The 131,534-nt window shown below is 40.3% G+C and overlaps 2 protein-coding genes across 2 annotated transcripts; one reads left to right on the top strand and one right to left on the bottom strand.

Annotated features, from left to right (window-relative positions):
• Positions 1–50,035: 50,035 nt before the first annotated feature.
• adcyap1r1a (adenylate cyclase activating polypeptide 1a (pituitary) receptor type I) lies at positions 50,036–82,361 on the top strand (the record flags this gene model as incomplete). Its single annotated transcript, XM_083889920.1, has 14 exons — positions 50,036–50,077; positions 58,787–58,883; positions 68,545–68,655; positions 69,815–69,915; positions 69,995–70,092; positions 71,163–71,295; positions 73,003–73,156; positions 73,561–73,621; positions 74,768–74,837; positions 74,927–75,018; positions 77,389–77,472; positions 79,039–79,168; positions 79,782–79,823; positions 82,158–82,361. The coding sequence occupies 14 exons, from the start codon at positions 50,036–50,038 to the stop codon at positions 82,359–82,361; spliced, it is 1,419 nt and encodes a 472-aa protein (XP_083746046.1).
• A 13,322-nt stretch (positions 82,362–95,683) lies between these two features.
• On the bottom strand, positions 95,684–128,727 carry LOC310927317 (vasoactive intestinal polypeptide receptor 1-like; the record flags this gene model as incomplete). Its single annotated transcript, XM_083889611.1, has 13 exons — positions 95,684–95,830; positions 96,668–96,709; positions 98,215–98,344; positions 103,436–103,530; positions 103,713–103,782; positions 103,936–103,996; positions 107,580–107,733; positions 108,025–108,157; positions 108,860–108,957; positions 109,312–109,412; positions 114,716–114,823; positions 128,456–128,564; positions 128,671–128,727. 13 exons carry the CDS (start codon positions 128,725–128,727, stop codon positions 95,684–95,686), a joined length of 1,305 nt encoding a protein of 434 aa, XP_083745737.1.
• Positions 128,728–131,534: the final 2,807 nt, after the last annotated feature.

The raw sequence follows: 131,534 nt of genomic DNA, 5'->3' as shown, positions 1-131,534 counted from the left end.
GAGTGCTCTCAGGGTTCTCTGGTTTCCTCCCACAGTTCAAAAACATGCAATATGAGGATAAGGTAAATTGGTCACACTAAATACACAGCACATGTTTAGACTCTAAATGGCCAATTTCTCGCCTCAAATTATGTTAAACCTGCATTCCGTGACACAGAAAAGTGAGAAACGGCCACTGTTTCAACAACAGTCTTTCTCTCTCGGACGCCATTGCTCACTGTAGCCAAGCACAACAACCTTGCACAGCGACCCCTACTGATCGGGCGGGAAATTGTAGTGCGTGTCCGTCCACGACACAGAAGTATGAAGGCTCGAGGGGTCTCCGTGGTTACGCAGTTGGATAGAGAGATGAAGTGGTAGAAGACAGATAGATGGATAACCTACTGGTGAAGGGTTGTAACTGCAAGGCAAAAAACATGTATTAATCAAAATGTGAAATCAGTGAAATTAAGCAACACGCTTAACATGCACCCATTATTTATTGTTCAAGGCGTCACATTTTGCATTTTATTAAGCCAAATAAAAATATGTGGAATGAGACATACAGTATTTTGATAAAGTCTACATTCAGATTACCAGGCTGAAGTGTTGATGTGACTCAGATTTCTTCTCACAACTGTGTTGACACATTTCATTTTTGATCTTCAAATCAAATGTGTGTCTCTTCAGTATATATCAATCAATCAATCAATCAATCTTTATTTATATAGCCCACAGTTTACAAAACATAGTTTGTCTCACGGGACTTCACAGGGTTGGTAACATCCTCTGTCCTTAGACCTTCGACCAGGGTAAGGAAAAACTACCAGGGAAAAAAAAACCCTTGTAAAAGGGAAAAAGGGTAGAAACCTTAGGGAGAACCACAGGTGAGGGATCCACTCCCTGGACGGACAGACGTGCAGTAGATGTTACCCAAAACATACAATACACAATGACAAGAATAAAAAGTGAAAAAAAAAAAAGAAAAAAAAAGTCTTTAAATGCCAGGATCATCTGGATCACTGGGTTTATCACAGCCTGTAGTGAAGACTGTTGTGGTCAGAGACTTGAGGATGACGGAGTCTTCTTTCCTGTCCTGACCTCATGTCGTTCACTGGTGTCAGCAGAACTGTAAGAGATTAAAATCAGTTAGAGATGTGCTATATGTAGATTTATGTGCTACATCTCATGGGGGTACATCAGGTAAGTGGTGAGGGATGAAAAATCAAGGACGGGGTAGAGAAAGTGCGGCTCGTGCAAAGTCTGTGTGCTCATTCTAAGTGCATGATGGGAAATTCCCCCAGCAGTCTAAGCCTATGGCAGCATAAGATAGACTATTCTAATCAGGACTACCTGATCTAGCTTCGACTATAGGCTATGTTAAAAAGGTAGGTTTTCAGTCTCACCTTAAAGGCAGAGACCGAGTCAGACTGTCTGACTGAAAGCGGAAGTTGGTTCCACAGGAGAGGAGCCTGGTAGCTAAATGTTCTACCACCGATTCTACTTCTAGTTATTTTAGGAATAACCAGTAGACCTGAGTTCAAGGAGCGCAGCGGTCTATTCGGCTGATATAAAGTGATTAAGTCACAAATGTAAGAAGGTGCCTGATTGTTCAGGGCCTTGTATGTAAGTAAAAGTATTTTAAAATCGATTCTACTTTTCACTGGGAGCCAGTGAAGAGAAGCCAGGACAGGAGTTATATGGTCACGTCGTCTGGTTCGAGTCAGTATCCGTGCTGCTGCGTTCTGGACCAGTTGAAGGCTTCTCAGGGACTTACTAGGACATCCAGACAGTAAGGAGTTACAGTAATCCAGCCTAGAGGTTATAAAGGCGTGGATAAGCTTCTCAGAGTCTTGTCTTGATATAATATTTCTAATTGTCTTGATGTTGCGAAGGTGGAAGAAGGCTGTTCTACATATATGCTTAATATGTTCATCCAGCGATAAATCCTGGTCAAACAGGACTCCTAGGTTCCTTACTGTAGTGCAAGGGACTGGAGTGTTACTGCCTAGGTTTAGAGCTCCAAGTGCTGCTCTTATATCTTTTGGCCCAAGGACCATGACCTCAGTTTTTTCTGTGTTAAGCATCAGAAAATTACGAGTCATCCACGTCTGTATGTCTATGAGACAATCCTGGAGTTTAATAGATGGGTTTGGGTCGTCCGGTCGTGCAGATACATATAGCTGAGTGTCATCTGCATAACAATGAAAATCTATGTTGTGTTTCCTGATAATGTTGCCTAATGGCAGCATGTACAGGGTAAAAAGAATAGGTCCAAGCACAGAACCCTGAGGAACTCCGTAGTTAACCTTAGTGAGTATGGAGGATTCCTCGTTTACACTAACAAACTGAAATCTGTCCGATAAATAGGACTTGAACCAGACAAGTGCCGATCCTCTAATCCCAACGTCTTGTTCTAGTCTATGTAACAGGATCTCATGATCTATAGTATCAAATGCTGCACTGAGATCCAACAGAACCAGTATAGAAGCCAGTCCTTTTTCAGAGGCCATAAGAATATCATCTTTTACTCTAAGTAGTGCAGTCTCTGTACTGTGGTGGGTTCTAAACCCAGACTGGAACTTTTCAAATACATTATTGCTACACAGGTGATTACACAACTGTGTGGCTGCAGCTTTTTCTAAAATCTTTGAAATAAAAGGAAGGTTTGAGATCGGTCTATAGTTACTCAGAATGCTACTGTCGAGAGAAGGCTTTTTAAGTAATGGCTTAATTACTGCCATCTTAAAGGCCTTTGGGACACAGCCGCTCAGTAAAGACATATTTATTTGATCTAGTAAAATATTTCCAACTTGTGGTAGAGCCTCTCTAAGGAGTCTAGCTGGTATAGGGTCCAACTGACATGTAGTTAGTTTAGAGGAGGAGACCAGTGAGGTCAGCTCCCGGAGGCTTATAGGAATAAAATGATTCAATACATGTAAAGCTGGAGCCGCAGTTAAGTCTAGGCTCGCTGTACTAAACTGGTTGGTAATTCTATCTCTGATCGTTTCTATCTTATCGTTAAAAAATGTTATAAAGTCATTACTACTCAGCGATCGAGGGATCGATGGATTCGTTGTATCATGGCTCTCTGTCAGCCTGGCTACAGTGCTGAAAAGGAACCTGGGGTTGCTCTTATTTTTCTCTATTAACTCTGAGTAATAAGAAGTTCTTGCATGTCTAAGAGCTTTTTTATATATATCAAAACTGTTCTTCCACAAGACATAGTGACTGTCATTATGTGTGGAACGCCACGTTCTTTCTAACTTCCGTGTACTGAGCTTTAACGCTGTACTGAGCTTTAACGCTATATATATATATATATACGCATATATATACATATATGCGTATATATATCAGTATATATGTGTGTATATATATATAGGATGGCCATGTGACATGAGTGACAATCAATGCAGCTTTTTGCCTCAATGCATGTCCTGGGTGTCGACGTCATCAACCTGCACAGCAGCAGTGTGGCAAAATCAGACCGTGGAGGAGAGTGTCATCCTCTTGCACATATTCTGTCTCTGAATTCCCTCCATGAGGGATCAATAAAGGCACGTGAGTATCTTACATAACTCCTCCTTCAGCACTGAGTGGTCTCACAAACATGCGATTTGCTCATATTATTGTTTATGACGCATGTAAATAAGGTATTCGCTTGCACATGGATGCCATTTGGGAGCGCAAGCACATTGAGATGCAAGACATTGTAGTTATGAATGATAACCATCAAATCTGTTCTGAATCAGAGGTGGACAATGTGGCAGCATTTTGTTATTCAGTTATTATGTTCTATAATCTAACCTCTACAGGTAAGTGAGCTTTGAACAGTGCGTGTGCCTGCAAAAGGTATTGTGCTTGTAAGGTGTCCGTCACACAGATAGTGTTTATGTCGCAGACGTCATTCTGCTTCTCAAGGTTAATGATCTCATTGTAAATCATGTCACATCCACCCCTCACTCTGCCTGCTGCCCTCACTGAATCTGCACAGTGGCTCTTGCACATCTATGAACGTGTGCATGTGAACAGTGTGTGATACTTTTACTGTATATGTGTTACCTCTGTGGGACATTTTCTGACAGAAACACTGATCATGTCGGGTCACGTGGTCCTCATGGAGACGGAGGCTTGGTCCAAATGAGGCAGAATGTAATTTCTTGAGGAACTGGTAAATTTGAGGGCTAAGATTTAAATTGTGGTTAGTTTAGGGCTAGGGTTAGTCATGATGCTTTGTTTAGGCTGTCCAAATGCAGTACAGTGTGTGTACTTGTATTTATATCTTTATGAGGTCCAAAAAAATGTATTAAACCTATCTTTGTGGGAACATTTTGTCAAGGACCCACAACTTTACAGGGGTTTTTCAAGTTTAAGACCTGGTTTTAGGGTTAGGCATTTAGTTGTGGTGGTTAAGGTTGATAGAAGGGGCTAGGGTAGTAACAAATGATGCAAAACCAGCGTGTGTGTGCGTGCTCGCGTGTGTTGAATGTTAATGCAGCACTAAATGCACACACATGCACAGATGAGGTAATTCATATACAGCAAAATGCAGGACCGATTGCATTCTTCCATATAGAGCATAAAATGGACATAAATTTCCCGCTGACATAATAAATGGAATCATATGAACACACACACTGTGATGAAGAGCATGTCTTCATACAGTAGTTTTCTCCTCTGTCCACAATATTGTTTACTTGACAGTTACACAGACATTGAAACACTTATTTATTATCTCCTTCTCGCAGCTCGTCGACGTCTCTCACTCTTTAAACAACGGATGTTAAACATTTTGCAATGTGTTTCCTCAGAGATTTCATCAAACACACTGTCACATTTTGTGTGTTACCTGCTCGGAAATGTGTCATAAATCATTTATCTGAACTGTTCGCGTGTGAAGTGATTTGCTCCTCGCATCTCTTCACAGTTTAGGCTCCATGAACTGATAAGAGTAATTTAGAAATTGCAGGAGACCTGAGGTGTTACATCCTCGTCCAATAAAAGACCAAGTTATTAGGGGAATGGGAGAAGTGGATTCACTGATTTAGACTCTAATCTAAAACAAATGTAATATTGACACCATGTGGCCTATATATATATATATATATATATATATATATATATATATATATATATATATATATATCCTCTCTCTCTCTCTTTCTCTCCTGTCCCCAACGTCTTATCTGTCTTTTCTTGTGTCATCTTTTGCTTTTGTGGTTTTTATGGAGGCTTAGTCTGTTACCTGTTATTGCTCTATTGTTTTGTTGTTCTTTGGTTTGTGTTTTATTGTTGGTTTGTGTTCCAGTTATTTTGTTGTTGGTCCATGTTCCCCTCTCTCTTGTTGGCTTTAGTTTAACATACTTGTTGTATTGTTTCGTTGTTGATTTGTTGTTCTCTGTCTCTCACCTCTCCTCTGTCCCTGATTTTCCTTTCACCCCCAACCGGTCGAGGCAGATGCTGCACATCTTTGAGTCTGGTTCTGTCAGAGATTTCTTCCTGTTAAAGGGAGTTTTTTTTTCTCTCCACTGATGCCTAGTGTTTGCTCATCTTTGTTTCCTTAACAGGCAAGCTGCCCTGTAATGTTTGATTAGGCTTTATTAGTCTGTTAAGCGCTATGCTTTACAATAAAATGTATTATTATAGTAGATCTACATTTGATGTAAGTTTCCATATCTCCAAGATACACATGTTAAAAACCTATGTGTCAATAAACCCACTGCTGTTCTTCAAGGTAAAAAAAAAAAAAAAATGAAATAAAAACAATGAAAGGAAATGCTTTTAGGCGGTGCAGTGAGAGTCCTCTCTATACTCTATTGCAGTATAGTGTGACAGACGGTGCTTACAATAATTCTCTAAGTTTGAGAGCTCTTGTCCTTATTCTTGTTTAAGCTTTCCCCTCAGACACTTGAACATAAGGTGTGCCTGCGTGACCCTGCATTATCATAACTGAATAAAGATGGGTGAGAGTGAGCTGACAGAGGCTGCAGCACTGATATGAACTCACCTCTGTGTCCCCGCCTGCAGTCCATGCATGTCTTTGCATCAGTTTTGTGAGTTTAGGGCACACAGGCACACTGTTGTTATAACTTGTATAACCATAGGGAGTGAGGGCATTATGGGAAAGTGAGGAAGTTTTGGCTGGTCCTCATGTTCTGTGATCCCTTAAAATGTTATTTTGAGGGTTAAGACTTGGTGTTAGAGTTAGGAAAATATTTCACAACAGCCTGAGCAGGTCTGCATGTCTTGTATTGGTAGTTAGTTGTGATGGTTAACCCTTAGAACACAGAGCATTTCGGCTGCTTTTTTTTTTCTGTTATGTTAAAACGTTGAGTATATACAGAGGCTATAAGTATGTGCAAAAATTTCACCAACTATATAAACACACCTGAGCAAAAAGTATTCAAAATGCTTTAAATTGGATTAAATTTGTGAAATTTGGAAATACGTCACAGTTCAAAGTTCACTTGGCTCGTTTCTTTGAACAAAAATGGGAAAAAAAATAATAATAAAAAGTGGTCTACTTTGTGACTTCTGCACAATTATTGGTACTTTATATCACGACTAAAAATGTGAAATAAAAGGTATCATAACTTTAACTCAACAATACATAAGAAGACTTTTTTAAAGCATGAATATGTGACCTATAAACACACACACCCAGGATGTCCATATAAGGAGTCGTGTATTATTCCCATGGCAAATTGCCATGTGTGCGCTGTGGGAGCACTAAGGGACAGTCACATTATGATGACTTATCTTAATCCCAATCATGTAAATGATTGCATTTTAAATAGAAGACATGTTGTTGGATGAGGTTTGGATTAAGGTTAGGGTTATAGGCCAGTAATATTTTTGTTTAAGGTTAGTTTACAGAGTACAGTAAGTCTCCAGGAAATTAAAGCAAGTCGGTGTAATGTCCTCTGAAGTCCAGTATGTCTGTGTGTGTGTGCCTCCATCTGTCCTTTCACCAGTGTGTGTGTGTTTCTCTCCTGAGGCTGCTGTGCGTCCCCCGCGGTGGTAATAGCACATGGTGTTGGCCCCTCTCAGGCAGTTTGCTCCTGTCAAACATTGTCTCAGCCTGATGGTTACAGCTCATGGGACTGGGACACTTCATCACAAGTTGCAGGACTGTCACAGACTCTCTCCACACAGCAGCAGCAGCAGAACCTGTTTCCTCTGTAGGCCTCAACTTTCCTTTTTATTTTTTGTCATTTATGCATTATTTTTATCTTCATGCTCTCCCTCTATTTTCACATGCTTTCCTGCTCCTTGTGCTTTGATGTACAATATGTGAACCTTAAACACATCTGTCCAAACAACTGTCCAAAGCTGCAGGAAGTATCATTGCAACAAATCAAAGCTCTTAAATCAATATAAGCATGCTGAAATATTATGAGCAGGATGCACTGAAAAGAAAAGTTCAGCATTTTGGGAAACACACCCAATCCTTTCCATAGATAAAGAGACTGATGTGACTCGTGCACTTAAATATGAAGCTACAGTTTGTTTGGCTTGGTTTTAAGGCTGAAAAACAGCTACATCTATCCAGAGATTTAAATGCATTCAAATACAAATAAAAATCAATACATGCAACTCTCCTCTAAGGATCATTAAAAAACTACTATTATTTTATATATTTTAAACAAATATAGCCATTTATACGGCATCATTTACTGAACTACATTAGTTTGGACCAACGCTGAAGAGAGAGCAGGAGGGTCTCAAACTCAAATGACCTGGAGGCCACGTCTGCTTCATGTCAAGTGGAAAAAAAACTTATTTGGGGAAAAAAAAAAACAGTTGTCACCTCAGTACATCTTTAACAATCTTCGCTTGAAAGAAAAGTCTCTTAACAACATGCATTGAAATTGGCATAGACCTCTGGTCTGAAAAGTGAATAGTTTGAAGGGAAGTCTGTGGCAAACTTAGTCTAGTTTTTCAGTAAAATATGCCAATTTGTAAATGATATTCCCATTTAGAGGACAATTGGAGATAAAGCACATGAGTGGACACCAGTGTGACAGCTAGAATTGTCCAATCGGTGCCTGTGTATTAGCTGGTGATGTCTGAGATTTAAGAGTTGATCACTGTGGATCACTAAATGGGACTGAATCCTTTTTTTATAATTAAAAAAAACAAATGTAAGCTACATTGATGCTCTTCTGCTGTAGTAGAGAAGATAAAGTAATTAAAAATCACATGAGAAAATGTGCATATTTTCCACCATTAGTGATGTGAGTCATGACGACGGTGACCTCATCACTATGCACTTTTCTCAAAGACCATCTTTTTATATCTTCATTTTAATTTCTCTGCCACAGGTATCAGAGGAGAAGCAGTGATTTTTTTTTTTTTTTTTTTTCTAATCTCCCGCTGGCTTTTTATGATTCATTGTGCTGCTGTTTTCCCCCGGCACCTCAGCCAACATCGTTAGAATCATTCTAATGTCTGGAGAGTTACTGATATGGATCCAGTCGATGACTCAATAACTGTATGTGAATCAGACTCGTGAGGAGAAACAGCAGCGAGGACAATATGTCCTGTATATTATGTCTTCCTGTATAAAAGGATATATAAGTCAATCCATGAGCTTTTGAGCCATATCTATTTTTTTATGTATTCATTTATTTTTACAATCACATATTGATCCGCCCACAAAACTTCAATCGTGCACAGACGAGAAAGAGCAGACAGAAGAAGAGGAGGCAGAAGGGAGGGGGGCATATTTGTTTCATTAGAGCCTTTCTTCTGTCTGAGATAGTGATGGCCACTGTTTCCATGGCAACGATGTTGGAGCAACCTCTGCCCACAACATTTCCAAAGATCAGAGATGTTATTTCTAAAGGTATCCTGCTCCTAAGATGAGATGTTGTTGGAGAAGTGTTTTCACTTTGGACTTTGTTAATCGTGTGTCCTGTACCTAATAAAACTCTCCAGGGTTTTTGGTCAATCCTTATCTACTGTGTACTTGAAGTTATTTTACTTGTGTGATCTAAAGTACAGTAGATTCCACTTCCTCAAGTGGAACAAAGTGATTACTGAACATATTGCAGTTACATTTGTTCTTCGGTGGCTGTCGAGGTCAAAATGGTTGATCTTTTTTTTTTCCTCTGAGGAGAGGTTGTGTGTTGTATCTGCTGTATCTTTCTCTCTTGAGGAATGGGAATGTGAGTTTTTCTCACTGAACATCAGAAGGTATATGCTCGTAAATACTGCTGAACCAACCCACTGCTGGACTGGGTAAAGTAAAGTCACAAATATAGTCATTTATTCCTTTATTTTTTCCACATTTCATGGTTTTTATGGTGAAAATGGAGGATAATCAGCTCATTCAATGCAGTTAAAGACCATTCACTAATGATTATGCAAACAAACCTAGAGCAGTAGTTTAATCACTTATTACTGTATTATTTGCTCTGACAAGAAGCAGTGAATCAAACAAATTAAGGATTAAGTGTCTCTACCTTTTTCTTGGCTAACCAAATATTTTTTTTGATAAACTTGTGTCTGTATCTAAATGGCTAAAAGTTTAAATCTTTAATGCAGACGTTGCCATGAAACATTTGATCATCACGTCACTGATCGGCTGCTGCTACATTAGTTTATTGGTGGCTGTTGATGTTTTTAGACACTGATTGTTCCATCAAGACGTCAGAGAGAGGTTTCCCTGTGTGTCTGCGCTTCATCTCGGTTGAATTGTTTTTCTTTCTTCCTCTACAGTTTTATGCTCTGTTAACCAGGCATGACTCATTTGTTTTGTCTTCGATCCAAGTTCCTGGAAGAATGTCTTCTACCACATACTGTACTCTAGTACTGCGGTTCTCATAGAGTGGGTCGGGGCCCACAGCTGGGACATTTTGTTTTGGGTCCCAAACAAAATGCGATTTTCACTCAAGATTAATGTGTATGTACAACATACACACAATGTGTTCTTTTTGGCTTCTCCCTTTCGGAGTTGTAAGAAATGATCATCTGCCTCCATTTTGCCCCATGTACATGTTTTACATAACATGCTTACAATTAAGTTTTTAATTAACTTAACTATCATCTTTTGGAAAAGATTTGTTTACCACTTCAAAATAATATTAGATTATGGCTGTAAATGAGTTGCTACATTATGCACAATTTAGCAATTTGTCATTTATTGTTGTATTTGTATATTGTGATTTGGCTCATGATAGTTTGCTATCTTTAAAAAGCGGCTGCCCTAGAGAAGGTTTGCAATTCACTGCTCCAATATATAATCTCTTTCTTTCTTTTCTTTTGGAGTATATAGCAAATTCCAATGTAGCGCCGTAGGTTCCTCTGGACACACTCTCCAGTATGTGTTTCCATGGAGATTTGCAATTTGTTCACGCGCCCCTGCAGCTTGTGTCATTGACTTCAATTAGTGCAGGAGGCCGTCTTGTGCCTAAGCACATACTTACACAGAGAGCCAGCCTCAAAGAGTCGGAGAAAATTGGCATAGAAGATTTGAGAGCCTGGGTCACGTCGACGAGGTATTTCAGGGGCAACAGTGGAACACTGGAATGACGTTCATTATAATGCTGTGAGAGTGTCAGTTCAGAATGTGTCATATTTCCATTTGAGCTGAGACCTGAGTGTGACATCACATTGACTGCAGACATCTAACAGAAATGATCATTATAAATGATTAATGATTTAAAAAAGAATCACACCATAGATCCATGTTGATTCAGCTGATAATTGTATCGCACTTTTATTACAGGACATTGCAGCTCAGCTTGTAATACGGAAAAGAGAAGGATGAATGAAGCGATTATGGTAAAGAAAGAAAGTGATTCAGATTGTTTTTAAAAACATACAGGGGAAAAAAGTGCAAATAAAAATATCAAATCCAAAAACAGATCTTAAAAACGTCCTATATATATATGTGTGTGTGCGTGTGTGGGTGGGTGTGAGTGCGTATACACATATGTACATGTTGCGGGTTTTGACATGGTTGGCCAAATATATATGTATATATGTAAATATATATACAGTGTATATACATATATATATACACTGTATATATATTTACATATATATACATATATGTATATATATGTGTGTATATATATGTATATACATACGTGTATATACATATATAAGTGTATATATGTATATATATACACACATATATATGTGTATATATATGTGTACTCCACCAGAGGGTCGCGGGGGGTGCTATGCCTATCTCATATATATATTAAAAAAACATGAAAAGAGCTGCAAATTCCACATCACTGAAATGGTTGTCTGAATAAAAAGGTACTTGAAGCAAATATCCTAAATCACAGGTTTTTTTTTTTTTTTTTTTTTTTTTTAAATCATTTGTGTTTACCTAGAAACAGTGATCTTTAAAATACAACATTCATGTCACACCTGTGCAAACTGAAATTGAAAAAAAATACTTCTGTCGTGTCAACATAGACCAAGAGACCTGAGCTGACTTCTGTTGTCACTGTTTTGTGTCTGTGCTTTGATTTTCTTATTGTACTTACAGGTGAAATGATGGAGTTTTTGCTTTATACTTTATAGGTAACATTTGTGTCCCAAACCGCGGCAGCAGCATCTGTGACTCTTTACTTTAGCCAAATGCTATGTTCAACATTATAGCTCGAAATATCAGTTTGGTAAAATAATGAATCTCCCTCAATCCACCGAGTGATAAAAATCAGATTTCACTCAAAAACAAAAATGTCATCCTCATGATGGAAAAAACTACTGGAATTCACCAAAGTAATCAGGACACATTACCTGAGGGACCACATGTCATTCAGTAAAAATTCACCTAAAGGAATCAATATGAACTTCTTAGTGGTGCTCGAGGCTATGTGGGAATCCTCCATTTAATCGGTTTGAGAACTGCATTTGGGATTTTATTCCTCTGGTTTTGTATAATGTTTTGAATTTTTCTATGCCTTACTCGGCCTTGTATGCTTGGTGTTGTATGCTAATGACGGCAGTCTCACAGTGGAGGCGTCAAATGACAAACTTTGATTCACTTTTTGGCGCTTTTCCATTACACAGATTACAAATGACAAATACCTCCTCATGCCTCATGACAACTGCCACGATGGGATTGTGATTTGGCTCAGGATCGCCGGTTTTCAGCAGTGCTGTCGGTAAATACACCAGACTCCTCTGTAATATTGAGATTATTGAGATAGAAATGTAATGTTGTATATTAATGCATGTTTCAGGAGTTTTCAAGTCTTTTTAACTGATCTACAGTTAGGCATTGTTCAGTTTGGTTCCTGTGTCAGACGTCGCGCTCACGACTCTTCCAGTGATGACACTGACCAATCAGTGGCCGGCAGTCTGATGACGTCACATTTTAATATCGGCTCAGCTCACTTGGAACCTTCGCCAGAACAGGTATTAAGGGTGCATTCACACCAGCCCTTCTAAATCGGATCCCAGTTTGTTTGCTCAGAAAGTCCGGTTAGTTTGAGTTGGTGTGAATGTGCAACCGAACTCTGATCCACACCAAAGAAGCGAACTCTGCTCCGCCTAAAAAACACTTGGTGAACCAAATGCAGGAAGCGGACTACAACGCATTGCGTTGTGAGTTAACACAACCAAAACATGCGTGCGTGTAGAGCGGTAACCGGGAGAAAATATGTCTGAGTCCATTGTTGCAGCGTATATACGTCGTATGTTCACATAAAACCACAGGATTTGATGCAGCAACTTCCAACTTTCCAAGTGGCAGTATCAGGCATCACAGGCACCCATTAAGGATGGGGGCTTTTTGTCGGACAAAGTGCATCCAACGGTCGCAGACACAGTGGACACAGTGTTGTTTTCGTCAACGATGACGATGACGAAATCTTTTCGTTGACGCCACTTTTTTTCATGACGATAACGAGACGGTGACGAGATAAACATGACTCTTTGATGACGAAAACATGACGAGACGTGTGTGAGTTTTCGTTGACGAGACGAGAATGGACGAATATGTCAGTGGGTGGTCTGTCAGACGTTTAAAACGCATGACATTTCGTTTTTTCGGCCAATCACCTGACGGTCATGGAGAAAGCACATGGCTACTTAATATGCACGTCCCCCGCTACTGCTTCTGCAGTGTGTGTGTGTGTGTGTGTGTGTTCACCGTTGAATAAGGATGGATAAGGAATCCCACAGAGGGACTGAACTGTGGCTGTTCTTCTTCTAACCCGACACTTATGTAAGTGGAGTCGTTAGCATTTTAAGCTAGCGATCTTTATGCTAACGTGTTAGCAAACAACAGACAGACGGATTATTTAGGGACATGACAATAACTGGACACAGTTGTTAGTAGTAGTGGCTAAAGTTAGCTTTTGTTACGCTAACTTCAATTCATTATGTGTGTGTTTCTCTAGCAGCATGTTTAGCCATGTTTACATTCAGTGACAGTGTGGTCATCTCTTTGTGTGTAATAATAGCCAATCTGCAAGCTCACAGTGTGTTGAACTTATAGATCTGCTGCTATTTTCACAACTTATGTGCGACACTGCCCAACAACAATCTCCAATACTTATTGACCTAAATACATTTGTTAAAAGACTATACTTCTTTTTTCGACTAAAACTAGACTAAATCCTTTTTGAGTTTTCGTCGACTAAAACTGGACTAAAACTATCACATATAGAAGTGACTGAAATGTGACTAAAACTAATAAGCATTTTCGTCCAAAAGACTAAGACTAAGACTAAATCTAAGATGGTTGTCAAAAACAACACTGAGTGGACATCACGTTACCATCACTGCAGTAACATTCAGCAACTCTTGCTACATTGTCAGCCATTACAGACTCTGCTATAACCTCAGATCTCTGCCTCAAGCAGCAGGCGTCAGGCTCGCCCACCATCAAGTGCTCATGCAAATGGGTACGTGTGAGTCTGCTCCAAGCTTTTTTTTCATCCTGCCTTTATTTCCATATAGACAGATTAAAAAAAACATTACTGGCAAAGTGGTGGGATGTACCTTTAAAGTGATTCAACCTTGACTATCCCAACTCATTATGAGTTCACTCCCAGGCCGCATCTGTAATTACTACGAACAGGTGCATCACTCAGCCACATCACTGCGGAGTTGGAGATTTAATTTGGTGATGCTGCCCGGGATATTAACCCCGCTAATTACAACAGCGAGCTCGACGTTCAACCGCAGGGATGAAGCGTTGTGGACCTCGGGGCGAGGAAAAGCATACAATTACTCTATTCTGAGGAGAGTACAGGTGGGGAGGACGCGTGTGTTTACACAGAGGACACGTCTAAATGGAGCTTTCGTGTGCAAATTGTATGATCAGTGGGAATGGTGGGGAAAACATGAGGTTTTAGGCTTTAAATAGAAAATGTGTACTGTATATCGGATGCGGTAGCTCTTTGACAGCAAGGGCTGCTTCCGCTAAAATGTCATAAAATAAATGTTCAAATAACACTGTTACATTTCATTACTGAAGGTTTGCTAGAACTCGCTGTCTACTTTGTTCAGAATCATCTATTTATCACAGATCCTCTAAGGACACATTTGTATAGTGTATCATAGTATATCACCGATGTGTGCAAGTGCGAGCTAACATGGTGACAGCAATAAAAATATGCTGCTTTCTTTTTCTCTGATGATCTAGAATAGGTCAACTAAATGCTATGCACTAATAAAACATCTTTCCCTTTTGAAATGTGACATATTTCCAAAATTTCACAATTTTTTTCACAATTTATTTTATTTCTTTTCAAATGTGAGTGCTTTTTTGCTCAGGTGTGTTTATATAGTGGGTGAAAACAAAAAGATTCCCAATAGGTTTTGCTGAAAAAAAAAGGAAGACCCTCTATATTCTTATAGGCTCTGTATGTACTGTACCTTTTAACATAGTAATGGGTTCTAAGGGTTAATTTGTAATTTTAACACAGTTTTATAATCAACACAATAGACAATTTAAGGACCTGAGAAGCAGTGCACTATACATACATATTTATCATATTGGTCTGACTGTATTTAACAGCTTGACACTAAACTTTTAAGGACTAAAAAATAATGGTAGTGCACTGAAATGACAGTTTACTGGAATTTTTTTTTGCAGTGTTCCATGAAACCAAACAGCCAATACATCTGCCAATATCAAACAACAGCATGTTATTGATTATAGAAATTAAATCCACAGATAATTCACAGTAAAAGTGCAGCTACTCTGACTGGAACGGTGATGACAGCCTTTGTTATTATAATGCAGAGGGAGCTTTTTTTCCCCCTATTTTCTAAAACTGAATCTTTTATTCAACTCTGCACTCTTGCTTTTCCCTTTTCTCTCTCTCTCACACACACACAGACTCAAAGCAAGGTGGCATTTTCCATTTCATGTTCAACTGCGTCAGATTTTTTCATTTACACTGGAGGGTAGGAATAGGGTGAGAGCTAGAGCCTGTGATCTTTTATTCATCCATTTGTCCTCTTCTCCTCACTCCTCGCCTCCGCACCAGGGAGCTCAGCATCTGATAGACTTCTACGAAAACCACCAGTTGGAGTGACGACAACAAAAGGAGGAAAGGGATGGAAAGGAAAGCAGAGGAAGTGACTGTGTGTGTGTGTGCGTTATTGTATCTTTGTGAGCACCAAAACAACTGAGGGATGGACACCATAGGGAGTAAGGACATTTTGGCTGTGTCCCCCCCAAAATGACTTTTTGAGAGTCAAGACTTGGTTTTGGGGTTAGGATTGGGTCTGGGGTTAGGGTAAAGGCTATATAGGGTTAGGCATCTCAGAATTGTTCATGTTCATGGGAACCTAAATCCATTAACACACTAATATTATGGGGATTTGTCTTCCTTATGGGGACAAAAAGTGAGTCTTTATATTTAAAAATCATTATATTTTAAGGTGAAGACATGTATGGTTAGGATGGGGTTCTGTTTATGTTAAGATCAGGGTGAGGCCAATGGTAGTTATGGTTAAGGTTGGAGTAACTCCCCAGGAAATTAATGTAAGTCAATTCAATGTCCTCTGAAGTCATGGAAACCAGACTGTGTGTGTGTGTGCATGTGTCAGACACAGACTTAAGGGCAGACAGGGACACAGTGCACTGACAGCAGCTCGACCCTCAGAGCACAGCAGATGGTTAGGACAGGACTGGCTGTGACTCTAGATCAGAACCCCTAAGTCACACTTCTTCTGCCAGCTTCTGCCTTTAGGGGTAGCCACAGTGAATCACCTGCCTCCATCTTGTCCTCTCCCTTGTGTCCTCCTCTGTCCAACTGTCCTCATGTCCTGCTTCACAGCATCCATGCACCTTCTCTGTAGTCTTCCTCACTCGTATGTCACACACAATGACTGAAATGAACATTTAGGTTTGTGTGAACGTCGCCCTACGTTGCCCACATTTAAAGTGACCTCAAACAAGTCCCTATTTTCTGAATCACCTTCACAATACATGCAGTGGTTTAATAAAGGACAGCGTCAGCAGCCATGCTGGCAGCTATACGCGATAGAAAAAGCTATCTTGTTTTCGTTATTGTTAATGTTATTTTTCTTCCTGTATGGTCTTTGCTACGTTCATTATCTGAAAATATGCTATGTCAAGTAACACTATCAGACCTGACTGAGGGAGCTTTTGTGTCTATAGCAGAAGCACAATGATGGACGAGGACAGGAAGCATTTATCTGTCTTTTTTTTTTGCGCAGTAGAATTCACTTCTGAAACTTTTTGTGTGCCCTTCTTTGTGTTTTCAGTCGTATTACAACCTGATTGCAATCGTGTCACTTTATCAGCACAATGCTAATAAAGTGCTGTTGCCTCGGTCTGCTGTGACAAAACAAAAAAATATCTTCCCATGTGCAGTGCAGGAAGATCGAAACACCACTACATTGAGAAACAGAGTTGTGTGGAGCTGATCAGGATTGTGTGAACTCATTTGACGATAGTTTGAATGTTACTGACATTTATTTATCAGTTTTTCACAATTTGACCAACGTCGACAGGCTAACCGGGATTTAAAAAATATGATAAACAAGTCAGCAGATTTGTCCTGTGAGTGTAATTCATGAAATGTCATCAATCCTATCGATACTTAAAATGTTCAGTTCAGTCCGTAGTAGTCGTACAATAGAAACTTAACTTACATTTAACTGTCCTCTGTCACTTCTGTTTTTGTCTTCTTTACTTTGTTGGTCACACTTTACAATAAAGTACAGAAAAAGAGGTTAAGTAATCATTAACTAATAACCTAATGTCAGACAGATGAATATTAGTTAATGTTAACTAATTTTGAACTAATAATAAGTTAACCATTATATTGTGATGCTAATCTATTCATTATTTAATGATAAGTTAAAACATTTTGTGTATTTTATTGTCACTTCCCACTCTAGCACAGTGGAAATTTACAATGTTTTTTTTGCCTTATTATCCTACAGTTTAGATGTAAATATTCACCACCGTAAACATCCATCCATTGTCTACTGCTTTATCCTCACGGTTGTAAAACATTACCCCTGTCCCTCCCCGTCTCCTGACCATGTGCTTTTCTTTTCAACTGAGCCAGTGAACACAAGCCGTGGAGCCCCCATATTGCACACCTGCTTTTTTGTTTGTATTTTTTTTATTTTCACCATTCAAAAATAACTCTGAGTGGCTCATCGCTCGGTCAGACCTCTGGTTTTTTCGGTTTTCTCTGCTTCTCTTTGGCTGGCTCTGCCATGATGAATCCTTGATGTTTCTTGCAAGACCTCCTTATTCTGAGGACTTCCAGGCCAGTGTCCCTGATGGCAAGGCTGGTTTTCTGTTATCAGACAGTAGGGGGAGTGATTACAGACACCATTCTTCCCGCAACTAGACATCCATCACATCACAATGACTCCAAAGCTGTTAAATTAGTGTACAAATCCTACATAGTTTTGCTTTAAGCCCTGAAGACTCTTTTCATCCAGTGCTGTTTTTATATGACCTTATACTGTTGTTAATTAACCATCTTGTCAACCGACAGTCAGCCATGATTTGTAACATAATGTTCAGGTTTACTCCTGATCCCGGGTTTGCGACCCGGCAGAAACAAGGGCCGTTCTGCATACAGTTTGCATGTTCTCCCCGTGTGTGTGGAGGTTTTCTCCAGGTTCTCTGGCTTCCTCCCACAGTCCAAAAACATTCAATATGGAATGTGAGAGTGAATGGTTGTCCCTGTGTTGGATGGACTGCCGATCTGTTCAGGGTCTGACCCCGCCCATCACCAATGTTTTTCCACATATCTTAAAAGTTACCCTCATGTAGTGGAAGATACAATATTTAAAGACAGATAGACAGAAGATATTTTTCCTCTTTCTTTCTTTCTTTCTTTCTTTCTTTCTTTCTTTCTTTCTTTCTTTCTTTCTTTCTTTCTTTCTTTCTTTCTTTCTTTCTTTCTTTCTTTCTTTCTTTCTTTCTTTCTTTCTCATCATCTCCAGTTTGTCAGATGACAGTTTCTTTTCTTCATGTGTCAGGTGATCTGACACCCATGTTACTGAAATGATGAAAAAAATCGAGTCACCTCAGATATTTCTGTTTTTTACCATGTACACTCACACACACACATGCTTTGACGTCCACGTTGCTATGGCAATCAGATGATGACGAGTCATGATTGAATGGCTTAGGTTTGATTGCCACAGCATGCTGCATACTGACCATGATTATTTTGACTGTATTATTATTTCTGGTGAGCACTGAGCCAGTTCACCATGAGGTTTCTCTGCTTCTATAACGATTTATTGCAAGTACAGTAAGCCCAGTGTCTCCTTTTTCACTAACTTGTTTCACATTGATCAATAAATACAGTCGTCTCTTTTTGACTAGATCAAGGTTTGTCCTCCATAGATTACTGACACTGCCAATCTGTCAAACTAAGGTGACATGAATTACCCCCATGTTTTTTCTGGGTTACAACAATGGCCTCAGTTCCATTTGAAATGATTTATTTTTCTAGTTTGCTGTCTATCACAAAAAATATCATCTTGACAAACAAAGGCAAACATCTTACTACTGCAAACTAAGATGTTTGTTGTATTATAATGGATTTCGCAGGAACTGGAATGAGTGTGAATGTATTAATTATTTTAATTGACTGATGAGAAGTTACACAAAAATCAACTATCAATCCTACTGTTTCTTTAATTTTATTATACAATAGAGCAATACATACAGTAGATTCTGCGTGGTGTCATATTGATATTCTCTTGAACTCAACTGCATAAACATCTGCAAAGTCATGTTTTGTTGAATACACATGTACTCACCTCACTGTACAGGGTCATAACCCTCTTGAATTGTACACTACACCAGCTGTAATACATGTAATATTCCTGTAACTTTAGCTCCTGTCAACCATGCAAAGTGCTGATCAAAGTATGTTTCCTCAAAGCTGAAATGCAAAACCCTCATACACAGTGTTTACTCCTAAATATTGGCAGATTTCGCTAATGGTACGACCAAAATACCAAATATTTAGGAGTGGCACTGTGTAGTGTTACAGGACAGTATTGGGATTTTGCTCTTGTGTCAAAGAAGTGGCCAGTTACGTGAAATATGTAGGCTTTATATTACAATGTTTTTTAATTATTCCTCACCGTTCCATTTTCTGCTTGACATTTATTGGAAGACCTCAACCAAACAGTTACTGTAGGTGACACCATAAACCTGCTCCTCCATGAAGAAACTTTTACATCTCAAATCTCGAAAACTGATTATTTCTCTCTTTGGCTTTTAAAGGCACAGTGTGTAGGATTTGGCAACGTTGGTGACATTGCATGTTGCAAGTCACTCTACTGTATCTCTCCTCACCCTTCTCTTCCAAGCTGTAGGAGAACCAAGCCTCCAGTTATCATGACAAAAAACAAGAGGTGTTTCTGTTGTCCAATACAAACAATGGTGGTCCAACATGGCGGCCTCTGCAGAGAAGATCTACGTATTTATATCTTTGTACAGTAAATATATAGGGCTCATTCCCTGGTAATGAAAACAACAAGTCTTACAGTCTAAAAAGAGAAAAAAAAACTCACCTGTGTATGTGACGAGTGGTATGCAACATACATAACTAGTCAATTCTTGTTTGGAGATACCTGTGATTCAATTGTTTGTCTGATGTCATTGTTCTGTTGTGATTGGTAGTTTCATCAAAGAATTTGTAGTTTCATATTTGTTTGTTGACATATTATGTGCGTGTCAGAGCACAGGAATACAGACAGGAGATGCAGTTGATCTGCCAGTAATGCCTTGGTGATCCACTAAGGCAGGGGTTCTCAAAGTTTTGATACCTGAGGGCCAATTTAGGAACCCAACATTGGACTGAGGGCCACCAAAGAAAAAAAAACAGAAATAAATCCCATTTGTAATCATTTTAATGACCAGATTGCAGCTCATCAGTTTAGCGTTAAGTAATATTAGCATTAATATAATGTAATTTAAGCATCATAACAATTTGGCCATTGTTCTTACCTTCTAATTACAGGTTAATACCAAGTAAACCATTTCTGTTACCATATATTTACTGGGTAAATAGCTAGTAATTGGGGGCTGTAGCTACCTGCTAATTACCAGCTTATAACACAATAATACACTAAAATTCACCATATAGAAACCAGGTAAATACCCAGTATTTTTGTTTACACTTATTGGTCTGTATCCAGTAATGTCCAATAAACATTTAATAAGCTTGGTAGCTCCTGGATTAAAACTATCAGCTGTAATTCATTGCGGGCCGCCAGAAATGATTCTGCGGGCCGCCATTGGCCCCGGGCCGCACTTTGAGAAATAATGCACTAAGGGGTCGGTGCACCTCTACCTCACTCAATACAAATGGGTGAAGGCAAGAGCTGCTTCTGTGGTTTATTCATCTTTCGTTCATATTCCCCTTGTTTAAGGGCACAGCATATAATTATTTTATATCACATTTCTGCCAAATGTTAATACCTAATTTAGTAACCCCTGAATCTCACCTAAATCTTAAACATGGGACCTTTTATACAGCATGAGAGTCGTGTGTGCTATTTTGGATCAGATAAACATTTGACATGGGTGCTACAATTCTAATAATTCTGCAAATTAATTAAAAAAATGATGTCACATCAATTGTTTTCTCCACTCACAACCACAGGCACTTGGCTGTATTTACTGTGAAGACATCCTGTGTGACCTACGTGGTTTAAATCCCATTTCCCCCTAGTGCTGAGTCTGATACTGAAATAGACGCATCACAGTGGGAGCACCACATGGGTTAATTAGCCCCAAGTTTAAGATTTAATGAAGAACATTTATCTGTTCGCATCAAGATTGCATGGCACAAGATGTGGAATTAAATGATTTACAGTGTCTGTGTGGTTCTGACACACACAGATGTCTGCTAATGAGCAAAGGTAACGGACTCACTGCAGGGCACAGGTCAATGTGCTGCATGTAAACAGACGAGAGATGTTCTCCGGCCATAACCTGGGAGCTGCTGAAATATGTTTTTACAGGTAAAAGTACACTCACTGATATAATTAGCTGGTGTCTGGAGATCTGACTTGAAGTCACCTGCAGGTTACATACTGTAGTGTAGACTAAATAATGAATGTCTGCTTGGATTATGATGTTGTGTATACAGGAATGAAGGGGGAAAAAAACACTCTCTACGTCTGTGTTTTACTGCAGGTGGAAAGAACAAATGGAAAATTATATTCTGTGAATATACTGTATCTTTGTGAGGACCCAAAACCTTTTTGGGAGAACATTAGTCTGGCTTTCACTCTCTCTAAAGGGGTTTTTGATGGTTAAGACTTGGTTTAGGTTAGGGTTAGGTTAAGCTTTTGGGTTAGGCATTGTGATGGTTAATGTTATGGTAAGGGGCTAAGGAATGCATGATGTCAGTGACTGTCCTCACTACAAAGGACAGTCACTGACATAATCAACATGGGGACGTGTCTTCCTTATGGGGGACTGTCACACCGCGATGAGGTTTTTGTCCTGTCCTGGGTTTTTTGTTTTTGAAAATGTAGTATTTCCTGTTTTATTTTGAAAATTAACTCTCCTCTCATTTCAGACCACTTCCTCTTCCTGTCACCAGCCTGATCACCTCCCTTGATTGCTCCAATTGTTTTCACCTGTTGCCCCACCCTCATGTATTTAGTTTCTCCTTCTCTCTTTACTCAGGGCCTCAGTGTCTCGTACATGTCGTGCACCCCAGCCAGTCCTCATAGTTTTATCCTTGCCTGTTTGTTAAGTAAGTCAATATTCCATGCCTCTTAAAAGTTCTGCTTTGAAATTCTTTTTTTTTTTCCATAGTCCTTCTTATCCTCCATTTGAAGTGTTTTTTGTTTATGTTTTATTTGAGTCTTTCTCAACCTGAGTAAGGTTTTCCTCCCTTTTTGAGTGCTTTAAGTTTATAGTTTACATCCTTTGTAGGGCTGTCAAAAGATTTAAATTTTAATCAGATTAATCATAGGGTAGCTGGGGATTAATCACGATTAATTACCATTCGTAAATATGCCCAAAAAAAATCTAATTTTCTCTTTATATTGTTGTAGGAACGGAGAGATAAATAAAGTATGTGAAAATATAAATGTAAAGAACAATAAAATACTGTAAATAACTTGTAAAAACCTATACAAACTTAGTAAAAAATAAACATTACGTTGTAAAAAAATAACACATTATAAGACAATAGAAATAAATAGAAAAAATAAAACGCTGTAAATAACTTTAAAAAAAACTATACATTGCACTTTAAAACTCACATTATAAACAAAAAATAAAGTATAGAAGTTAAATAGTGTTCTTGGGGGAACTAAAGCCACAGCAGGAAATTCCTCATCAGCAACTTTGAAGCACTGCTTCTACCAGTTAGCGTTAGCATCAGATAGCATTCTGACGCTAATGTTAGCTGCTGTCTGTGTCCCCGTTAGTTAGAGAGTGACTCTTAATTATGATTATATCATTATCTGCACCAGTAGCGCCACTTACAACTGCTGGTTAACGTGAGGAGACGTGGGGCCCCTTTAGGGAGGTTTCTGACCGAGATGTCATTGCAAATCAACCATTGTTGTTTAAGAGGGACGGGGATGCACCTGGTCACTGATGCATTTAGGCTCTGAGTGTCAGGAGCCCCCCTATCGGCTCGGGGCCCCAAGCAGTTGCCTGCCTTGCCTGTTCATAAACTGCACGTCTACTCGTAGCGCGATGAAAGTGAGAACGTGCGTTAATGCGTTAAAAAAATGAACGCGTTAATTCCACAAATTAATCATCCTGCGTTAACGTGTTAATTTTGACAGCCCTAATCCTTTGTTTTCCTCCTAGCAGAGAGGTTTTCTGTTTTATTTTTCATTTTCTAGAATATCACATAGCCTGTTTATGTGTTAATATGTCTGAGAGGTGGGAGAGTTTTAAATAAATACTTCTGCATCTGAGTCCTCTCTAAAGTCCCCATAATGTAAATGACTACATTTAAAGGTGAAGATATGTTTTAAGGTTAGGTTGAGGTTAGGGTTAGGATTAGGATTAGGACAGTAGTAATTATGTTAAGGTTAGAGTAAGTCTCCAGGAAATTAATGTAAACGGTGTAATGCAATGTCCCCTGAAGTCAAGTAAACCTCACGTGTGTGTGTGTATGTGTGTCTCCACTGGTTAACTGAAATAGTCATAGTTTATTGTTCTAACTTGTTTATAACTTTGTGTACAAGTGTTATGAGCAGCTTTAATTCTGTTCTGCTATTTCAGTCAAATCTGCTTTTCAGTCAAATTACATATCAACAAGTTAAATAAAACAAAAATAATATGAGGTATGGAATCTGTGAACAGCTTTACGAAGCTTGCATCTCTTTTTTTTTAATGGACTGGCCTCCTCCTGACCTGCTCAGTGGCCCCCAGGTCATTTGAGTTTGAGACCTGTGCTTTAACTCCTGTACACTGGATGAGTGCCCAGCTCATTGAGTGAAGACACAAAATATATAGTGGTACTAACAAATTAATCGTTTTAATATTAATCATGAAATTAATCATCAGTGAGAATGGCTTAAATGTTACCTTCATAAATAAAAAAGTAAAATGCATTGAGATCTGTAGTTTGTCAAAATCCAAAACACAACCCAAAGCCTTCAAATTGTTCCAGTTCTGTTTCAATATTTGCTTTTCCTCTTAGTGTTGGTTGCCCCAAGAGCTTTAGCAATCAACTGCCTGAGGTTTTACAATGTTTTTAGTGTGTTTGTTTTTCCTCACTCATCATGTTTGAATCTCCTTCTACTGATAACTGTATCTTTGTAATTGAGCTGTGAAGTTCATGGTTAACAAATAAAAACAGCACATAAGATTTGAACAGATCACCTTCCATGTGTTTCCATGCTTCCTTTCAGCCCAGTTAAAGTCAATTAAATTAGACCATGATTGAAATGTCCCTTTCCCTGTGTTCAGGGGTTACTAAATTGGAGTCCTGTTGTTCAGTGTAATTTCACTATTTAACAAATTCTTTAGCTATTCTGAATTGTTTTTATTTATTTGTATTAATATGAATAATGTTATTATTATTATTATTCAAACATTCTGACATATGAAGTACACGCTGCATTTATATTCATGATTAATTCAGGTCTGTATTGAACTGCATCATTCTTGCCCTAATGTTTTTTTTTTTTTTAACTTAATTTAAGTTAGCGAGTTAGAGAAAGCTATTGTCTTCTTCTTCTTTCTTTAACAGTGTATTTAGGTTTATTACGTGTTCAGGATCAATAGTTTTGTGGGCTTGCATTTGTTCAATACCACATGTATGCACCCACATACTATACTACCATTTGTTCCTTTCCTTCATAATCGGATACCCGGATTAAAGGGGGGGGGGGGGGCTTGTTCAGTGATCAGTGATCAGAGAAGACTACAAAGTGTTATGTGAAAAATCCTCCATCTTATGTTTCGTCTTGATTAAATGACGTCTATTCTCTCTTGTCTCTCATCTAAAAGGAGAACAGTGATGTCAGTTCTGCTTCTAACAACAAATGCTGTAAATGTAAAGGACTAGTCTCTATGACAACCAGATCATTTTGTTCCAAGCTTCATCTTGTGGTTTTTCTGTGCTCATATCCATACTGTATGTGACAGAATTTGTGACATTTGCTAACATATATTTTCGCTTTGTTCGAATGTGACCCGTCTTTATTTCTCTCCCTTCATGTTAATTTGATGTATTTTTATATTAACTGCACCTACAATCAATAATATCTTCAGTAAAACAACTGACATTAATAAATTAACAAATTCCCTTTCATTTTGAACATCGATGGGATAAAGATGTCCCTTTTCTGTTTTGAACTAATCTTTCAAATTTCAATGCTTTGTAAAATATTCTCTCGGATGCTGAGGAAGATTTTAACCTCACTCTTGACTTTTGAAGATTTTATTATGAAGGAGATAATGTTGTCTTCTTGACTCTAAATAGAAAGATGTAGTTAAGATGAATAACTTTTGTAGAATTCTTATCAAAAGTGGGTTGCAGAATTGGAATTAGATCCCATATAATCCTGGGATTACATATCAAGTTAATTAAAACAATAATAATATGAGGTATGGAATCTGTGAACAGCTTCATGATGTAGAAACCTCTCAATACCTAGTTGTTACATTTATATTTGAGATTAAATAGTGCATATAATTTATAACAATATCAATAAAGGCTGATATAATTAAAGAGTGAAATCACTATGATTAGGTCAGTGTGATACTAATTATAGAAACTGAGCAGTGATTACTAGACTCAACAGACAAACAGCGACATGAAGGTAAGAGCTGTGCAGCACACTTGCAAATAAAAAGCATTTTTCTCAGAAAAGACATTAAAGACAGGTGCACAGAGCTGCTGAGGCAGATGGGGAAGTTATTTGTTTTGCTGGCATGAAGAAATGAAACACACACACACACGTGAGATCAGAGGGTTAATATTTCCTATCACTGTCACTAACACACTCTTTCATATCTACATGTGTCTCACATCTATCCAGGAGGACGACATGAATGTCCCTGGCTAGATTTTCATAAAAATCCATCCAATGTTTTTTTGATGTTAGAGATTAAAAAATGATAATGAATAACGCTGAGTGCTTGTTATACTGAATATACTTGAGCATGCAGTCAAAGTTGTTGACATTTTCCAGATTGACTGACATGTCTCTGCAGTGGAGTGGTTCTTGCAATACTATGGATTAGAACAGGTTCACGGTATATACCTGTGAACCATCTAAGTACCAGAACCACCTGTGTCACCACTGCTCAGAAAAACTTCCCTCACTCCCACTCAGGTCTCTCTCCTACTGTTCTTCTCAAAAGGCCAATTTCCACTGGACGCGCTACAGCCGCGACACGTCAGCAGCGGACAACGTTGCAAATAGCTTCATTTCTAATCAATAAGAGCATTTCCACTGGGCGCGCAGCGTCCCAGAAGCGGCTCAACAGTTCTTCCACGTTGGAGAATGACTTGGAAGAATGACTGACGTGCCGCGGCTATAATGCGTCCAGTGGAAATCCGCCTTAAGACCATTCAAAGGGCGTTGCTCAATCAGGTCACTCAATTCCTCTCCCGAAATGACCCCCTTGATCCTAACCAATCTGGCTTCAAAAGTGGCCACTCCACTGAAAGGGCGCTGTTGTCTGTGACAGAAGCCTTAAAAGAAGCCAGAGTGTTAACTAAGTCCTCAGTACTCATCCTACTCGACTTATCAGCAGCATTTGACACAGTAAATCGCCATATCTTATTGTCCATTCTCTCAAACATGGGCATCACAGGAAAAGCACACTCCTGATTTGAATCCTATTGGCAATCGTTCAATGTGTCCTGGCCAGGTCACAGATCTGCACCACACAGCCTTGCCACAGGGGTGCCCCAAGGCTCGGTACTGGGGCCTCTCCTCTTTGCCATGTAAACCACCTCGCTGGGCCAGATCATCCGCTCACATGGGTTCTCATATCACTGCTACGCTGATGATGCCCAGCTGCATCTGTCATTCAGACCTGACGACCATGCGGTCTCGGCACGAATCTCAGATTGTCTCTCTGGCATATCTGCATGGATGAAAGCCCATCACCTGCAGATAAACCTCTCTAAAACTGAACTGCTGGTCTTCCCAGCCGAGCCAAAGATACATTATAACATCTGCATTAATATCGACTCCTCCTCTCTGGCTCCTTCCAAGACAGCAAGAAATGTGGGTGTCATGATTGATGACCAGTTGACCTTTACAGATCATGTTGCCTTAATCAGCCTAAAAGGTCACGTCACCCCTCTGTTCATTGAGCTCCACTGGCCCACATCAAATTCACATCACTGATGCTAGCCTACAAAGTGCTTCATGAGTCTGCTCCCACCTACTTAAATGCTCTCCTATAGCAATGTTACCCCTCAACTACTTTGTTGATCAAAGGATTGTCGTCTGCCGGTGCCAACACCCTGCACAAGACAATCCAGACTCTTTTCATCTGTCATTCCATGCTGAGCATCTCCTGTCCTAGCACTTACCTTACCCCCTCCCTCATCTCCTTCTGCACTTAGATCCACCTCTGCACTCTCATCCTCTATCAGTCCACTGGTCATATCTAGTGGGTTTCTTTCCAAGACTACTTCTATGAAGCGTATTCCTCTTCTGCAATTTGCTTAGTATAAAAGCGCCTGCTAAATGCTTTAATGTAAATATACCACCCTCACCTCTGCATCACACAACTGATGATCTGAAACACAGCAAATTCCACAATTGGATTTATCCTGACAAGAAGCCACACAGCGCCGTAGTAGTGGTGGTTAATGTTGTTGCCTTGGTGTTGGTGTGTGTGCGTGCGTGCGTGCGCGCTCTCAGGGTTCTCCGGTTTCCTCCCACAGTCCAAAAACATGTAGAAGTAAATGTGAGTGTGTGTTGGCCCTGTGATGGATTGATGACCCTGTCCAGGGTGTGACCCTGCCTTTTCGCCTTAGGTTGCTTAGGTCAACAGGGATTGGCACCAGCCGGCCCGTGACCCTCATGTGAATGAACTAAAGAACTCTTGACAGTCAACTAGAAACCATTCCAAGTGACTCCCTTCTGAATCTGATTTAGGGAAAGACAGAACTGTGCAAAGCTGTCATCATAGCAGCAAAGGGTGGCTACTGTGAAGAATATGAAATAGTCAAAATAAAACAAAACAAAAATATTGAATGAGGAAGTGTCTCCAGGGACAGAGCATATTGGTTTCCCTTATGGAGTCACTCTGAGGCTTCACAATCTGAAATCAATCTCATTGTCGTATGTCGAATTATCCCATGTCGTTTTTCATTATTCCTTGGATTAATATTCAGATCACCAACAAGTAGCATTCAGTGATAATTCAGTAAAGTTTGCCTGGGGAGATCCATTGGATCTCAGTCATCAGTCCAGGCCAAATGGTCATTGTACCTTATTGGAAACTCCAGCTGCTCAAACAAAGCCTGGGTGTCATGCAGCTGCTTTTCTCGCGCCTCGTAATTAGTTCTCTAAAGCAGGATGACAGTGATTACCATGTTTCACATGGCAACCATTAATCTAGGGCACAAGTATAGTGATCAATGTGGCAGATCTTTGTTCACACGCAGACCTGTTTGCCTGCCTGGAGATGTCATGAGTAAAATGTTAAATGGAGGTACAGTGGTTAACCAAATCTTGACAAAGAGAAGCTGATAAAGACACTTTTTTATTTTTTAAAGACTTTTTTTATGAGAGATTTTTCTTTTGTCTTTGTGGGGGGATCAATTTTTCTGAGTGAATGAGTTAGCGGAGAAGCTTCTCATCTTGATCGCTTAATTGAAAGCAAAGATGTCCCAGTTGTTCAGTTTAATCCAGTTTTACTTTGCTTTGAGTTTGAGACATTGGGAGACTCTCCTGTGTAATATTGATTGAATTGTAATTAGTTTGTCGACTTTGCACAGGCACTTCAGGACTTTGCTGGTGCTCAGACGGAAAGAACACTCGGATCTGCTACATACTTTACCTTCACATACCTTCACGTTACCTTTTTCATGAAACCGTTGAAGGCCGTCTGGGCACAAGGGCTAGTGGGCTTTATACGGAAGCGTAATACAACCAGCGTTGGCTGCGTTGAGGAGCAAAAAAATCTCATAAAAGCAGCCCTGAAAAAAATATCCGAGATTTACTCACAGCCTTCTGTTCCACTCTCAGTTCAGATTCAGGTGCAGTTGGTGCCATTATTCACTGACTGGAGGTGGGAATTATCCTTAATTGTCTGTATTTCAACTTAATGCTTGCAGGAGATGCATAATGTTCAAAACAAACCATTTAGTTTAGGCACAACCTGTGCAACACCATTTGGGTGAGTGTAATGCCATCATTAGGCAGTGACTATAGGAAATAAAAGACATGGTGGTGAAAACAAAGACATAAGTACCACACTGTTTTAGAATAAACAGAGTCATTCTGAACATAAAATTTGAGCATATAACAGTTTGATTTTCCTGTTTCCATGTCTACTGAATATTGCTCTGCTTCTCGGTATCATAACCATTTCCATACTAATGCCCTGCAATTAGTTTGTCTCCCTTTAAGCGCCAAATTAAATTTACCGTTTTCTAACATTAAAGTTCTGTCTTCCAAACAATGATGTAATACAAAAGTATGGGTCATATGTTTCTACATCAGTATATCAGGGATATTCAAGCCTGACTCATATCTTCACATTGTTTTCAGTAACCACAGTGTGCAAAAGCAAATCCCTCAGGCCAAGTAGTCACTCATGTTACAGTTTATGTATTTTGTTTTTTAATTAATTAGAGGAATTACAGACACGGTTAAATGTGCACAGAATCGGTCTGTACAAGGCAGAAAATACATCTTACGTTCATGCTTCAAGTAATGAATTTTAAAAGAGCATCGTCAGTTTTTTTTCCAAAATGTAACTAGTGAAATTTAAATTACAATGTATAGGACTGATCCACTGGTGAATTTGCAGGTCACAGCTGAATCTCGATCACCTCACTCTTCGCTTCCAGTGTCAGTGTACATTTAATTTATATAGCACATTTAAAAGAACAATAGTTGACCAAAGTGCTGCACAGGCACCACAAATACACAGTAGAACCAGGTAAAACAAATTTAAAAAAAAGCTAACTACAAAATAAATATACAATATGATAAAATAAGAAAGAAGTGAGCGCAATAGAAAAAGGCAAGTTGTCTAGCTCATCCTGAATTAGATGCCAAGGAGACGTGTTTTCAGAAGAGACTAAGGGTGAATTCCAATTCCTTGCTTAACTCTCAATCTTAACCCTCAATCTCAAAAACGCACGCTCCCGCTAGTGCAAGTGCTGTCCCGATTTTAAGGGCTGTATCGCCCTCAATATTGAGATTTTCCAAGACTACCCTTGGGAGCAAGGGCTACCCAGAATGCATTGCGTGTTTTGACATAACAAAGATGGTGCCGAAAGCAGCGAAAAGAGTACGCTACAAATTAAGTATTTTCTTTGTTAAACCATTGACGCAGTGAAAGCATTGCCGCACTTCTACCATTGACGTCGGGAGAGCGGCTGTGAGTTTTATTCTCTCATAGACGCCAGTAAAGCGGATATGTCAATTTTTGGGGGTATAGAGGTTCCTCGCGGCACATTGTTTTGAAATTACTTCTCACAAACATGGAGGACTTTGACAGCGGAGAGATTTCTGAACGCAGTGATCTTGAGGATTTTCATCTTCGATGACATCATTGCTGATAACTTCGAACGCGCTGAACAAATCGACCGGGATTTATGGTTAAGACATAATTATGTTTGAAGGCGACGAGGTCGGCGATAATGACGATAAATACCACCATGATCTATGGAGTGTTTACAACCGCGCACCAGGGGTGACAGTGGAGTTACCTGCAGATGCCACAGTGCTGTAAGCATCATCACCGTCACATGTGAAGCAGAGTGTTACAGTCATTACATGCTGTTCTTGTTCTTCACACTCCATCAGGACTAAATCAAGGCACTGACACAAGTTGATATTACATTATTTTCTTACTGTTTTTTAATTGAAAATAGTTATTCACTTTAATTTTACATTTTTGTATCTAAAACTAAATTTCACAGGAAAGCCACAGGTGTGAGCTCTCAAATCCTTTTTGAATTGTGTTCCTATATCTGCTACAGAGGCTGAGAAATCAGTCATTTAGTAGACATTGAAGCTTTTAGAGACATTTTTTCCAGGCGCTTCAGGCCTTAATGGGTTAATAGAGATATAAAAATTATGAAAACCATTGTATTATCTTAGTTTAGGCCCATATTATGGAATACTGACGTCATTGTTGCGTAACATTTATTTTAATTTAACGATCCTTTGTCAATAGCCGGCCGGTGCGGACAATCGATTGTTTGCAATCGTTTACTTTTCAAATTGACAACCTAATAACTTGACAAAAGGATCATAATAAATAATCATGACATAAATGTGTTGTTGTTGTTCTTCTTCTTCTTTTTTGGAGTTGACAGACTTGCAGCTTTCGCGTTATTCTGCCCCCCACAGTCTGAAGACGTATCTGCATTTAAGGGGTGTCCCATTTCTAAGTGACAAAATAACCCTCAACACTTGGTTTTAAGGGCCAGTTAAGATTAAGGGTTGAGCTTGAGGGTTAAGATTGAGGGTTAAGATAGGAATTGGAATTGGCCATTAAACATTTCTAGAGTCCAAGTCAGGATTTCGGACCTGTGACTTTCTTGCTTTGAGGAAAGAATGTTAGCCACTGCACCGCCAAGTGTCTTTAGTTCTGGTTTGTGGCATAAATACCAATACAAGTTAGAAAATAATATTATACAGTATATTTCCCCTGTCTTGTCAAAATGTCTGTCATTCCTCAAAGGTACACATTTTGAAGTAGGCTTATCATTAGTCAGGAGGAAACGTTTGTCAACGTTCACCAACAGCTTCGTCCAATGATGCAAACAGGCCTGAGTTCCTCACCTTTGAATGTTTGTCAAAGCTGCAACAGACGAGCAAACTATTTTGAGAAGTCAATCAACAGTTTTTCACACAACAGCAGGTCTCTGTGAAAACAGTTGGTTTTCTTACTGTGTTCACAGGTTTTCAGCCTGCCTGTTGCTCACAGTACTTTAGACTGCATATCAGAGTTGTGTTGTTTTGTAGAAACAGGTTTAATGTACGTTTGCATTGAGTTTTCATAATGAGTGCAATCAATCAATCAATCAATCAATCTTTATTTATATAGCCCACAGTTTACAAAACATAGTTTGTCTCACGGGACTTCACAGGATTGGTAACATCCTCTGTCCTTAGACCTTCGACCAGGGTAAGGAAAAACTACCAGGGTTACCCAAAATTGAAAATACTATACACAACTACAAATAATAGAAAGTAAAAAGTCTTTAAATGCCAGGATCCATCTGAATCACTGGGTTTGTCACATCCTGTCGCGAAGGCTGTTGTGGTCAGAGACTTGGGGATGAAAGTGCGGCTCGTGCAAAGTCTGTGTGGTCATTCTAAAATGCATGATGGGAAATTCCCCCAGCAGTCTAAGCCTATGGCAGCATAACATATAGACTATTCTAATCAGGACATACCTGATCTAGTTTTGACTATAGGCTATGTTAAAGAGGTAATGTAATGTCAGACTCTCTGACTGAAAGTGGGAATTGGTTTCACAGGAGAGGAGCCTGGTAGCTAAATATTCTACCACCGATTCTACTTTTATTTATTTTCGGAATAACCAGTAGACCTGAGTTCAGGGAGCGCAGCGGTCTATTGGGTTGATATAAAGTGACTAATTCACAAATAATAAGAAGGTGCTTGATTATTCAGGGCCTTGTATGTGAGTAGAAGTATTTTAAAATCTATTCTACTTTTCACTGGGAGCCAGTGAAGAGAAGCCAAGACAGGAGTTATATGATCACGTCGTCTGGTTCCAGTCAGTATCCGTGCTGCTGCGTTCTGGACCAGTTGCAATATAATATTTCTAATTGTCTTAATGTTGCGAAGGTGGTAGAAGGCTGTTCTCCATATTTGATTAATGTGTTCATCCAGTGATAAATCCTGGTCAAACAGGACTCCTAGGTTCCATACTGTAGTGCAAGGGACTGAAGTGTTACTGCCTAGGTGTAAAACTCCAATTGAAAGTGGTGCTCTATTTTGGCCCGAGGACCATGACCTCAGTTTTAAGTGTTAAGCATTAGAAAGTTCCGAGTCATCCATGTCTGTATGTATATAAGACAATCTTGGAGTTTAATTGAGGGGTTTGGGTCGTCCGCTCGTACAGATACATATAGCTGGGTGTCGTCTGCATAACAATGGAAATGTATGTTATGTTTCCTGATAATGTTGCCTAATGGCAGCACAGGAGAGGAGCAGGGTAAAAAGAGTTGGGTCAAGCATGGAACCATGAGGAACTCCGTAGTTAACTTTGGTGAATATGGAGGATTCCTAACATTACACTAACAAATTGAAATCCGTCCGATAAATAGGACTTAAACCAGACAAGTGCCGATCCTTTAATCCTGACGTCTTGTTCTAGTCTATGTAGCAGGATCTCATGACCTATAGTGTCAAATGCTGCACTGAGATCAGCAGGACCAGTATAGAAGCCAGTCCTTTTTCAGAAGCCATAAGAATATTGTCTCTTACTCTAAGTAGTGCAGTCTCTGTGCTATGGTGGGTTCTAAACCCAGATTGGAACTTTTCAAATACATTATTGCTACGCAGGTGATCACACAACTGGGTGGCTACAGCTTTTTCTAAAATCTTTTCAAGTAATGGTTTAATTACTGCTATTTTAAAGACCTTTGGGACGCAGCCACTCAGTAAAGACATATTTATTTGATCTAGTAAGATATTATCAACTTGTGCCTCTCTAAGCAGTCTAGCTGGTATAGGGTCCAGCTGGCATGTAGTAAGATTAGAGGAGGAGACCAGTGAGGTCAGATCCGGGAGGCTTATAGGAGCGAAATTATTTAACAGATGTATAGCTGGAGCTGCGATTAGGTCTAAGCTCGCTGTACTAAACTGTGTTATGAGATGTTGGAGGGTAGGAGGTGGTTAATTCTATCTCTGATTGTTTCTATTTTATCATTAAAAAATGTTATAAAGTCATTACTACTCGGCAATAGAGGGATCGATTGATTCGATGCATCGTGGCTCTCCGTCAGCCTGGCTACAGTGCTGAAGAGGAACCTGGGGTTGCTCTTATTTTTCTCTATTATCTCAGAGCTTTTTTATATATATCAAAGCTGTTCCTTCACACGATATAGTGACCGTTTAGGGTCAGTAGCATTAGTGATTATAACTTCAAATGAGATCAGACAGTGGTCCGATATCAAGGGATTCTCATTAAATACAATCGATACCATAAAAATTATGTTGAAATAAGGTCAAGTGTGTGTTTATGACAGTGTGTTGGTCTGCTAACCTGCTGCTTGAAGCCAATTGAGTCAAGCAGAACTTCAAAAGATGAGCCAAGACTGTCATTGGCTACATCTACATGAATATTAAAATCACCTACTATGATGATTTTGTCTGAACACAGAACTAAATGAGATAAAAAAATCTGCAAATTCACTTAGGAATTCAGAGTATGGGTTGGGTGGGCGGTATACAATAATTAATTGGAGTCTGTTATTTTGTTGTCTGTTTGGGTCTAACAGACTGAGAGTAAGGTGCTCAAATGATTTATAAGTACCTGTGGGTCGGGTGGTGAGAGAAAGTGTACAGTTAAATATTGCTGCGACCCCTCCACCTCTGCCATTTCCTCTGGGGGTATGAACATTAGTGTGGGTAGGGGGTGTTGCTTCGTTTATGGATACGTAATCGTTAACCTGAAGCCATTTTTCCCTTAAACAGAGCAAGTTAAAATCCTGTTAATTCATTTATAAGTAATGTTTTGGAGCATAGAGAATGAATAAACCGCATTTTATAAAATCTGCATGTTTTGGGCTGTTGGAGGAAACTAGAAAACCCGGAGAAAACCCTTGCACACACAGGGAGAACACACAAACTCCATGCAGAAAGGGCCTTGTTCCGATGAGGTCATTCTAATGTTTTTCTTTCCCTAATGAAGGATTATTTTCACCATTCCAGGCCCTTTCAAAATGATTCAAGCAAAACACAGCAAGAATTCAGTCTTTGATTGAATAATTGGTGAGAAATTGGAGACATGATTGTTGCAAATGGGTCTTTCATGCTCATGCACCCTCCCTGGTGCATGAGCCCCTGGTGACCAGACCAGGGGTGATCAATTCCTGACGTGTGCCCATGTAGCTTTACACCATGTCTTATCCCTCCTCATCCACAGCCATTCTGAAACTGTCTATCCAGCCTACACTTTGCCAATGGCCTGTTGCTTTTAACCTCCAACAAGGTTATAGGCCTTGCACCATGACTTCCCTGCAAAGCCCATTGCACCCACTTCACCCATTAGTATACACCTACAGCATTCCTCCACCAGTTTGGCATATAACCCTTCTGTTTGTTAGCCTCCCCCATTCCCCCCTGCCAGGTCACTGTGAACTTCAACATGACAACATGTCACTGAGAACTGCACAAAACCTGGTCTAAAAGCATTTTGTGGGAATATGAGTTGTCTCTCTAGATCCATCCTCAATTTCCAGTCCGATGCTGTTTCCAAGAGGCTAGTCTGGACTTTCGGTTTTGGGTGGGATACTGAGGCTTGCTGGTCAAAGATGTTTGGCCTGGTCGATGGTGCTGCAGATGGACTCAGCAGCTACCTTCAGCACCTGGTTATGGGACTCTCACCCAGTGTTCTGATCAGGATGTGCCACACACATTGTTTTCGACTTCACTTAATTCTTCTGAATTTTTGGAGAATCACAAATGGACATTTGTCCACAGTGGTCACAATCCAAAACCTTCTAAGAGGGATGCTGTAACTCAGTTTGCCAACATCAATCTTTAAATACAAGGAACGTATGTTCATCTATCTGTGTGTTAATCACACAAATATCCAACTGTTCCTTTGACAGTCTTCAAACTTGCCAGTTGACTTACACCAGTGTGTGCAGCGCCAACTTTGATGGTATTTGTATAAGAATTGCAAAAGATATCAGAAGAAATGCCACAGATATAGCACTAAAAAAGCTCCTATAGAGTGGTCCTATCGCACATAATATGGGAGTTATGGAGGTCTACTTGCATACATTAACTTGTTTTTATGGTCAAAAACCTCTTTTGATTGGCCAGGTACCTGGAAGTGACGTAATTAACACTCTCAGAAGCGCAGCTCCCCCCTCTGGAACGGTGGATGCACTGCTACTCCTTATCAAAACATTGTTTTAACGATGTTTAAAAATAGCTTTAGATACAGAGTCAGAAGACACTGTCACAAGTGAAACACCTCCACAACAAACGTTCTTCTTCTGCGGTTCAGTGTATGCAACCGGATGTGCCCGGACTAGTGCCCGGAGCAGGAGGATCTGCTGTTCAGGTGTGATGCTTACGTCCCGATTCCAGGCTTTTTCAGACCACTTGTAGAGCCTGAGAATACAATAAAACCCAGCGTTCTCAACAGTGGCTGAACTGTTTGTTTCGAAAATTTAGGGCTTCATAAACGAGGTAATGGCTACATGGATGGATACACACCAAAAAACAGTGTTAATTGGAACTTCCGGTCTATGTTATGGGCATTCTGAGTAATTATTTCAACATCTATACTTATGTTTGATGTAAAAATAAATAACTAAATAAAATACACAAAAATACAGAAATTCATATATTGAATGGGTAGGCTGCTGCACTAGTTTGTTCATAATTTTGCAAATAATATGTTTTATATCTTAGTAAAATCAGTTACGTTTTGTGATAACATTTGTTCTCCCTTATCTGTATCTTCATGAATCACTGTTGCTAAGACTGGTAGAAGTAGAAATGCCTGAACATGGCAACAAACACCCGGAGACTTCTGATGCTGGTGATTTGTCATCCTCGTCTCCCACACTGGTGAAAGGATATTGTGATGACGTGTCATCCATTACAGAACATTTCACTGAGCTGCCTTTTTCTTCCTCTGACAACCTGCAATTATATCAGCATGCTCTGAGAAGTCAGTCCACAGAGCCAGACGCACATTAAAGGCAGTGAAAGGCTTTTGAACAGACCTGTCAGGAACAAAATGGAGGCCCGACACTTTCATTCCAACAGTAACACAAAATTTAAAAAGACTGGAAGACATTTTGGACATTACATGAAGTCTCAGAATTATTTACTACATATTTACCACAATATGTAATTCTCAAATTACTGCGAATGACTCTGAAAATGATAGCTAATGGCATAGATTTAGAGGCATTTATGTGCCATTTTAAAATGCTTAGTTGAAAATAGTGTTCGAATATGAAGAATATCAAAGAAATTCAATCATATCACTGACACATGCTCAACATTGCTTGTGGAGAAGCAGAACCTCTGTCCAATTGGTCTCTCACCTCTAAGTTTATACCAGTAAATGTATTCCTACCAGTTTTTTGTCACTGACAAAGTCATTTCAAGGAATATAATTGAACAGATTATTACTGGTTAAATAAAGTTACCATTAAGAAACATTCACTGTTGAAGTTGCATTTAGAAAAATTACAGACGCAGTTGACATGTAAGAGGCTGATAATATTGTTTTTTTGTTTTTTTTAATCAAAACCTGATAGAAATTGAACTGTTTATTGTGAGTTGGTTTTTGGTAACACTAACTATAGTCACCAGTAACTCGGTGCTAACTAACAAGTAGCATACTAGCCCTTTATTAGCAATCATGACGCACGTAACACCTTATTCTATTCTATATAACCTTATTCTACCTCTATTACGACAATAATTTATTTTTCCTACGTAATATGTGCTTAATATTTACTAATAAAGTGTTAGTATGCTACTTATATGCATGTTAATAGCATGTTAGCACCAGTGGCGGCTCCTGAAGAAAATTTCAGGGGGACGGCAATTTTTTCTGATAATGATTAAGGTGACCCATTCAATAGGTGCATAAAGAAAGACCGTATCAATTTGTTGTTGGATGATTAACAGTCCTTCTTGTTTCCACTCAATGGCAGTTAGATAAACAAATGTACATAAATCTAATGTTGTATGATGTAAAATAGCTAAACAGGACACGAGATGTTTCTAGCAACCACATAAAGACAGGGGCAGCATATTAAGTCAAGTATTTATTAACGTGAAGTTTAACCTGCAGTTAAACCCTGAGCGATACAAACGTCAACAATGTTAGCAAACAAGCTAACGTCGCCTCAAATGACCGCTGTCCGCTGCGAAGCTCAAGCAAGCACGTTTGTGCATGCACATAAATCCTCATTAAAAATGCGTTGGAGGGTATGTTTTTCGGAAAAAAAACTGTTTTAACATGAGAGTCAACGGGAGAATTTAAAAATATAGTACTAAGGATATTCGGAATTGCCTAGGGCAAAAAATTATCTTTCTCCTCCTAGTTGGTAGGGCATCGCCCAAATTGTCCCTATGCACCATCCACCCTGGTTAGCACCTAGTAATGTTGTAATGGTAAATCTGTGTTCCGTAATCTAAAGTGTTACCATTTTATTTTTTAAAATATAAGTGACATTTATCAAACTAGCATACAGCTGGTCTGAGCTGGGATGAGATTTGTTCGTATACACTACACCAACGTCCACATTGATAAATGCCGATCTCGGCGTTGAAGTGAGCGTACGCACACTTTTCTGGTGCACGTGCGTTTGATAAATGAGGGCCAATAAGATCTGAAGTGCTCAAGTGCTGCAGCATCTCCATCTCTGTCGCACAAGTGTCTTTCCCACGCGTTTGTTTTTGAAGACCAAGAAAGGCGGCGTGAGCTCATAATAGACCAAACATTTTCATCACAATTTTGCTCAACTCACCATCTGCCTCTGTGAGAAAACATGAGCTCCCTCTGAAGATCGGCAGCCTTTCTCCTCCTCGTCTTTCATCCTCCTCTGCCTCCTCCTCATTCATGTATTTTGGCAGTCTCTCTGTTTTTAGTCATTATGGAAATACAGTATTTCTAAATCAATGCTGGTAGATTTTTTTTAGATATATATTTAAATGTTGCATGGGGGATCTTAATTATTCATTCATTTACAACCCTTTGACTTTATTTGAAATTCCATGCAAAAGAGAGGTCCTGCAGGCACTTCTGAATGATGATTGTTATTATTTGACATTATTTCAATCTGCAAACTCAATGTGGAGAACCTTTTTTTAATTATTATTCACAGCTAAGCCACAAAGTCTATACACTGCCCAGGACAAAGCCAATTACTATGATTTATTGCTGCCGTTGTTGTTACTGCCACTTGGGCTTTTCTTTGCGACCCCTGGAAAAATAATTCACTGATGCAAAATATTCCTGCTTTGGCAAAAGGGCTGAAATATTCAGCAACAAAACAACACTTATTTTGCTGAGGAGTTATAAAACAAGATTATGACAAAACAATATTTTCAGTCCCACGTCCCCTCTCCCCCTGACTTATTTCAATTTGAACAAGGTTTTTAAAACGAGAAGCATTTGTGTCTTATGTGTTATACTAGAACAGCAGTGTTTTCACCAAATTAGATATGGTGACATATTTGCAGACCTCCTACCACCATTTTTTTTTTTTCTTTCTGCCCCTCTGTTTTTTACCATGTGTATAGTTGATTGATTAATCCCCTACAAGTTAGATACTCAGTGGGAGACAGATATGTGGGAGGAGAGTGAAGAGGGGATGGAGGGTGAGGATGAGGTTTTGCCGGGTTCCCCACAGAGTCCTCTTCGAGATGGAGCGAGTATATGGACTCATCACTCAAACCACTTGATGCTTCCCTCCCACACTGTGTCAAAGATGAGTCTCCATGGATATCCAGCCGTCTGACTGGTGCGTGATGGAAAGGGAGAGACACACAGAGAGGGGGAGACGTCCTGTGGAGAGTCTCATCGAGTGTCGACACAATGAAGCAAATGTACCTTCAAGAGACTCTGTGTTATATCAATACAGCAGCAGAGAAAAACATCCTTTTCTCTTGAGAGAACTATCTGATTCATTTTATTTATTTATTTATTTTAATCCTATGCACACTTCCACATACATTTAAAACAAAATCACAGCCAATCACATGGCTACTCACTTCATTGAGGCATGTAGGCATTTCAAGAGGACCTGGTGAACTTTTTCGAGCACTTTTATATTTGATAAATATGTGATGCTCCCTGCTCCATTCTCCACGCTCTCTGTCTGTGGAAAGACACTGATTGTCAGTGAAATTACCGTAATAACGACATGGTTGGCTTTGGAGTGCAAGTTCTCAGATTTCAGAAACCAGGTGGAATTTTTCTGATAGCACAAACCATTGTGTGATTACAGTAACGCAAAGAGCGCTTACTCAAACGTGTCGCCCGACGATACGCATGCTGTTTTAGGGTTAAAGGTCCCATATTATGCAAAATCAACTTTTCAATTATTTGAATACACATATGTGGGACTCGGGAGGCGAGAGTGCTGGCGAGGGCAACAGTATCTGAAAACCAGACGTCCATGAAAAGTTATATTCTTGGCTCCACAGTGCAGCACAGAGTTCTACACAAACGTCCAGCCTCAGAGGATTTATCTGTCCAGTGGATACATGTGGAGACAATGTGCCTGCTAGAGCCTGCAAATGATCACTTCAAAATGCTAAGTAGCTCCCAGTAGCCTCTGTGGCTGATGTCATTTCCTGTCCCTCAAGTTTTTTTTTTTTGTTTTTTTTTCTTTTAAAGAGATACTACTTTGACCAAAGCATGTCACAGACATGTTCATTAGGACACCAGGGAACTAGTTTAACTTGGAGAAATAGGGTATAATATGGGACCTTTAAGAAAGGTGATTTAAATGAAAGAAATATGTATATCATGATGTCCTCAAAGACTGTCTTTAAGAATAGGGTCAACAGAAGAATAGGGTCAACAGAAGAATAGGGTCAACATGAGGAAAAAAACTACACTTTATCCTCCAGATGAGGGTCGCAATGGGAGCTGGAGCCAATAAAATAAAAGGCAGGGTACACCTGCAGGATAACAGTCCATCACAGGCCAGCATACAAAGACGAACCATTCACTCTGATGTTCACACTAAAGTCATTAGAGTGGAGAATGCCAGAATACCAAGAGAGATCCCACCACACACATACAGCAAGATTACTCCCCACAGGCCCTTGATCAAAACCAGGATCACAACCGGTGACTGACCACCATGTAGCCCCAAAAACAAAACATCACTTAATTCAAACAGTCCAACACGTTTTCATCTTGAAGGGCTTCATTAGGGTGCAAAAAATAGGACCTTCAAGGTCAAAACCAGCTCCCTTGTGATTTAAGTGACTTTGCATAGTGTACGGTTGCCGGTGCCTCCTCTCTCTGCTGTGCTTGTTTCCCTCTCCCTTGATGTGGGTGTGGTTAATTCACCTACACAGCTGACTTCTATCAAATACTCACCACCTGCAGTATATCTTCTCTTCAGCCACTGCCAGGTTTTTCCAGCATGGCAACAGTGTTGGCAAGCCTTCAGTTTTTTGTTTGTTTTCACCTGTGAATTTTCTAGTGAGGTTGTAATACTTTGTCAGGTTCAAACAACTGTTTCAGTTCCCTGCTTCTGTCTGCTCAAGAACTATCAAGCTCTCTCCACCCTGCCTACCCACTCGACCTCCACCACCGCCCTCCAGCAGAGGACTTCCAGCAGGCAAGTCTGATCTTGCCATAATTGCCTAAAACTGCATAATCTGACCGAGATCATTGCTTTGCACATTGGGCCACTTACTGCAACCATTCAGAAACTGCTGATAAACTGGGATTTTCATACACAGCCAGCTCTAGGGTTTACAGGGAAAATATTCAGTGGGCTGCAGTTAACTGCAGAAAAACTGTTTTGTTTAATGTCAGAGGTCAAAAGTGAATGGTCAGACTGGTTCATAATGATAGAAAGGCAACACAAAGTCAAATAAACACGTATTAGAACCATAAAACCATGACACGTCAAATGTTGTCAAACAGTTCAGTTCGTCAACAGTTCTTCCACGTATTAAGGTTTCTTTTGTACCTAAAAAAAAAAGTGGCACTACATGTGTGTATTATATTTTCTCAAATTCAAATCACCACTGAAAGAACCACAGGAAAGAGAAAGCCAAACTCATCACAGATGATGCTTTAATGTAACACAGAAAACAGGAATGCTGTTTTGCTGAATGCTGAACACTTAATTGCTTTCTTACCATGCATTACATGAGAACTGAATTATTCAACTCTCTTTTTATTAACATCTATCTATTCTTCCAGCATAAGATAAGCTCTTTTACAGCCAGTTATACCACCCATGTGGGCCTTACTTCATGAAGTACTTGCTTGATCTGAACATGCACAAAAGGCAGAAGCTTGTCTCGAGATAGAAAGGTGATTCCATGGCTAGAAGGTTGCTGGTTTGACCCTTGAACCTGACAGACATAAACGTAATTTATAGCATCCAGTAGCAGTGTCTCCATGTTTTCAACCCTGACTCCATTACTTCATTCCCCGACCTTAATTAAGACTGTCTTCTCCAAATCCAAACAGAATCACAGTGACTGCAGTTTGTTTTTTATGATACTGTCTCTGTCTCAGTGTGTGGTCTAACGTTCACAGAGGGCTGGAGTCAAAACACTTGGAGCCACTTAAAGAAATGCAGTGTTTGCCATGGAAACAAGGCTCATTGTTATCTTTTATCTATTAAGGGACAAAAATAGCACACAGCATGATGGAAATCTTATGGTTTTTTTTAAAGATTTTCTTTCAGTCGGACCATTTCCTGGGTGTCAGATTCAGTTACAGTTGTAAAAATGTTCTGCTAAAAAGTGTCTTGCAAGCCTTCATCCAATAATCAGGTGTTGTTATTCTCTCTCTCTCTCTCCCTCTCTCTCTCTCTCCATATTTACCACATTTTGATTTTAAAGCCCAGCGTTAAAGGAGGTTATCGTGTCCTTTCATTGTCCTTGTGTTGTTCCCTCAGATTATCCACAAAATGGTAAGGTTTAATACTTTTTATGCCTCATTGATTTATGACCAGCCCATTAAAAGGCCCCAGCTGGATGATCAATCACCTCGGTGTCATGCTGCACTCAAAACACTCTGCGCATGATTGCCACTGGAAAATGTCCAGAAGGGGAACGAGGCATGGATTTAGAAAATAAATCAGCTCACATTTTAACGGGAAGCTCGGTCTTGACCAAATTAATCAGAACAATATTTTGCATATTCAGATAAATACTTACTTACTTACAAATAGTCTAATGTTGACTAATGTGAATGTGTAGTCTACAATCACAAAATGATGACACATTGGGCTTTATTTTTTTTTTTTAACCTTTATCTAACCAGGTTATGACATGTAATGTAACCTGGTTGGTCCCATTGAGATCAAAAGATCTCTATTACAAGGGAGACCTGGACACAGACACACACAATATCCTCCACCCGTGCAACCCACTCTAGAGCTTCTGTTTGTGGTCCTTTTTAGTTATTTTCTTTCAATAATTTGTCAATTTTCAGCATCACCTAGAAATAAATTTGCTAGTTTAGTGTTCTGTAAACACATACACACACGTCAATACATTCCTACATCTGATTGAACTTGTTGAAATATGTCACAGTACAAAGTTCACTTGGCCCATTTTTAGGAACAAAAATGAAAGAAAAAAACTGTGTATTTTGTGATTCTGCACAATTATTGCTACTTTATATCACTACTGAAAAGTTGATATAAAATGAATCATAACTGACTCAACAACACAGAAGACGGAAAAACGCATTGTTTAAAGTCTGAATATGTGACCTGTATGAACACACCGCCCAGTATGCCCATAATAGGAGTTGTGTTTTATTCCTGCAGCACATTACCATCGTTATCACCCTCATTTCCTGTACTCTGGCAAAGTGTCTGTAAAGACAGCAAAAACTGTCTGTTTAGAAAATAGTGGTTGAGAACATGTGAAAATAATTACAACAGTGAATTAAATCATTATGGAGTACCGTAAATACTTTTTGGGGAGTTATGTATAAAAATATGGTTCAGTGGTATACTGGAGCTATAGTTAACATAACTGCTCTTCAAACCTGTTTATCTGTTCACTCCTGCTCTTATAAAAAAAAGTTTGTAGACACACTTGTCCTAATGTTTGTTAAACAGTTGTGTAGATACCACGAGGCACTTCTTAATGAAGGAGATTAGTGACACATTATCCTGTGAGGTGAAAAAGTAAGAAGACATGTTTTTCATTAGAACACAGTCACAACATGTCTAGCATACTGCATAACAGTGTCAAATGAAAGGTAAACATTTTATTATTTAGTTTACAATTTGCTAATGTTGTCTCAGATCTCAAAATGTTAATGTAATGTTAGCATTAAAATATGAAGGAAAACAGAAAGAAGAATTTGGGAAATGCAATAAGGTTTGTTTTAACTGTGATCCTCCATCTACAACCTCGTACGTATATTTCCCCTATTTTCCTCTACATAATGTGTGTTAATATAAATAGCTAAGGTTAGTTTGGTTCAAAAACGTGAGCTCACACACAAATCTGTGGTTTGTGGAAACTTCCAAGTGCAACATATGATCCGGGTGATCATATGCTGCACTCATAGGTTTGCAACTGTCTGCAAAGGTTGTTCTCCTGCTGGCGCCTGAGGCTAATTTCTTGATTTTGTAAATGCTGTTATAAAATGCAGAAAAACAGCTTTATTAAAATAAACACGTTTTAAGACTAGTTGCTTTTTGTGGTCACTTTGGTTATCTTTTTCATCATTATCCATAATTGCATTTGTAGTTTTATAGCTCTGAGTTGATTTAACAAAATTGACTGTGCCTGTAGATGCTCAGTACAGGAGCCTCTTACACTTTAGTCCCGTTATGTACCACTCTGGTATGTTACTGTTTTTGTTTGTTTGTTTGTTTTTATGTATTTAAATGATTATTTGTGTCCATTCACAGATAAAATGTTGTGTTTAACTTCAGCTGAGTTTGTCTTTCAGCTCACTAATGACCTGAGGCGATGGTTTGGCAGCTGTCCGTGGTTCTGAAAGTAAATTGGGTTGCCATTAGCAACAGTGGACATCACAGACACGTCCATGGGAATATAGTTGCTTTTTTGTACTCGAATGCTATGATACTTCTTGACTAACGTGCAGTGTTTGTTCATTTATTTATTTCACTTTTTATATCTACAGGAAGTCACACTGGGATCTATTATGAGAGATACAGAACAGTTAGCACCATCATTTATAAACCTGCATGACCATGCTAAGGACAAATAAAATCAGACAATAATAGCTACAAACAGTAGATGTGAAGAAGGAAACCCAAGGCTACAGTAATTAGGCATTTATTTTATTATAATATATTTCTTGAATATCTAATCCTGCCCATCTTGGTCAGTTGCAACGAGTATCTCAGTATCTTCAGCTCTGCCACCCTCAGCTTCACCTCCTGTCTTTTAGACAATGCCCCTGTCTCCAAGCCATACACCACAGCAGGTTTCACTACCATCTTGTAGACCTTCCATTTCACTTTTCTTGCTGTCCTTCTGTCACGCATCAGCCCTGACACTCGTCCCCACCCTGCCTGCACTCTCTTCTTCACCTCTCTTGTGCATTTAAGCTCATCCACTTTCTCTACCTCTGCTCCTTGCATCTTCACTGTCGAATCACTTGTCTCACAGGTATTCTGTCTTGCTCTAACTAATCTTCATTCCTCTTCTCTCCAGCATATACCTCCACCTCTCTTCCACATGTCCTGTCCTGTCCTGTCCTGTCTGCAAACAACGTAGTCCACGGAGACTCCTGCTTGTTCTCTGTGACTGGGTCCTGAATTAATACTTTATAATTGAATAAATCACAGATATTGTGCCCATTCTGGAGCTAATTAACAGTGGTGACAGTTTCACTTACAGAGCCAACATGCATAGGTGATCCTAGACTCAGGGGGGCTCCAGGCAATGAAGCTAATTGGGGCCCTTCACCATCCCTCCCCACCTTCTTCACCTGTACCATAACATTTATTTTCTATATAACTTACTATTAACTATAGCACATATACATACACAAATAAAAAAATGTTGTTGGGATTTATTCATGAGCAACACACAACCTTAATGACAGTGATGAATATCACGTGCATGTGCTAAATAACACCTGCAATTTATATGTATTTGTATAGTTTATGTTAGAAAACAGCTCAGAAAATACATGTTATGACCCTTTTAAACTTGCACGAAACACACCTTGTGGTGGATTCTTCTTTATTTGGTGTTTTGTTTGTTCGTTTGTTTTTCCTTTTGCATCTTGTGATTGCTATGTATGCTAATCCTGTCCATCCTGGTCAACCCCACGTGTTGGGTCCTGAGGTCAAATTTGTCCAAAATCAACCTGAGAGAGAGAGAGAGACCAATCCAACACGCTGTCAGATTTCTTTGGAATGCAGATTCAGATGTTCAACTTTTGACTAAATATTGGTGCACTGAGTCACACACACGACTCACTGCACCACACATTACACCCAGCAGGACGCCGGACCTTGCGCCTTCTGGAGCGTCTGAGGGGCGCAGGCGCAGTCAACGTCAGAGAATAGTTGGAGGGGGGTTTTGAACACGCATGAGACTTCACGTGAGATTACAATCATTTGCAGACTAAACTGTTGTCTCACTTTGTTGCTTCTGTGTCTGCCGAGGTGCGAACCCCGAAGGAACTGACACCACCACCACCACCCTCCTCCTCCTCCTCCTCCTACTCCTCCTCCTCCTCCTGCCGCTTCACCTCGTCGTGGTGCCGCAGCAGCAGCAGCTGAACGCGGTGAATGCGTGCGTGCGTCCTGCCGCAGCAGCAGCAGCAGCAGTAATAACGGCACCTGTCATTTTCAGGCGGAGCTGATAACCGTGTCAAGTGTGTGAAACAAGACATTGTCTCGGAGTCAAACGCCGCGGGGGATCCGTGAATACCGATGGCTTCATGTACAGATATCTGCGCCTGTGAAAATTACGCATCGGTAAGTTCCTTTTTGACTTGTTTTCACGCCTGCTGCGCGCTTTTTACTCGCATCTTTACCCGTCGCCGCGGCTGCATCAGATGGCATGAAGGCTTCTGCTCTGATGTTTGAACGACATGTTTCTCCTTTAATTGACAGCGGAAAAGGAAAGATGTGGACGAGCGTGGAGCGATGTTTTAGAATAGACTGCAGACAGACGCTCCTCTTGCTTTTGTTTTCCATGTGCAATGCGAAGGTCACCCACATGGACGGGGATTTAAAGGGGAGAAAAGGGGGGGAAGGCAGCGCAGAATTAGCCTATTGATTCTGCATCACATACAAACATGGTGTAAATGAAACAAATAACAGGAGAAATAGAGAGGCGTTTATGTCATTGGTGGTTTTTCCTGTTTGAATATGGCACATGGATATTAACTGCCAAGAAGTAATAGTGCTTGATGAGAGCGTTGTTGCTCTAACATGCAATCCCCTCCTCTTTTTTTTCCTTTTTTTTTTTTTTTTACAGACTTTGCATTTGGGTTAATTGTGTGCTTCTCCTCACGTCTTCTTTAAAACTGAGACTGAATTATTGATGCACAGCGATATTCAAAGGAATTCAACACACACACGAGGAGGGAGCTGACGTGATGAGACTCCTTTTTACACAGCGGAGATAAATCATTAAATATGGTGCACAGACTTGAAGAGACCCCCCCCCCCCCCCCCCTTGTTGTTGTCTGTCTGCGATCTGAGTCTGCACACACACACACACACACACACACACACACACACACACACACACACACACACACACACACACACATTCTTGTGCAGCATTAAGACACACATGATGCATTCCCTCTCCCTTTACCCTAACCTTAACCATCACAGCCAAATGCCTAACCCTTAACTTAACTTAATTTAACTTCACTTAAACCCAATTCTACGCCTAAAACCAAGAGTCTGATTTTCGATTCTGAACGTTTTCCTGCTAGATTAAAGAACCTCTTGAATATTCTGAGCTGCACAACACAATGCTGAGCAAAGAAAACACTCCCTTGCATTCTTGCCCCCAGGACAGTTTGATGTCAGCGTATCCCTCTGTTGTCTCCTGCATCAGCGCGTCTTCACCAACACAATGTGGATTCTCTTCTCAACGCCGAGGGTTTTTTGTTTTTGTTTCTAACTTCATTTGCAGATTCAAGCAACAAACTGATCCCACGCACGGGCACATTTATCTCTGTCTCTGCTTGTGTCTGACTGTGTGTGTCTTTTGTAACGTTAATCCCAGCAGTTTAATTTCAGTGCGACTTGACACATTATCCTTTTCTATCTCCTCCAAGCACGGTCTGTCCTCTTACTTGATGAAGCATCCGAGAGATGCTTTAGAGGTAATTGGATTCAGTACTAGAGGCAAGGGACACAGAGTGGAATTTGTCAGTGTGTGTTCATGAATTAGAAGGTGTGCATGCATTTGTGTGTATTTGCTATCTCTTTGGAACGTTCTTTGGCATAAACACTGACCCAGTAGTCTGCATGGAGATCAAAACCTGCTAATCCTAATGAGGCAGAGCCTCATTGTGGCCACATATGAGTTTAGGGCTTTTTGAGTTGTGGATAGATTACGGTTAGGGTTAGGCATGAACTGCTGATAGGTAAGGTAAGAGATAATGTTTAGGCTGTCTGAAAAAGTATAGCTGCACAAACCTTTATATGAACCTTTTCGGGTATAAACGTGATCTTTTTCAGGACCAGTAGTCCAAAGCCTGATCCTAATGAGGCAAGATGTAATTTCCAAGGCTCTGGTTAGTTATGTTTAGGGTGTGAATAGTGGGGAGGTTAAGGTTAGGTATAATGAGATGAGGCTGTAAGGTTGTCCAAATTAACAAATGAAGTCAATGCAGTGTCCTAACAAGAATAGCAAAACGTGTGTGTGTGTGCGTGCTCTGTGTTTGCAGTGAATCATCATTGTTTTCAGGAAACTGAGTGTATGAGTAAGACACAAAGGCGGGGGGGCAAATGACTTTTAGATCCAAAAAATATGAATTCATTGTAATGTTTTGCATTTGTGAGCATTGTCTTTTTTTATGATATGAAGTGATGACGTTTTCTGATGACGTGTAAAACCTCAGGAGGAAAAAAGCTCTGCGATTAATTTTTTTGTTGTTTTTGTGTGTGTGTGTGCACAAATATGGACATAATAGACAATTTTATCTCTTTAATTAAATGAAATTATTAAATAGAGCTATGAAAATAACCATTAACTGTGAAATGACATAGAACTTATTATTATTATAATAATTATTGTTATTTATGAGTTTTCCTTGATAAATAAAAATGAAGACAATAGATGATTAATGAAACTACTTTAGCCAGACAAAATGAATTTGGACTTTTGCATAAGATAGGAGAATTGGCAATAGTTTTTTTTTTTTTTACTAAATTTGCCATTTTAAATGTTCTCAAAACATGGTTGTTTGAAATGTGTGGTTCTCCGACTCTTACACATAAGGTCATTTGTAGTGCATATATAAGAAATGATACAATGCGTTGAACAGGTGGGGAATGTGTTACTTTCCATTTCCTTTTCCTTTTAGTTGTGGGTAATAATGTGAATTTTACAAGAAAATGTGAATTTTGACCGTAATTACCATGGTTGTATTTAGTAAAAATAAAAACAAAACAGAGTAAAGCAGCTGAAATAAATCCACAAAAGCTGGAGGCTTCAAAATTCAATATGATGAAAATAAAGAACTGGTGGCCATGACGTCAACACCAGTAATGTTACATATCAATAACAGAAGCATTTGTTAAAACATTTACAGTATTCACTGTTCCAAAACATAACTTAATATGATACGGCATCAAAAAGTAGAGCAACGTAATACAGTAATGAAACTCTTGTGTTGTTTATTCTCTTACAGATTTGTACAGAGTCCTTGATGCTGAAGTGTGCCGACGCCGAGGGGACTCATTTTATTTAGTGCGTCTCTGTGAACACACACAGATAGAGAGAGAGAGAGAGACATATATCGAGGGCCAATTTGATACAAGCACTTCACCGGTGACAAATGAGAGGCTTCCTGCTGACTGCAATCTTTCTGCTGCCCTTGGTGAGTAGTTTGAGTGTGCATGCATTTACTAGGTGTGTGTGTGTGTGTGTATGGGATGGAACTATATGTGACCATACAGCAATGTGAGGGTGAGTGTGTTCACGTGTCTCCATCACTTGGTTTATTTTCATGCGTACAGTGATGTGCTTGTGACAGAATGAAGATCAGCAAATGTCGCATCAGCACATCAGCATATGTTACAGGTCCTGGATCAGCTCTGTGTTTAGGCGACCGGCGGGATGTTAAAACAATAATAGACTGACCAGATAGCTGCCTACCCGTCTGCTCTGACTCACTTTTACGAGCAGTCTCATTGAAATAAAAAGCAGATTGGAAGATTTGTGCAAGACGTGTACAGCAGCAGTTTCCTTATACAGGTTGAGTTGGTGATTGTGTTGGTGCTGCCAGCCTTTATATGTTTGTCTGTATGTCTGTTGACTCAAAAATAGCCAAACTCATGTCCATGTAATTGCATTGGTGGGTGGGGAATGACTCAAAGAACCCACAAAATGTTGGATCAGATGAAGAAGGGTTTATACAGAGTGTATACAACGTGTTGGTTGAGGTGTGTGTTCTCTGAGAATTTTCTAGTTTCCTCGTGTGTTTTTTAGAGACAAACTGTAGGAGCTGACGGTTACTTGCGAGACTGAAATGAGTTCCCCATGTGGCCTCGCAGTCACAAACGTTATTTTCTAACCTTTACGTTAACGCTGCCCTCTAACACATGTGAAGTGTTCCTCCAGCTGACATCATTGCACGTTGCAGTCTCGGGCTGACCTTCAGCGACTGATGTGGCAGATACGTCTGTTGTGATGTACTTATTGTGCATCAAATGGGTCTGTGTGGAGGGCCAGTGGTCTGCGACGTCAAATGGGAGTTTTATTATCTGTGCTGTGCAGGGCTGTGGGAGCCACTGAGTTATCTGGTGCTTGACTATAGCCTGGGGGTGGAAAATTGTGCGGTTTTAAAATGGACAGCCTATCAAGACAGACATCTTTTCAGGAGATTAGAGGAGAGGGGAGGTTGACTGTCCTTAGTCAATCGGCTGGTTGGCTGAATATCACTGGTTATTTTAATGGTATGCAACCGCTCTTTTGCAGGTTCTTAGTTTATACACGTTAGTCATCAACTCCCAGATGGGTGTTAAAGCTCACATAGAGTGGTCCCGTTGCACATGTTAGTTATGGAGGTCTACTTGCATACATTAACTTGTTTTTATGGTCAAAAACCTGCTATTTTCTGCAAACGAGCCGATCAAAAGCTCCCCTCACTGGTGCTCGTCTCAGACGCGGTGTTTCAGACTGAAATCTCAAACCCAGAAGACAGACTGTGTTGTGATTGGCCAGCCAGCGTAGCGCCTTCCCAACTGTCTTGTGATTGGCCATTACCCGGAAGTGACATAATCAGCACACCAGCTCTCAGAAGTGCAGCTCCCCCCTCTGGAACGGTGGATGCACTGCTACTCATTATCAAAACATTGTTTTAACAATGTTTAAAAATAGCTTCGTCACGACTCCCCGCCGCAGTCCCTTTTATGACTTTGACCCGGAGTCAGACCCAGAGTCAGAAGACACTGGGTCTGTCTAAAGACCCAGTGTCTAAAGTTATGTTAAACTTCTCAACATGGCACGAAAAAGGAATAAGGCACCTGGAACAAATACTCGAACATAATACATTCATCCCGTTCCAGAACCTGATGGAGCAATATAACCTCCACAGTAGTAAGTTTCTCGAGTACCTGCAAATTAAATCTGTAATTAGAACAAGGTTTAGAACTAGTAAATGGGAACTAGAACTACCTCCAATAATAAATCAATTTCTAAACCTCACATCTCCCAGAAGATTATCAAAAACGTATGCTCTACTGACAGAAAATGACACAATAATCTCCTTACCAACTAAAAAATGGGAAACAGACCTAGGCATCAGCCCAGACGAAACTTTTTGGAGACAAATATCAGCTAACATGTTCAAAATGATTAAAACCCCAGACTTACAACTCATACAATACAAAGTTCTACACAGAATACACTACACAGGACAAAGAATGTTCAGAATGGGGTATTCACAATCAAACACCTGCTTAAACTGTAATGAAGACAAAGCCGATAATTACATGCATGCTATATGGATGTGCACACCTGTACATACATTCTGGTATAAGATATGTGAGGACCTATCAGCATGCCTAGCCCACACTATACCACCTTCTCCTGCACTGTGTATACTGGGAGATTTAAGTCAAATAAATATAGAAACAGGAAAAGAACGCATGCTAATTACTAGCCTAAGCATCGCCAAGAAAACAATCCTCTTAAACTGGAAAAACAAACAAACAATAAGTATAAGCCAATATAGAAATCTTCTGCTTGACCACATCTCTATGGAGAGAATGTCTGCCTCACTTAAAAAACAGTTGGCCGACTTCAATTCTACCTGGGCACCTTTAATTAACTATATTACTTAGGGCAGTGGGGGGCTGGCGTCTCTGCTGGCCGGCCTCCTGGGGTGGGGGCCGGGGGTCCGGGGTACTGGGGCTGTTTGGTGGCCTTTGGCGTCTGGTGGTCCCGCTTTCCGGCTGTCTCTCGGTGGCTGTGGGCCTGGCCCGTGGGGACTGGGGGGGGGGTGGCTGGGCGGCTGCCGCCCTCGCGCGGGGGGCGCTGGGGGGGGGTTGGGGCCGGCGGGGCTGCGGGTGTGGGCTGGACTGTCCTCCGTCGTGGGTGGGGGGGGGCCCTAGGCCTCCGTATGCTGGGGCTCGCTGGGCCCCTATGGGTGGGCTTGGCCCCTGCAGGTGGCGGGGGGGCCCCGCTGGAATCGCTCCCCAGTGAGGTGGGGGGGGCGCTCGCTGCGGCGCCCCGGCGTTGCCCTGGGGTGGACCGACGCGTCTCTTTTCCCCTGGGCGGGTAAGGTGGTAGAGGCGGGTGGGCTTCCTGGCATGGGGGGTCCCGGGGACGGGGGGGGGGGGGCCTGGCCCGGCCTGGGCTGTCTCCGAGCGTTGGGTGGGGCGGGGGCCTGGACTGTCATGGCGGATGCCGTGCTGACCTGGCTACGGGTCCTGCCGGCGTCCGGGGTGCGGCGCTCACTGTTGGCTTCCCCCCCCGGGGGAGCGGGGGCGGACCTGGCCCTGCCGCACCGGTGGTGCCTGTGGAGAGCTGCGGCGTCGCCCCGGTCTGAGCGTACTGGCCTCTGCTGGGCTGGGGGGCTGGGTGGGCGGGGATACACGGTCTGCTAGTCAGGAAGCTAGCAGCCGGCCCGGGTGGCCAACCTTGCCTGCCCTCCGTGCTCCCCCACCAGATCTGGTATATCACTCTCACACACACAACTAGGGTATTGGGGGAGATACAGGAAGACCATTGGGGGGGTTGGGGGGCGGGCCCACCAAGTAGTGGGCCTATCCCCCATCTTCCCCTCCAGGGGTCTCCGCTCTCCCCCAATATTTTATGGCATATTAGACACTAGGGCCTGGGGGTGGGGTGGGGCATATCGACTACCCCGCTGTCAGCAAGCAGCGGGGTGTTGTCACCTCATCCTCCCCCCCACATTTTTAATGCATACTAGATACCAACATCCGCCATACACACATCCCACAGCACACATACATACACACCACACCACATCCTGGTGGGGGGGGTGGGGGATGGGTGGGGGGGGCCTCCCGGGTACCTGTGTCCCGCCCGCCTCCCGGCTGGGCTGGGGTCGGTGGTTTGGGCTGGGGGGCGGTTGTGGAGCTCCGGGGCGCTGGCGGGTAGTTGGGTCAGCTGTCGGTCTGTCGGGGGGAGCCCCGGGGGACCTGGCCGTGGCTCTCCATGACTCCTGGGAAGGGTGATGGTGGGCGGCGGGCTGGTCGCTCGGCGGGGGCTGACTTTGGGCGCCCTGCCCTGGGTGGACGGTGGGTCCCTGTGCCGGGTGGGCGTGGGGTCCGCTGTGACAGGTCTTACGGCCTCTGACCCATACCTGCGTGAGGGGGCTTGCCCGGGGCGGATCTGGGACCCTGCTGCCTCCTGTTCCTTGGGGGCCCCCGGCTGGGATCCCTACATGAGCCTCTGCCGGCTCCCCTCTGGGGGGGAAGTCATGTGGTTGGCTCCGGGGTAGGCGTCGGGGATAGCTGTGGCGGGCTCCGGCCTGCCTCCTGGGGGGGCGTTCTGGGGGAGGCTCTACTGTCCCTGGTGATGGGCTGGGCTGCCCTGGGGGCCTGGGTGGGTCCCGGGTGTGGGGACCTGGGGCCTCAGGACCTGCCTCGGCGTGTGGTGGGCTGGTCTGTGCTTGTGGTGCCGTCGTCTCCTGCCCCCTCGGGGCGTGCTCTGCGCGTGGGGGGCGCCGGATCTGCGGCGCCCTGCCCTGGTCCTGTGCGGGGTGGACTCGCGGCTGGCCCTGGGTCGGGCGGTGGCGGGTATCTCCGGGCCCGGGGGGCTGGTGGACGCCCCGTGTGCCTGGGTTACCGCCGGTCTCCTTCCGGGGGGCTGGGGGGCGGCGACACGGTTTCACCACCGATTCCCGACCACACCAAGTGACAACCTCCGCACATACATATATATGGATGCGCGAATACACAGACATACAGATACACACACAGACAAACTCTGGTTCATGATAGAACCAATATAAACTGATACAACCGTTATAGACAAGATCACCTTATCTATATGTGGTTGTTAACAAATTCTAATGGTACTGTAATACAAATGCATATCAGTGTTATTAATGTTGTAATGTTGTCATTACTGCCTTAGTGTGTTATGCTACTAATTTCTATCTAGTGTCTCTCTTTCCCTCCCTCTCTCCCTCCCTCCCCCTCTCTTATCTCTCCCTCTTTCTCCCCATCTCTCTCACACCTCCCTTGTCTGTCTACCCACCCTCACCCCCACCCCCCCTGTCTGGCCCGGTCCTCCCACACAACCTAATAAATAAAAACATAAATAGCAGGACGGGCATTACAGCGCTGTAATCACTCGCCCTGCAAACAGCAAAATCTGTTCAACACCAACAGACATGCAGTCAACCATAGTGCATGCCCAAGGTACTGGACAGGATAGGTTAAAAAAAAAAAAAAAAAAAAAAAAAGAAGACACTGTCGCTCGTGAAACACCTCCACAACGAACGTTATTCTTCTTCTGCAGTTCAATGTACGCAACCGGATGTGCACGGACTAGTGCCAGGTGCAGGAGGATCTGCTGTTCAGGAGAAATGCTGTTTATGTAACCAGAAGGGAGATCTCACTGAGCCCGAGATTACAATAAAACACAGCGTTCTCAGCAATGGCTGAACTGTTTGTTTCGAAACTTCAGGGCTTCGTAAACGAGGTATAATTGTGGTGAAAAGCTACATTGAGAGATGCTACTTCCACGTTCAATACATAGACTTTATGCACTTTGTTCTCCATGTTGTGAATAAATAGAGAAATCCTGCACTTTTCAAAGTTAAAAGTGCAGGATTTTGTTTTCTTCAGTTAGATATTGTGATGTATCTCTATATGATTGTCTTGCAATACATTGATTATCACTTATTTGTATGCTTGCATGGATGATGTATGGAGTATCGTATCGTGAGGTTCTCTGTGATTGCCACTCCTACCAGCATTAAGTCCCCATAAAGGGCCAGATAGAAAACTTATCATGTAATGAATGAGATGACAAATCTTGCTCAACAACATGCACTTACATTTCTATCCAGGACTCTGTTTATATAAATGAATAAAAACTAAGCTCACACCGTAATCATACAGGCTTGTCTGCACTCAAACCAAACAGATATTAGTCATCTGCATCCAATTATTTCTCTTTTCTGGGAAGCCTACAATATGCATTGGCTCTTATTGTCGGTTACCAGCTGCTTAGCAACATAGATGCTTGGTATGGGCACAGAGTCTTACTTTGTAACAAGGCCAGTGTTGGTTTCATCAAATTATATCAAACAACATATAAAAGCAGAGGTGTTTACTATGCTGTTTTTGCTGGCAATGTTATTTTGTAAAGCCATTACTGTGAAGCAGGGTTTGTGTGTTGTCTGGAAATGGAATCACAGCAGATAAAAGCAGATAGCTCTGTTGAGGCATCACATAATCGTGGCCAATACAATGCTGTTTGCAAAACGTTAAAATTCTTCCCACGTGCAGCACGAGAGCAAAAGAAAGTGAATCTTAGGACATCTTAGCAGTCGCCTTCATGGCCCATCTTATCAAGGCAGTGAGGCCTGAAGTGAATACATATTAGAGAGCAGAGAGATGGAGTGAAGAGGTTGCCATGGTTCACAGGACTGGGAAATACAAATTATAGCTTTGCATTATAGCACAGTGAGAGTGAAAGGATGAAGTTTCAAGTAAGCAGAGACTGGGGAAAAGGGGATTTACAGAGAAGTTGACACGGTAACTCTGGGTAAATATTTTACCTGACTCCACCACAAAGGGAGAAAGCAGTTGCTCCAAAGTGTTTTCTCTCTTGTCTGACTTTTGAGTCACTCAACAAATCAACCAACAAATAAAAACACAACTAAGCTTATCTCAAAATCCTATTTGATTGGTAAGAACTGTGGCCCTCATTGTGCAGGAGGAGGAGTCATCTAAAGTTTGTTTTCACATTTCATTTGTAATTTTAATGTGAATTCAATTAAACCACTTGAGGGCTTTCTGTCATGTGGAGTCATCATGCATCAGTTGTCTGGCTTGTGCTGGGCTGACAGGTCACTGCTGCGGCTGAAAACTACACCAGTGAAGGAGGCACTTAACCAAAACAACAAATGGTACAAAAAGTAAAGAAGTTATCCACTAAAATGACAGATGCTTTCCTCAATTCCTCAGTGGAAATGAGAGTGACCTAAACTATAGCTAAAAACACTGAATATTGGACTTACATCAGCAGGAAGACAGAACTAGAACTCCAAATTACTCATAATATTGGTGCTTGTGTAAATAATCAGTTGTTGGCTAAAAGGTGAGAAATCTTCAGGAAATCTACAAATCCAGTTTGGTTCTGATTCAATGATATTTGGAGAACTGAATGATTGAGGGTTAAAGGCACCATCTGTAACAATGTGGCCAAAAACAGTTACTACACTCAAAATCAAAACACCACGGTGCCTCCCACCTCCCACTCCAGAGTCGATGTTGCCAGAGCAGCGTGTCCTCCGTCAGCGAGGCGCGACTTTGGCGAGCGTTTTATCATAAATGAGTGGCTCTAAGACACACAATTCTGTTCTCTCAGTAAAGATCCAGATGTATTATAATTTATGGTAACATTAGCTGTTGACTAGGGAATAATGTTATGCAGGATATTTGACAGAACTGTCCTTAATTTTTGCCTCCCCTTTTATAACGTTATATATTTTAATGATATGCATGCAAAGACCTAAAGAGGACTCAAATTTGGCTAAGTCTCCCTCAGTTCTCTCAGATTTCTAAACTGTTCCCTCAGTTTTGGAAATCCGTTGTGCAGTGAAGGCAGCGGCTGCTGGAGGAGAGGCTCAGCCGGTGATCAGAATCAGGTAATCAGTCGGCGACATAAGCACGTTCGTAATCTGGTTCTGGTCGCTTACAGTAGGCTGGGTCCAGACACAGTTCGTTTGGGAAGGACGGAGAGACGGTGTTGTTTGTGTAAATAGATCGTTTATTGTCAGCAATACGGTAAAAAAATGAAAACAGCTGTTCCTGCGCTCCTCTCTGTCCATGAGTCTCTCCCTCCATTTATGTCTCTCTCTCTCTGTGTCTGCGAGCCAGCAGAACCAGGTTATAAACATGCTAATATAGCTGACTGATAACCGGATTCTGTCCAGCCGTCTGATCACGCTACCTTCACCACTCCCCACTGCCACATCCGTGCTCTCGGGTTTGTTAACTGCTCGACCAACACAAACCACACGCAGGTTTGTGTCATCTGAACCGTCACCGAGCTTCCCGGAATGGCGTAGCGGGCGTGTTCGAGCAAACACCACCGCTGTTCTCCACGCTCTGTGAGTGTGCTCTTACCGGCGGTTCAGATGACACAAACAGGCGTGTGGATTGTGTTGGTCCAGAGCGGGGGGGCTTTGCGGCGGCTGCTGCGGTGGTGCTCCGTGCCAGCCAAACGGTCCCAAATCCGAGAGCACGGACCTCCAAAACCGAGGGAACAGTTCAAAACAGAACTCGGCAGTTCAAAATATAAGAAGAAGTAGCCAATTCTGCATCCGTTTTGAAATTCTTCTCAGCTTTCAACTCTCTCCACCGTTCAAAAGCATGTCCTATATAGACCCTCGCTTTGCCGCAAACTTTATCCTCGCGCTTTTGACATTCATACCGAGGTCTTTTAGGTTTCGTTTTCTTTGCCATTGTAGCTCGGACGTACCTGGCAGCCAGTGGTTGCTCAGCAGCTGAGACTCTACTCACTGCAATGATTGGTAGACGGCAGTAGGTGGCGCCTCATGCCAAAACATAATTTCAAAACATAAACATAACTTTTCGGTCCGCAAAATATTATTTTAATGTGAATATTTTGGCTGTACTGTTTTTGTTGGTGAGTTCAGTATGTTTAATGAATATTACTCCTGAGCATCTGTGACATCTTAGGAGGATTTTACAGCCTGTTGCTTTAGATTTATTACATAATGCACCTTCAATCTACAAGTGTCCATGTATCATTTTACTGTGGCTGTGTTTAAGTCATAGATCTTGCTTATTTAGGCTTTTGCACAGTAGTATGATTATGAAGTGTGACACTGTTCTTGGTCTTGTCTTTTCTTCAGGTGGCCTCAGAATCTGAGCACTGCATAATCAAACGTGAGCATGAGAAATGCATGGAGAGGATCGTGCTGCACATCCCCAGCGATGACATGGATTTAGGTAAGAAGAGGATATATTATTACGGGTTACACACGAGTGTGTGTGTTCTTACATTATGTAGTGTCAATTGTTTTTTAAAGTGTAACCAAACCCACTTTCTTCAAGTGAAAACCAGTATTTGAGTATGTAGTAATAAGGGCTGAAAAATGTTCGAAATGTTATCCAAACTGCATTGCGGCCTACTGCAGGTTTCAAATGACAGGAGGGGCAATATTTGTTAAAGCCAAAATGTGTCAAATGTCATCATTTTAGATGAATTATTGTTTTGATCTATACACATGTTATTCAAAGATAACATCTTTGTTTCTCACAGATCTCCAAACATATCACACAATAATCATTTGAAATAAGTTTTTGTCGAATGAAAATGAGAATAATGATGTAAAAATGTCCGTTCCCTCTGACATCATGAATCATGCCATAGTATTGTCATTAACTAGTGTTGGGACCTGATTTAAAGAAAAAAAATTATCTGATTAACTGGGGGCTTTGCAATTAATTAATCGCAATGAACTGAATTTTAAATTATTTTAAATCAATATTATAGCTTTGTATTATAACACAAGAAGATACAACGGCGTATTAGGGCCAAGTATGAGAAAAAAGCAATTACAGGCCAGGGGAGGGGTGAAATATTTCAGGAAAAAAGTTGCAGATTTACGAGATTAAAAGTAGATTTCCATTTTATTAAATACTGTATATTGACTCACACCCTCAATTTCTCCTGCTGAGAAAGTGCTCTGTGCAGGAGAAAGATGACAGCGTCATCCACCCAACGTGTCAATGTGGACTTCCTCATCTTTGCTCTGTGTCGATCTTTAGCGTTAACTCTAGCGTCAGTGCTTGCTGCTAAATGTTTAGCGTTGAAGTGATTTCTTCAGCAATGCAAAGTCCTTGCTGCATAATCTGCACACAGCTGTGCTCTTATCTGCGCGTCCATCAGTCCAGCTTCTAAAACCTGAGGGTCAATGCTGACTAAAATGATTTCTCAGCTTCTGTAGCAGATAGGAACACATTTCAAAAAGTATAGAGTTTATTTAGATACACCATCACAACTGTAAAAGTAAAGTGAATAACTATTTTCAATTAAAACAGTAAGACAATAAAGTAATATCAACTTGTGTCAGTGCCTTGATTTAGTCCTGATGGAGTGTGAAGAACAAGAACAGACTGTAATGACTGTAACACTCTGCTTCACATGTGACGGTGATAGTGCTTACAGCACTGTGGCATCTGCAGGTAAATCCACTTTCACCCCTGGTAGAAAAAAAGTTTAATGGTAGAAAAGCAGCAATGCTTTCCGGGCGTCAATGGGTTAAAGTGAAACTTTCCATCTAAAGGGGCAAGCAGTTGAGTGACGTTGTTTGTCTAACATCACTCAACACATCTGGTGCTTCAGTGTGATCTGTACGCCACATGCACTGACAAACGTTACCTGGTGTCTGGATTGAAAAAAGAAAGAAAGAAAGAAAAAAGTACAATTAAATTGTGTTAAATACTGAATTGTTTTTTTTATTTCTAAATATTCACATATTATTGTAAACTATTAATATTATGCATATTGTTATTAAAAAAATCAGTGTCTCTACTGCCTCTCCGGTCAAATACCAGCTATTTTGCCACTGGCTTCCTGTCACCTTCCTTCAAAAAGCACTAGGCTTGTTGTCCCAGACTCCTCCCCCTTTTATAAACCGCGGAGCTGTGCTTCGTTATCTTTCTCTCTCCACTGCTGGAAGAGCAGTGTAAGAGATTTAGGAGCTTGACTCACTGAGCACCTCACTCCTCTCCTCCACTTCTTCCAGCTCTCATCCCACTTCTTGGCATTTTTTGGGGCACAGTTAGCTTCAGGAAAGCGGGTTTAGTTACCCTTCAATATTCACACATTTTAAAGGTGCCATATGTAAGAATGTGGCCAAAAACGGTTACTACATTCAAATTCGAAATACTACGGAGCCCCTAAAGGGACATGAAAAAAAAAAAAAAAAAAACGTTTCAGGTGCTCACCTGATACGATTAGGTTTGTTTTTTGACGTAACTGGCAACCCGTGGTTGCTCGGCAGCAGAGACTCTACTGAATGCAATGATTGGTAGACGGCGGTAGGTGGCGCCACATGCCAAAACATGATTTCTAAACATAAACATGATTTGCGGTCTGCAAAATATTTTTTTAATGCAAATATTTTGGCTGTACTGTTGTTGTTGGTGAGTTTAGTTTGTTATATGAACATTATTCCTGAGTCTCTGTGACAGTTGCTTTTGATTTATTACATAATGCACCTTTAAGTGTGCTCATGTACTTTTAATCAACTGTGTGTTGGTTTTAAACAGTTTAACTATTTCTTGTTAACCTCACTCCATTTTAACTGTTTAGCACTTTAAAACGTTGTTAAGAATAGTACTATATAGTCTGTTGTTACTGTTATTGTTGTTATTACATTTTCTCAGTTCATGCCACCACCTGTCATGGCTCTCCTGCTGAGACTGAATGTATTCTTCTTTGTTTGCTCAGGAACCGGTCAGATTAATAAAGTGCAATTTTCCTGGAATCAATTAAAACCAGGGTTCTTTCTTCTTAATACTCAGCAGTCTGGTATTGTTCAGCTTATCCAGTCAGTTATGAAAAGGTCACAGAGAGACATGTAAGGATGACATGTTCATATTACAAAAACACCACCTTGCCGGGCTGATATGCAGAACAGACAGCCATCTACTGATAAGCCGCTGACAAACCAAATGTCTGCCTGTAATGTCACGCTGAGCTGCGTTCACATTTCTCCCACACGTCCCTCTATCAAAAAAACAAAGGAATCTTTGCCATGTGATTCCTGGAAGCAATTATTTTCTTGGCTATGGCTTGTGGCTTTCATTAGCAACTGCTGCAGGCCTCCTGCTGCTCAAAAGTTGTGCAGCAGACTGCATCTCCCAGACTGCACTGTGACTCACGGCTTCGCTGAAAGGGATGAAGCTATGTGAAAAAGGGAAAAATAAAAAAAAGACATGAAACACAAGAGGGGCACCGAGCGCCTTTGCCAATTTAAAACCCACACATTTGTCATTTTCCCGTCCATCGCCCACACTCTTTAAAGAGCAGATGTTTAAAATGAGATGTGGTCAACAGAAAGTGACTGTGTGATTGCACAATGGACCAACAGAGAGGAGGATGGTGGTGCAATAACTGTTATTCTGCATTATCAAAACAGCTGCACCTACTCTATAGGCAAGTGAATATCAGAATTCCGCCTCGGAACGGCACGGTTGTTTTTCCATTAGTGGTAGTACCTGGTATTTCAGTCCAGTGACAGACAAAGTCTGTGCTCCAGTCATGGAGGAAGTATTGAACAAATACTTTTAATTTACAGATTGTAATGATTCAGTTAAAATGAAAACAAATGCTTTACAAGTCACTAAGCACGCGTTTGTATGTCGTGTATAAAACAAAGTCACGGCAGTAAGTAAAAAAAGAAAAAGAAAAGTGATTTAACTGGTTTAATTCAAATTCAGTATCACCACTCTTAGTGCTTCACTTTGAATATGAAAGTGCAAATAAATACGAGAGTACTGCCCTCTACGTTTAAAAAGTGACACTGTTTTGGTGTAAAGAACACAACTTTAAATACTGTAACATTATACAGTTAATAATGTTACATTGATATCAATAATAGTCAATAGTGGGCTTGGGCTGATGATGAGTAAAAAAACCTCCTGGTGCAGTGACCTTTTCTCTGCCTATTTCTGAACTACAGTGAAAGTGAATCCGGAAAATGTCCTAAATTTAAACTGTGTGTTTTGTTAAAACAGAGGCATCAGTGTGTGAGATAACCTGTTTTAAAAGCTCTTAGTTCAGCTCATTTTTCATCCTAAAGGTCGGCCTTGACATTTCCCTGCAGACTACCTGCGATCTTTTAATGTGTTTGTATGTTTTTTTACAAAGCCTGATGCTATATAGTGGCTTTGATGGAGTGTATCATTGGGTTTCAGATGAAATTTGCATTGTTATTACAATTTGTTTTGGGACATTATAGCTGCAAGTGTTGTCCCTCCTTATCTGACATCTACTCCCACCCTAAAAATAAATGATCCAGCCAGTGTTTCTGCTGACAGCAAATCCTCAAAAAAGAGATAAGAGGGTTTGCCTGATTTGCAGAAATCCAACACGGAGCTTGAGGAAAAAGCAATGTAAGAGAAAAATGAGGACAGGGAAATGGTAATTAAGAGGTGGTTTGGAAATTTGTCCTTGTTCTGATTCATCAACTTTAATTTCTCGAATCATATTTCATGATTTACTAGTTCTATTCTTAATTACAGATTAATTTGTTGCCCAGTACGAAATTGCAACATCATTATTATGCACCGAGCCCCATTTGCACAACTGCAAAATGATTTGTTGTTTCCAAAATGCAGTTTTGTCGTCTTCCAGAAATAAACCATCTTCATTTGACACTTTCTCCCGCTGTAATTGAAAACAACTTTGATTAAATTGGCACCTGAATTCCCTTTTCACCTATATTAAAAAGGACAACAAAATCTAATTTAAAGCAACTATTTAGTTAATCAATCAGTCCACTGATAGTAAACAATGTTTGGTAAAAAAGGTTTTAGGCAAGAGTTTGTTAGATGAGTTCTCTGTTTCCTGTATTTTACACCCATATATTATCTATACTGCTTACTCTTTAAGAGTCACAAAAGCCAACCCTAGCTGATCATGGGCAGAGGCAGAGACAAGACTAACAAATATTAAGTCACTCTCAAACCAGGGCCACATGGTTGGTATAGTGTTTAGTTCTCTTGCCTTTGCAGCAAGAAGACAACCGGGTTCAAGACCTGGTTTGAACAAGGGCCTTTCTGCATGGAGTTTGCATGTTCTCCCTGTGTGTGAGTGGGCTTCCTCCCACAGTCCAAAAACATGCAATAATGGGGATTAGGTAAATTGACCATAGCTGTGATTGTGAGCGTGAATGGTTGTTGGTCTCTATGTGTGGCCCTGTAATGGACTGGCGAACTGTCCAGGGTGTGAGCTTCTACCCAATCTGCATGTGTTTGGACTGAGGTAGGAAACTAGAAGAACATACAAACTCCACACAGACTCAAACCACCAGCTACCCCCATTTAATATCTTGTCTGAGAGTCATTGTGACATTCACTATTTCACTATTTTCTGACACTTAATGATCAGGCTATTAAAATAGAAAAATATTCAGCACATTAGTTTGTAATGAAGATTATAATCATTACCTCCACATTCACATTTACAAAATAATAAAATGACCTGTCCAGTGTGTACCACGCGTTTCACCCTGTGTCCACTTTCCTCCAGTGACCTGCGACCCTCATGTGGATGATAAAGAAGTAGAGGATCAATTAATCAATTAATGGATTATTTTCTGTTTTTGGCTTGCATTTGTATGGAAGATATCACCTCTCGTACACTGAATGTGCAGCTGTATGAGGATGATTCAGTGTCTTTGCAGCCCAGTGAAGGTGGTCCTGTGTGAGATGAGCAGTGATGCAGACAGAGCGATTTATTAAGTCAGTTACCTCTGTAGCTCAGTGCAGCTCATTTGGCTCCGATTTGCCCTTTAAAAGGTAATTGGCTTTGTGTCCGGCTCAGCAGACAGAACCAAAACAGATTAAAGAGCCAAGCAGAAAAGAGAAAGGCCTGAAAACATGCACACATGCATGTGTAGGTTCAGATACGCAATCACATATACAGAGAAGTGCACACACACACACACACACACACACACAAACATTCAAAATGCATGTGAGTGAATCAGATTTGTACCTGCCACTGCAGCACTATAAAACCACCCATGCATAAAACTAGAGAGATGGTGAGATGAAGCGGGGAGGGACAGGGAGGTGCCGAGGATAAAGGACAAGGAATCAGAAAGACAGAGACAGAAAAAAAGAATCAAAGCTGTGATCATCATGGAAAATAAAGGCGGTGAGAGATGTAGTCACCATGAGTCAGCTAATTTAGCTGATTTAGGCAGATGAACAGAGAGAGATCAAAACAAAGACATCGAGGTGGGTTAAGTGAAATATGGTTTCTGCCTCTTTGTGATGGCAGTGGTTGGATTTTACCCAATTTAACTGATGTAATCAAACCTCCATTACTATCATTTCTGTAGTGATTTGTTATTGTTCAGAATAAGATCAGAAATGCTTCCTCATTGTCTCAAACTACACCTCATTATGAGAGGCCGTTTGAGAAATAATTCAGTTTTGTGCTCATGTTACATCATACTCTCTCACAAACACTATCATACTGTCTCACAAACACTATCATACTGTCTCACAAACACTATCATACTGTCTCACAAACACTATCATACTCTCTCACAAACACTATCATACTGTCTCACAAACACTATCATACTCTCTCACAAACACTATCATACTGTCTCACAAACACTATCATACTCTCTCACAAACACTATCATACTCTCTCACAAACACTATCATACTGTCTCACAAACACTATCATACTCTCTCACAAACACTATCATACTCTTTTACAAACACTATCATACTGTCTCACAAACACTATCATACTCTCACAAACACTATCATACTCTCTTACAAACACTATCATTCTCTCTCACAAACACTATCATACTCTCTTAAAAACACTATTATACTTTCTCACAAACACTATCATACTGTCTCACAAACACTATCATACTCTCTCACAAACACTATCATACTCTTTTACAAACACTATCATACTCTCTGACAAACACTATCATACTCTCGTATCATACTCTCTCACAAACACTATCATACTCTCTTACAAACACTATCATACTCTCGTATCATACTCTCTCACAAACACTATCATACTCTCTTACAAACACTATCATACTCTCTCACAAACGCTATCATACTCTCTCACAAACACTATCATACTCTCTCACAAACACTATCAGTAGATAGTGTTTGTGAGAGAGTATGATGTAACGTGAGCACAAGACTAAATTATTTCTCAAACGGCCTCTCATACCCAATTTGAATCACTATTTGCTTTGTGATACTGAACTCTGTATCAACTGGTGTGATCTTTTTTTTAATTGAGTAAAGTTCATTTGAGTACCTTTTTAAAGTGATATATAGATACATGTATTAGTAGGTGTTTTTTTCTCTTTTCTCTCTTTTCAATTTAAAGATTATTTTTGTTCAGTGTCAGAACAGAATACTTTTTAGGGATGGCACAATACCAGTTATTGTGTCAGATATCGATATCTTAAACTCGATATGGATTATAAATAATTTTACTATTTTCAAAGATGTAAACAACACTTCCTTTTCAAACTATTTCAAAGACATAATTAACCAACTGTGTAACACATTTTCTTTTCAACAAACAACCCACAACATGACTGTTAATTATTTTTTTATTGTCATTGCACATAGTACAACAAAATTAAAGTCTGTCATCCAGACTGTGCAATTTACGACACATAGGTCACATATAAAATATAAGCGAAGGGTAAAAAAAAATGTGGAAAACAATTGTTAAAAAAACAAACAAAAAAACAAAACACAAAATACACAAGTATGTGCTGGTAAATAGATAAATGGAGAAGCAGCAGATGTGCGTTTTTATAGTATTGTAATAGTCAAATCAAATCAAATTATATTTGTATAGCCTACAATTACAAGACACAGTTTGTGTCACGGGGCTTCACATGGTTGGTAACATCCTCTGTCCTTAGACCCTCGACCAGGGTAAGGAAAAAACAACCAGGGAAACAAACCAATAAAACCTTAGGGAGAAGCACAGGTGAGGGATCCACTCCCTGCACAGACAGACGTGAAGTCAGTCCGTACTACTGCACGTAGATGTTACCCAAAAACATACAATACAAAAAAAATTGTGCCAGGATCGATCTGTTTTTATTTTTATTTTTTACATTCTGTGCATAGTGAAGCATGAGATACAGTTTTTGGATTGTATCAGATTGTATATGTCTGATTGCCGATCCAGTAATTTCAACTAGTATTGGACCGATGAGTATCGTATCAGCTCATACCTAATATTTTAATTGATACAAAGATTCACCTTTTCATACACATTTCCCTTAAACTCTACCTGCTGTTTCTTCAATATCTTCTGAAAGAAGGTGGCAAACCCTTAACAGGGTTTATTCTGAACTTCATCGGCATTGGTTTTAATTGAAATGATTTTTGTCTTTATTTTTTTATATATATTTTGTATATGTATGACACATATTTAAACTGAACTGTACAGGGTGTACCCCACCTATCGCCCTATGTCAGCTGGAATAGGCACAGCTACGGTGGTCGACAGGGGCAAACGCACTGCAAACCCCAAAACACCAGCAAATAAGAAAACACCAGCAAGTAACAAAACGCCAGCAAATAACAAAATGCCAGCAAATAACAAAACACCAGCAAGTAACAAAATGGAAGTGCTCCGGGTCTGTGGGGGTCGCTGTCGTGCAGGTCTTCGACCAACCTGTTGAATCGCAGTGTTGGGCCAAAACTTTTTTTTTTTTAAGAAGTTTATTTAAACTTTTCCAGTGCACATATACACATATACAAAAGACCTCAAAGGGAATATAACATCTCGTCATTTAGAAAGGATACCTCCATTGTAACCTTGCCTTTATTGTCTTGTTGTGATTGATTTGATTTCACTGTTGTATTTATTCTCAACAAAGCCTTGTAGATTTTATTTATTTTATTTTAGTTTTGATAAATAGATAGACGTTTTATTTGCTGGTGTTTTGTTATTTGCTGTTGTTTTGGGGGTTTGCAGTGCGTTTGCCCCTGTCGGCCACCGTACACAGCACACCCCGCGACCCTCCGGTGGAGGATAAAGCAGTAGATAATGGATGGGTGGATATTTTAAATGAATTGTAAATATTAAGTAAATAGTGAGCTCTTTTGGTCAAGATATTTATATCTTTAGGGACGAAAGAAACACTGAACAAACAACAACAAGAATTAGTGCACATGCTGTAAACAAGTTCAAGCAATTGTATATAATAAAATAAGACAATATAAAACAGATGACAGTGCAGATTCACACGCATTACTTTATAATGTACTGAGCCTCCCCTCAGAAATATAAAGCTTAACAGCAAGTTTCACTTCACCCACCCACATCCGAACTCCTGTGGTTATCCCATCACTTCTGTTGTTGCAGTGTTTTCTGTTGCTTTTTGCTGCAGTCGAGTATTTAGTCATTAAAAAACTATGAGACTTTCTCTTGTGAGTTTTTGAGAGTCCATTAAGAGATAATAATTCAAATTAATTCAAACCAAACTCTAAATTGAGGTATAAAGGTGCTGATGCTTATATTCTGTTGCTGTTTAGAAAAAAAAGTGTTCCCAAAGAAACCACACCACCTCTTCCTGTTAATCTGATCTCAGTGAGCAGAATGGGAAATAAAGCAGCTTTTATGTTAGAAGTAGTTTGTTTCATGTGGGTGTCATGTAAATATTAGTTATTGTTGGAAATGAAATGCTATTATCTCTGATTCAATTAGAGCAAATTCAATTTATTTCACCTCTTCTTTGGATTGAATTAGTGTCGGTATCGTTTCCTCTCTGTCACAAACGCAAACACAGGTTGCTGTGTGAGAGCTTCACGCTGAATTCATATGTTTGTCTTTCTCTCCTCGTCTGTCCCTCAGCGTGTCCATGGATGTGGGACAACCTGACCTGCTGGCAGGCGGCCAGTATTGGCGAAGTTGTGGTGGTCAACTGTCCAGAGCTCTTCCATGATTTCATGAGTCCTGAAGATGGTGAGTGAAATAAAAAAAAGACTGTGCCACATGTGGCTAACCCTGTTGCCAGTTTTCTCTGGGTTCTCTGGTTTCTTCCCATATGTCCAAAAAAAACATGCAGACTCCATAAATTGTCCTTAGGTGAATGGTTGTTTGTCTGAGTGTGTTGGGTGGCGCCCTGTCCAGCGTGTATCCCCCACCTTTCATCCTGCTTGGATTGGCACCAGCAGCTCTGCAACCTATGGGGTGCCGAATGTAAAAATTCAGTCACACTTCTCTAGCTGATATATTTTGAATTTTTACCTCACTTTTCTCACATTTGGCTAATTTTCTTCACATTTGAGGTACAAATTAAATGGTGAATCCAACTGGCAAATCTAAATTTAAATGCTTAAAATTTCAAATATGAATATATGAATATGAATACTCCATGAATTAAAAATATAGAATTTAAAGATCTATAAAAGCCTGTGACCATGTCTCGAGGTGTCCTGTGGACACTTATACAGGCGTCTCTTTTACTATTGTGGTCAATTCCTTTTTGGGCACCATGGGATTTATTGTTGCAGTACCCAGACTGGCCACCATGTAAAAATTGTGTTCAAGGAGGGGGCGGTGCTCTATCCAGATTTTATTATACATCTATGAGTCTGTACACACTGACAGGCGTGGGCTATTTGCATATTTTCTAAACATTTAGATTTAGATTTAACATTTATATTTAGATTTAACATTTAGATTTAGCATTTAACATTTAGATTTAGTATTTAGATTTAGCATATAGATTTAGATGTAACATTTAGATTCAAATTTAACATTTAGTATTTAGATTTAGCATTTAGATTTAGATGTAATATTTAGATTTAGCATTTAGATAAAGATTTAACATTTATATTTAACATTTAGATTTAGATGTAGCATTTAGATGAAGATTTAGCATTTAGATTTTGCCAGTTAGATTCACCATTTAATATGTACCTCAAATGTGAAGAAAATTAGCTAAATGTGAGGAAAGTGAGGTAAAAATTCAAAATATGTCCGCTAGAAAAGTGTGACTTCATTTTTACATTCAGCAGCCCATAGCAACCCTCATGTGGAGGTTAAAGCGGTAGAAAGTGAATGGACGATTGGATGGTTCTATCCAGTTGAGGATTGTTTTTGTTTTTTTGCTGTGCAGAGATGGGGAGGGTCAGTCGTAACTGCACGGAGGAGGGCTGGTCCGAACCCTTCCCTCACTATGTGGATGTGTGCTTCTCCTATGACAACACCACCAAACCCGTGCGTCATCTTTCGCCTCACATACGTTCATGTCCATAATACAGTCATGCCAGACTCATGCTCTTTCTGCAACCTTTAGGACATGTATTACGCGTCAGTCAAGGCTCTGTACACTGTTGGCTACAGCACATCACTGGTGTCTCTGACCACAGCCATGGTCATTCTCTGCAGATTCAGGTGAGTATCCAGGTTTGAATTCAGCATGTTTATATATAGTTTTTGACCATTTGAATAACTAAAAACTAACTATTGTACGTTAAAATGGGCAGTGGAAAGAGAACTTGGCTTGTGATGATAAGGTTGCTGGTTGGAGTCAAGGTATCTTCTCCTTTGCTCAATGTTAATCAGACACACTAAATTGATCCCATCCGCATCCATTGTACTCCTTGTGCCGATCCCAACCACAGATAAATGGGAGGGTTCGTCAGGAATGGAGATCTGGCATAAAAATCTCAGCTAAACCAAATATGTGGATCAGCCACTGTGGCCTCTAGAGAGGGAGGAGTCGAAAGGCACAATATAAGGCATCAAATGTCTTATCAAAATGGTTTCTATACACATTTTTAGTCAGTTTGATTGTTGATTATGTTAGTCTGACTTTGTCTGTCATATTTGCTTAAATCAAGACTATTCATTACTGGAAAGTTTTACTATATTTAATCACATTATTTCATCTGTGTCTCTGTAAGCATTGTGGTTGTTAGGACCTGACTTAAGTTGTTATATTGACCGATTGCCGTTTTAATTAAATCTTACTCATCAGGGTGTCAGACGAGATGTTTGAAAAGTAGAGGTCGTGATCGAGATTAACAGCGGTAATGACAGAAATAAGCAGGCGTGTGGTGCTGAGTGCAGGAATGACTTCTTGAGTTTAATCAAAGAAATATAATTGGCAGACTATTGATGAGGAGAAAATAAAGTCTCATACCAGGTGAAAACACTCTGCCAAAGTATTTGAACTTGCTCCTCTTTATCTAAAAATATCCTTAATATATTTAGTTTTATTTCTAGTCCCTCTGATTATATTAAGCTCATCTGAAAGTACAGTTTTTAAACCTGTATGTTCGATCTATGCTGCGAGGCAGTAAAATTCTAGTTAAAACATCAGGTGAAATCATAATGACAATCCTGTGACTCACTTTGTCCCACTTCCATTTTTAAACTCTGCCTCAGTTCGTGCTGTGAAAACAAGATAAGATTGGATATCTCTCTCTAATTTAGTTTTTTCTTTTCTTGTCTCATGGCAGGAAACTTCACTGCACACGCAACTTCATTCACATGAATCTGTTTGTGTCCTTCATGCTGAGAGCCATCTCGGTCTTCATCAAGGACGGAGTGCTGTACGCTCAGGAAGACAGCGACCACTGCTTTGAGCACACAGTCAGTACACGCCGACGCATTTATATACATGCGCACCGCGTGGTTATTTAAAGGCTCTATGATTCATGCGCTAAATGCGGTCGATGGTTGCCATCAAAAGAGAAGGTTTGAATGCACTGAATGTCTTCTTTATCCCCAAGGCCGATTATTCCATTAATTCAAATTCGATGCAGATAATTACAAAATGATGCCAGTGTTATTCTAAATTATCCTTACTCGGACAAAATAATTGCTGGCAGGTTCGGGTGATGTTTGTGGAGTAAAATGTTGCGAAGATTATTGGCTAATTGCTTCCAGAGATGGTTATTAAATGTTTTTTTCTGCATGTAGACAGCGGAACATGGAGTCTGAACAGGCTTGTACTGGGTGAGCTTTGAGCTTCACACAGTGATGTGTGAGAACCTTTTGAAGGAACTTTAATCAAATGCAAATTTTACATAAAGTAAACACGCAATTAGATGACTAATACAGTCCCTGGTGACAAACGCGGAGCACGCTCTCTGCCACTGTCTGCATACGACACACTGCTCGCTGTTGTTAAGCAGACATGATAAATAAACCTAATTAGGTACGCTAATAGCTTCAGCAAGGCCAGTGGAAATCTTCTACTAGAGGGCCATTAACATATCAATGGATACTTTGCCCTTTTTTATTCCCTCTGCTTTACCTCTGTCGCCATGGCAATCAAAGGTCCTTGTATTACATAGGTAGGTAGTACTGGAAATCAGATCAGTGCTGTATTAAATTGACCCCACTCCAAATAGGGACTCATGAACTCATCTGATATGAAGGAGGTTTTTTATTTTTTTTTATTTTACTGTTTGCTGTGAAATTTAACAGTAACTTTATGAAGGCAAACTCTTAATACTTTATTTGTCCGATGATTTAAAATGTGACAGAGGAAAATGCAGTATCAGCTCTAGTAAGATTGTTGCAGCTGCAGTGAAAACAGTCTTTGTTAACGCTCTGATTTACTGGATGTAGGACGTTTGTCACTCTGACATTAACTGCCGTGAGCAAGTAAAATAAAGGCGGATTTTACAGTCGGAACCTCAGCAAACTGCTTACACATGCTGCCAAGAGTTAAATCCACATCCATGTTACCAAACATGCTATGGAACCATGGTGGCCTTTTGATTCAAAATGTAAAAATGCAGAACACACACTCCTTCAGGCTGTTTGTAGAAACTAAATACATATAAATAAATGTACATAAAATAAAATATGTTTTTTTTTATTTTAGGGCTATTATGCACTTATACAAACATACTTAATGGTAGTATTATATTCAAATCAGAAATCTTGCACTTTCATAGGAGCTTATATGCTGAGCAGTGTGTGACTAGTGAGATGCAGTTTTTATACCAAAAATCCCTGAAAGTGTGTCACACAGAGCAGTGGAGATGCTGCTATGCTTTGGACAGAATCAGGCTGCAGTAACACAACAAAATGCACACATGCATTTTCCTTACAGACAAATGTAATATAGGTAAGGCAAGTTCCCAAAATGTCAAGCTATTCTAGTCTTTATTGATTAATTGATTTACTTTTCTTAGTGCCTAATATTGCCTTTTTATTTTTCTTATATGCCTGTCAATGACCCTCACTGCAGAGGTGTCACACTTTCAATCCTCTAAAAAGTCAAAAATAGAGATTGAGTGAATTCCTCGTCTTTGACGTCGTCTGCCTCTGTGCTTCTCTGTGCAGGTGGCTTGTAAAGCAGTGATGGTTTTCTTCCATTACTGCGTCATGTCCAACTACTTCTGGCTGTTCATCGAAGGACTGTATCTGTTCACTCTGCTGGTGGAGACTTTCTTTCCTGAGAGACGATACTTCTACTGGTACACGATTGTAGGATGGGGTGAGTGGCTGCTTCGCACTATTGGGGAGTTTAAACGTCCCTCCCTCGCTAATGTTTATTTTTAACCTTCAGTATTGAGTTATCTACTTCCTGTCTTTGACTAAATTAGATTTTAAGACAGGATGGCTAGATAGGGAGGAAGAGAGAGCAAGAAAAAACACAATGGGATGAAGACCTTAAGAGTATGTGTTTGCTAATGAGAGATAAATTGTGTCCTATTGTTCCTTGTACATCTTTATTTACTGTCAATATCATTAACATTTATGATAACAGAATGTAATACTGTCTCAAGAGGAGAATACAGTGTGAGTTGAAGAACACGAGTCCTTTACTGTAGCATATGTTGGCATTTTTAAAAGCATGCTATGACTAATGAGGACTGCTGCTTTAATAATTAATCACAGGAACTCCCACCATTTGTGTGACCGTCTGGGCAGTTCTGAGGCTCCATTTCCATGACACTGGGTAAGTCCGAACTCTTCCTCGTCGTGTACCGTATTCCAGCAGTTGCAAAAAAAAAAGAAATCTATAATAAATACTGGAGGTAAATTTGCTCAAGTGCTTTAATGGAGTACATTTATCGAGCGAGCAAAGGTGTTTTGTCGGACTCTGGTTAATTGTGATAGGCGTGTCTCGCTGCTTATCTGACTTTTTACCAATCAGTCAATCAATGGTCTCTATACTGTAGTACACCACAATTAAAGATAATACATGGGACAAAACTGCAGCACACATAACATAATGCAAACAGACAAGAAAAACGTAAAAAAAAATCATCAAGCTTTAAAGTTAAACGTAAAGTGATTAAGAATTTCTGCTTCATCACTTTACTTACTTTGAAATAAATATGATTTATTTTTACTTCTTCAGCTGCTGTCAGGGAATAAATACATTTATTTGACGTTTGAACTAGGGATGTGAATCACGATACAATTACGATTCTTAGGGTCACGATTCGATTCAAAAATTGATTCACGATTCAACCGATTCGATTCCTACGATTCTCAAAGTGTGTTAAGGCAAATTATGGCATCAAAACAATACAGTTTGTGTAAGATAATGTTATAATGTGATCACACATCATAACATTTATTCATTCAAAACAAATAAAAATAAATAAAAGCTTAGCTGCCTTTCTCCCAGAAGTTACACAAATAAACTGTACACAAATAACACAAACTGGTGTTTTGTGTGGTTTTTCAAAATAGAAATGAAAAAAAATAATAATATTATTTTTTTTTTTCAAAATTCAAATTTTTTTTTTTTTATAAATTTTTTCCCCCACCCCCAGTTTGAACATATAAGAGTATAACGTATAAATCTTATTTAGGAAAAGTATAGGAGAATAAATCTCCCCTGGTTTTTTTTTTCATTTTTTCTGTTTTTCTTAAATAGATCTGACCCCATCTCCACTTTCTTCTCTCATTTAATCGTATTCTCCATTTTAAATGCTCCACTCCCCTCTGACCCTTCCTTCCCTTACTCTGCAAATGGCCACTTGATTGATGTACTGCAGGGCGCCATGTGTTGCCAAGTGTAGCGAGAAAGTGAAGTAGAGCATACTGGGTGATTATTGATAGGCTCGTGCCCCCTCCCCTTCTCTTCCTGCAGATGCTGGGATACAAATGAGAACACTGCCCTCTGGTGGGTCATCAAAGGACCTGTTGTGGCCTCTATAATGGTATGAGTCAGATTTTGATGTTAATTTTTGCCTCATGCTTAGCTGTCGTGTCACCTGACGAGAATGTCTTTATTTTGTTTCCCCTTTAGATTAATTTCGTCCTCTTCATTGGAATTATTATCATCCTGGTGCAGAAGCTGCAGTCGCCTGATATCGGAGGGAATGAATCAAGCATTTACCTGTAAGTTACAGTGAAGACAATAAATGTGTGTGTGTGTGTGTGTGTGTGTGTGTGTGTGTGTGTGTTCTTGTACTTGTAGCATACTGAGGACCAGTGAGGGTTTTTAACCAACAAAGTGAGGTAATTTTCACTTCCTTAGGTTGCTATAACATGCTATACTCAATTTGTCAAAAATTTTAATTTTGGACGACTTTGTCTCAAATTTTGGACCATCATTTTTTTTTTCAAATTTTGAACCAAATTATTTTTTTCAAATTTTAGACCAAATTTTTTTTTTTCAAATTTTGGATCAAATTTCTTTTTTCAAATTTTGGACCAAATTTTGTTTTTTCAAATTTTGGGTCAAATTTTTTTTTCAAATTTTGGAAGACATAGTATAGTATGACGTTTTTGTCAAATTTTGGACCAAATTTTTTTTGTCAAATTCTTTTTTAAATTTTGGTCTACATAATATAGTATGACGTTTTTGTAAAATGTTGGAAAAAATAAAATAAAATCGAAAAAGTTTTCCAGCCCTTTTTGCTCTGGGGCTCCACCTGCAGACATTTTATGGTACTGCAACCAGTAGTTCTTTGTAGATGTCATTCATGAAGTAGATATTTGTAATTGTGTTGATTTATAAAGTGGAAATGCTGGTCCTCAGTATGCAGCAAGTACAAGAATGTGTGTTTGTGTGTGTGGGGGGGGGGGGGGGGGTGTGTGCGTGTGTGTGTGCGTGCGTGGATATGCTGGTTTTGAAAGAAAGTTTACAATAGAAATCAATAACATACTGTGGGTTCAGTTTAGTGTGAACAACAATCTGTAAAAGAATATTACTCACCTTTCATTAATGAACTTATTATGTGTACGGTGATATTCTATATTTTTCTAATTGTCAACAAATACCATTAAAAAACCAAATCCAACAATATCTTTCTTTTATTATTTTATTATTTTATAATGCCTGTGCTGGTTATGCGTTCAAGTTGCAAATACTGTATTGGTGAGACATCACCGAGCCACGCTCTTATACAAGGTGATTTGTTTGTAACACTGTAAATGCTTGTTAGTACCTAGTGTTTGTAAAAATTTTGTTGCACAGCTGTTTGGGGGAAATGACTGAGTGTAATTTAAATGTATTTGTTGTAAACATTTTACCCTATGAACAGGTTTGAGGACTAGATTGAGAGATACAGTAATCACTCACATGGGCTGGGTCACAGATGGTGTAAAGGCCCAGCAAACAGTGGAAGCCACTTGACTAACTAAAGTGAAGCACTGATAATTAACGCGTAGGGTTAATCAAAGTCGCTTGGTGTTCGTTAACTAAGTATAGTTTCCATGACATCCTTCGTACACTTCAACCATCAGAGGTTAAAAATTTGTTTTCTTTTAAGATTCTGACTAGACGAGAAAGGTTCCTACCTGTAGACAAATGAGTGCTAATTACATCATTATATAAAACATGCATCTATAATTATGTCATGGGAAACCTGTCGAGGGTTTTTACTTAAGATGTATGTATAGGACTGCGTATTGATTAAAGCTTTGCAATAAGGGATCAATCTTAATAGATTACTTTTTTCGATACCAATTTTTATTCAGTTTCATCAAACAAAATGACACAATATGGTCGAATTCTACTTTTCCAGCTTCTCAAAACACAACACAGACAACAGACCAGTTGCTTACAGGCAGCTACTGAATAAGACACAGTCTGCTAATGTGCTTCCTTAGGTAGCCAAATTTGATATCAAATCATTATTTTTTATTTTATTTTTTTTAATTAAATGGCAGAGTGTAAGTTTGACACCCAGTTGATACCACAAATATTTTGTGAAACTAGCCCCGTTTCAAGTCATTAATGTTATGCAAACTCACACTTATAGTATTTATAGTATGACTTTTCTTCCTTGTATAAAGCATATTGTTGGTTTGGGATTTTTTTGGTCAATAAGAAGAAAACACACTCAAACTTTGACACCATAGACTCCACTAAAAGTGGACTACTGGATCGTTGGACATTGTCTATAAATGTCCAATGAACAGGAGAAATAACTATATAAATAACAGCTATATTGTCAATTTTATTATCTTTAGTAACTTTCATGAACTCTTTTCAGAACAGAGTCATTTGTAGGCCAGTACCTGTTGGCAGGAAGCTTGAGCCTCATTATGGAGTTGTAGTGTATCCAGACATCACTGCTACTCTGCTCCCACAGGATAGTGTCTTTTAAAGGCCCTGCGGAGAATGTAACTCTCATCTGTTGCTTGGATGTGCGAGTGCGTGACCGACCGTGAAGGTGTGTGTGTGTGTGTGAGACTGTGTGTGTCTGTGTCCCTAAAGACACTGTCTTTGTTGTACTGTTGTGTTGTCTTTGTGCTGTGTAGCAGCTGTGCTCAGAAATGCTTCAGTGAGCCCACACAGGCTGTTCAGCATTCGTGCAGGATGTCAGAGTTATCCACCATCACGCTGTAAGTGTGTGCGTGTGTGCGCGCAAGTGTGTTTGTTCTTGGACGTGTGTCTGTCTGTGTTGACCGCACTTGTTAATATGTGTGTGTGTTTTACTTCAGTATTATTTTTTTATGGCTGGACTCACAGATGCATTCTCTCTCTCTTGCACAAACATATACATGTTAAGCGTGTGAAAATGTCTCACCCACCATGAGGACAGCTCAGCTGGGCCACTCCCACCTCCCCGCTCCAGACAGCGCAGCTGCTGCTGATGAGCCACTGCCTTCCTGGTGTAGAATGATACATCAGTGAAAGTGCAGCATGATAAATCTGTGAAAATTAAAATTCCTTGAACATCAAGGATGCACACCATCGGGCCATGCTCAACCCATATCCAAAGTCTTAGGGAAATCTGACTAACGGTCAGTGAGATATGCCCGTCACAGACAGACACACAGGCGCAACTTGCTTTATAGATAGATAAAGTTGAAAGTTTATAGATAGACAGACAGACAGACAGATAGATAGATAGATAGATAGATAGATAGATAGATAGATAGATAGATAGATAGATAGATAGATAGATAGATAGATAGATAGATAGATAGATAGATAGATAGATAGATAGATAGATAGATAGATAGATAGATAGCCCTGCCTTCCTCACATCCACACACAACCCTTTTCATTCCATGTCTTGTGTGATTTAAGTTTAATGTAAGTTGTGTAATTCATCCGCAATTCGATCTATTTTTCACGCTTTTTTCACACATTCCTGAAGTGTCTGTGACCATCGTTGAACTGCACTGTCCAATAACACTGTGTGGCACCTTTGTGTCTTTAATTGTAAAGTACCATCTGTTGTGTGTTCTTTGTACATTTCTGTCTATATGTGTGACTATACATATACAGACTATTGTTTTGAGTGGTTTTGAAGGGTCATTTATTTATTTATTACTGTCATCAAATCTCAATTAAAAGATTCAAACCAACATAAGTTAATGGTTACTCTCTGTTGCACTGAAACATAAATGTGTAGATTGAACTCCAGTAAAGGTTCAGTGCAGTTTTTTTGCGTGTGTTTTTTGGATTCTGGTACTTAAGTCAGATTTTATGATAGGACAGTGCTTATATGTTATATCATAATGAATGAATGTATTACCAATCATACCTTGGAGTTCTTTATATGTTTTTTTTGTTTGTTCATTACTACTACTACTACTAACAATCTGTTATATGCTGTTCTGGCATGTATTGCTTGTTTATTTCTTTTCATGAGATTTTTGTGACATTGAGAACAAAGCAATAAATGAAAATAACTTAAAGCAAAACAGAAATGTTGAAATGAAGGTCTAAAGGTGTGAATTTGAATTTATTTAAAAAAATATATTATTGTGTTATTTGACTAAACTCTGTGTTCAAAAGACACAAAAGGTCACAATAATAGGCAGAAACTGTGTCGTGGTTTTACATCAGTGTGTCTGTTCTTACATCACATCCTCACAAGCAGAGAAAGTTACTTGAATGACTTTGATTTGCGTTTGACTCTCATCTGCGTCATGTGTTACCTGTATGTGTGCACGCAGGCGTCTGGCTCGCTCCACCCTCCTGCTCATCCCTCTGTTTGGCATTCACTACACTGTGTTCGCCTTCTCTCCTGAAGACGTCAGCAAGAGGGAGAGGCTGGTTTTTGAACTGGGACTGGGATCCTTCCAGGTATTCACGCACAGAGCTACTCTCAGATCATGAATCAGAACGCAATCGTCTGACGATACAGGATACAAAGAGTAGTTATATTTAGTCATTTGAATCACAATTAAACATCACGATATACAGCCATGCAGCAATATGAACACATAATACCCCCAGAAGACAGCATTTGTCCTTTAAAGTGTTCACTGGAATCAATGAATATGTCTACATTTTGTCTCAGCAATAAAGTAAGGAGAATTATTATTATAATAGAACAAAAGTTTAATTTATTTAATGTTTATGCATTATGCAAATAAACTTTATATTTCAAGCACTTATTCATTCTCTGCTCCAAAAAAGTTGAAAACATTTATCGATTGATTGATTTGGACATTTTTTATTGTCATTTTCTTTTTGCTCGTTTATTGTCCCTTTTTGTCATTTATCAACGCAGCTTGGAAAATGTATTGATTTTTTGCAGCAACAAATGATAAATACCTCAGCAGTTTCCTTCTGCCACAATTTAATATGCAAATAGTTTTATTTTGTCTGTAGCTATAAGTTATGTCTGTAACATTTTAAATAGGAAGGAGCATCTCCAGATAATCTTTTGTCTTCTGTCACATTCTCCTCTCAGGGCTTTGTAGTAGCTGTCCTCTACTGTTTCCTCAACGGAGAGGTAAGATTTTGAGATTTTGTCCCTGTGAATTAACTTCATTCACTAATGTATGTCTGTATTGGCTCACATCACAAACAGGTGTTTACAATATGGAGTTCAACTATAAGCAAGAACAGAAGTGGAGCCAATTATTTAGGAACCGATCAAGTTATTTTGACAAGCATGACAGTGACTATCACATAAAATCCACAAAACCTGACAGCACGTGTCAAACTTATGTCTTTCCTGGTGCATAAAAGTAAATGTGGACTTTGAAAACATTGAGTCTGAACCAGAGGAGGCTTTAAAGATACTCAGCCCCCAACTTTTTCAGAAAAAGATATTAAAATAACAATATTTCTGATGATAGCTCACATGATTTTGGTATGGAACAATAAATAGTTCACAATATAAACGATGTAAAATGAATCTACACACAATCTCTGACATCTTCATTTCCTTCTTTTTTTTTATGCCTGATTTGTTTATTGATTTAATCTAAAAGCGAACCCCCTCTGTAAGTTAGTTTGACCCCGCTGCCCTGCAGAATGGACCCTCACAAGCATTTTCAGAGCATTTCTATGGTTATACACTAGATGGCAGTGATGCTGCAGTTTCAGTTCATAGTTCAGGAAACATTCTCACACTGGCAACACAACATAAAAGTCTGTGAGTTTTTCAACTTCAATTCATCTCATGTGATTTATATGTTGACTTTTCCCTCAGGCCTTGCTCGTGTTAATTCAAACAAATGTCCCACATCAGCAGAGAACATCTGAGCACAAATATGTCGTCCTTACTGGAAATATAAACTACAACAATTACAAAACATGACACAGAGGCAAATAATGGTCCCACTCCTCTTTCATTTTTTGTGGGGTACAAAAAGTCACAATTCTTGTTAGAGGCACATTGACACAAAGTGGACTTAATGACGATTCCTGCCTCATTGCTGCCATCTAGTGTAATAGCAACTAACAAATAGTCTCAGCCCAAATGGGCTGTGACGAAGTACGCTACCAGTCAAACTTTTGACTGATGTGTCCAAACTTTTGACTGGTAGTGTATGTTCACATAAAATGACTTTGACAGAAGTTGAAGTCACTTTTTATAATATTACTTTAATAAAAGTCTTAAAGTATGACATTTATTGAATTTAAAGGTCTCAAATTATATGCTATTTCTCCAAGTTAAACTAGTTCCCTGGTGTCCTGATGAACATGTCTCTGACATGCTTTGGTCAAAATACTATAAAGATGAAGCACCACAGCAGTTCAATCACCCTGCCAAAACAGCCCTGTTCAGAACACTCTGTTTAGTAGTATCTCTTTAGGTCCACCTTAAAAAAAGTAAAACAAAACTTAAGGGATAGGAAATGACATCAGCCACAGAGGCTACTGGGAGCTAACAATGCAGTTAGCATTTGGAAAAGTGATCATTTGCAGGCTCTAGCAGGCACATTGCCGTCATATATAACATGTATCCTGGACAGATAAATCCTCTGAGGCTGGAAGTTTGTGTAGAACTCTGTGCTGCACTGTGGAGCCAAGAATAGAACTTTGCGCAGACTTTGCATTTTTTTGGATACCATTGCCCACGCCAGCACTCTTTTTAGGGACAAACCGGACAATTCCAGGAATTTAGCAAATTGTGACGTCCCAATGAGTGCGGAAGTCAGCATCACATGTTTTTTCTCCTTTACTTAGACTGAGGAGGACCACAAAACATGAGTGAGTCATCTTTTTTCCACACTTTGCCGACTGATAGGGCCTCCAGAGTCCCAAATATTAGGATTTAAATGATTCAAAAGTTGATTTTGCATAATATGGGACCTTTAAGTATATGAAAAGTCATTTTCTAATATAAAATGTAATTAAGTTTTAGAAGTAAATGTAAAAAGTGAGGAGCAACAATAGCTCAGTGGTACAGTGAGTTGTCAACTGGAAGGTTGCGGGTTAGATTCCTGGCTCCACTAGTCTATATGCTCATGTGTCCTTTTTGCAAGACATTAATCCCACATTGCTACAGACCATTTACCAACTATTCTAAAAGTACACAATTTAATTAGGAAATGTAAAAGTAAAAGTAAAAATTGCTAGAAACATAAATAACAAAGTATTTGTACTTTGTTACATTAGTACACTGATCAGTAGGTAAATTCTTACCTCAACTAAAGGGAACATACTGAGGTGAAGTTGCTAACAGAAGGACAAACTTTCAGATAAACCCACGCTGTTGAACACATAATGTCCATGATCAGTGTTCCCTGCCAAAGTACAGTGGACTGTACATGTTCATGGAGCCGGCACAGCTTAAAGTACATTAAAAATGACCTTGTGAAGTTTCTCCCTGAAGGTGCAGTCAGAGATCAAGAGGAAATGGCGCAGCTGGACAGTCAACCGATACTTTGCTGTGGACCTGAAGCAGCAGAGGCATCCTTCGTTGGCCAGCAGTGGAGTGAACGGCGGGACTCAGCTGTCCATTCTCAGCAAGAGCAGCTCCCAGATCCGTGTGTCCAGCCCGCTGGCAGAGAACGCCAACATCAGCCTCCCAACCTGAGCGTCTGATTGGCTGGAGTCAACTTCAAGGTGCCGTTCCACTAATGTACATCCTGACCAACCAAAACAGACCAAAGTGACCCCTCACCTTGTATATTTTGTAGTTTGGCATTAAAGTAATGAAGTATTACCGAGAGTATTTTCTAACAACTCAAATTCGAATCAGATATTAGTAATATGAATGTTCTACCAATATACAAGTATGGTAGATGGAACCCTCTTTATTTATTGATTGATGAATAATATTAATGTAGACTTTGTGCCAAGAAAATGCTACAAGTTGTGAAAAAAGGAGGGGATCATGTTTGGCTGTTGGTGTAAAATAAATGTGACTCAAAGTGCCAAACTTGTTTGCCAGATTGGATCTGATCTCATTACAGTCCAAAGTTCAATATCAACCAAATGATAGCCTTGCCTGTACAAAATGCTCACAGTCTAAATGTTTCATCTTGAATTTGAACATTTTTCTACAATCAGCCATAAGTACAAAGTATGTCAAAAGAGATATTTCAGAGAAAAAAAAAAAGAATTATTATAATAACAAAACAGCAACAGCAACTCATGGACTTTGTAAATAGCTCCTTTTTTCGTGTTGAGATCAAAATGTCTTTCTTTTTGCGTAACACGGTATCGTGATGTCCTTTTCAAACAAAGGGAACTGGAGCCCAAATCTGTAGATTTCATCACATATCCCAAAGACCCAGAGTATCCTGCCAACTCTCCTCCTTACTACTTCTTTATATTAGATAATAATTTAATGATTAAAAAAATACACCTGCAGTCTGTATGTAAAGGAACAAGGTGCCAAATGAAATCATGTAGAAGTCAAACATGAAGACACAAGACAAATGAAATTCTAATGTAAATTATTGTTTGTTTTATTCTTGTGAAACAGTAGATACTTTCACTTCTTCAGGCTCCTAAAAATATTTACATTTTAAATAAAAATCGAGTTAAGAAGGTTAAATCATTATTTGCTTAAGTTTTCACCTCCCGTATAAAGTGAGTCGTCTGTGTATAAAGTGAGTGTGACATTGCATTCGAGGGGGATTTTAAAATGTGTTTAAAACAAAGTGAAATTCACAGAAAAACGGCGCTTTATCGCTGCAGATGTCTTTGGTTTCCTTCTCACACGCACATCAGACATATTCTTTTGCCAACTATGAACATAAACCCTTCACAGTGCCATTATGTGGATGCCGTTATCCATAGCTTCTCATAACACCATGAATTTATATGTGCAGTACTTTATTGTAGGCAGTGGAAATCAAACCCTCATCACGCTATTAAAGATGACACCGTGCCATATTAACCCGCACCTCTATTTTTAATTTTGAGACAAACCTGTCTCCGACTCATATTCCAAAGTGCCTAGTTAGTCACAAATAGCTATCACTTTTATTTATAGCAAATTAAAAGTGTAGGTTTAGTCATATTATATTTCCTGAATGTACACAGCAGACGCATTTTTATTGAGGATGCATTAGAGGAAAAAAATTATAATAATAATAATTTGCTCCATTTATCATTTTTTACACCTGATATGAAATCCTTGCTTAGTTTTACTGTATTATCTAATTAAAATGTTCAATAAAAAACTACAGGTCAGTCTCTATTTAGCACTTAAGTCAAAATACATACACGGCTTCTAACACTGAAGTTCACGCTGTAACAGACAACACAAATATGCTTTAATATGACAGCTCTTGACAATCGCTGTGTTGTCTAGTTTTTTTGTTCTTGTTTTCTTTCTTTTCCAAGCTAACAAACAATAACTGCACGTGTGTGGAAACTATGAAATAAGAGTTCATGTGTGCAGGAGGGTTTTTCCTGTTCCCCGCCATATTTCCTGAACATATTTATTTTTTTGTACCGTCATTAAGAATGTAGTCACTTTAAACAATGCATTGGTGATATTGTTAAACATACTATAAGGATGTATATTTATTTTCCATGAAACAGTATTATCTGAGATGATTTAAATGTACAGTACACATGTTTTTCACTGTGTAATAATTGTGTGGCTCGTGCAATTTCATTGCCGTTCACTTTCCCTCATGAAAGTGCTATAAATGTAGTGCCATAAAGTGAGAGATTTGTGCCACGGTTTCTCATTTCTGTCTTCAAGGAAACATAACACGGAGCAGAAATATCTGTCCAAAGCTGAATAGGATGTAAAGAAAGGGAAACACGTGTATTATTGAAACAAAAAAAAAGCAAAATTGAACATACACACGAGTGAGAGAAAGCAGCTGTTAAATGTATGCTCTCAGCTGCGTTTGGACAAAAACACTTTGCTGCTGCTTACGTCTTGTATCACCAGCCGTCACTCTGAGTCTGAATCAGCTCAGATGGAAACGACCATGTCTCAAAGCTGTTACTGTCTGTGAGAAAAAGAAGAGTAGAGAGTAAGACTCTGTATGTGACCATGTCTGTGCTGTGCTTTTGCTAACCACAAGGTGTCGGCACAGCGTTGGGATTTTATTTACTTTCAATAGCAGCAATGGTTTGCCATATTTTAGTGTGTGTGTTGTTTCTTTTGATTACAGTAGATGCCACGTGGTTAGTATCTATGTTTGTGGTATTTCTCCACACCAATTATGGTCATATGTATTTTTGAAAAAGAAGCCATGTCTCGATTTCTTTTTAAAGAAAACAGCTTTGGAAGAATTTGAAGTCTTTGTTGAGAAATGTGTTTCATTTTTCAACAGTGTTGCGCACAATTTAACAGTACAACTGTAAGCTTTGTGGGTTTTGCAATATGCTTTTACATGAGTGTCAAAGAAGCCATTGACATGTTTTCTTTTAAGCAATTGTTTGGCATTTATGGAAATTATGCTTATTCACATCCTTTGTCTGACTTAAATCTTCTGGTTTCCTTAATATTTACATTACTTAAATCATATAGAAAAAAATATATAATAAATATTTTAGACCTAATTAGGTTTTAATTGATTTAATTAAAGCTCAGACAGCTATAACTGTGAAGTGAAGAAGCATATTTCCCAAACTGCTTAACGTTTGTTTCTAAATGTGACTAATTGCTGTGGGGCGTATCTCTGTGTATAGATGCCTTTTCTATGGCCCTTTTGCCTGTTTTGCCAGTTTATTTATTCCATATTGTGTTCGAGTAAAGGTTTTGATGGCAAAAATTAATTTTTGAATGTACCGTTGTTGCTCAGCTGCTCTTAAATGTTGCCTGCTATGACTTTGCCATGGTGTACAAATGATGTCCTTTCTTGATCATATATAATTCCTCGTGTTTGTATATTTTTGGCACACAGGTGCACCTCTTGATGAAGACCTGTAATGTTTGTGACCGTGTTTTTGTAGATATTTATGTACCAGATTTCAGAGTGTGTGTGTGTGTGTGTGTGTGTGTGTGTGTACGTGTGAGTGTGCTTAATGGTTGGAGAGATTGTTTTCTGTGCACACTTGTACGTCATGATCAGTATTCACGAGGGTATAAGTAAGCTAACTTGAATGTGAAAAAAAAATTCTATTTCATTTGTTTGTTGCACCTGTGGCAGTGTGTCATGTGTTAAGATGGTGTCTAACATTCATGTCTCAGTTTGTGTATATTTGAAAACAAAATAAATCTATCTGTGGTAAGTTGTATTTGATGAGGAGTGTGATTCATTTTGCAATTCCAAATCATTTTATTGAGTTATCCTATTCAACACAGAATATGACGTTATACTGAAACGACGAAGTCGGTGTCCATTCACCAAATAGAGCAAATTTATTAGGCATTAGCATGCTACTATTTTGCGGCTAACTTTGCTTTGAGGCTACGATTAGCATTAGCGTAGCTAGCTGTTTTGTGACTGTTAGCCACGCTGGAATCTCTTTACGAGGCGTATTTGATTTGCGTTGTGCCTAATGAGGTTGCATAGTGTTTGTATTATGTTAGCCTTTACGTTCCTTATCAAGCATTACCATAACTGAAAAATCTTCTTCAGCTCCCACTATAGGAACACATACAGTACTTAAATTAATCCAGGAATGCACCAATTAGACTTTCTTTGAAAAAAATCCCGCACAAAAAAAAATCCAGCACATATAAAATAAAAAAATCGGGCAACGAAAAAAGAAGTCAGGCATAAAAATTAATTAATTGGCCATGGCTGCCTCTACAGACGCGTCGATTAAGCAGTATTTCAGAATCGGCTATAATAATAAGGAAATTCTCTCTCTTTTGGCTCATAAACACGGTGTGTGATAAGTATTAGGACGATGAAGAGACTGTGTCAGAAACTTGGTTTGTTCAGGAGGATAAACCATACAAACTTGAAGGAGGTGGCCGCATTCATACAAAATGAAATAGCTTGTGGTACGTGGTCAAGCCTCTGCAGTTTTTTACATTTACAAGCCTCGGCTCTTTTTTTTTTTTTTTTGGCTCTTTTTTTTTTTTTGGTTGGCCCTAATACTCCTTCGTACGAAAATAATGATTTGTCTTTGATGTATCTTGTTGTTCAAACATTTCGGTGAGAATCAGCTATGATACAGTCGCAGTGCACAAAAAAGTGTCTTCTGAAGATTAACGATAGGCCCTTATGAGGCAAAATCTAAAATCATGTTAAGACCACTTATACGTGCATTTTATTTTGGTCATAGTGAATGTGGTTATTGGTTGTTAAAAGTTTGTTAATTTACAAATGTGTTTTTTTTTTTTAAGGAAAAATTATAAATTATATAATCGTAATTATGGAATGCAAGCTAGCAGCTAACTACCAAGTACCGTGCTGTCAAAATAAATGTGGCAGGCAATTTGATGCAACTGGACATATTTCAAGATTAATTACATATGACATATTGGCTATTTAGTGACAGGCCTTTATTACCTTTTGACATGAGTCTTCCTTTATGCTAAGCTAAGCTCAGCTGAGATAATGCAGCTAGTGGATGTAACCTCATGTTCACTGACATGAAAATGTTTTATTCAAACATTTCCAGTGCTTGAAGTGGTACTGTCCAGAGTGCAGTACCGACACTTCTTAATTCTGTTTTGAGTACTGACACTTTTATTTGGCAACATTTAAAACATGAACTAAAACATTATCAAACTAAAACATTATCAAACTCAAACATAAAGCAAAATAAAACATTTCCAAATAATGCATATCTGACCAAATTGGTCCCACTCTGAAGCCCTGAATTTGCGTACTGGCACTTCTCACAAGACTCTGGTTATCTGTCATTATTATGGTCCAAAATAACAATTTTTCAGATCTTGGGAGAGTCTAGTGTTTAGTGTCAATAGTTTTTATTTTTATTGTTAAACAAGACCAATATCTATCAGGCAGATGATCATGTAGCGACCCCTAAAGGGAGAAGCTGAATGAAAATGTTTGTGTATTATATTCACTGACATCCTGTCACATTTGGGTCCTGGAGGACAGCATAATTACAGGAAACCAAATAAAATGGATCTGTGTGGTTTAAGTTCTATTTCATCCTTACTGACCGCCAGAGGCGGTGCTTAAAGCACTGGATATCTCCACCTCGCGCATGCGCATTTCGAGTACCTAATATCAACATAGTCACTTGTGACCCTCCCCGTGACACCGGGAAGGCTATAACTTCCGGTGTCATCGGAGGCTCAGTTCCTTTAATCTTCTCGCTGCGCATGTACCGTCTTGCACTTTGTGCTGAGAAAAAAAAAAGGAAAAACTTCGTTTACAGCTGGCCGCGTGCAGCTTCGCGACGACAGTCGGAGCCGCGGGGAACCCGTCCTCCAGAGGCTGTGGCCAGCTGATCATCTGAAACCTGACGACAGAAGAGAGTAGCAGGTCTGTGTCGGTGTTTGTTGGCGAAGGCAGCGTGTTCGCGCCCTCTCCCAGCGTTCGCTGTCCTCATTGCTCTCAATGTTTGGGTTATCGAGTTGGTGTGTTAGCCGTTAGCTTGCTCGGTTCTAAAACACCGCTCTGTGTATCTTACTGGGACGGTAGTGTTCTCGCTCCCGCCTCCAGTAACGCTATCATTTATTGTTTCTATTGGCAGCAGCGCTCACGCTCGGCCTGATTGAAATGCTTTATCGCCGTAGTTATTGGTGACGGCGGTGTATTCGCTCGCCCGCTCCCAGCGCTCATAGCATTTTGATTTTGCGTTAGCGGTTTAATACTACCGCTTCAATTATTTAATTGGTCTTTACCTTACCGGTGATAGTAGTGTTTTCGCTCCCGCTCCCGGTAACGCTATAATTTGTTATTTCTGCTGGCGGCAGCGTTTGCGCTCCGCCTGTTTCTATACTTTGTCACCTCCGATTGCTGGTGAGGGCAGTGTGTTCGCTCCCGCTCCCAGCGCTTGTAGCGTTATTGATTTTGCAGAAGATTAGCGGTTTAAGACTACCGCTTTGATTATTTATTTGTCTGTACCTTACCGGTGATAGTAGTGTTTTCGCTCCCGCTCCCGGTAACGCTATAATCTGTCATTTCTGTTTGCGGCAGCATGTGCGCTCCGCCTGTTTACTGTACTTGTCACCTCCGATTGCTGGTGAAGGCAGTGTGTTCGCTCCCGCTCCCAGTACTCGTTGCAGATATTGATTTGCGTTAGCGGTGCTAGGCTACCGCGTTATTTATTTATTTGACCATACCGGTGACGGTAGTGTTTTCGTTCCCGCTCCCGGTAACGCTATAACCTGGTTATATTCTGTTGGCGACAGCGTTTGCATGTAGGCAGTGTGTTCGCTCCCATTCCCAGCAACGCTGCTTCGGCTGCCTTCTTGATGGCCCATCCTTGTGTCGCCTGTGCGGCTCCTCTTGTTCCCGAGGACGGTCACGACCACTGCCCTCCTTGCCTCGGTCTCGAGCATTTGAGGGAGGGCCTCACTGAAAGCGCCTGCATGAACTGTGGCCTCCTGCCCTGGGGGCTAAAGGTGGCTAGGGTGGCGGAGATGGAGCGGGCGATGACTCACGACCCTTCCACCTTAACCGGTCTCCCCCCACATCAACCCGACCGTTCTCGGCGTCGGCGTGAGGGAGCTGCGGTGGTAGGTGCCCCCCCCAAGAAAAAGGGGAGGGGCGGGCTGTCCTCCAAGGTGGACGGTTTGGCGGCTGACATGGAGCAGATGAAGTCGCTCCTCCTGGCCCTTCAGCCTGGGACTACTGGGGTGCTGGCTGGGCTACAGCCTGGCCCTCCCTCGGAGAATGCGCCTATGATTGATGATGCCTTATCACTGGCCGCTTCATCCGGTCTCTTCCATGAGGCTGTTACAGAGGACGATGCCTCCCGCACATTGGGGGAGGCCTCTTGCTCTTCTGTTCAGAGCTCTCTGCAGGGGACAGCAGACACTTCCATGGGGGCCATCATGCGTATGGCTCTTGCTCGCCTACAGCTTGACGTTCCGCAGACTGACTCGGCGCAGGCTAGCGCCTTCTTCAGGCGCAACCCTGCCCCGACCACTTTCACTGTTCCTTCTTCAGGGGAATACCTGAAGGAGCTTCATGCCTGTTGGAGGGACACGAGGGCACTTTCTCATTTAACCTCAGATGGCCGAACCTTAGCCGCCATGCAGGATGCAGCACAGGTTGGGCTGGGGCGTATGCCGTCCGTTGAGCCAGCCATTGCCTCCCTCATTTTGGCTCCTGATGAGGCCTTGAGGCCGGATGCCAGATGTCCCCGACCACAGTGCAGGGTCACAGACGACCTTCTTTCGAAGGCCTATGATGCGGCAGCACGTATGGGTCGTATTGGGAACTCCCTCTCCCATCTACTGCTGAGCCTGTCAACCTCTCTGCAACAGGCTCAAGTGGATCCTTCACTGCAGAGTCTAAGCGATGCCTCTTTACAGGCATTCGCTTTCATGTCGAGAGAGTTAGGACGGACAATGTCCACTCTTGTCCAGACTCGCCGCCAGGTTTGGCTTGCTCAGTCGCCCCTGTCTGAATCATGTAGGAAGGTTCTTCGTGCTGTGCCAGTGGAACCAGGGGATCTTTTTGGCCCAGCTGCCTTGGAAGCACTGGAGAGGGCGGCCCAGGCCACGCAGACCAGGCAGCGGCTTTCTGGCCTTCGCAGAAGAGTCTCCACTCCTAGCAGGTCTAGGGTCCCGCTGCTGTTCCCCGGCAGCACTCTCAGCCACCTGCTGGTGGCCTACGGAGGTCTCAGCGGCCTGCTCAGCGGCCTGCTCAGCAACCTGCTGACGGGTTTCGGGCCCCTGAGCGCCTGCCGTCTTGGCAGCCTCGTGCGCCGCAGCCTATCCGCCGTCCCCCCAGAGCCTCCGGAGGCCGGGGGGGCAGGCGCTAGGGGTGCGGGGCCGGCCGTCGGATGTTTTTCCCATCAGCAGCTCAGTTACTGGGCTGCCTGTACTTCAGACCCGTGGGTGGTTTCCACCTTGACCCGGGGGTACGAATTGCAGTTCCGACGCCGGCCCCTAGCCTTCGGCCGGGTCAATATGACTGTTGTCAGCGACCCGGCGAAGGCCTTAGCTCTAAGTCAGGAGTTGTCTGCCCTCCTGGCCAAGGGCGCAATCGAACCAGTGGACCCTCTGCTACGTCCCGGGGGGCTCTACTCAAGGTACTTTCTTGTGGCGAAGAAAGATGGCGGATTCCGTCCCATTCTCGACCTGAGGGGACTCAACAGGTTCCTGAAGGTTCTGCCTTTTCATATGCTGACTGTGTCAGACACGCTTCGTGTGGTTGCCAGGGGAGAGTGGTTCACCACTGTCGACCTGAGGGACGCATACTTCCATGTCCCAATTGCATTGCACCACCGGCACTTCCTCAGGTTTGCCTTCCGCGGACAGCATTTTCAGTTCAGGGTACTTCCCTTTGGTCTCTCCCTTTCCCCGAGAGTTTTCACCAGGGTTGTAGCAGCAGCTCTGGCACCCCTGCAGAAGCAGGGCATGAAGGTCCTGCCGTATTTGGACGACTGGCTGGTATGCGCACCGTCCCGACCCCAGGTGGCTCAGGATACAGCCCGGCTAATTATGCACGTGGGCCGGCTGGGCCTGAACGTGAATTTTCAAAAAAGCAGCCTGGACCCATCCCAACGGGTCATATACTTGGGGATGGTTCTGGACTCGGTAGCCATGGTGGCCTCTCTGGCACCTCGGCGTGTGGACGATATCCTCCTCCGCCTCCCCCTCTTCAGGGTTGGCAGGATGGTGCCGTTTATTCAGTTCCTCCGGCTCTTGGGAAAGCTGACCGCTGCTTCGTCTGTCGTTCCCTTGGGCTTGCTGTCTCTGCGCCCTCTTCAAATGTGGCTGAACAACCTCCACTTGGACCCCAAGTGGCACGGTTACCGGAAGGTCAGGGTGTCTCGGCGGTGCCTCCTCTCTCTGTCCCCATGGGGACAGAGGGAGTTTCTGTCTATGGGCGTACCGATGGGAACTATTCCATCCCGCCGGGAGGTGGTCACAACCGACGCCTGCCTCTCGGGGTGGGGCGCGGTGTGGCAGGGCAGGACTGTCCAGGGTCGGTGGCCGGCCCAGCACCACATGCACATCAATACACTGGAGCTCCAAGCTGTGCAACTGGCACTCGTTCACTTTCTGCCTCAACTGGAAGGCAAACATGTGCTTGTTCGATCGGACAACAGGTCCACAGTTGCCCAGATCAACCACCAGGGGGGCACCCGGTCTGCACAACTACTCCGGCTATCTCGGAGCCTGTTGACTTGGGCATATCCCCGCCTGGCCAGTTTGCGAGCAGTCTTCATTCCGGGGGAACAGAACCAGGTCGCAGATTTTCTGTCACGACAAAAGCTCCCACCGGGGGAGTGGCAGCTCCACCCGCAGGTGGTGGAGATGATATGGGGTCTTTTTGGCAGGGCGGAAGTGGACCTCTTCGCCTCGGCGGAGTCGGCACATTGCCCCCTCTGGTTCTCCTGGATGGAGGTGACCAGCCCCCTCGGCCAGGACGCTTTGGCTCACGATTGGCCGCAGAGACCACTGTATGCTTTCCCGCCACTGCCCCTGATTCTTCCTACGCTCCAGCGGGTGCTTTTGCAGGGCCACAGACTCCTTCTGGTGGCCCCCTTTTGGCCAGGGAGACTCTGGTTTCCACTGCTGCGCAGCCTCTGCTGCAGCTCCCCATGGCGCCTCCCCTGCAGGAAGGACCTCCTTTCGCAGCGGCGGGGTCAGATTTGGCATCCGGATCCCGGTCGCCTCCAGCTCTGGGTTTGGCCGCTTCAGGGCCCGACCCTCTACTGAGGGAATGTACTGTGGGAGTCAGGGGTACTATTCTGAACGCCAGGGCCCCATCTACCCGGGTTCAGTATGAGAACAGGTGGAAGCTGTTCTCTGACTGGTGCAGGGATAAGACAGAAGACCCAGTGCGTTGCTCTGTGGCGACTGTTCTTGAGTTTCTGCAGTCTCTGCTGGATCGTGGTCGTTCTCATTCCACTTTGAGAGTCTATACAGCTGCTATTTCTTCCAGACATGAAATGGTCGAGGGTTCTACAGTAGGGTGCCACAGACTGGTGTCCCTCTTCCTTAAAGGGACACTGAGGCTGCGTCCTCCAAGGACCCTGAGGGCTCCAGCATGGGACTTGCCCCTGGTGCTGGAGGCCATGCGGTCACCTCCCTTTGAGCCTCTGACCCAAGTGGAGCTGAAATGGCTTTCTATGAAGGCTGCTTTTCTGCTCGCCATTACCTCCGCAAAGAGGGTCGGGGAGTTACATGCCCTGTCAGTGGCTGATACCTGCCTGCGATGGAACCCTGATGGTTCAGGTGTGGTCCTGTGGCCGAATGTGGCGTTCCTGCCCAAGGTGCTTTCACGTACGCATCTCAACCAGCCTATTCAGCTCGCACGCTTTGGCTCCCTGTCTGAGGAGGGTAGGTCGGAGCTGCTATGCCCGGTCCGGGCACTAGAGGCTTATGTTGCTGCTACGGCCGGTATACGGCGGTCGGAGCAGCTGTTTGTGTGTCATAGTGGCCCTAACAGAGGTTGTGCACTTTCCAAACAGAGGCTGTCCCACTGGGTTGTCGATGCCATCATGCAAGCCTATAAGGCCAGTGGCTGCCCCCCGCCATCCGGGGTGAGGTGCCACTCCACTAGAAGTGTCTCTACATCATGGGCGGCGCTGAGAGGGGTGCCCTTGGAGTCAATCTGTGCTGCGGCATCATGGACGTCGCCTGGCACATTTGCACGGTTTTATCGTGTCAACGTCGCTGCTCCCCATCCGATGGATGTGATCCTGCGTCTGAGCTCTACTGTCTCTGATGAGTGAGGTGGGTGTCGGATTCTTTGTGACCTTGTTGGTATGAGTCATCCAGTGCTTTAAGCACCGCCTCTGGCGGTCAGTAAGGATGAAATAGAACGAAAGTTACGAATGTAACTACGGTTCTATGAATCCTGGATGACCGCCAGAGCGTCCAGTCACTCAGAATCCTTGTGTTCTCGCGAGAAGATTCTGGGAACTGAGCCTCCGATGACACCGGAAGTTATAGCCTTCCCGGTGTCACGGGGAGGGTCACAAGTGACTATGTTGATATTAGGTACTCGAAATGCGCATGCGCGAGGTGGAGATATCCAGTGCTTTAAGCACCGCCTCTGGCGGTCATCCAGGATTCATAGAACCGTAGTTACATTCGTAACTTTCGTTTTAGTCATTGGCAATGTTTAGGGTAATCTAAATGTACAAGTTGGCATGTGAAACATAAGTCCAGTTTTAGTTAGACTAAATATTTAAATAAACATGTTCTGGTATTTGTTATTTACTGAGGACTTTCATAATATAGTGTTTAATGATTTAGTAATTTAGTAAACACACTGAACATTTCCGAATGTAAAACTGCTCCACACATTAATTTACATGGCATTAAAGGTGAAGTAAGTAGTTTATAGTGCCATCTAGAGGAGAGGCTGAAATTTACAAAATCTGCTCACCCCCTCCCTTCCCTGAGCGCTACGGTATCCGCAGCTGGTCAAATGACGTCCTCGTCGTCTTTCTCCGTGTCAGCAGATGAGGTTCGTGAGGTGAGGGAGAGGGCGAGCTACCGCGGCCGTAGCAGACGAAGCGGAGAGAGTGGAGGCGGGACTTCCGCTACAAGTAAAGAGACGCTTGTTTTGTTCTCTCGCGTTTGTCCTTACAGGCTCCGGTAGAAACATGGCGTCTCGCTGCTAACAGTGGCTATGCAACCACGGCCCACGACCATGTTATTTTACATGACTTTTTGAAACACTACGAAAATGAAACAAAAACCATTATACAATGACTAGACAATGCAGGAGCACATAATATGTATAAAAAAGTGGGTTTTGGGTTATATAAACCCATAAATACTACACAGTGTCCCTTTAAGTCTCACCATAACAATAATAAAATGCGGGGTAAAATGCAAAGTCGTCTTGTCACAAACCTGATTTATAAAAAAAACAAAACATCATCATGTCACAAGGTTAACAATTGATTGTAAATTTAAAATCTGTCTTTTTAGTAAACACATTATGTACTGTAACTATATTGTGATAGTGTCAGTTAAAAATGCCCTGCATGTCTTTGGACTGTGCGAGTAAGCAGGAGCTTTCCAGAGGAATACTGACAGGCAAACACCACACAGTAAAGTCCAAGCTAGGCCTCAAGATTGAACCCTGAATTGACCTGCTCAGAGGCAGAAATACTACCCTCTGACCCAGCGTGCCACCTGCCTAGTGCAACATACTTGCAACAGAATGAAACAGTAAATTATACAGTGACAATAATGTCATAAATATTTACAAATCTGTTTCAATAATGGCTCATCAAAGCAGACAAAGAAACAAAAAATAAGATAAGTGTAACACATATTGTACCAATTAACTGTCACATCCAACATACATGTATAAAGATATAAACAGATCAAGCTTATGTTCATGTGGATCTTTGTCTCCGGCAGCAGGTGAATTGCTGCACAAAACTTAAATAGCACGTTCAGTAAACACAGTCGTACACATACAGTATCTGCAATGAAATGAGAAAACTACTCCTGTTACGATAAATCAACCTCATTTCACATGAGTAAGCTGAGTTGTTTTTTTTCACCAACCGCCTCTGTAGAATCATTTGTTAATTTCAAACCCATTTTGTCCAAACTGTAAACATGAAATTGTTTCTGCTGTTTCAACAGTGGTCACATTTCTCCAACGTGTCCCCATGACATCATGCTCACCAAAAAAGTACCGTCTTTATGTACCAACACCGTTACAGTGGCAGGAGCTTTGGACAAACCCTGATAAACTACATCCAGACACATTTCTCGAGTCAGTCCACAGTGTCTGTTACAGTTCCATGTTTTCACACAGTATCATCAGCAGGTTCAGCTTGAGGATTGTCTTTTTTTATTTCCTTTATAATCTTACAAAAGCTTTTTTTTTACCCCCTGCATTTGGATGGTCTCTTAAATCATACAGAAGAGATGTTGCCACTGGAAGGAGGCCGCCCAAGCCCTCTGTGAGCTCGGGTTGAGACCTGAGTGATGCTCCTTTTGCCTGGAACCAGGTGATTTTGATTGTGACACTTCCACAACCACCTCCTCAGCTCTGTCTGGACCTGCAGATCAAGACACGTGAAACAATATCAAATCAGGCTTACAACATTTAAATATAACACATCATTTTTTTGTGAGTGGAGAGACAGCCGTTCTGTACAACCAGAGGCGATTCTAGAGTCTCTAGGGGCCCTAACCAAAAATTCCCAGGGGGCCCTTCCAACCAGTGTTCATCTGCATTATGTTATTAATAATCTGACACCAACGAAAAATGAGTTCAAAATATTTTTTTTTGTTGTAATTAAAAAGTGAAACTATAAATGTAAAGAACAATAAAATACTGTAAATAGCTTTTTTTAAAACTATATAAACTTAGTAAAAAAAAATACATTACACTGTAAAGAACCCACATTGTAAAACAATATCAATATAAAGAACAATAAAATACTGTAAATAACTGAAAAAAACATATATAAACTGAGTAAAAAAGATATGCATTACACTGTAAATAATCCTCTTCATTTTCCAACTTGCAGAACGATAACTTGACACAGGTTAACGTGAGATGTCATTGCAAATCGCCCATTGTTTTTTAAGGGGGACAGGGAGGCAGCTGGTCACTTCACATTACTAAAAACAGCCCTCAGGCTCCGAGGGGGCCCCCTATCAGCTCGGGGCCCCAAGCAGTTGCCTTGCCTGTTCACAAGCTGCACCTCTGTGTACAATGCATGGAGAAGCAGGTTGATACCGTATGTATATAAACTGCAGTGCTTCTTGTTGAGGCACTGCAGTTTATTTCTTTGTCCACATAATAAAAAAAAGAAAAATTTTGCCTCTAGAAATGCTCAGCAGATAAACATGTTGCTTCCTTAAGGCAGCTGTGGTAAATATTTACCTACCTCTCCATTCATGAAACAGTAAAGGAGTGCCACTACAAACCCCTGCAACACAACAAGAGACAGGAATTTAAAAAGAATATGTTTAGCCTAAAGATAATGGCATTTTTTATGAGATAATAAAACAGTTTCTTTAAAAGATAAATGTGATTTTTGAAGATGAATCTCATAATCCGTGTGATCATTGAAACCGGGGAAGTGGAAATATTATGTTTTATTCCTTTTCGTAAAAACGTACACATTGCTTGTTAACAATGTCACTGCCGTGTGACCATGAAGGTGGGAGGATCACTTGTATTCACAGGGGAGGAGTTTAAGGGGGAGGTTACAAATAGTTGGGTGTGTTAGGCCGTGCTCCTTTTGTTTGAAAACCATGCTGTCGCCAAAATAGCTAGCCTAAAATAGCTTGAATCACACTATGACTAAAGTCATATGTTTCTGGGTCATAATTTCACCTCAGTCTGCATAGTTTCTCGGACTACATGCTTCGTTCCAGTCCAGTTGGTGGCATGCTCTAGTTTTTAGTCAAAGGTAGGAAGACAATTGAAACTTGGTAGCCAAATGGGGGCAGCATCAATCACTGAAATATGAACAGAACCACAGACATGAACACGGTAAGTATGAACGGGCCCTTAGTGGTTCAGATATATTTTAATGAATGATGCCCACATGTGAAATTATTCCTTATGATAACTTTTGTTACTTGTTGATTTTAGTAGATGCATATATACTAATGAGATGTATTTATTTACCTTTACTATATCATGGAAACGTTCCAATTGTTACCTTACTAGTACAATAATGTGCTTGGATATGCCAGAAATGTACATTTTGACATGTCTTTCACCCCCAAGGATACAGACGCACCACCATACAGTGTTATTTCCAATACTTATTTTAATAAAGTATTGTAAGTAGTATTACAATGGTTAATGTAATTGACAATTATTGTTCATTTTTGTATCTAAAGAGATTGAGTCAAACCTTCTCAGTATATTTCTGTACCATAGTATTCTAAAAGTACATGTCTTTTAGGGTATGGAACTTGACTTACTGATAAGGTACAAAAAATTATCAACCTGGCACAAGTTGTCTTTTAAAAGGTTGCACCCCCAGCAACACGTATTAGTACCCTTTTATCTACTTCTATTTTTGAGTGTGTAGGGAAATCATCCTTCTAGTCATCAGTTTCTTATCCATTCACCAAAACTCCACACTACATGGCTTTACACTCTGTATAAACGTGTGACCAGCAAAACATTTACTCAATCACCTCATTCCTCCTTAAAGCCTCCCTGAAGTTTGCAGTATTAAAAACGTTAAATTATGTTCACGATACAGTTCATTTCCTTGGCAATTCTACTTGTCACTTTTCAACATTAACACTAATTATGTTGATGATAATGTCCAGTTGGTTATTTGTAATGCACGTCTCTGATATCACACATCAAACTGTCCACTGAGAAAGACGAGACGGCGTCCATCTGTAATCTCTATAATGCTTCTTGATAAATCCAGACTATTAAATTGAGCTTTTTTTGTTTTCATACCTGAAAGGAGCCCAGACCCAACTCGATGTAGAGCCTGGCTGCGACCCCAGTGTTCTCAGGCAGGAAGGCAAATACAGTGTAGTGCATCCCAAAAAGAGGAATGAGGAACAGAGTGGATTTAGCCAGCCTCCTGAAATGAAGTGGAAACGGAATGAACGAAAGAAGAAAGACAAGATATTAAAGCCATGTTTCCACTGAATGGAACAGTAGTTTGTGTTTCCATTAGGAATAGTAACCAGCCCCAAAGTTCCATTCTTTGGCACCCTTCTATTGGGGTACAAGAGTAAAATGGTATGGTACAGTTAGGGTAGAGCTGGACACTTTAGTCTCATACTCAGTGGTAGAGCAAGTCATCTTTCAACTCTTCTAACCCTAACCAGTAGTGTGTGAATGGGTATGAAAGATGGATGTGCTGTATGAATGGGTCAATGGCCAAAGCTGTAGTGTAAAGTAGCCTTGAGTGATCATCAAGACTTGAAACGTGTTGTATAAATACAGACCATTTAAAGTTTGACGTCTTGTAGAAACAAAAAAAAACAAGCAAAATTAAAAGATCTTCTGGATGTCCTCCATTGTTCTCTATTGTGCGTACTGGTGCGACATCGGCACAGCCCACACTCCACCTACTAAGTAAAGGTACTGTTCTCACTCCAAATACAAGCCTGACCCAGGGCTTTACCATTCTAAACCATACCATACTGTAACAAGTAAGTGTAAGTAACACCAGTGAGTCCAGATAATGATGAAACAGCTTTTAATTCTTTGAAACGCCTACCATTAAATCTGTGTAAATCTATTGCCCCCCTGAGGAATTCTGAGTAATTACAAAAACTATGCCTGTGACACACATGACCTATACTGCCTCTGTCTCATTATTTCTCTCTGTACACACTCACACACACACAGAGAGGGAGAAAGATCATGAGAGCTCCTCACTCTTTACCCTCTGCTGTGCAAGATTTACATTTAGATTCTATAGGAATTTTGGTTAGATTTTTAACATAGTATGTTATTCGTCCATACTGTGTCCATGAAAATTGGACCTGTGTGGTGTAAACACAGCAGTGACCGTGACTGACATGTTCAGGCACGTAGTCAGACAGTTTATAAAAAGCTTGATTTGCTTTGTGTTCTATTAATATGAAACGATTACGGTCATTTACTTGTGAGAAGCCACAATCAATTGTGCAGGCCCCTTGAATGCCCAGGTATATTTTTAGTACTAGAATCCACTTAGGAAAGTTTTCATGGGCGCTTCTTGACATTTGCTTCTGCCTTGCCTCCATCAGTCATGGCAAAAATGTGCACTTCCTGTGTGCAGCGCAGGGTTGTTGCTGGGTGACACAATATCTGAACAGGGAGTCGTGTGGAGGCTAAATCAGCATTATGTAATATATAACTCAACTGGCAATGGTTTTAATTAATTAATTAAATTAAAAAAATCATGTATACTGGAAAGTTACACACTACAGCTTTAAAGATACAGTAGGGACGGTAGTTGTTTGGTGTGGATTATTAAAATTTTCTATAATTACCCTTCAGCATAATGTAAATTAAATGATCTAAAAGAAAAACACCTCCAAGCTCTATTTACAGACTCAAATTTAATCTGTGTCATCACAAGAGACTTGTCAGATAGCTCTGCGTTATAGGTCCAGCAACAACTTCTGACACAAAGAAACCTTAAAAGAGTCTTAAAGACAGGCAGACAATAAAAGCAATATAAACATGTGTCAACATCAGCACAGAGTTTCAGAGGTGCAGGTATCTTAGGTCATCTGCCTTGTCTGAAAAGAGTGCATCTGTCTGAGCTCATCTAATGAGAAGCACTGTTTTAATAACTTGCAGATGAGACTCAACAGCTATTTAAAATGCAATAAAATGCATCATTCCATCAGGTGTCAAGCCCAAACTGGTGGTGTGAAATCTTTATTGCAGTGACATCATAAAACAGCGGCATCATTAGTCAAATCAATGGAGTAGATTAAAATGTCAAAATACTCAACCCAGTTTCATTACGCTCAAAGCTATGAAATTCAAATCAGATGTCTATATTTAGATGATGTCTAGATATTACACGTTGACATTTATTTTTTTTTGTAACATTGTTTTTTTTTTTGATGCAAGTTGTGATTTTTGAAGAGCTGCCCTGCACCTCTGCTCCAGCCACAGATAAGTATCTGTTCAACCTTTCCTTCATTAATGTCACTGAGGTTTCGAACAAACTGAAAACCAAAAGATCAATAAATGAAAGTGATCTCACTCCTGGCAGAGGTGTCTGGGTTTCCTCTTTTGTACTTGGTTAGTACATAAGCTCAGCACCAGCAGGCCTGTGACCCTCATGTGGAGGATAAAGCAGTAGACAATGGATGGATTGATAGTTGAAGCTCTGTTGAAAAGATTTCTAGTCGGGCTGTTGTGCTTAGTAATACACCAGCAGTCGTGACATCACACAAGAATCTGAAGTCACCTTTTAAAGCCTCCAAAACTGCATTTTGGCAAGTGCCATGTTGACATTTTGCAACCAGAATTTCAGAGGCCTTACCTGATTGTTTTAGCTTCGTAAATGTTAATATTTTCTTAATTTCTTTGCTCGATATAACAAAGAAATCCTTAAAACTGAATCATTTTTGTTTGTGGACAAAACAAGACATTGGAGAACATCATCATTTCCAGATTTGGCAGATTTGTTTTTCTTTTTTACATTTTCTGACATTTTATTGACCAAACGATTACTCGATTACTCGAGAAAATAATCAACAGATTAATCGACTACGAAAATAATCGTTAGTTACAACTCTAATTGTTTCTAAAGGAGTGTCTTTCTAGAGGTGAGTGATGCACTGCCCTGTGTGATGCCAGTGTAACTTTGTGCCTAAGGGCACCCACTTCACTACTGTGCCGACATGACAGTGTCCCAAATGGTGTCCTTAGAGGAAAGGATATTCAGTGTTGTATAGAAAATGCCCAACTCTGTGACAGAAAGTGATGCTGTGCTGTAAAGGATGTACCTATATCTATGCAGTATATGCAGGTGTGTGAGAATGTGGGAAATGATACTTGTGCCTGCCCCACCAGTGTACAGTAGGTGCCCTTTTAATGTTCACCCCTGCCCTTCCAAATGTGTGTACGCCACTGCTATTTAGTATCCCTTCATCCAGGTTAGCTTCAGCAAGCAAACCGTGGACTACGTCCAATTTTATATACGGTCTGTGGTTGGACATGATGATGTATATCTGTATTTTAAAAATAACCAAAATAACTAGACAGGCAGGTAAAATGGTGCCTAATAATAGGATCAGGGACGTGCTGTCACCTCACCTGTCATCTTGAAAAGTAAATAACTAATAATGATAACATAAAATAAATGAGTCCACTTTTTCTTTATGATTCCATTCATTTTAAACTTTTATATAGTCAAAATCCCATTTGACCACTTCCTGTTCAAATACAGTGGAGAAGCCAGCTGTCAATCACACTGGTCCACTCATATGAGCCATACCTTATCATCTATTTTCCTCTGAATAGGACCAAAATTCACAAAACTGACATCATGCTCAATTTAAAAACACCTGAAATTAGCGATTGCACTTGCATCATGGAAATGTTTACGAATGTAAATCGAGAGAGAAAATGATCTGTCTCATCTGGATATTAAAAATACTAGGTAATATCATGATATAAAATAATTAGAAATTACATCATACATTTGGCAGATAAAAGTTTCATGATTTTTTATTTTTTTATTTTTTTTATTTTTAAGAGTCTTATTTTCTTGCCTATAATAGAATTGAGCTTGTCTTTTGTCCGACCTGGGATTTGTGCGCTCACATCACATCACTGTCTGAATCAAATTGAAGATCAAAAGAAGGAAATGGAGGTTTTTATAGTGTGACTGTGTTCAATGAACCTGTGGATTAATCCTGTCCCACATTGATGGAGGAGACATCTATTTCTGGTATAAGCTGCTATTTTTATGTCCCTTCATTGTAAATTAATTCAGCCGGGCAGAACTCTGAACGATCAGGAAGGAAAGCAAAGATTCATGCAGGATTTCTTCATCCAGATTTCTTTAGATTTATACAATAAATACATTTTCTCTCTTGAACTGTAAGAAATAGTTCAGCGTTTTGTCCACGGATTTCATCGATTAAACATCCCTCATCTAATTTAAGCTTTTAGAGAGATAAGACGTGTTCTATTTGTGAAAAATCAACACGTCCTGAACTTTTGACTTTATCTAGGCTCATACGTGCAGAGTGAATGACACATGTGCAATGACAAAGACATTCTGAGTCTGGTGTTGTGAATATTCATGTGTGACTTTGGCTTCATTATTTCTCTTACAAAAAAAGAACAGAGGAGAGAAAGATGTTCCTACTCTAGTGAGCTGCAGCAGCTCGCAGGCAGAGATCAAAGAAAAGGGCAAAAAGGACTCGCTCTTGAAACTCACTAAAGTCATTTTGATAAATGATGATATCACCATGTGAGTGCTCTCATCCAATCCTCACTCCAGTCTGTGTGCCATTGAGCTGCTTCTGACTGTAAATCTGGTCTTTTTTTGTCACTTTTTGCAATTCAAATAGTCATTTTCAAACTGAAATGTTTTTTCTTTGCTTTTTTAGTTGGTATTTTTTTTTTAGGGTTAGAATAAGATACAGTGCAATAGAGTCACCAGTGAATGTCAGGTTGCTGTAAGATGACACATTAAGATTACATTTTTAATATATGAGATGTATTATTCATTGTTCATGTTTATCAAGTCTCTTGATTATTTAATCTTTAATACCTGGGTATTTCTTTTGTCTGATTTGCAAAAGTAATATGAAAACCACACATTAGATGAGTAAAACTATTTTTACACAAAATGTCATACAAAAGAGTATAACATTTTACCTAAATTGGCTGAATGAAGTTGCCTGCTCATTTTTTAATATCCTGACACTTCATACACACTGTTGATACTCAACGCCATCCGCCTCTTCTTAGTTTCCAATTCTTCTGCAGATTTACGTTTATTTCGGAATTTAATGACATGGATCTATGAGTGAAAAGTGGATTTATTCTTCCAGCAGCTTCATTGCTGCGGATTAATTTTCCCTGGCGTCTCCATACATTTTTTTTCATCAAATAAAAAAAATAATAGTTCAAATCGGTATTTCAGCATTTACAAAAAAATCCTTTACTGATGAACTTGGAATACACTGTTTGATTGACTCACATGAAATGTCCAGTGTCTCTGTTACCGGTCATGGCTGAAGACTTTAGCTTCTGAACCAGAATCCGAATCACATTGATGAATATGACTATGTTGACCTGACGGAGACAAACACACGTGCACAATTACCCATGAGGTTAAATTTACTCGAATCAATGCAAAGCCTACAGCAACCTAAAGATGACAAATGCAAATTTGATTGTAAACGATTGACCATTCATTATTGGTTATTGTTTAATAGTCATTCAGGTAGAAACGTAATTTCTGTCAGTCGACTCACCAGCAGTGATGCTGTTATTGGTCCTTTAATAATCCACCAAATACCAACATTGTCTGTGTCGTCCCAGCAACTGCAATTAAAGCCAGATCAAATTTAATAAGTTAATAAAATTATGTGACAATCAAATCAAAGAAGAAACGCTGGAAGCAACTGTAGGTTCAATGTCGAAGCATCTTGTCATATATGAAGTTTTATTATGTTTATATTTTAATATACATCTTACCCTCTGTCATCATAGAAGAATCTGGTCAACACCCAAAATATGAGAATCACTGAAGGGAGCCCTACGACATAAGATCACAGATCGATTATTAATGTGTGCATTTGTCAAGTACAATTAATACAAAAAGCAATTAAGTTCACATTCAAACTGCATTTTTTATGAACATGTTGTTTAGTATACACTATAAATCTGTGTGTATTAAATTTATCCGTATCCCACTTGCATCTTCATGTCAAAACAAGAAACAGATGCAGGATAAAAGCAGGAAGCAGGAGAGGGAACAACATTGCACACACTGGAAAGATGCTGATAAGATGCACCACAGCCACTCTGGAGACAAGTGAACAGTGCTAATACACACAGAGAAACAGATGTAGATTCTCATGTTTGATTTTGACTAAAAATCTGCAGTATGAAGGCATAATGTTACCATACCAGGAAAATGGATCACATTGACTTTAATTGTTATTACAAGATGTCATTTTATTGTATTTTAACATTTATTTGTTCGGCTATGGCACCATATTTTCTCAACTTGACTACAAAACATCACAACACTGCTAATGCTACATTTAATAGTATACATTTATAGTTGCAGGATCCAAATGAATTTCAAACCCACTGCAGAGCACAAGCCCACACTGGAAAACAAGTGACGAAAGGGAAACGATAAAGACCACGGGCTGGAAATAGAAAGACAGTGGGAATCGGACTGACTGAGCGACACAGGATAAACACAAAGGGAAATAAAGCACTTATAACATCTGCACAAAGTTTTAAAGAAGCGACAGAAAACACAGGAAGCGCTGACAAAACGAGGGCATGTGTGTTTCCCTGCTGAGGCTGTTATCTGTGTAAATGAAACAATGCTTCACTTTTGTGTCTGAAACTCAAGCGTGAATACGTGTAAGAAGATGTGAAAACACTAAGTTACCGTGACCCCTGGGCTCTGACTCCTCAATGATTTTAATTGCTTTATGTTGGATTTTTATTTTTCATTTTTCCTTTAATTATCCGAGTGCGTCTGTGTTTGTTTTGTCATTTATGTTTCTGTTTTGCTATTATTTTGTAGTTGGGTTTTTTTCTCCCTGTGTAGTTGAATTTATTACCTGTTTAGTGTATTTTATTTCCACCATACTTCCTGTGTTCAACAGGTCATTTGCACAGCAGCCATTGACATAATTATTAAAAAAAAAAAAAAAAAACGTGTTACTGACCACATTAAGAATGGTTTTGTTCAGTTCATGTAAGCCAGGACTGTGTGACAGTGAACAAGGAGGTAAATGGAACTCATTTAAAGGCGCCATATGTAAGAATGTGGCCAAAAACAGTTACTACATTCAAATTCAAAATACTGAGGTCTTTTAGGTTTCGTTTTCTGACATAACGCAACCCCTGGTTGTTTGGCAACTGAGAATCTACTGACTGCAATGATTGGTAGACGGCGGTAGGTCCGCCACATGCCAAAACATAAACATGATTTGCAGTCTGCAAAATATTTTTTTTTATGCAAATACCTTGACTGTACTGTTGTTGTTGGTGAGTTCAGTTTGTTATATGAACATTATTCCTGAGTCTCTGTGACATAATATGTCTAATATTGCCTGATATTATTAGGAGGATTTTATGGCCAGTTGCTTTAGAATTATTACATAATGCACCTTTAAATACTGGCAATTTTTTTCCTAACTAATTCCAAAGTACTAATATTCCTTTCAGCTGTCTCTGCCAACAAATGTAGTTATTATCAGTGTTCGAGACATATTATCTGTCATTGTCCAAACAGAATCGTCAGATTCAAGTCATGTTTTAAATGGCCCCGCCTCTTTTGGGGCAATTTCATTGATGTGGAGAATCGCCACAGCATTCTCCCATTGACTCTCATGTTGAAACCTTTTTTTTGGGAAAATTACTCTTCAATGCATTTCCAATGCGGGTTTTGGGGCTCGCCCTAACGCACTTGCGTCATACGTAAACTGAGCAAAGAGAGGAGGGGATAATATCTTCGAGCAAGTCACGTCTCACGATAAGTTGTTCGCTTTCAAGACCTCTCTGCTCACGGCGCCCTAAGCGAAGATAAGGTCCTAAAAGCTCACTGTTTTAAAAATACACAGAGGATTCGGCTCGTTTAACCGGTCCCAGCACTAACTGATAAGTACAATTCTGCAATTTCCTTTACAATTAATGAATAATTTGACTGCACTATCTTGTCATATCTTGACTTAATATGCTGCCCCTGTCTTAATGTGGTTGCTGGACACACCTTGTGTTCTGTTTAGCTATTTTACATCATACAACATTAGATTCGTGTAAATATTTTTTGTTTATGAAGTTGCCATCTAGTGGACACTGTAAATCATCTAACAACAAATTGATACTGTCTTGCTTTATGCACCTATTGAATGGGTCACCTTAATCAATATCAGAAAAAATTCCTCCCTCCAATTTTCTTCAGGAGCCACCACTGCTCTTGGGTCCTATCACTTTATGGTGTTTTCCACTATACAGTTCCAGCACGGCACAGCTCAACTCTACACAGTTAGGTATGGTTTACCATTCCTATGGTGCCTCAACGTGGGCAGAGTCATCATGCATGAAACTGCTGTGACTTTGCTTTACACTCGACACACACAAACTAGTGACATGTAAAGCAGTTGTTTTCAGTCTACTGAATCATTAGACTCAGTTAATCAAAAATATTTGTTCACAGAATCATTCAGTAGTGGAGCACAGATTCCATCTGACAGAGTCACTGAACTGAAATACTGGGACAGCAGTGCTATTGTTAAATCCACCAGGCTCCTCTGTTAAATATTGAGATTTTAGGAAATTCTTTTTAACTGATCTACAGTTAGGCATTGTTGGGTTTTATTCTTTTGTCGGACGTCGCGCTCATGACTCTTCCAGTGACGAGACTCTCTGACCAATCAGTGGTCGACGTCACATAGTATTGGCTCAGGTGCTATCACTGATGGAAAAGAAAAAAAAGAAGCATTAGAAATCTTGTTGTGCAGAGTCGAGCCATGCCAGAGCTGTGTAGTGGAAAAGCACCATTAGGAATGTGATAGTAGGATCTGGCCAGCATTGATCCAGCAGCGGTTTTTAAAGTAAAACTGAACAATTACAATTTTACGACCTTGTTTGCATCAATGGAGAATTTAGGAAAACACTATTTCAACTACTGTATCTAAAACTACAGTTTGAGACAATTGAGACATGTCCCAGGGTTTTTCCAGTATCATTTTAATCCGTCAATCTCCAAGTTGGCGAGCTTTCAGCCTGCTTAGCCTCAGGTCTGTGCTAACCTGCAGCATGCTAGTCTTCATGTGACGTGTTGTAGTATTCTGTCTTTTACGGAACCCTTCATTTCTTTAACAATATTTAAATCAGAAGACGGCTGCCCTTTGGTGGCCACCTTGTTGGATGCATATAAAAGCTGCTAAACGCTTCTCTGTCGCATCTCTCGCCTGCCAGGGGAAGAAAAAACCTGTTTGTTCCCACTTTTAGGAGATTAGCCAAAACGGCGTCCTTGCCAGACTGAATTAAATCAAATCGCTGGCAGACTGGGCTGAGTTCACCCAGGCTCGTTTTAAGTAACAACGTTTTTTGTGTGCATCCCCAGACAACCACTTCAATTTACTCACCCCATCCAATCAGGATGTACCACCAGAAGTATTTCCTCTGAGAGATGAAGGTGAGGGCGAGCAGCGTCTGCAGATACATGCCCTCCACCAGCAACCAGAAATAATTTGCAAGGATGCTGAACTGGAAGAAAGCTACAGCTGACTTGCACGCTGTCTAGAACAGGACACAGAAAACAGCTATAGTTACATCAGTATTGGAGACAGACTGTACAGTAAGTGGGTGTAGGTAAACCTGGCAGGTGACTTGATAAGCTTCTTTTAGAAGGACATAAGTGAAAGGGTTAGAAACAGATAAATGTAGTTTTGATCTTATTTTAATTTAAAGGTATGAAGACTAAAGTGTGATATTTTGATGATATTACACTCCTATTGTATTTGCCTTGTCACCTCATTCACAGTCGATGTGGGAATGCAAACACTATTATCATTAACTCGTGTCCCTCACCGTGGACATGGAGCAGTGATCCAAAGTCTCATCAGCGAACAGTACAGTGTCTTTGATGAAAACAGCACTGGCTCTCAGGACAAAAGAGGAGAACAGGTTGATATGGATGTAGTTTCTGGTGCAGCGGAACTTTCTGAAAAGTGGAAAAACAGAGAAATGAGGCAACATCTACAAACAATCTTCACACCAATGACTATGTAACAAACAACATTCAAGAGAGGGTATTTCGTCAATCAGAACAAGTGAACTGATACTTTTATCTAGTACTGTAAATGTGTCAACATTTAAACCGATACTGTAAGATACCGTTTTGTGAATCATATTTCACTTGCATGGTCTTCAACAGCATAAATCTTAGTTTCCATCGTTCTGTGAGCATGCATGTTTCACACAAATGCAAGGTAAGTGAGTGTCAGAGGCAGCCAAAGTAATACGCGAAATAAGTAGCTGCCAGGGGCTTCCTGATAGCTGACTTTAAGTAATTTGGTTTTATTTTTGTAATTGAAGATTTACTCATTTTGTGCACATTTGTACATTTGCACATAAAAACAAAGTCATTAAACTGGTTTACTTGTTTAATTCAAGTTCTGTATCAATGAATATGAAAGTGCAAATAATATAATAAAATGACTAGGCCATGTTTGTGATTGTACTGCCCTCTAAACTAGAGTGACACACATTTGGTGTAAATAACAGAGCTTTAATTAATGCAATTTATAATCGTCAGACACCAGCCAAATCAAATTCAGCTTAGGGCCCCATAAATACTTGAGGCGGCCCTGTATTTGACCTTTCACTGACCTCTGTTTCACTGTGTATTTGGACAGTGTCTTACCTGAAGGCTGTCAACACAACTATGGCTGTGATGAGGGAGATGAGTGACGTGGCATAACCAACAGTGTAAACCTGTCTGAACATAGAAAGGTAACTCGTCTGAGGACGGAGAAACAGTGACAGAAGAGAGCGGGAAAAGGAAAAGAAAGAAAAGAAAGGAGTCACATTTGATGGTGTCAGTCAGTGTCACAGAAAATATCCAAACTTTGGCTATGACTGAGTATGGAATTGAATAGAAAAAAAAAAGGTTCTCTTAAAAAAGATAAGTTCACTACAACTATACACTACAACTTCTCTCCTGAAGTGCATTTATGCTTGGAACAAAAGCATCTCCAACCTACAAATATGGACACACTGTAAAGGAGGCAGCATGGGAGGAATTGTGAGGAGGAAGCAGAAACAATATGAATGAGCTTAACTGATTGGCATGATTACAACAGTGTGCCTGTATACCTCGGATTCAGTCTCACTGTCATCGCTGAAATCACAGGCCTCCTCGTAGGGTGGATACATTTCTGACCAGCCGCCAACGGTGCAGTTCCTGTAAACATAGCCTGATATGGGCGTGGACAGCAAAGAGACATGGACAAAATTCAAATGCAAACCCTGTTTCTTTGTATAAGTAAAGTTGGTGAACAACACATTTGACTTCAAATCTTAAAACTTGTTTTTTTCACATTTTGAGACCCTATGCGTCACTTCAGAGAGTAGGAAAGGAGGTAAATTCGAAAGAGATTCTGATTGAGTCCTGAGTTGGATGTGCTCCTAAGGGGGGTTGGGGATGGGGTGTTGGGAGGGTATGCACTGTTTTTTTTTTTTTTTTTTTTTTTGTTCTGTCCTGTCCTTTTTGTTTCATCCGCATTGTTTACGTGCTATTAATTTTGTCATTAGTCATTAGTCTTTTTTGTCAGGGATTCCTTTTTCTCATCTTCTATAAAAAACAAGGAAACTCAACTGTCGACTGTTCATTTCTCTGTTTTGTCACTGGTTTTATGTTTTATGGACAAAGTGGAGCTCCACAATGAAACAATTCCAGGAATTTTGTGTCTTGTGACGTCCCAGTGAGTGCGGAAGTCAACATCGCGTGTTTTATCTCCTGTACTTAGACTTAGAGGAGGACCACAAAAACATGAGTGAGTCATCTTTTTTTCACATTTTGGTGACTGGTAGGACCTCCAGAGTCCCACATATAAGGATTTAAAGGATTAAGAAGTTGATTTTGCATAATATAGGACCTTTAAAAAAATACAAAATTTAAATAAGAAACAAAAACACTCACTGTAACTCCTGTCTCTAATTTGGTCTTTAATCTAGCTCCTCTTTAGTAGTTTTTCTTTCTGATTTCTCCACTGATGCCTATGTTTGCTCATTGTGTGAACTGTTGAGTTTCTCTTCTCGCTATAACATTTTAAAGGTTTTTGCCTTAATATATATTGTGGTAATGTATGTCTTGATTTGGCACTATACAAACAAAATTGAATAGAACTGAATATTGTCTGATCATATTTAATAACCTCTGTGATGTGAGATACTGCTAAAAATCAATTGTGGAACAGCTAGTTTGGGTGTGGGGGGGTATGAGGAGACCCCATTTCCTCGTTTCCTGGAATCTTGTAAACATTTGCAAAATGGAAAAGGTCAACAGGAACACATCATGTTCCGGTGCAGTCTGATATCCTACATCTGTTGTACAATAATATTATGGCTTTGGTTTCATGAGCCAGATTTCTAGTATAGTTTATGGAGTTATGTTTCATGTCGTTGGTATGATATGCCAAAATATAGAACCTTTATTAAACCTTTATGTAACACCTAAATGTAGGTGTATCCTTCTGGAGAGAACTTTAAACCTCAGGTTTCTGCTCCTGCACTTTAACTTTCATGAGGATGTGGGTTGTGGCCCAAAGAAAAGTCTGATTTGATTTTGGTGGTGATCAGGATACGGATTTCTGGATTTGGTTATTTTTAAAGCTACACTTCCTAACCTTTGGTCATTTTTTTGTTGATTTTATTCTGCCTCTGTTTCTTTGTAAATAGAAATAATGTAACATTAATTGTACGAATCCCACAATACCACTTTTTTGCGTCCAATGCCTACATTACAAACTTGAGTATTGACACCAGTCTGTTACAGTAATTTTAGACCTTTCAAAATAAAGCTGTTAACAACACATTTGTGCAATTTCAAAGACATAATTCTCCAACTGTGTAAAAAAATTATTCTCCCATAACAAAGAAATCAACAGCCCACAACATGCATAGTGAAGCATGCAATATATAGGATTTTTGGATTGTATTGAATAATTATTTCCAGAGATTATGACCAGTATCGGCTAAAACAGAATTTGTCAAGCAATTGTTTTACCAGCCCAATCCTGCTGTTTCCTGCATCTGTCTTGACATAAAACAAATCACTTTCTCTGTGCAGTGCAGAAATGTCGCCGGGTGACACAAGATCCAGAGTCATTTGGAACTGATCATAATCAGCATTGTGTGAACTCATTTGACTCTGGTTAATATGTTTATATTTCAAAAGTTGTGATCTACACTTGTGTTAAAGTTGTTAAATAGAAGAGTCAATTGACACTGTGGGGAAGTGAGCAGCCTTGGCGGATGTTTACACACTCTTTCTCTAGTTTTTTTTTCTAGAACTTTATCTCTCTCTCTCTTTTTTTCTTTTTTTTACAAATGTAATCCCTCTCCTATAATAAATCACAAAACGTGACCTCATTGCAATGGAAAGTTGTAACTCCTGTGCACTTGGACATGTATACATTTAGACAGCGTCACACTGACATTTCCTCTCTTAGACCATTCCACACCATTAGAGCTTTCGGTCAAAAAACATGTTCTTGTCCAAGTCCACGGACATTTACTCTTTGTCCATTTGTAAAGCGCAGGGTTCAGGAGAGGGCTGTCAGCTACTTCACTGCGTGTGCTGCCATGTTGGAGGGATTGTCCTCTTGAAATGCTCATGGCAGATAAATCCCAAGCAGCCTTTGGCTGTGACTGTGGTGTATTTGCTTAATAACGACACAGAAATGCTCGGCAGTGGATCTTGGGGCTGTTATCTTTCTGCTGAGCAAACAGGACTGTGCAGAGTTTAAATGCTGCTAACTGAACCGCTGTGTGGGTGATCTGCAATTCAGATCATAATGAGCCATGGTTGCCATCAAGCTAAAGGAGGAAAGAACATTATTCCTTAATGAGCCTGACCTTACCTTTGTTAATGATCCTATTATGATGCCAATTCAATACAGCGCAAACAGGCTGATTTTCATTGATTTGTCTGGGAAAATAATGTTTCCATGTTTTAATTGTTTGCCATTAAAAACTGAGTCACACTTTTATTCAATATGTTGATTTATAAGAGTAAATAAATAGGGAAACGTCTTCTTTTTTTAAAGACAGTTTTAAAAAAGACTCTCTTAATATGAAAAACTTGCAATAGGTTAACCCTTAGAACACAGAGCATGACTGATTTGTTCCATAACTATGTTTAAACATACTTTTGTGTCCATTGCAGGTTTATTATTGTTTCGGCACAGTTGTAAAGATGCAGCCAGCGAGAGCGGATGTGAAAAAGTCATAACTTCATAACCAAAATAACTTCCTAAACAATACCAAAACTGAAAAATCCAACCATCTATCCATCTATCCATTTGTTACCACTTTATCGCAGGGGGGTTAGCTCACATCAGCTGACATAGCGCGATAGGGAATGATAGGTAAAATGTATCTTTGAGCTTGTAACTAAGTGGTAATGTTTCTATGAAAACTGTACTCTTGTGGGAATTAGTGTCGGTCATGAACGATTCGTTCGAAAGAACTGCTCTTTTGAGTGAACAAACTGACTGGGATCACTTCATGAACTGATTCGTTCCTTTCTTAGTTCAGTTGAGCTCAGCAGCGAGCGTGGCGGCCCGGGAGTAGAACTGCCGCGTTCTGTGAATCACTCGTGAAGTCTTTCGCCGACGCCATCATTCACTCGTGAATCTTCGGCAAACGACGCCAGCCAACGTACGCCAAGCGGGGAGCAAGTGACAAGTAAGAAGAACTGTCTGCCGCTCTCACTCACTCCTGGAGGACGTGATTCGTTCGCGCTGTCACTCACTGACTCACTCATGATTCGCGAAAGTACTGACACAGAGAACTGTCACGGAGGAGGACGTGAATCATGTTTGCAGCTCGCGCTGTGACTCACTCATCACGATTGGCGAACACAAACTTGGGAGAGAGGAGGAGTCTGTCAGGGCAGGCGAGTGTAGTCACTCACTCACTGACCCGCGAACGTACTGACGCAGAGGAGAACTGCGGCTGAGGATGTGAATCTCGTTTGCGAATGTACTGACACAGGAGAACTGTGGCTGAGGATGTGAATCTCGTTTGCGCTGTCACTGACTCACTGACCCGCAAACGTACTGAAACAAACTAAACTGTGGCTGAGGACGTGAATCTCGTTTGCGCTGTCATTCACTCACTGACCCGCGAACGTACTGCACTCAGGGAGGATGTGAGTCACATAGCAGTGAACTGGGCTCCTGCTAAGCACTGAATGATTCGGTGAACGAATCTTTTGAACGAATCATTTTAATGAACAGATTCTAGTGATTCAGGACTTATAGGAGCTCAACATAAACTGAACCCTAATGGTGTCATTTTTCCTCTTGGCTGTGTAAATTTCCATAAACACATTTATGGAGGGTGAAGCATGACATATCTATATAACTGAATAACTGAATAAATACAGAAATGATTACAGCAATAAGAAAAAAAAATATTCATTATGTAATTCTGTGTCATATTCTAATGAAGTAGGAGGGGCTGGGGCTGGGGCCAGGTCTAAAGCAGGGACGGTTACAGGCCTGTGGTGATCCTGTTCGACTGATTCTGTCTGGCAGAGAACAGCCAGTGTTCAGCTACGACTGCAGATCTTTGTGATTGTGAAAGTCAGATTAATTGTATTTTCAGCCTGTTAAATGTTAGAAAATGAGGATAATTGTTGCAAGCCTCCGGGGGTTAAGTGGCCCTGGCTTCCGTTGCTCGTACAGTAAGTGGACAGGTGTCGTGCCAAGGTAGTTATTCCTGATAAAAAATAAAACATTTATTCCCTTGACTGCAGGAGCATGTGTGCATTCAGTAAATGAAAAATAGTATCATATGGACAGTTTAATTCATTATTTAACCCTAACCAACAATGTTTTACACATTTCCCACAGCCCATTCCTAAAAACAAATATGGATTAAAAAATAATAATACTATGCTCTTTTTTAAAATGTTTATGAATATTTTAGCTATTGTATTAATTAAAAGATAGGGAATTTGTTGTTATTCTGTTATTGTGTCTATTTGTGAGCAGCATTACTGAAAAAGTTTAAAAAATATATTTTTATTACATATCCTGGAAATGAAGTCCACCAGCAAAGAATTTCTTCCATTTTGGTGGTGATCGGGAAATGGTGGATTCAGGCATTTTTAAATCTGTTGATAACCTTGTTTAATGAAACTGCAAAACGGAGCAGACTTTGTGGAGCTGTAATTATTCAACAACTAATCTGTTATTAATCAATTATTTTTTTAGCTTCATAAATATGATTTTTTTTTCCATTTTACTAATGATATAAAGTAGCAATGATTGTGCAGAAGTCACAAAATAGAATGATTTTATTTTATTTTTGTTCGTAAAAACGAGCCCAGTGGACTTTGAACTGTGAGGTATTTCCAAACATTTTGAGTATTTTTTGCTCAGGAGTTTAATCAATTAACCAAAAATGAAAATGATCATGAGCTGCATCTCTATCTAGGTACATTCTCTATGTTTCTGTGTTGCTCAGTCTTTAACAGACATTAACAAACCTTGATTGCTGGAAAAATGTTGAAAGACTTCAGAGCAGGAAACGTTGACCACCTGACCAACTTCAGCTCTCAGCCAACATCCGATCTCGTCCCATTCTGTTTTACATCCTACAAACACAGATGAGCAATGACGGTCAATAATTTGCAGTCATATAATAATATCAATGAAAGTCTTAGGGTGTCTTATTTTACAGCCTCAGAACCTACAGTACAAACAGGTGATCTGGTCACACTCCTGTTCTGCTACAAAAAGAGGATTTTTCTCTTAATCCTGATGTAATAAATCAATAAAATTGCATTAAAGCAGCTGACAGTTTTTATCCACAGTGCAGCAGAAGCACCTTGTCCTTGTCATATTTCTGTCAATGGATTGTGTCAAAGCTTTTGCTTAATGTCAAACACACCAGATGTTTCCTTCTTCTGTCCTGCACTCTGTAGTTTCAGTGTCAGCGTTGTCCTTTTCTGTCTCTGACACAGTCTCAGGAGATAAGATGACAGGGTTGGACAGATGATTGAATGACGAATGCACATTAATTGTAGTCATAGATACTGTATTCCCATGAGCATGGTGATGCATAGTCTTCATGCTTGAAGACAGCAGTGACGATTTTTTTTGATTTTTTTCTTCACTTCATTTACCTCAAAGGCTGACGTGAGAGCAAAATAAATGTCAAACGGTTTCTCAGTAGGAAAATCTCTCCTTGGGGCACTGTAAGTTTCCAGTAACTGAAATATTTCAAAAAGGCCAGGAATGATTTCAGAAGAAAACGCTAACACAGTGATGTCTGTTGCTGAAATTAGGATTCTTCCTCTTCACTCAGTATGAAGTTGGTGGGGGGGGGGGGGGGGGGGGAACAAGTTGAATATATTTCTATTCAATCAAGAATAGAAATATGCAGCGCAAATAATTATTCAAATTTAAAAAAACACCATATGAATATATGTAAGTATGTATGTATGTAAGGAAAATCAGCCATGCCTGCAAGATTGTCTTAATTTCAAGTAGATGCATTGACAGGACCAAAATTAAATCTGAATGTCTTTCTTAAATTTCTTTTATGTGGATGTGGCCATTATAATGATTTTGTCCACTATGTCAATGCTTGGTTTTCATTTAAAATAACAAAAAAGAACAGATCTGACTAAGAAAAAACACACATATATTCACAATCTACATAGTTATTTGCATTTAGGTCATCTGTTAACCACTCAAACAGCCCTCGCTCTTCATCTTATGGTCTTCAGTCACCAGGCTCATGATGTCACACCCCTCCCTCGCTTGTTTCCCTTCTGATCTACATCCAGAATTCAACTGATGGAAATCTGTCAAAGCCACAGAGATTTTTTAAATCCCACAGGCTGCTCCAGATTCATTAGACCAGACTATGTTTCTTTTTCTGTCCAGGTTCTGAGTCTGTACCCACAGCTGTCCTTAAGTCTGACTCTGCTCAAAGCAGTAAAGCTGCTGCACGTAACTTTTTTTGTTGTTGATGATTTTATTATTGTGCTTCTGTTTGGCCTTTGTGAGCAACAACAAACTGACTCTATACGTGATGACGTGATTTGCCAAACCAGAGTTTGGATTTTGCAGCTCGCGAGCTAACAAGGAGTTTCTAGACGGAACCCTGGCTCCGTCCAGCAATCTATCAAACCTGACTGAGGGAGCGTTTGTTTGTATAGAGCAGCAGAGCAGGGGTGGGTGGGCGTAAGAAGGATTTATCCCAACAAACAAAAATGCTGAACAACAGCAATAGAATATACTACAATTTGTCCTTAAACTTCTTTGTGCTTTGAGTCATACTCCAACCTGTTTGCAGGCATCAAGCTTTTCTACAAACTTTACTCGACGTCTTGCCACAAAATTAATCACTTCCTGTGTGCAGCACAAACATATGTTGCTGGACAACACAAGATTTAAACACAGCCACACTGACAAACACACAGAGAGAGACAGTCGTGTGGAGCTGATCCGCTTAATCAGCATTGTGTCAACTTGTTTGACAATGGTTTGAAAGTAACAGACATTTGTTTATGATTTAAAAATTATGTTTAAAAATGATGCACTACAGTATTAAACGGGACCGTATCTATGTTCCCCGGGAAAAAAAGGGTCCCATGTTCCCCTGTCACATACAAAGTGGGGAACATGGGTACCCTTTTTTTGAAAAAGGGTAGGTTTGGATTAGGGTTAGAGAAAGGGTCCTATGTTCACCGGTCACATACAAAGCGGGGAACATAAGACCCGGGGAACATAGATACGGTCCCTGATGTCCTATGTATTCTTCAATGTTTTTCTGTTCACCATAGTTTTAAAGTCTTTCTTCTCACAACCAGTCTGACCCCTTTCCTCTGACCTCTCATCAACAAGGTATTTCTGTCCACAGAACTGCTGGTACAATTTAGAGAATGTTGTGCATGAAATTCTCGGGAGACGATGGTGAAAAAAACCTCAAACCAACCATTTAATAGGAGCACAAAATCATTTGCGTCATATTTGATTGGCATTCTGATAACTGGAACTCTAGATCTGTATCTGCAATGTACTTATATACACAGAAATCTGTGAGGAATGTTGGGTTTAGGTTTAACTATCATGGATGTGCTAGCATGAGGTACAATGTCATGTGATTAGTAAAATGCTATAGGGCTGAAACAAAAACAGGGTTTTTTCATTAATAAAAAAATGTCTCCAAATTTTTCAGCTTTTAAACTTTTAACACCGAGTGTATCGCAGACATCACGCACTTTGCATTCTCGTAATCTCGTGACGGTTTGTGCTATCGGAAAAATTCCAACGGTTTCTGAAAGCGGAGAAGTTGCACGTTAAACTGTTGTTGTTGATCATTTCACTTACATTGTTGCAGCTTTGTCACCAGAGAAGAAAGAACTGGAAAAAAAAAAACGTCTGTACATAGTTTACATTTTTTGGCCTGTTTTTGGACATTGAGACAAAAACTCAAGCAAATGTTATTTTAAATATCTTTTATACCGTTCATATTTCAAATTAAACACACAGAATATGTTGTTAATGTTTTTTTTCTTCATTTTCTAAATTGTTACAACAGTATATATAACATGCAATAAATTCTACATAACTGCCAGATATTGAAAGTTATTCTGGGAAAAATTAGACGAAAAGTCCAGACAGACATTTTGAGGCTTGGGGGTTAAATATTTTATGATTTCTTCAAAACTGAATCATTTGGTTTGAAAGACACTAATCAACATTTTCTGAGATTTAATCGCCCAAACGATTCCTCGATTAATTGAGAGAATAACTGACAGATTAGTCGGTATTGAAAATAATTGTTAGTTGCAGCCCTAAAATGCTATCACTCCTAATTATTTGTTTTGGGTTTTTTCGCTCTAAAATATTTGAAGATGCAATATTTATTTGATTGTCATTATGTATAAATACAAGGATATTCAATGTAGCCACTGGTTAAACCGGAGCTCAGAGCATACACAGGAAAGAACAGGAGGGGAAAATAATTCCAGTGTGCACCAGACAATAAGTTGACAAAGTGTCCTTCTGCTTCTTTGCTGCAAGAAAAATACGTTTGTACCATGATACACAAGGAAATCATTTGTTTTCAGGAGACCTAGAGCGGTGTGAAATGAAAGTATAAAATATTAATAGCCATCTGTATTTGGAGGCCACGAGCCATTCACTTAAGACAAATCTGGCAATCTGGAGAGCTTGAAGCCCATGACCAGCAGACATTCAGACATGTCACAAGAGGAATTTACTACACAGTTGTAATAAATAACATAAACACAGGCTGCATTCAATCCAGACGAATCAGTTATAGGACAATGCGAACTACCTTACTGGGACACTTGAATTAAATTACACCTGTACCTCTCCTGCTAAGACAAAAATATGAGCAGTAAAAATTAATTGGGATGGAGTCCCATCATCTTCACTAATAAGACAAAAACTGTTTATGCTATAATGGCTACAAGAAGCCAGATCAACAAATACGTCAAAAAGAAAGGATTGACATAGCGTCCACGGTCAAGTACACATTGTTATGCGAAGAAATCCCTTCTGGATAAAACAAAACTGGCAGTGAAGTACCAGTTAAAAAAGAAGTTAAAAGCTTGCACATCTGTTTGGGTTTAGCTGGAAAAGAGAAAGTGAGAGGATTTAAAAGTGACTGCATGGACTTCATAGCTGCGTTCAGGTAATTGATATCAAGGATTAAGAGATTATGTTCTTAAATAAATGCTGTGGGTATACCACTATGGTTAATCTAAGACTTCGTCTCAAAATTGTATTCGGTGAGAGGGGAAGCATCTTGTCAACACACTGCGTGTGGGAGTTTTTACAGATGGCACTTTATATTAAAATCCCATCAGGAAAAAAAAAACACCTATTAAGAGAGAAAACAGCTTCCAATTATTTCATATTTGATGACAGACAGAGGCACATTTGTGGACACTGTGGTGAAAGAACAAGCAGCTATTTTATTTGTTTGGATCTTTATATTGTATCATAGATGTGTAGGGAGCAGCCATTGTGCCGATTTGATAAGCAAACGTGATCAAAAACGCAGCTTTTCTGGAGAGTTGATGCACACTGACAGTATGTGGGCTCACATACAAAACAATGGATGTGGGTGTTTTACATCCTGTGGTTAGTGTGGGGTGGTTGTCATTTGTTTCTTGATGAGTGACATTGATTTAGGCTCTGGTCTGACAATGATGATGATCACTTATCTATCGGTTGTTTACCTGACTCTGTTTGTTGGATTCTAATTGAAAGTTTGACTAAAATGTCAAGTTGTGGAACAATATTTCCAACAGGGAATTCCCACTTCTAGATTATTCCCGTTCAGGATTTGACTAAAACAGAAAACGAAGTGTGACCAAGAAATTATTTTGGTCCCGCCTCACTTCGCCTTGCCTCTCCTCGACAAGGCTCAACAATTGACAGTGTGTTGACAGTGTCAAAACCAAACATACAATCCACAAAATGCTTCCCGACTAGTATATCCACTATTAAAATAGTGGAATGATTGGAGGCTATAACAGCTTTCCACAGTTTAAGCTGGATAATAGTACCTCCTCAACGTGGAAGAGTCATCACAGCACGACTGCATGAAACTGCCGTGATTCCATTTTCTACGTGACACACATAAAATATTGACTTGTAAAGCAGTTGCTTTTCGATGTACTGAACCATTAGAATCAGTTAATTAAATAGATTGGTTCAGTTCTTCCTGCATGACCACAACACAGACGTCGTCTGACAGTGACTGGACTAGAGCCTTCCCAACTGTCTTGTGATTGGCCAATACCCGGAAGTGACATATTCAGCACACCCGCTCTCAGAAGCGCAGCTCCCCCCTCTGGATCGGTGGATGCACTGCTTCTCATTATCAAAACATTGTTTTAACAATGTTTAAAAATAGCTTCGTCACAACTCCCCGCCGCAGTCCCTTTTATGACTTTGACCCGGAGTCAGACCCAGAGTCAGAAGACACTGTCGCTCGTGAAACACCTCCACGACCGACGTTATTCTTCTTCTGCGGTTCAATGTACGCAACCGGATGGGATGAGGGTGATAGTGATGATGATAACTCATATTCATGCCATTGATTCTTGAAATATACCTGCTACATATTCATTTCTGCTCTTTATCTCTCCTCTGGTTTCTTCTCATCTTCAATTCTTTCACCCACTTCTCCTTCACTAACCTCCTTCTTGCCTCTCCTTTCTTTCCTCTCTCCTAGTCGTACACTCTGAGTCTGGTTCTGGAGGGAGTTTTTTCTCTCCACCGCTGCCAAGTGCTTGCTCATTGTGTTCCTGTTTCTCTCTAATAATTAAAAGGGCTTGACGTTAGCATGTGAAGTGCCTTGAAATAATGTACAACCGTGTTTCCACCAAGTGGAACAGTTCGGTTTGGTACGGTCTGCATTCTTTTGTGTTTCCATTAGGGAATGAGCCGAAAATAACCAGCCTCAACCATTCCATTTTCAGCACCCTTCCCTTGTGGAACCAGAATAAATTAGTATGGTACAGTCCGGGTGGAGCTAGACCAGTTCCACCCATGACAGTCGGCTTATTGGGGACGACAGAAAAAGGTCACTCCTTGCGATCAGTGTAAATATCACATGATAGTCGAGGCAAACGTCTCTTCTCATGCAAAGCCTGACATCTTGTTGAGACAAACAGCCAAAAAAGGAGCAGGAAAGAAATGTATTGTCTGTTGCGTCGCGCTCAGTGTCGTCATTCGTTGCCGTCACAACAGTACGACATCTCGTTGACGCGGCCATCAGACACACCCCATACCACGCTGACCAAGTACTGTAAAGGTACTGTTCTCAGTGAGCCTGACATGAATCAGCGCTATACAAATACAATTGAATTGCATGGGTTCGAGCCCCAGTTGGAACAAGGGCCTTTTTGCATGGAGTTTGCATGTTCTTCCCATGTGTGCGTGGGTTTTCCCCAGGTTCCCGTCCTATGTCAGCTGATATAGGCACAGGACCCCCCGCGACCCTCCGGTGGAGGATAAAGCAGTAGATAATGGATGAATGAATTGAAGTGAACAGGACTCTTTTCTTAAGTCTTTATTAAAAGAAACCTCTTGAGGAAACTGTATACGCAGCCACTTAAATGTCACCTCATTTTGCATCGACTCTGGTGTTTGGTGTGAGTGTTTCCAGAACACTGCTGAGGGAGGAAGAAGAGGATGATGACTTATTAAGAAATGTGTGCTGTGTGAGTTTTCTCAGTGGGTTCTTTATGTTTTAATGGGATTCAGTGTTTTATGGCTTCCAAGTCTGAAAAGGCTGACAATAGGCAACACGTGGAAAAAAATACAACCGATACATTCCACCCACTCCCGCTGGCATTTTTGTAAAAGCTGTGCTGTTATTTTATGTTTCTGAGTCTAGCTTGTGTAGGAAAAGTGCTTTATAAATTAAACTGCCTTCAGAAGCATGAGTATCTCCAGTTTTTTTTTTTTTTTTTAATTATTAATGTGGCACAAATTAAATAAGTGCTCATAAATTTGATTCAAACATCTTTGCTTGTTGATGACATACAGTCTCGCTTTAACTGGTGATGAAAACAATTATTTTGTCCAAAATTGTGCTTCATGTCCATCAAAACAATAGTTTTTTCTTTTTTCTTTGTTTTTAATGTATTTTAACCAGGGTCACACATGGCAGTAGTGGCTAGCACTCAGCAAGAACATTGCAGGTACACATCCCAGTTGTCTTAATATTTGGAGTTTGCATGTTCTCCCTGTCTGTGGGCGTTTTCTCCATGAACTCTGGTTTCCTCACACAGTCCATAAACATGCAGAGGTTAAGGGACACTCTAAATTGAGGTGTGAATGTGGGAGAGAATTAGTGAATGTATGTTGACTCCACGATGGACTGGTGACCTGTCCAGGATCCGCTCCAGCTCCCCCACAACCCTCATGGATGATAAAGCAGGAGAAAACTAATTAATTAACGTGGACCTAGACCTGAAGTTCCAATTAACACTGTTTTTTAGTGTGTATCTGTGTCATTACCTTGTTTAAGAAGCCCTGAAGGTTCAAAACAAACAGTTCAGCCATTGCTGAGAACGCTGTGTTTTATTGTAATCTCGGGCTCAGCGAGATCTCTGAAAAAACCTGGTCCGGTTACGTAAACAGCGGTTATCCTGAACAGCAGATCCTCCTGCTCCGGGCACTAGTCCGGGTTCATCTGGTTGCGTACATTGAACCGCAGAAGAAGAATAACGTCCGTTGTGGAGGTGTTTCACGAGCGACAGTGTCTTCTGACTCTGGGTCTGACTCCAGGTCAAAGTCATAAAAGGGACTGCGGCTGGGAGTTATGACAAAGCTATTTTTAAACATTGTTAAAACAATGTTTTGATAATGAGTAGCAGTGCATCCACCGTTCCAGAGGGCGGAGCTGCGCTTCTGAGAGCGGGTGTGCTCAATATGTTACTTCCGGGTACTGGCCAATCACAGTTGGGAAGCCTCTACGCTGGCTGGCCAATCACAACACAGTCTGTCTTTAAGGTATGAGAGTTGAGTCTGAAATATCAAAGAGCAAAAGAGCATTTCTATCGGCTCTTTTACAGCAACTAGGAGGTTTTTGACCATAAAAACAAGTTAATGTATGTAAGTAGACCTCCATAACTCACATATATGTGCAACAGGACCAAACAGTGAGCTTTAATTAATGACTGAATTAATGGTTTTCTGACCAATGACAACACATTTGCAGCACATACGTTGCCCCATTATCCACAGGAGTCAAGTCACAAAGCTCTACATGACTCCATGATTACATGTCACCTTCAATTTTGGCATTACACTGACGAAAGCACACGCGCTTCAACAGTGACGTTCATCCGCAGATGTTTATCTGTGTAATGGTGCATCTTCAGTGGTAAATAAGATCAAATCAGGCAGGAAATGTTAAAGTTCATCACTCTTATGGAGGGGGGGGTAGCAGTTATAAGAGTGTTGGTGTCTGATGAAGTGACACAGAGCTCAGCATCATGATGAAGCCCAGTATGGAGACATGCAGCGCAGCCCCCTCTGTGAGACGCCACCTTCAATAGTATGTAATGAAGTCAATGAATCAGATCGGAAGGACAAGAAAGTGAGGCTTCCCCGGTGGATAGCGCAGGGGTCAGAGCGTGTATATGATCAATATGATGAAGGCAACACGGTGTACTGATCATATACAAACACTAAAGATTATTTCACACTAAAATTAGCAGACTTTTGGTCTGTATTTATATAGTGTTTTTCTCGCCTTGATGACACTACAGTTTCATCCATTCACTCACACTTTCATACCCATTCACACACTGCCAGGAGCAACATGGGGTTGAGTGTCTTGCCAAAGGCACTTCAGAATCAACCTATTTTGGATTTGATGCATCTGTGATGTCACATTTTATGCATGGATAAAGAAAACATCATAGAATAGACCAACCCTGAGACTAGTCTGATTTTTTAGCTAATTTTTTTTAGCAAAATAAGTTGCATCTGATAACTACTTAGTGCTCAGTGATGATGTTATATCTTTTACTTCATACTGCCTCCCTAAGGATCTGTCTGATGTCAACGTGTTACTCCTCTCCACTTACTTTGATTCAAAGTTGCCCAGTTTAAGTTGGTTCAGTTCGTTAAAAAGGAAAATGGTTTGTTATAGTAACAGACTGAGGTTATTGAAATGTTACCTGTGCTTTTTGCTGTTGTTGATCAATGTGACCACTGTAGACCTCTTTATACAGATATTACATTATAATGGCCAATGAAGGATAAAAGAAATTCTAAAGTTTTGGAGCAATCCGGCGTAAATGAATTTTATTGAAACATTTGACCGTCTGTAAAACAGACTAGACTAATTAAATAATCAATGTTGTTTTTTACCCACAAAACCAGCAGTAACAAAGAAAGAATCATCGTCAGTGTTTTTACATTAATGGTCACTGTTCCCATGAAATATATTTGTTTGAATAAAGCTCTCGACTTAAGTGCTACACTTTGTCCAGTGTCTTTATCGTTCATTAAATCACACATAACCTTTTCTTTTATCGAAACTGCTCATAGAGGATATCCCCTGTAGGAGAAACAGGTCAATACCAGAGCTGTTTTCGTGCATTTAAACATAACCATAACAAACAAACAAAAAAACATGTTATATTCATTTCCAACACTGGTTAAATGTTCCATTTCAATATATTAAAATAATGAAGTGAAGTGAAGCAACATACTTAATATTAATAATTCAGAACTTCCATCAATGCTATTTTGTTTTAATATTCACTATTTAGTAATATTTTTGCACAACACACATGTATAGGATCTTCGGGAAGTGTTTCTTGATGTATTCAGTAAATGTTTACCTTCATGTTTTGGTTACATGTCCTATCTATATTATCTGTTATTACTGCCCCTCCCCGCTGTGATCATGTAAACGCTGCACGTTGACCTCGCAACTCTTTTGACAAGCTCAACATGTTGTTTAGAAATTCCAAGGAGGAGTGTTGTTGCCTTGTGACAGCAAATTATGGCCGTGTGCATAGTCCATATTGTTATTTGTAGCATCATATTGTCTCTGTTTTCATGCATTCGGCAACTGACTGTTGCTGAAGTATTGATCAGGAATTCAATGTCAGAAGATAAAAAAATGACTCTACGTTGAACTCAAGTGTCCAATAGTCTCACCAGAGGATGGAAATGTTTATGTTTTCCTTGATGAAGGCCTTGGTGGCTAAAATACGTTGGCACGTCATAGCAATGACATATTAAAGGCTTTTAAACATTTCGAGTGCCTCAGATTTCTCAAGTAGTCCAACAATTTTGTGAGACAAGTAAAAATATCTAAAATCCTCATTTCACAGCTGCTGGTTGCATCAAAACAGGCCAAAGAACCCACTTTGGTGGTCAATTACTTCATATATGAGATGATAATTGACAGTGATGCTTAAAGGCAAGTGGTGGAAGCAGCCTCAACATAAGTCATAACATGTTGCACTGAAAATCATACTTAATCCAAAGTGGTGACTCAAATTCAAGTTTTATAAGTATGAGCACATGTTTTTCATCAAAACTGTCAATATGAATCTACAAGGTTAAAACTGTTGTCATCAGTTGTTGAAGCTATAATCAGTTCATGTTTAATATAGTGATTCTCATCCCTCGACTATTACTATTATCAGCGAGAATAAAGATGTTCTGACATTTGCATGTACAAGTACTTTGGACTGTCCTGTGGTCTTTACTTTGGACACATACCAGTTAAATGAATATGAAGTGCCACATGCTGCTATTCTATGAAGCACTAGATTTATCTTTAACCTTGTTTTGTGATTTCTCACAAAAAACTTCCTGAATGTTTTGCTGTTTTACTTTTCTGCAAACCAAGGCAAATATTCCATCGTACACTCTGTCCAGAATTAAAGGTTTTAATGTTACTCTAATGGAAAAATTCAAAAAGAAGACAGTGGGGGCATGTAACACAGCATAACTCTGTGATGAACGCAGCAGACTACACTTACAGACTAGTGTGTGACTAAATACGAGAGAATGTTCTAACAAGGAAAAAAACATGACCTTTACCGTGCTGTAGGTGAGCCAATGCCATAGCCTATTTTGAGCCTAAACCTAACCACATTCATGACCAGGAAATGGTTATCATCATCCTCATTAGCCAGAAGTGGTTAAAACATATGTTAAAAAGCTCATAAAATTACTCATGTCATTTTGGTTCAGAAACATGACCCCACACTGATCAGTGGTTTGTAGAAAAATGTATGATGATAACATATAATATTGGCAATCGTAGCATTAATATTTTCAACAGTAGCTCTTCTATTAGATTGTGCAGCCTTTGCCACTCATGAAACACCACTTAACTCAGCACTGCACACACTGCTGCCCTTAGTAAGTAACCTGCCAAGTGATGGCCTGTAGTATATAAGACTTTTCTAGTTTTGACAACCACACAAAGCTGCTTTACACTACAGTCAACCATCACACATCTTTCATACCCCATTCACACTCTGCTGACACAGGAGCAACTTAGCATTATGTCTTGCCCAGGGGCACATCAGTGGGTAGACTAGTGAGGCCGGTAATCAAACCCTCAACCTTCCAGTTGCAAGACGACTCACTCAGCCACTGTCACACAAAGTTTGAAGCCTGTCAAGCAAACTATTGGACAGTTGTGTGATTTTAAAAAAGAGACGGACAGATGTTCCTTGAATTAGGAAGGGGTGACCTTTTTTCACTTCAATCCTTGGTCCCTGAAATGTCTGTGCAAGCCACTGACAACTACCAACATGTGACTTCATTCAAGTGCTTAATTGTTGGTTTCATCTGTCGATATGAGTCCATATCTGTCACTCTTTGGGCCTATCTCCACGTTATTTAATTTCAGTAATTATTATTATGCACTTGTGTGCAGACACATAAAGCAACAGCAGTACCTTATATATTATTGGACTGAGACATGTCATGTATACAGTATTAACCTCAGTTATCTTACATTGCTGTGCTGCTTGACAAAAATGCATTTGTCTTAGCTGAAGTGTTGAACCTGGACCATGCAGGGTTTGGAAAACAGATACAATGCACTCCTGCAGTCAGCTCTCCTGAGGTCAATACATAATGCATCAGCTCATACTGACCAGAGCTACAGACTCTAAATACCGTGTTTATATAACACCGTTCAAGTCTTTATGACTCATGCATAACACTACAGTTTTTTGCCCATTCACTCACACATTCATGCAGCCAATGCACATTTTTTATACCCATTTACACACAATTCTGACACAGGAGCGTGAGTGAAGTGTGTCTGAAGGTTTGAAGCGTGTCAAGTGAACCATTGGACGGGTATGTTGTAATGCAATGAAGTACAAATACTTTGTTACTTAAGTACAAAATGCACGTATCTGTATGTTGTTATTTATAATTTCGACCAATTTTTATTCAAATTGTGTACTTTCCCCTAACTATGTTTGTTAGTTGTTACTGCCAAATAAAATCAGAAAAAGAAGAGTTGGTCTGTACAGTCTGTATTTATATAGCGCTTTTCTAGTCTTGATGAGCTGCTTTACACTACAGTTTTGCCATTCACACATCTTTTATACCCATTCACACACTTCACCATGGGGTAAAGTGTCTCTCAAGGACACTAGCAGAGCTAGGAATTTAACCCACAACCTTCCAGTTGAAAGACAACTCACCCTACCACTGAACCACCATGGCTCAATCCTAACTCCTCACTTTTTAAATAACACTTGAGTATATTTTATCTCAGAAAACGACTTAAGTACATTACTTGTCATATACTTTTACTTAAAGGTGAAGTAAGTAGTTTATAGTGCCATCTAGAGGAGAGGCTGAAATTTACAACAAAGAACTGCTCCTCTGCTCACCCCCTCCCTTCCCTGAGCGATATGGTATCCTCAGCCGGTCAAATGTCGTCCTCGTCGTCCTTCTCCGTGTCAGCAGATGAGGTTCGTGAGGCGAGGGAGAGGGCGGAGCTACCACGGCCGTAACAGACGAAGCGGAGGGAGTGGAGGCGGGACTTCCTCTACAAGTAAAGAGACGCTTGATTTGTTCTCGCGTTTGTCTATACAGGCTCCGGTAGAAACATGGCGTCTCGCTGCTAACAGTGGCTATGCAACCACGGCCCGCGACCATGTTATTTTACATGACTTTTTGAAACACTACGAAAATGAAACAAAAACTATTATACAGCGACTAGACAATGCAGGAGCACATAATATGTATAAAATAAGTGGATTTTGGGTTATATAAACCCATAAATACTACACAGTGTCCCTTTAATATTATAAAAAGCAATTTCAACTACTACCAAAGTAATTTTTCTGGTAACATACTTTTACTCAAGTATCTGTTTTAGGTACTTTATACATGAATGCAGGTGTGTGATAGTGAGATAATTATGAAGGGGTGGCCTTGTTTCACTTCAACCCTTGGCCCCTGAAATGTCTGTGCTAGCCCCTGACAACAAGTGTTTAGTTTTTTTAGTTTCATCTCTTGACATGAGTCCATGTCTTTCACTCTTTGGGCCTATCTCAACTTTATTTATTTTCCGTTAATTCATCCTTCCTGTCTGTTAAAAGCCTTTTTGGCAGTGTGTGTGTGTGTGTGGGGGGGGGGGGGTGTTTGTGCGCAGACACACAAAGCAACATCGGCAGCAGCAGCAGCAGCTGGTGCATCACGACACATAATGAACCCACCGCTTTGGTCGGTCTGGTTCTGCGCCTCGCTCCTCCTCGTCTGGCTGCAAATGTCCCGAGCCCTCAGGTGCTGGTGGATGATCGCGCAGTCCGGGTGAATCCCTTCAGTCTGAAAACACCACGAGAGAATGAAGAAACGTAGATTGAAGCAGACACTTGCAACAACAGCACCCGAGGCAGTTGTGATGTGAGAGTGGCTGCAGACGACAGTTTACCAAACAAACATCAAACAGCAACAGCACGCGCTCCTGTGACAGGGCGCATGCCTTCATTTATGGTCACTCAAGCGGAAGTATTTATTTTATTTTTAAAGAACTAATTAATGACTAAAATTAGTATAAAACATCACCCAGAATAGAAAAGACCTACTTTTTTTTTTACCAGGAAATCCTGTGATATCAATCTGCAAAATCATGTGTCAGACACAGAGCAGACGGCGAATCTCCAGAGCCTCGTTTCTTTTAATTTGTCAGAAGGGAAGGATTCAGGTCGAGAGTCTTGATATTTAAGCGTTAATCAGCACCAGCAGGGGAACGAGGACATTAGATTTTGTTGTCCACGTGCAGCGCGTGCGCCAAGAACACGCGATAACAAGGCATTATAAAATGGAGAAGTCATTAGAATGTAATTAAGTGGACAGCGTCTAATCACAGCGTTTTTATCCTGCTTTAGAAAGAAAAGGGGGCCAACTTAGATGCACTTCAAACCTCTTCTACACTCATACACTCATTCGTGGATGGTGCACAGTTTGACCCAGATGTGCAGATTTCTACAATAAAACAGAATGAATGAATGACAGGAATAATCCACCTACCAGAGGCCACAGATGAAGATAAAAGACGAGGAGGATGAATTTCTCCTGTTGTCCCGGCAGCTTCTCACAAAACATTTCCATTTTCTTATCTGTCCTCCTTATACCCTTCCTCATTGGATGGTGATAGAGTAAGAAAAATATAATCTGATCTAATCCAAAAAATATATATATATCCTGAATATTCGTTCTTCTGATTTCTGGTTTACACCCTCGGTATGGAAATGCAGCACTGTCAGCCCAAAATAGATGAATCCTTATTCCCCCAATGCGAGCCGCAAACTTAACAGGAGTGGATGGCTGTGGGCTCTCTCTCTCTTTCTTTCTGTCTCTCTCTCTCTTTCTCTCTCTCTCTCTCCCCTCTCTTTCTCTCTCTCTCTCAAAGACAGAGTTTAAAAAAAAAATCAGGTGAATGAGCAGCTCCACTCAGAGATGGAGATAAAAGAAGTGGCCTTATTTCCTCTAATAAAACCTGTATTTGCTGCCATGGCATATTATTAAGCATTGTAACAAATAACAATATACAATCATGTTAATAGAAGAAGTATTCACATACATATGTACACTGTAAAAGTATATATACACACATATATATATAACAATAACACAGTTATAAAACTATGTTAAATAATTTTCATTTAATGTTTCTTAAGGATCAGAATCAGGAAAGTAAAGGTGTCATTTTTTTATGATGAGATAAAATGTAATATTTGCTCCTGTAAATGTAGCATGCAGTTAAGATATGCAAGTGAAGTACAGGTCCCCCAGAGTCACACCCCCCGGCTAATTTTGATCAGCTTGACCCATGGTTCTCAAACTGTGGTACGTTTACCTCCACTATGCATGAGCTTCCTCTGGTGGTAATGCACAGAAGTACTGCTCAACTGTATATACCAGGGGATGTAACCGACGCAGAGCTGAGGACTGCGTAGAACATGAAACAAATAACTGAAAATAAATTCATTGAATAATAATAATTAGAGTCACCTTATCTCTCGCTCCATCTTAATCTAATGTCACTATACCAGTGTGTGAAGTATATGTGAGGAAGCGGATGATGATGAGAGAGTAAAGGATTTTACTGGGAATAAATCTGCCTCCTGTGAAAAGTCTGTAGCTATTTACACCACTGTATTTTAACGTTGGTCATAATAGTACTTTGAGAGCTTAATATTTGCAGGTTGTACTTGGTATAAAAAGTTTGAGCTAGAAAATTCTGAGCAAAACTGCTCTGTTAAGGCACAATCATGCATGATGAAATACTGTTAGTTGATTCATCTTTGCGTCAGCAAATAAACTTTTATTATAAACACATTGGGGCCACATGGTTAGCGCTGTTGTCTTGCAACAGTATTAAGACCCAGGTCTGAAACCTCATTGGAACTTTTACACACAGGAGTTTCACCTGTATGGGGTTTTCTCCGGGTTCTCTGGCTTCCTAAAACGTCCAAACACATGCAGATGTTGAATGGACCCTCTCAATTGCCCATAGGTGTGAATGTAACAGTTAATGGTTGTTTGTCTCTCTTGGTTTGCTCTACGATGGACTGGCAACCTGTGGACGATATAGTGGTAGACAAATAAATTCTTTATTTTTAAGTCAAACATTCATCCATCTTCTACCACTGTATCCTCCTACCGCGGGGGGATCTGTGTCAATGTCAGCTGACAGGGCGATTGGCGGCATACATCCTGGACAGATCGTTAGTCCATCACAGGGCCACAAAGAGACAAACAACCATCCACTCTCACACGCATGGTCAATTAAAAGTGTTAATACTTATTGCATGTTTTTTGGACTGTGGGAGGAAGCCGGAGAACCCGGAGAAAGCCCATGCACACACAGGGAGAACATGCAAACTCCATGCAGAAAAGCCCTTGTTCCAACTGGGTCTCGAACCGTGGCAAAGGCAAGAGTGCTAACCACTACACCAACCGTGTGGCCCCTGAAGCCAATTATGACAAATTCCAAATTCCTTCCATAATTCAAGCCCCTACAAAGATAGAGGCTGCCTCTGTTCTTATATTATTTCTTACTTTGGGATATACTGGGACTTTGGAGTGGCGTTTGTATATGTTCTTCCCATGTCTATGTTGTTTCTCTCCACAATCCATACAGTAAGTATGAATGTGAGTGTGACTGGTTGTTTACATATCTGTCCTGTGATACTGTAGCTGTACAGCCAGCTGGGATTGTCCAACCCTTCTGTGACTCTTAAGCTATATAAGTAGTAAAGGAAATGGAAGGATTGGAATTGTATGATACCA

This window comes from Microchirus variegatus (assembly GCF_963457635.1).
Source record: "Microchirus variegatus genome assembly, chromosome: 5".
Taxonomy (NCBI): domain Eukaryota; kingdom Metazoa; phylum Chordata; class Actinopteri; order Pleuronectiformes; family Soleidae; genus Microchirus; species Microchirus variegatus.
This window is presented reverse-complemented; position numbering and strand designations above follow the sequence as displayed.